Source organism: Rhinoderma darwinii, chromosome 10 (genome assembly GCF_050947455.1).
Source record: "Rhinoderma darwinii isolate aRhiDar2 chromosome 10, aRhiDar2.hap1, whole genome shotgun sequence".
In the NCBI taxonomy this organism is placed as follows: domain Eukaryota; kingdom Metazoa; phylum Chordata; class Amphibia; order Anura; family Rhinodermatidae; genus Rhinoderma; species Rhinoderma darwinii.
Genome location: NC_134696.1, coordinates 54,162,023 through 54,285,279, shown reverse-complemented (window position 1 = coordinate 54,285,279; position 123,257 = coordinate 54,162,023). Strand labels below are relative to the sequence as shown.

At 43.8% G+C, this 123,257-nt stretch overlaps 1 protein-coding gene across 1 annotated transcript; it reads right to left on the bottom strand.

Annotated features, from left to right (window-relative positions):
* Positions 1–2,368: 2,368 nt before the first annotated feature.
* On the bottom strand, positions 2,369–59,985 carry CYTH2 (cytohesin 2). Its single transcript, XM_075839944.1, has 12 exons — positions 59,771–59,985; positions 24,916–25,063; positions 22,585–22,651; positions 19,383–19,501; positions 16,517–16,597; positions 13,868–13,980; positions 11,249–11,397; positions 7,128–7,239; positions 4,594–4,670; positions 4,410–4,481; positions 4,174–4,328; positions 2,369–3,714 (listed from the first exon to the last, which is right to left on the bottom strand). Exons 1-12 carry the CDS (start codon positions 59,787–59,789, stop codon positions 3,606–3,608), a joined length of 1,221 nt encoding a protein of 406 aa, XP_075696059.1. The 5' UTR covers positions 59,790–59,985; the 3' UTR covers positions 2,369–3,605.
* Between the last annotated feature and the right edge of the window lie 63,272 nt (positions 59,986–123,257).

The following is a 123,257-nucleotide window of genomic DNA, read 5'->3' as shown; positions in this document are numbered from 1 at the left end:
TAGCTGTTGGACGAATGCTCAATCAGCCATCTAAAATGTATGGCCAGCTTTAGACCTGATGAAGCTGGCATACTTTGAAAATCCATATCAGAATAGCTGTATAATCTTTTCTGAAAGTTTTCCCACCAGATATTATAATGAGCATTTTAGGAGTCCTGGACTCAGCTGTTCAGACATAGATTTTTAATGTAAGCACACCAGCTTCATCAGATCTAAAGCTGGCCATACATTTTAGATGGCTGAAGGAGCATTCGTCCAACAGCTAGAGATCTTTTTTTTTTTTTTTTTAATAACGTATGCAGTTTTTATTGTGAAACTTGACAAATGTTTTTAAGATTAATGCTTCTTTAGTGGATTAAACTGAAATAACATTGCTCATGTACAACGTGACATCAAGAATAATGTACTTATTTTGTGCCGATGGATTCGCAAAAAACAATGGCATCTTATATTCCACACAGCAAAATGAGAAGCAGCTGTAGCCAGTTTCTGAAGAGAAGACGGGTTCATCAGTAGCTTTACACTCCACTAATTGTCATAATAGAAGAATTTGTGATAACCATAAAAGCCTAAAAAGCACTAATGACATGAGGGAGTTTTGCAGAGTAGACTATATATTATAAAGTAAAGTATGGAAATAAATAGGATGAAGTGCTAATTTATAAAAAGTAAAAAAACACATCTTTCTGCAAATGACAGAACAGTTTAAGTTGTCCTGTTGCTTAGTGTGTAGTTTTTACTTTGGCAGATCATGCAGAATAATATACAGTCACCTAATATGCTTTTAGGGCTCGTGCACACAGGCCTATTAGACTGCTCTGGGTCCATATTGTACCTCTGTGAGTAACAAAATATAATAAACGGCATGTTCCATCGCATGCTGTATTAGAGGTTTTGTTATAGTCATCATACTGTGGCACACCAAGACTACAGGTTCATACCATGGCTCGCAACGGGCTACAGCAGTGACAGCACTTCCTTAGATGGTTCTTGCTTAAAGGCCATGTACACCTTTGACAATTGTGATATATGTAAATACAATTGTGCATGTGTTTGGTGCAACTTCCTAAATACATTTGATCTTTTTGAGATGCAGCTGCTTTGTATCCTGTATACAGAGCAGCTGCATCTTGCACTGTATCCTGTATTCGTCAGGTCCATGAGTCCAGTGTCTGACACGCAGTATCCCCCTGTAATCGATCACATCTAAATTATGAACTTAGATGTGATCGATAGCTGCTCGAATACAAAGGATACAGAATACAAAGAAGCTGCATCTCAAAAAGTAAAAATAAATTTAGGAAGATGCGCCAATCAGTCAGTGAACATTTTTTTTTTTTTTTTTAAATGTCAAAAGGTATACATAGCCTTTAAGATATAGAGTCGATAAGGAATTTGCAGAGGAAATGAAGGCGAGGCGAGCCTTTAGCCTGGGTTCCCACATAAGAAGATTCTGCAGAGTTTGCGCGAACAGAAATTTGTACAGAAAACCTGCAGCATTTAGAGTAGCAGCAAAGCGGATGACATGAACAAATCTCATCCACACGCTGTGGAAAAAATCTGCAGCATAAAGTTGCACTTTTGTTTTGGATTTACCTCATTAAATTAAAAGGGGGGAGGTAAGACCTGCAACAAATAAATGCTACGATTTTGCGGCAGTAATGCTGCAGGGAAAAAACAAAGAACATCCCACTTTTATGGTTTACAATTAATTAAAAATATATATATCTATACTTGCCCCCCTGGTCTTACCATAGCAATGCGTCCCTGTTTTCCGAGCAGTCCGGCCTCCTGGAATGACGTTTCATCCCATGTGACTGCTTCAGCCCATCACGCGCTATAGCGGCCACATGAGCTGCAGCGTCATCACAGGGAGCCGCGCTGCACAAAAAACAGGGACGCGTAGCTATGCCGAAGTCAATGATGGCAAGTTTCGGCTTTTTTTTTTTCAACTCTGGTTTTCCACAGCAGCAATTCTGGCTGAGAATCTGCACCACAATTTAGTGCAGCTTTTCGGACGGAATTCCCTGCAGGTTTTAGTTTGGATGTGCTGTGTACTTGGGAACATACCCTTATAGATCTCCACATATTTAAAAGGGGTTTTCCACGACCGGACAACTGATGACCTATCTACAGGATAGGTCATCAGTAAATGATCGGTGGGGGTCTGACACCCGGACCCCGCACTGATCATATACTCCGGTTGCTTTGAACGGTATGCAGTAGTTGGAGCTGGAAGCAGATGGTTCCGACCACTGCATAGCGGCCGTTCTGCTCCTATTCACTTGAATAAGAGCAGAGCTGCAGTACTGCAGCTCAGCCGCTATTTTGTGACTGGAGCCATCTGCTTCCGGCTCAAACTACTGCATACCATTCAAAACATACGGCAACCGGAGCAGCTGATCGGTGCAGGGTCCAGGTGTCAGACCCCCACCGATCATATACGGATGACCTATCCTGTAGTTAGGTCATCAGTTGTCCGCTCGTGGAAAACCCCTTTAAAAGGTCAGAACTATTAAAAGTAAAGCTGAAAAAAAAAGCCTCTGAATTTAGAATTAAGCTAAAAATGCAATTCTGCCTAATAAATAACCCTTAATCAAGCACTTTCTAGGGAGTCTAAAGGAAGCGTTTAGTGTGCCCAATACAAAGCTTGAATGTGATGCAGTGTGTAGCTTTCTTCTATTATGACCCTGCCACAGACTACAATACATTTGTGATACAGCATGGGCACTATAATTTTTGCGAACATTTGTGTAGTCTGAACGCTGCTGGTGGCTCGTTGACTGCCTTTTTTCAGTAGCTCATCCTTACTTATATGTCTACAACTAAGACTGGGGGTCTTAGCTTACTTATTACATTTTCTGGGGGGTGGTTAAACAGAAAAGTAGGAAAACCTCAGTCAACGTACGTGATTACTTCTATGGCTGTAACAAGTTAATCATCATAATCTTCAAGCTGCCAGCAGCAGGAAAGTGACTGAGGCTTAAAATAGACAAAACCAAAATGCTTGACCTAAAGGGTCTTTTTTTGCCCATATAAAAGACAACCAAATTCCACGAATGAGCAGACTCCTGGTGAAACCCCATAAGCGGCACCTTATAGGTCAGCCCCCTAACCTCGGAGGACCATCTAGAAGATTAGTACAAAATGAAATATTTTTTTTAAAGAACTGGTTATAGAACAAATGTGAAGCTGACTTGTGCTATGGCAATGGAAATGTTTGGGTCATATTGCTTTGTCATGCACATTTTTCACACCACATATATGTACAATCTAGAGTTCAAAATATTTTTTTCTTTTTTTTGTATATGAAAAAGGGGTAAAAAAAACAACGAAATCCAACAACCAGAGTCCTCTCAATGCACCCGTACTTCGTGAACATGCTCCTAGAAGCTCTGCTGAGGACAGGCTTGAAATTCTGGAGGCTAGATCAAGTTCAACTATGCTCCAGCGAGTACACTAGGCATCCAGTGCAAACAAGTTCTTTGTTTCCATAGTACACTACCCATGAACAGCAGCAATCGCCACCATCCTAACTTGGCAATGGAGTGCTCAGAAGTAATAGCAAGCCAGAAAAGGCTTCTTTTCCAGAAGACAGAAGTCCTTTAAGACTCTTCTTGCTGCTGCTCTTGCATCTGTTGCTTTTTCTTGACAGAGATCCTTTTCTTCCTGGCAGCTAGCATTTCATAGAACGGGTCCACACTTACTGCAGCCCTAGAAAAGGGAAAAAAAAACAAAAAACGACGTGTTACATACGGAGTACAAACTAAAGAACTTGGTAGGTTTAGTTGTCTATATGCAAAAACTCAAGGCATCCATGTATCACAAACAGCCGTTCCTCTATAATATGACATTTCCCCAGTAGAGGCCGCTGCAGGGGAATTATCTAGCTTCCTTGGCGCAATCAGCTGATCGCTGCAATTTGAAAAAATAACAGATCTCGTCAATATCAGCCACAGATAAAGCTGAAGTATGCAAGTAAAACAGGAAATAAATAATTGTAGAATTAAAATGTATCATATATTGGGGATAATGACATATATAAGGCTAGACCTACAAGCTCTATGACAGAACTTGGAAAAAAGTCAGCTAGACAGACCTAAATCACACCAAACGGCAGTGATCCTCAATTTATAGAAGATTGTTCAATAATATATTTATAGGAGTTCTTACTGTATAGATTTGATCCATTCTTCCTTCTCTTCTGGAGTTGGGGCAGAAATCCTATACACATTATGGTTGCCTTCCACCACTCTTCCATCAGCCTCTGTTTTGCAAGCTTTGATTAGTTGTCCTTTATTATTTGGTATGTAAAGCTCAAAACAGTTCTGAGATGTGGAGAGAAAAATAATAAGCTAAATGTTCTAGATATCAAGCAACACCTGCCCCTCACATGTCTCACAACGTACCGGTTTCCTGGGATCTTCGACTTCACGAATACTGAGGTTCTCAAGTGGAATAATCCCTCTTGGCTCTTTATCCTGAGTAATAATAATGTGTCTTATAGCACAGCTTTTACCACAGGCTTAAATTTAAAATAAGGATCCTTGCAAGATACCGATAGTTCAAAGCAGGTTACTAAAGTGAACTTACCGTGGTGTATTCAAAATAATACAGACAGTTGTCAGTTAAGATGAACCAGCGCCTCTTCCATGTTTTCACCCGGCCACCTGTAAGAGGTTATGAAATATAGGGCGGGGGGGCGTGAGAGAAGACTTAGTATTTAAACAAAGAGCCACTACGATTATCTGTGTGTTTCACCGAGCAGACATCACACAACTGTCCCCAGAAACACCATGTGCAGTGAAATTAATAATCGTGACTTCTACAGTAAATAAACTGATGGAGTTACAAGTAAAAAAAACAAGAAAAAAAACCACAATATTTGATTGGTAATCCTAAGAGAAAACGAATACATTATGAAATGTCAACAACTATTTTAGTCATTTGATGTCAAGAATTAATTAGGACACAGTTTTGAAATTAGTTTATATGGAGGCGAATTAAAAAAAAAAAAAAAAAAAAAAAAGTGCAAAATCTAAAAGGGAGTCATCACTAAAACTAAGCACAGTGTTCCTGTCTGCACTTTAAATGATGCCATTATTTTATCTCCTGTGTTTTTTTTTTTGTCCAGGACTGTACTAAACCTGCATGTGATTGGTCATAAACACCATTTGCAGCCACTCTTACTGTTGGACATTTATGGCATGTCCTGTGGATATGTCGGAAAGATGCGGGTTCCACCTCTGGGACCTGCATCTCTCTCTAGAAAGTGGTCCTCGGACCCCTGTCCTACCATTGTTTCCATAACGCCCAATCACTTCTATAGAAGTCTCACAAACTGCATAGCTCAGATGCCTCCATACTCCAGGTCACCTCGTAACTCATTGACTATTTGGGAATTTCTACACTTGTGCAATTCATAAGTGCAGATTCACCAAGGTGGCATTAAGGAGTTGAAGCAGCGTCACATTCTTACGTTTCTATGCGTGATAAGTAGGACGAGAATCATCTGCAGTTAAAAGGGTCTCATTTTAAATGGGTTGCTTTATGATGCGACTGACTGCGCATTTAGCCTGCAGCGGCCTCTACAGGGGAAATGTAGCATCACATAACGACAACTAGGAGTTCGGCAGAACAAGAGCCGCTGTTAGCAGCTCGAGGACCAACCCCTATGGTGTCCATATGTCTTAACAGAGAGAGTCCTTGTGGAACAACCCTTTTAAATGTAACAATGGCACAGAAGTGAATTGCTGCCATGGACAATATAATGTTTTTCTATAAATGACTCTTAGTAGATGGCTAACTAAATCACGGTCATTTTTAGTGAAAGGCAGCTCTACAGAGATCTTGGTTAATCTAAGTAGGACGAGCTCAGTGACCAGAAGTTTGGATGTTCCCAATGCAATAAATGAAATGCAACAGAATCGTCTGAAATGCTCGGATATTACAGGCTTAGTTGAAATGATAGACCCCCTGTTAGGTATACAAAATAAAACATGTGATCAATTAATGATTGCTGTACGCACAGCGCAGTGTTTTTCTACACATACAACTATGATGACGGAAGAATAAATGCTGAGCTCGACCTACCTCCTGGGGAGTTATTGAGAGAAGGCGTAGAGCAAATGTCATCAGCGGCCGAGCACACAAGGTATAGAAAAAAAAGAAAGTGGGGGCAAGGACAAAGAAAGAGGAATACAAGAGGAGGATAAGAGAGGGCAGGCAGGCAGGCGAGTGAGGAGAAAGAGAAAAGGAAAAATAAGTTACATAAACGAAAGGTGGAAATCAAGGTTCATACACATCCTCTAGGCACAGACCATCTTCAGCGCATTCAGTACTAAAGCAAGGAAACACGGAAAAGCCTCGACTGTCAGGAGCCATGTAAGGAAAGAGCGGACATTTACAGGAGCAATTATGTGTCATGTAAGGTACTGATCTGACAATGTTTTTATAAAACATCTGTGAAAAAAGAAATGCTAGATGACAAAAATGAATTTTTTTTTGAACAGACCTCTAAATGATTTGGGAAAAATTGGTAGTCCTCTCAAATGGGAGGTTGGGCAGTCCATCAATAAGTTTTAATGCATGTAGGTCCGCTTCCGCGTTTGTGATTTAAATGGAAAATCTGCATATCATGAGCTGGACAATACTCCTCAGTACTATGAGAGGCATGATCGGCTCATGTAATATACTGCACTGAAGTGTAGAAAACATTACTGAAAACTAAAGTGAAACTCCACAGTTTAACAAAATGTTTAAAGTTGCAATGTAAATAAAGAGCGGAGTAAATTTGCAAATCCATTACTGAACTGTATTTACATTGATTTTAAGTTCCTTCCCATTGCGTTCTCAAATCATACAATACATACAAGACCCACTATCTTTCTTACAGCCGATAGTCTACAGTTTGTCTTTTTTTTGTTTTGTTCAATAATAAACAGGTCAGTTGATATAGTGAAGTACTGCGAACACATGGCATGGCCTTCAGATTTCAAAGGCTGACCAGATTTCATGTTACATGGCTCCAGAGGGATGTGGTGGGATGGCAAAAGAAGAAGGAAAATACAGAAAAGAAAGAATTCAGTTGAAGCGGTCATTGCACTGAACATGGTGACAGGTCTTACCCAGTTTAAGAAGCCAGCCTTCTCGATCAGGATTGAAAAAGGTGTGTGTGAGGTCATTCCCATCATCCTCTGGGATCTTAAATGGCTCGTTTCTGATACTATCATATAAGTTCTGTAAGAGAAACAATATTAAAAAGCATGAACTTCGATAAGAGGATTTAGCTAATAGTTCGGTGTGCCAACTAGATTGCCCTCCACCCCACAGATCAGGGAGTCCCAGCTGTATTTGTCAGCTGGGTGGTTAAATGCGAGATAATCTCTGCTGGTTCTATTGAGATAGAACAAGAGTGCATTTGTGTGGTGTGAACAATAAATGGACTATACAGTTATGTATGCTAATATTGTAACATACTGGTGTTCAGAAATTTGGTATCAGAAATCTCAAGGATTGTGCTGTGTTATTTACACGAGTCCGCACAGCAGACTACATGGAGCGGCTGCATTCCTTGAACTATGTAGAAGAGGATTAGTAAATATAGTCTGCAATGGTGGCCTCAGAAGTCGGCATGTAATTAATTTGAGAAAAGTATATTACACAGTCGTATCGCTTACTGGTCGTCAACACTATTGAATACAAAGCGTGCTATTCCTTCAGAGAAGACCTGACATTTCTCCTGACATGTCTGTCTTAATAAATTGACAGTAAATACTTGAATAAATTGTTAATTCATTTCCAGGAGGAAAAACAGAGGAATAGCACAATGCAGAATTTTAAGAAAGGATGCCTCAGAGTGGTTAGTAAATTCTTTTATTCCACATGCAGATCTTGTTGGGAATGTCAATGTTCGTGAAAACCTCGGTAACAGTGATCACAATATAGTTATATTTTACCTATACTGTAAAAAACAAACGCAGGCTGGGAGGGCAAAAACATTTAATTTTAAGAAAGCCAATTTCCCCAGGATGAGGGCTGCAATTCAGGATATAGACTGGGAAGAACTAATGTCAAATAATGGAACAAATGATAAATGGGAGATTTTCAAATCTACTTTGAGTTATTATAGTGCAAAATTTATTCCTATAGGTAACAAGTATAAACGACTTAAATTAAACCCCACATGGCTTACACCTTCTGTGAAAGGGGCAATACATGACAAAAAAAGGGCATTTAAAAAATACAAATCTGAGGGTACATCTGCAGCCTTTTTAAATTATAAAGAGCTTAATAAAATCTGTAAAAATGTAATAAAATCCGCAAAAATACAAAATGAAAGGCAGGTGGCCAAGGATAGTAAAACAAATCCCAAAAAATTCTTCAAGTATATAAATGCAAAAAAGCCAAGGTCTGAACATGTAGGACCCCTAGATAGTGGTAATGGGGAGTTGATCACAGGGGATCAAGAGAAGGCAGAGTTACTAAATGGGTTCTTTAGCTCTGTATATACAACTGAAGAAAGAGCAGCTGATGTAGCCGGTGCCAGTGCTGTTAATATATCAGTTGATATACTGAATTGGATGAATGTAGAGATGGTCCAAGCTAAATTAAATAAATGTGCACAAGGCCCCGGGACCAGATGGGTTACACCCTAGAATTCTTAAAGAGCTTAGTTCAGTTATTTCTGTCCCCCTTTTCATAATATTCAGAGAATCTCTAGTGACTGGAATAGTGCCAAGGGACTGGCGCAGCGCAAATGTGGTGCCTATTTTCAAAAAGGGCTCTAGGTCTTCCCCAGGTAATTATAGACCAGTAAGCTTAACATCCATCGTGGGGGAAATGTTTGAGGGGCTATTGAGGGACTATATACAGGATTATGTGACAATAAATAGCATTATAAGTGATAGCCAGCACGGTTTTACTAAGGACAGAAGTTGTCAAACTAACCTAATCTGTTTTTATGAAGAGGTGAGCAGAAGCCTAGACAGAGGGGCCGCTGTGGATTTAGTGTTTTTGGACTTTGCAAAGGCATTTGACACTGGCCCCCATAGACGCCTAATGGGTAAATTAAGGACTATAGGTTTAGAAAATATAGTTTGTAATTGGATTGAGAATTGGCTCAAGGACCGTATCCAGAGAGTTGTGGTCAATGATTCCTACTCTGAATGGTCCCCGGTAATAAGTGGTGTACCCCAGGGTTCAGTGCTGGGACCACTATTATTCAACTTATTTATTAATGATATAGAAGATGGGATTAATAGCACTATTTCTATTTTTGCAGATGACACCAAGCTATGTAGTAATGTTCAGTCTATGGAAGATGTTCATGAATTGCAGGCAGATTTAAACAAACTAAGTGTTTGGGCGTCCACTTGGCAGATGAAGTTTAATGTAGATAAATGTAAAGTTATGCATCTGGGTACCAACAACCTGCATGCATCATATGTCCTAGGGGGAGCTACACTGGCGGATTCACTTGTTGAGAAGGATCTGGGTGTTCTTGTAAATCATAAACTCAATAACAGCATGCAGTGTCAATCAGCTGCTTCAAAGGCCAGCAGGATATTGTCGTGTATTAAAAGAGGCATGGACTCACGGGACAGGGATGTAATATTGCCACTTTACAAAGCATTAGTGAGGCCTCATCTACAATATGCAGTTCAGTTCTGGGCTCCAGTTCATAGAAAGGATGCCCTGGAGTTGGAAAAAATACAAAGAAGAGCAACGAAGCTAATTAGGGGCATGGAGAATTTAAGTTATGAGGAAAGATTGAAAGAATTAAACCTATTTAGCCTTGAAAAAAGACGACTAAGGGGGGACATGATTAACTTATATAAATATATTAATGGCACATACAAAAAATATGGTGAAATCCTGTTCCTTGTAAAACCCCCTCAAAAAACAAGGGGGCACTCCCTCCATCTGGAGAAAAAAAGGTTCAAGCTGCAGAGGCGACAAGGCTTCTTTACCGTGAGAACGGTGAATTTATGGAATAGCCTACCGCAGGAGCTGGTCACAGCAGGGACAGTAGATGGCTTTAAAAAAGGGTTAGATAATTTCCTAGAACAAAAAAATATTAGCTCCTATGTGTAGAAATTTTTCCTTCCCTTTTCCCGTCCCTTGGTTGAACTTGATGGACATGTATCTTTTTTCAGCTGTACTAACTATGTAACTATATGTAATAAAACTAACGAGACAAAAACAGGGAACCCCTGTGACACGATCAAGGCCCATACCTTGTATGGGCAGACAGCCCAGGGTCCATTGAAGGACCCCAGGGCTGTCTGACCATATTTCCTGTTATGGCATGCTTAGGTATGCCCTCACAACTACCAGTGTGCTATTAGTTCACAGGCTAAGGTACTGGCATATAGATATATGCCAGTACATTATAATTAGAAAAGACAAAAATGCACAAATGCACATTTTTTCAAATCTTTATTAAATATAAAATTCCAAAACATAAAATATACATATTTGGTATCGTTACGACCGTAACAACCTGTACAATTTGTAGTATCATGTATATAAAAAAATAAAAAATACTGGAGAGTAACTTTTTTTCTGCATTTTTGCAGAAAATTAATAATGAAATATATTTGTATTCACTTGTAACACTAGAGCATTTAAACCCACACTTGAGTGTCAGTCACTGCTTGAGAAAGATACCAGTAAGCCAGATCGAAACGTTGCCTGCCTGTGGGGGTGAATAAACACACAACTTTTTTCATCCACTACTTTTAAAGTGCTGCCTCAATTATTTTGTTTGAGATAGAGCTAGATAAAACGCTAATGTATATGTACCAAAAAATGGCACCTACCCAAGTACAACTTGTTCCGCAAAAAAAGCCTGACACGACTATGTCGAACAAAAAAAAAAATACATTTTATAACCGCCAGAATGCAAAGATGAAAATGAATAAATGGCTTTAGTCTGTAAGGCCAAAATTCACCCCAGCCCTTAAAGGCTTAAGAAATGTGTACTCAAAAGGAATTTCTAGTTCTGTATGTACATCCCTAAGCTGACTAATTAATTTCTTTTTAGCTTTAAGGCAATGGACTTCTAAAGGCTTGCAGTAGAAAGATCATCGGAGGACAGCGGGAGGCATGGATTTATAAGATGGCCGTGTATTTTATTGTTGGTGTAATTCATTAAAGTCAACCATTTTGAAAAACAAAGTTAATCTGGTTTTGCCTTTAAAAATAAAAAGCAAGCTTAGTCTTCTAGTTTAATTTTGTTTCTTACCTGGAGCAGTTCCTCGGGAAGGTCACCTCCTTCATTAATTCCCCTGTTCATAGAGAAGAACCTTTCAACGCTGGGCTTGTCTCGGACATTGGGATTATGCAAACTAGTGTTCAACATGATAACCGCAAAAGACAAGACGTAGCAGGTGTCTGTAGAAGAAAAATGAACATATCTATGTAATATATAAATATATATATATATATATATATATATATATATATATATACACACACACACACACACACACACACACACACACACACACACACACACACAGTACTGTGCAAATGTTTTAGGCAGTTATGGAAAAATGCTGCGAAGTAAGAAATCTTTCAAAATATAAGTGTTTAGTATTTAGCGAATTCATAAAAAATAAAGTGAATAAACAGAAGAGAAACATAAAATAGAGATTCTCTAAACATGTCTATTCACAATCTCTGCACTTCGTTACTCAGTCTGTGGTAGTTACAGTGGAGGAATCGTGATCTCGTTGTAACCTGTCATTTACAGCGAGATCTCGCGAGATCACGCTTCCTCTGCTGTAACTACGACAGACAGAGTAACGAAGTGCAGAGATTGTGAATAGACATGTTTAGAGCATCTCTATTCACTGTCTAAACACTTCAGTATTGTTAATGTGTAAGTATAAGACAGCACATAGCGATATAGCCGGATCTGTATGTGCTGAGTAAATGAATGGAGAGGAGTGCATGATGCTGATTGGTCAGTGTCATTAACTCCTCTGTACAACGCCCACTTGGTCTAAAGTAAAAACACGCCCAGTTAGGCATTCAGCAACTCATTAGCATAAATCTAAAAATCGCTAATAAAGTGGTGAAAACAGATCGTTTTATTAAATAAAAAGCACTGCCGTCACCTACATTATAGCGCCCATCTCCTTATATAGGAGATAGGGCACTTATAATGTGGTGACAGAGCCTCTTTAAGGGGCACATCGCTCAGATGAAATCTTTTGCCCCTTGGTTCTAGCAATATAGTCTATAATGTGATAGATTATCTAAACAATGGGTACACTTAAATTACTCTCGACCCCTCATACACAGTGATCATGTAGTGTGACATGACCGTGCCAAAGTAATGCCCACTAAGTTTTGCCATCAAAATACGAACCATATGGTATAGTGAAACTCCGGACATACATAGACTAGTGGATTATGTTTTGAAGGTTTTTAGTGTCCAACCAAAAAGAAGGTATATTTTACTTTAGGGGATTTTTAATGTATTTTTTCTGCTGCGCACTTGTAGTTTGATGAATACTGGACTAAAGGAATTGCACTGACACACGCAAGTAACCAGGCTCTTATCAGGTGTAATAATGTACTGCACATAGAGTAAGTAGCATTTCACAGTAGAGCCCTGCAGTCATGTCATGGTTAAGAGGACCAGACACCACTTTTTTTTTAACCATATATCATAAGGGGACCTATTAGCATTGCTAGGAAGATCTCTTTCCAATTTTTACATGGTCTGCAGCCAATGAAAGCGATGTTTTCAGGAGTCCCAGTCTATTTTTCATGGTTAGCTTTTTAAATAACAAAAACAACCCTATATTATGCATAAAAAGCGGCACATAAGTAGGAATCCTGCTGTATCATTTGCATTTTCAGTAGGAAAGTTTTTTTTTTTAATCTACTCTAAAGTGAAATTAATAAAAACAGGTAATCCCTAATATTGTGCAGAATATCTTTGCACGCCTCTCTTTTTCAGAGGAGAAAATGTATTGACATGTGCCCTAAGCTGCACCATCTCTATGCTATGCTGCCCAGAGTACGGAGGGTGGTAATATTTTGTTTTCTAATATTTGTATTTTAAGAAAAACAGCAGTCTGGGCTCACAAAGGCTGTGTACACATCTGCATAGTGGTTTCTGCTTATAAAACGGAAAACAAGATGCAGTGCTGGATCAGTCGTTACGACAGATTCCACCAGGGCCTGTCGGATCCCATTGACTTTATAATGGGGTCTGTAAAGTTCCGTCGTGGTGTCCGCCTGTATGAACATGTATACAAGGGAATCTGCCTATCAACCAGAGTTTGTTTGCCTTAAAGGAGTTACCCAGTCCTAAGAAATTGATGGCTTATCCTTAGGATAGGCTAGTAATATCTGATTGGTGGAGGGCAGACTCCTGGCACCCTGCCGATCAGCTGCATCGCTTGTACGAGCACTGCCACCCCTTTCTTTCCCATCACTGCTAGCACTGTAAGTCGCCAACACACCTGTAACGGCGGTTCACAGTATTACAGCCTTCTCTCATTCAAGCGAACACTACAAGCATGTCGGCGATTCACAGTAAGAGCAAGGAATGAAGAGGAAGCAGTGCTATCAATTTCTTATAACTGGACAATGCCTTTAAATAAAGCAGCAAACACTATAAACTCAGCGACACCCCCACTGTCCTGTCCTGTCCTGTCCCAGATAGAGTAGCATAGTTAATATGATGTGCCAATTTTCATATAGAAGGCATATTCATTCTGAATTATCAAGCTTTCTACACTATTGAATACCAGAATGAAAAAGGATTTGTGTGCGAGTAACTATATTGAGAACGTATTTCTATGTAAAAAGGAAAAAACAAAAAAAACAATTAAGATGTCCATACCTGTGGACTGAAACACACCCGGATTACACATACAATATCTTTGGGCAAAAGCCTCCATCATGCGGTCAATTTTCTGAGCTTCTCCAGGCAGACGGAAACTCCACAGAAACTGCCTAAACATGGAGTATAAAAGCAAAATGAGATCCTGCCAAAGGTTGAAGTCTGTTAGCTTAAAATATACATTTTGTACAATGTGCTCTTGAGGGATTAGACACCACAGGAAAAACACACACACACAAACAAACAAACAAACACACACACACACACACACAAACACACACACCTCAAAGAACATCTGTTACTATTCTGTTTTTTTTATGCGCAATGCAGGAATTCGATTTTTAAGCTTGTAATTTACCAAAATATATGGACTTTTGTATTTTTTGCTTAGAAAACTCAAACTTGAGAAATGTCAGCGACCCAGGGACTAAACCCAATAAAAAAAAACTCCAATAGAACCACAGAACACTCCTGTTAAAAAATAAACGCCTTTAACAATCACAAGTTTCACAAACTCATTCATGAAAATTAAGCAATAGTTGAGAAGAATTCAATGAGGGGATTTAAAAGACATTTTGGTCTGCTGCACCCATGTCAGGCGTCTCTAAATACAGAAGAAAGGCTTTTAGAACTGCAGCAAATCTATATACAAGCAGTAACTACTGCTTGTATATAGAGTACAGCAGGGCCGGTCACATGATGAAGAGTGGTGTTGTCATGAAGGATGACTCTGCATCTAGACTTGCTGCCAGCGATATAAAAAAATAAATAAAAATCTTTTAAAGTCTCAATCAGCACAACGGGGGACCGGAATGTATATTAGCGAGTGTATTCATATACTGCAGCGAGTACACTGCGAATACTTTTCGCTCCCCACATAATCCCTTTAATAATATTTAAATGGTAACTGCAGATTCAACAAATTCTGCATAGATCTATAGTACAAGCGAATATAAAAAGCTTTGTCATATCCTATTAGAGAAAATTGCCTCATTCTCCACATATGAGCCACTTTTTCACCCTGCACTGATCATTCTCTCTCAACTCTATGCTAAAATCCACCAGAGATTATCAGCTCACTGAGGGATGAGGTTACACAATGCCCCTAGAAGTCTATGGAGAGGAGAGGGAGCTGCTAGAGTGAGACAGAGGCTGAAAAAAACAGATGCTGCTGCAGATTTCAGTAAGTGTTCGATCTCACTCCAGTGCTGGATTCACAGCTACACTGCTGTATAAACTCCTACATGCTACGGCTGCTTCAGAAGGTGTGCTACGGAGAAATAGGAGAGCATGATATCCTCTTTTCTCTGTGCAGTGTATCGGAGATATCATAGCAGCTAGTCTCCGCCCCCTCTGGAGCAGAGCTCAGGAAAAACTGACTATTCAAGATAGCACGCATAGAGGGGGAAAACGGCCAGCTTATTCAATAAATAAAATATGGGAAAAAAAATAAAATAAAAAGCCACCTGAAATTACAAAAAAATTTAAATATATTAGTCCCTTAATGGTTTAAAGTGGGCTGAAGACCTTACAGCAGCACATAGTGCCCCCCGTGTGGCTGCGTACATCATAGCAGCAGCACTGTCAGATATTCTCTAGAAGAAATGCATCTAGAGAAGATCACCTATGTAATGAGGCATCAACTTAAGCGTGTCACAATTTTGAGTCCTATTACAGCTCCATACAATTTGGAGTGTGTATGGAGCCATGATATGCTAGTGTGCATATCAATAGGCAAAGTTTTATCTCTTTTTATCAATTAGAACGTGCTTGCATGGCAGAAGCGCAAACCTACAGCCATGCTAATACTGGTACTCGTTAAAGAAGAAAATCAATATATGACTGGCCGTTTTATAGCAAACCTGCTATAGTACATTAGGGCTGGGCAATTAATCGGAGAGAAAAAACAAAACCGAAATGGAGCACAGATAACTACACATTTCGTTTTTTTTTTTTTTTCTTTCCCGGTTTTAACTGTATCCGCGTACTCGGGAAGCAGATACAGTTTAATCCAATAGTAGAGTAGGGAGCCAGCAGCTCCCTCCTCTACCATACACCATGTAATGCCGGCAACTCATGGCTTGGCGCCGACAGTCGCGATTAAGTCACTGCCTCGCCTAAGCCAGACAAACCAGAGGTATCTCCTTCACTCTTCGTTGGAACGGGTTAAGCGAGTATTTTATCATTTTTATTAAGCATTATTGAAGCAGTCTGGGGGCAGCTATGTGGGCATCATACGGTGTGGAGGCTGCTATGGGGGCATTATATTCAATCGTATACAGCAAGCTCAGTGTCTATATGTTATTTCAATGGTGTAACATGCAAACAGGTGACGTGGAATACAAAAAGGGGTGTGGCCTAAAATAGTTCATTGATCGTAATCGAGGTTATGTGTTCAATTAATCGTGATTTTGATACAGGTCATAATCACCCAGTCCCTATAGATCAGTAATTTCAGACTAGCAGCTAGATGACCACTGCCAGGCATGCAGCTTCCTGAAGAAGACTTTTGCTTGTTCGATGATAGAAATGACCACTTCCTCTTTCACAGTAACCTTCCTGTTTATTCGCACACAACAAACAATAGAAACACGTCTGTGGTTCTGCATCAGTGTCTTACAGGAGCTTTGAGAAAGCGATGTGACTGACCTGAGAGCTTGAACAAGGTTCAAATCTGTAAACTCATGGAGATCCACAAAGGCATGAAGAACAGAAATATTGAAATCCTCCCTATAAACCGTAAGGAAAACCAGTTTGTATGAGTTGTTAACAGATGCAAAGCAATCCCTAACTGACAAAGTGGCGGTAAATAAACGACACACACATGCAATACTGCTGAGCAGAAATCCTCCGGCAGACAGTTTTATGACAGGCTGTAGTCTGTAGTTTTTGGATAGTTTAGAGAGACTATGGTAGATCATTGGAAATTCCACACTGCTTTTTTTGCATGAATTACGGGAATACTGTTGCTTCTTAACCCCTTAAAGGGGTTTTCCCACGAGGGACATTTATGACACATCCACAGGATATGTGATAAATGTCAGATAGGTGAGCATCCCACCTCTGGGACCCACACCTATCTCTAGAACGGGGCCCCCTGAACTCCGTTCTAACTTTTTGGGCTCACGCCAAATCCCAGACACTTCCTGATTACATGGTCAGGAGTTACGGAAACAGCGTAACTCACTGAGCTACGCTGTTTCCATAACTCTCATAGTAGTGAATTGCAGTTACGGAAGCAGCGTAGCATGCGAGCTACGCTGTTTCCGTAACTACCATTCAGTTCTATGGGGCTTACGGAAACAGCGTAGCTCAGTGAGCTACATGGTTTTCTCCTTCATGGTTGAAAATCAGCCGGAACGCAGAGGTAGAACGGGGTTTAGGAGCCCCGTTCTAGAGATAGGTGCGGGATCCAGAGGTGGGACCCGCATCTATCTGACTTTTATGACATATCCTGTGGATATAGGTCATAAATGTCCCTCGTGGGAAAACCCCTTCCCTTTAAAGGACAGTCAATTTTGGCCTTGAGGACAGAACAATTCTTATTTTTTTGTCTTTGCATCCCGGCGCTCTATATTCTTTATTTAAAGTTGCTGTACGAGACGATCTTTTGCATGACAAGTTGTACTTTATGTAGGTGACATTTTTGGCACATTTACCTTATCTTTTAATTCATATAAATGTTTATTTTGTTAAATATGCAGAAAAATAAGCAGTTCCGCTACAGTTTTCACTTCTTGTTTTTAGATAATTTACCGATAATCATAAATTATACTATAAAAGAGTTGTGCAGGTTTTTACGGTCATGACTATACCAAATGTGTATATTATGTTTTGGAACTTATTTAATTAAGTTTATTTATTATAAAAAATGTACGTGTGTGTAATTTTTTGTTCTAGTTTAAAATTCCTTTTTTTTAAAATGATATAGGTTTTTTTTTTTACTTTAAAAGTACTGGCATATATCTATATGCCAGTACATTAGCCTGTGTAATAGTACACGGGCAGTTGTTGGGTAAGCCCTAGCAGGTAAAACGGTCAGACAGCCCTGGGGTCCTTCAATGGACTCTGGTCAGTCTATCCATATAAGGCATGTCCCTCGATTGCGTCACGGGGAAATCCCTGTAACACAATCAAAGGGGCCACCCCTTCTCAGTATTCCTTGGAATGACGTGATCAGCATTGATTGTGGCATTCAAGGGGTTAATGGCAGAGATCAGATTTTTTTTTATCTGTGCCATTAGCACAGGGCTGTGCCTGTGTATTACTGCCGTTGCTCCGCTCCTAATCCTGCCGGCACGCTTGCCGTTCCCACGCGTTCAGCATGACGTCTATGCTCTTTATGATGCGGCAACATCCAGCCGGTCATGATGAGCAGAGACGTCAAGCATCGGGAACCGGTTAATTGAGCAAACCCAATAGCAAAACGCTATTAGCCTATGATCACACTGCGTTTTCCCTGTACATGTGACATATGCATCGAATACGTCAAACAAACTCGTACGCTTCCATTATACCGACTGAGGCCAAAGGGCAGTATATAGGTTTGTTTTTTTCTGGAAACAGCCTAAATCAACTACACTATTCTATCCAGAGGCATCCAGTAAAAAAAAAAAACATATATGTCGTAAGGCTCCAGTGATGTATATGTCCATGCATGCATTGATCACTGGAACTTCCCCCTGGGGGAGAGAACTGCTCAATACCAAGAAAAAATTATCCCAATGCAGGACAGAGGGAGGAAGGGTGCTGGGTTTCAGTCACTGCTCCCTGAAATCCTGTCACACCGGGATCACAGGGAACAGTGTCGGTTAATTGAATCTCAGCACCCTCTCTCCCTTTGGCCAGAGCTGTCGAATGGAGCAGAGTACGGGGCTTGACAGGAAAGCTCCAGTGAGAACTGTCCATACATGTGGAGTTAAGCCACTGGAGCATCCTGACATATCCATTAAACAGAGGCCGTGATGGGTGCGGTGCCCAACAGTGGCTTCTGTCACCCAAAGGCTATATTGGTATACGCTTAACATCTACATCATAAATCAATGAATAAGAGTTCATGACGAATGCATCAAACAGATACCATTATAGGCAATGGGTGATAGATGCCACTATATGTGATCAGTCACAGTCGTCACTTAACATATACGTTAAAACAGAGACCATCACTCAGTGTGAACAGGGGCTTAGTGAACAGTTATTTAAAGGGGTAGTCCAGGACTACAAAAACATGGCTGCTTTCATCAAGAAATAGCGCCATACCTGTCCATACGTTGTGTTTGGTAGTGCAGCTCAGCTCCGTTCAAGTGAATGATGAACTGCAATACCACACACAACCTGTGGAACTGATGGCACTATTTTTGGAAGTTCACAGGGGATGTCATGAATATCTAGGTTCAACGTACAAACAAATACACAACTCTCCAGAACAGAAAGCTGTATCAATACATACATCAAGCTACGCTCTTCTGGCGAAGATTTGGTGTATTTCCCGAATATCCATAAAGCTCAGATTTACCTCTCTCCTAAGTAGTCCCCGATAGCAGTCTTATTCAGACCTTCCCCTTTGTACAAGAAGCGTGCTATTTCTTCTGCAGTGTTTCTCAGTAACTCATTCTCCTGAAGATAGAGGATGCCCTAAAAGTAGAAAGCAAAATAAAGGACTTAAATATATAAATATATACACACATCTATACATACACACTAGAAGTAATTTTATTGTAGAAAGGGGACGTTCGTTAGTAGCAAAAACCACTCCAAACATTTTGCAAAAGTGAGAAAATAAAAAGCAAGAATCTGTGATTCACTTTCCTACCACCAGGATGAAGAACATACTGTAGACAGTGGGTCTCAAACACGCGGCCCCCTGAGCCGGTCATGTGACCCGCGGGGTACCCTTAACTCCCTCGGGAGAGAGCAGGCCAAAGGAGGAGTGCGCCAGCGTATGACAAAGCCCCTGACGTCACTGTCCATATATGGACGGTGATGTCAGGGGCTTCCCCAGAGCACAGCTTATACTAGCGCTCTGCTTCGGGACTTCGTGCTCTGAGGAAGCCCCTGACATCACTGTTCATATATTGACAGGGATGTCAGGAGCAGAGCTTGAGTCCCAGTCAGAGTGCTAGAAGCGGCTCTACCCTGGGACTCCGTATATGGACAGTGATGTCAGGGGCTTCTCAGAGCCGGAGTCCTGGGCAGAACGCTACTAGCGCTCTGCCTGGGACTCAATCTCTGCTACATCGCTGTCCGTACATGGACAGTGATGTCAGGGGCTTTCCCAGCCGGACAGTGATGTAGCAGAGATGGAGTCCCAGGCAGAGCGCTAGTAGCCTTCTGCCCATGACTCGGGCTCTGGGGTTGCCCATGACATTACTGTCCATATATGGACAGTGATGTCATGTGCCTCCCCAGAGTTACGGAGCAGAGCCTATACTAGTGCTCTGCTCGGGGACTCCAGCTCTGGGGTTGCCCCTGACATCACATTCCAGTCCAAGAGGATCCCCTGACGTCACGCCTCCAGCACAGGAATTCCCAACCTAAGCGTTGGCAACACTCTGGCTGGGGATTCCACTCCTAGAGGGAGCTATCTACAGGGGGGTGTGGGGCATGGTCTACAGAGGGGCTGCCCAATCTTGACATTCAGGTCTGCCAAATGCTGCCAACTGAGCAGCCAGACTGTATTTAGCGACACAAATTGTAAAACTGGATTGTTAAAATAAGCACGTGGAGTAAACTCTCAAATTTCCGTTAAGTTTATATCTAGCGGCATTATAGTGATGTAGTATTGTTCTAGCAATGTAGTATAGTTCTGTAGTATTATTATAGTAATTAAGTATTATTATAGTAGTTCAAATAACTAATTGATTAACAATAGTTTTGTATTGTATAAAATTTGAAAGTAATGAGGCCCATCAACTTCATATTTTTTCTATGTGCAGCCCATTTACCCGGCTGAGTTTGAGACCCCTGCTGTAGACATTAGGAGCTCGTTCGAGGTCTCCTGAAGCTAGTTTATGTAATTTTAACTGGTAAAGCCACCAGGTGTGCCACACACAGACCGTGAGGACGAGAGCGGTTAGAATAACACAGCATGCACTGTTCTGCCATACATTACGCCATGGAAACAATACGGTCATCATTATGAACCAGTCAGACCACTCCAAGAGACATTTTTAATAGAGACACACAATAAGATCTTAAACTTTTCAGCTGACTTTTCAGAATAAGCGGTTAGGATTGTACATGAGGAATAACACTTTCTGCCCATTATATGACATTTTCTGCAGACTCCCTCTCCAATTCTCAACGGTCTCAAAGCTAGTGGACGGAGCCTAACGGCTATTATGGATTCTATACACTGCATACATAAAGAAGCATCTCTATATCACATACAGAAGTAATGAGCAGTGTAGCTGAGAATCCAGTATTGGGGTGAATAGAAATCTTACCAGCAGCATGTGTACCTCTCATGCTTCCTCCCCCTCCATAGACTTGTATGCAGCATGTCTTTTGCTGACTCACTTTCTGCTCCCTCCTCCATAGACACATATGGACGGACAGGCAGTGAAGTGAAACACCCTCATTCCCTGCAGTCTGTCAATTCTGCTTGATAAGGGTAGGAACACACACGGCGTGTTCTGGGCGGATACGCTGCGTCAAGCTATGCAGCATATCCGCCCTGAACACCGGAGGCAATGCGGTCCAAAAAAAAAAAAAAAGCACACACCACATTGTGTTGTTTTTTTTCCGGTGGAATTTACGCTGCGTAAAGCAGCGCAGGAAAAAAACAAAAAACAACGTTCATACTTACCCCCTCCCTCTTCTCTGTCCGCAGACCTGCTATTTTTGCAGCGGAAACGCTGTGAACCCGCCGCAAATGTCGCAACACACACCACTTTGCTGCGGGTTTAAACACCCCATTGTATTCAATAAGTAAAAAGAAGAGATGAGATTAATTGACATGCTACGGTTGAGGAAACTGCACCGCAGGTCAATTTATGTGCATTTTTTCCGCGTATTTTTTATGATGTGTGTGGACGAGATTTGTTGAAAACTCACCCACGCCGCTGCTACTTTAATACTCTGCAGATTTTTTTGCAATTAATCGGTTGCGGAAAATCCTCAGTGTTTACGCGGTGTATGTTCGTACCCTAAGGCCGGATTCACACGAGCGTGTTAAACGTCCGTGGGACGGCCGTTGAAACCGCGGCCGTCCCATGGACCTATGTACTCGAATGTGGCCGTTCACACAGCCGTTGTTTCAACGGACCGTGTGAAGGGTCCGTGGGAAAATAGGACATGTTCTGTCTTTTCACGCATCCCTCCATAGACTCATCTATGGGGGATGCAAAACATCGTGTCCCGCAGCGCTGAGAACGAATGCACCCCGGACTTGAAAAACTGCTGAGATGCACCACGCTCGTGTGAATTAGGAGTAACTAGGGAAGGATTTTGCTTGACAACGTGGGTGGATAGCAGATTACAGGAAGGGAACGCCTAATGGCAGTAACTTCACACAGAATTTGCATAGATAAAACTACATTTTAAGGCCTCGTGCACACGACCGTAGCCATGTGCACGGCCGTGATTCTTGGGTCGGAGCCATCAGTAAAATTTCAGTACTATGCAGCTCCACTATAGTACTCCACGGAGCTAAATCAGATCCCAAAGAATTAGCATAAGTGCCCATTCAAAAAAAAAAAAAAAAAGTACATTTATACCTTTTTAGGATCCATATTAAACTTCTTTCTTCCCATTCCTACCTTCCGGTTTCTTTGTAAAGTTTTGCTGTGTGTTGGGAAAAAAGAAGAACAAAAAGCAACAATATTAATTACAATGACCAATGAAACACACTTTAGAGCAATTTCGACATCTCTGCACACTAAAGTCATAGACTTGATTCAAATGTACCAATGTATTGTTTTACATGTACAAGCAAGATGGTTATAAAGGCATTCAATAGCTTAAAGGGTTTGCTCCAGCTGGGCAGTGGCCGAGTGCAATAACACAGCAGTGGTGTATATGACGAGTATAGAGAGGTCCTACATGTTGAGCAGGGCATATAAAGTACTGATAGTGGCTATAAATATTTTATCGTTTTTGCCTCCCCACAACTTTTTTTTCTTCACTGACATAGTTGTTTGTATGAGGTTGTGTTTGTTACTGGGCGAGATTACCTTATTTTTCTCCATTATTTTATACCGTTCCTTGTGCCATTTAGACCACATATCAACCTCATTGTATAAGTTGCAATGGTTATTGGTATCCGGTATATGTATATTTTTAGGTTCGGTTAGTTAAAATGTATTAAACTTTATTTTTTAGTTCCACTTTTAGTTCTCATTTCTTTTTTAACTTTAAGAAATTAAAAATACCTATTTTTCTCAAAATAATTTTTGATTTTGCATATAAAAATGTACATGCATCTATTAGGGCATACCTCTATGGCATTCTGACAAAACAGCCCTTGTGACTTTGGTGAGTTTTCTCCGATCCTGGACGTAAGTGCAAAAAGGCAGGTTTCTCAATCACAGCCACCCTCTTGTAGGTAATTGCACAAATACAGCACCATGACGTAGGGCTGGGCAATTAATCGAAACTAACCAAAAAATGAAATTCAGCACAGATAACCAAGTCATCTTGCGCATTTAGTTTTTCCCTCGTTTTCCACTGTATCTGCAACGCAGATGCAGTTGAATCCTATAGTAGAGCTTGGAGCCGTCATTTCCCTGCTCTACTATTCACTGTAACACTGGCAGCTCAAGGCTCAGCAGGGACAGGATTCGATGACATCACTGCCTCCTCTCGTCTTTGGAACATGGGTAGGCGAGTATGAATTTTATTATTTTTAATAGGCACTATTGGGGCATTATACTGCGTGGGGGCAGCTATAGGGACATTATACTGTGTGACGGGCAGTGTCAGGGGGGTAGATCATATACAGTAGCATACAGCAGGCTCCCCTATGTTAATTAAACGGTGTGGCATGCAAATAGGGGGCGTGGAATGGAAAAATAGCTCATCACAAGAGAGGTTGTGATTTTGATCATAATCGCCCAGCCCTACCATGCTGTATATACCCATCATTGAGGGCCAAGAACTCGGCACCCATTACATACAAACATAACAGAAACGCCAGTTATGTCCTTAATGAGAAAATCTTAACCCAAAATAGCATAAATCACGTGAATGCCTATTAATCGAGCCCTTGCCAACATACATTCAGTAGGTTAGGAAGAAGTATGGGGCAGATGTAAGAAAGTATGACTGCAGGACCTGACTACAGCGTTTGTTTGTAGTCTGTAACAATGGAGACACATAGGTCTGCATAGAAGCTGTAAACACAAAAGGATATTTTCAATCAAGACTAATAGCAACGTTTTTCCATTTTTTATTTTAGATGTAATGTAACAAAATTGTTGGAAAGATGGACATAGCCCTTGAACCATACTTCCGCTATTGAGACAAAAGACTTTACATTTTTAAAACACAATGCCCATGTTATGGCATTGATGAAATCACTATACTTCGCTGTAGATCCGAAATTAAAATGGGGCTGTAATATTCCTCTTTGGCTACTGACAATATCGGTCAGCAAACTATAGACAGATTATTAAAAGGAACATATAGTCTGCGAGTTGGGTGCGCACTATAGACCGTCATGGATGGATCAGCAGGGAATTTGCCAGTACACTGAAAATCCCCCAGGCAGCTCTGCTAAATGAGCTATTCCCCAATATATTCCTAAAGGCACCTCAACAGGTACGCTCATCTGTACACAGGAAAGTTGCATTGACACGTCCATTGTGAGAGTCCCATAACAAAAATAACACGGATAGTATCGACCATCTCAAACCCATAGCTGTAAGTAATGTTTCACAAGCAATGCACCTTGGATCCATGTTACACTGAAAACGTGAAATTTAAAATAAGTCTCAAACAGGGCAAAGAGGATTCCTCATTTATCTTATTTGTAATACCATTTGACTCAGTAAGATGTGACAGATGTGACCAGAAAACCTTCATGACAAGTCACCCTCAGGCAGTCATACCTTCCTTCGTTGGCCTCCAGGCCTTCCACCTCATTCATAGCCTCGCTCAGCTCATCACGCAGCCTCTGGATCTCTTCCAGCAGTTCCTGTTTCCTGCGGCGGATGTTCTCTAGCTCAATACGTTCTTCTGGAGTCAGGTCAGCGGGGACTAAAGAGGAAGCAACAAAGCAAATATTCTCAGGATCGTTTGTGTTTAGCAGCTACATTCTTAAAAGAAAAACATGATTAATAAAAAAAAAAAAAAAAAAACACCTCAGTAAACTTGTTGAGGTTTGAGAGCTGGTCTGTTTAGGCACGACAGTGGCCCAATAATTAGTAAGCTGTGATGCCAATAACAGATTTCACATAAACAGTCTGGCCTCATGCAGGATAGGGAAACCCACTTTGGTCTGCGGAGGGAGTGTATGGTGATGAAGAAACGGTATTCTGTGACGCTGAGCTTTGGCAGCCCTTCTCACTGAATGCTGCTGTACCTGCATAGTCCAGATTAAGGGCTATATACACCTTTGAAAACTATTTTTTCTTTGGCACAACTTTGTAATTATATTTTATTTTATTAAAATTTTTACTTTTTCAGATACGGCTACTTTGTATCCGGAATACTGAGCTGTATTGTGCGCTGAGACCGGATTCCGTCAGGTCAGAGGCACTGACGGGTCCAGTGACAGCGGGTCCTGTGTATCCACCGGTTAACGCTCACATCTTAGTTATGAACTTAGATGTGATCGATAACATCTTGATCCTGCGTGTCAGATGCACGCAGGACCCGCTGTCACTGAACCCGTCAGTGCCGCTGACCTGAAAGATACAGGTTTTAGCGCTAGATACAGCTGTTCTGTTTACAGGAATCAAAGGTAGCTGTATCTCAAAGTAAAAATACATTTTTAATAAAACTTAGAGGCTCTGTCACCAGATTATAAGTGCCCTATCTCCTACATAATCTGATCGGCGCTGTAATGTAGATAATATCAGTGCTTTTTATTTTGAAAAACAATCATTTTTTAGCAAGTTATGAGCAATTTTAGAATTATACTAATGACTTTCTCAATAGACAACTGGGCGTGTTTACTTTTGACCAACTGGGTGTTGTACAGAGGAGTGTGTGACGCTGCCCAATCAGTGACTAATCAGTGTCCTGCACTTCTCATTGTGCAGTGAAAGAAGCTGGGCTGGAACAATGAGAAGTGTATGATGCTGATTGGTCAGCCTCATACACTCCTCTGTACAACACCCAGTTGGTAAAAAGTAAAAACACGCCCAGTTGTCTACTAAGAAACTAATTAGCATAAATCTAAAATTGCTCATAACTTGCTCAAAAATTATTCTATTTCAAAATAAAAACCACTGTTGTTATCTACATTACAGCGCCGATCAGATCATGTAGGAGATAGGGCACTTATAATCTGGTGACAGAGCCTCTTTAATTAGAAAGTTGCGCCAATCACACTGAAGTTTCACACCCAATCTTCGAAACAGGGGACACCGTTAAAAGGGTTTATCATCGAGACAACACCTCTCCATATGTCCTATACGGACACGTGCATGTCATAGAAAAGGATTAACCTCTTAAGACCCTCCTCTACGAGCCGGAACATGAGCAGCTCCCGTTCTGATGGACCCAGCCTGTCGGCCATTTATTTGAAAGACCAGCATGTAATGCTGCAGGGAAAATCGGCTCCGCTGGCTAGCTGGGGCATAATCAGACAATCCACTTTAAGAATGAGGTGAAAGGAGGGAAAAAGACGCCTGAATCTTCCATCAAAATGATATATTTTTTTGGATTGATATGAATTTGCTTGATCGTTTTGCTGTTAAGTATTAACAACACAAAACTATGTATTCAGTCTCCTCTTGTTTGAGACCATTATCGCAGATTGAATTTGCCTTGTTAATAAGAGTCAACAGATCATTGTATTCTCCGTAATGGGAGGTGAAGTTTATATTGTTTTGAGGTCATTTCTGTTTGCCGTCTGCAGTTCTTTCAGTTGAGAGAACTTGGTCTTGTATCTGTGAAAAATTTTCAATAAAAATGTAAAGATAAAATAAAATAAAAAAAGAAGGAGTCAACAGAACCAATTTGAACAGCAGCGGTAATAGGTTTCTAATAAATAGTTAGAAATCTAACTAGCTCTTTGTATATGGATAGAAATATTTTGCAGCTGGTATGGAAAACACAGAAGCCATTGTGCATTTTGTCGTGAGAGAATTGTATATTAAATAAAAGAAATATGTCCTCTGCCTGGTCATGGTAGAATTCTCATCGTACTGTAAAACAAAGTCCTATTTGATGACACACCCAAGTTCAGTCCCCAATTCACGCTCTCGTTTCGGCTGCATTCACACAAGACGGACATGCTGCGGATTGTCCGTGCAGAAAATCTACAGCGGATTACAGTCCCAGACATATGGATAAGCTTTGAACAAACCTCATCCACATGCTGCTGAACATGCGGCACATTTCACTCTTTTCAATGTGAAAAGGGGTCAAATCTGAATGCAACACATGCAGATTTTGCTGCAGAAATAAATACTGAGCAAAATCCACAGCATCTGCCACAAGCGGCAAATGTGTTGCAGAAATGTTTGCGACTGAAAATCAGTTCCATTCATCTAAATCCATACACCTGCTGCAGCAACAAAAAGTTTGGAATTTATTTTCAGTTGCAGATCGGCCGCGTGTGAACTTACTATTAGGCCTTATTCAGACCAGACAAACGTATTTTACGTCCGTGTGCTGTCCGTTGAATTAACCCACAGCACACAAACCCATGCAAATCTATGGGACTATTCACACAAACGCGTGTCCGTTGCGTAAAACTTAATGTATGTTCTATTTTAGTACGTTTGTTGCGCACCACGTCGCCCACTGAAGTCTATGGGTGCGCGGAAAAACACGGACAGCACACCGACGACATCGGTTTGCGGTCCGCGTTTTCTCACACACAAATTTACTAAAGAAACGCTGAGAAAAAAACCAAACAGGAAATGCAGAAAAACAGGTTGTGAAAAACGGATACCACACGGAAACTAAATGTATGAAATATGGTCAGTTATTTATTTATTTTTTTGAGGATGCAAAACGGACACGCTTGTCTGAATAAAGGCTTATACTCATGGTTAGAATGGAATTCTCAATCCTAAACACTGATGGAATTTATTAACTTTTCTAAGCCATTTTTCTAGACTAGAAAAGTCACATACAGCATTAAAGTCACAATTTGCAGGAAAACTTTAGACTTTTGCCCCGTTTCTGCCATACACTGCACTTGTTTTTAAATAGGCGGAGCTTAGCATAAAGGGCGGGATATTCACAGCCCAACAAATTTACACCAGAAACTGAAGTAAATTATAGCGCAACTCTATGAGCTGGCATACATTTGACTCTCTGGCACACGTATGGACAGAGATGTGTGCGCCTCTTCATAAATAAAGTGCATCTTACTCCAGAGATCTGTATATTAAGACGAGTGTATGAAATCTCCCCCAAAGTCACTAGTGTCAGAGTTTAAGTCACTAGGGAAGATCATGGCACCTTGTTGGAAGGGCCACATCATCATGATAATTATAAACAAAAAAAAAAAAAAAGTGAAGGGTGAGCTGGTAAATTAAACGCATCAACGGTAACATTAAAGAGGCTCTGTCACCAGATTTTGCAACCCCTATCTGCTATTTCAGCAGATCGGCGCTGCAATGTAGATTACAGTAACGTTTTTATTTTTAAAAAAACGAGCATTTTTGGCCAAGTTATGACCATTTTTGTATTTATGCAAATGAGGCTTGCAAAAGTCCAACTGGGCGTGTTTAAAGTAAAAGTCCAAGTGGGCGTGTATTATGTGCGTACATCGGGGCGTGTTTACTACTTTTACTAACTGGGCGTTCTGACGAGAAGTATCATCCACTTCTCTTCAGAACGCCCAGCTTCTGGCAGTGCAGACACAGCGTGTTCTCGAGAGATCACGCTGTGACGTCACTCACTTCCTGCCCCAGGTCCTGCATCGTGTCGGACGAGCGAAGACACATCGGCACCAGAGGCTACAGTTGATTCTGCAGCAGCATCAGCGTTTGCAGGTAAGTCGATGTAGCTACTTACCTGCAAACGGCGATGCTGCTGCAGAATCATCTGTAGCCTCTGGTGCCGATGTGTCCTCGCTCGTCCGACACGATGCAGGACCTGTGAGTGACGTCACAGCGTGAACTCTCGAGAACACGCTGTGTCTGCACTGCCAGAAGCTGGGCGTTCTGAAGAGAAGTGGATGATACTTCTATACACAATGCCCAGCTAGTAAAAGAAGTAAACACGCCCCGATGTAACACACATAATACACGCCCAGTTGGACTTTTGCAAGCCTCATTTGCATAATTACAAAAATGGTCATAACTTGGCCAAAAATGCTAGTTTTTTAAAAATAAAAACGTTACTGTAATCTACATTGCAGCGCCGATCTGCTGCAATAGCAGATAGGGGTTGCAAAATCTGGTGACAGAGCCTCTTTAAGGCTGGATTCACACACAGCGTTTTGCGCGTTTTTGGTGGAATTTTTTGCAGTGTTTTTTTTAATGCAGTTTTAAGCGCCACCGGACATTACAATAAAGTCTATAGTAAACTATAAAACGCACTACACAAAGCTGCGTTTTGGTTTGCAGAGCTTTTGAGGCAATTATATGGACAGTGGCATTTTTTTCCAAAATGCAGCATGCTCTGTGTATGGCATTTTCCCCCTTAGGTTTCCCTATAAGACCTAAAGAAAACACCAGAAAAAAAAAAGCATGTGCAAAATGACATCAAATGAAAACGCCACATAAAAACAAAAACGCATGTTACATTGTTTTTTTGATGCAGCTTAAAACGCCAGAATTTTTCTGTGTGAATGAAGCCTTAAGAGATTTAGTCTACAGGAAAAGGTTACATAGTACGGTCGGAAAAATGCATACGTCCATCAAGGGATGGGAGAAACTATAGAATTATGTATTACCCCTATTGATTCTGAGGAAGGTTTAATCTGACTGGATAAACAGTCTGACTGGATAAACTCCTGGATTAAAGGAGAATTCTACAAATTGACATTGGAGCTAATATTTTTTTCTTTCTATGAAATTATCCAAGTCTTTTATAAAGCCATCTACTGTCCCTGCTGTGACCAGCTCCTGCGGTAGACTATTCCATAAATTCACCGTTCTCACAGTAAAGAAGGCTTGTCGCCTCCGGAGATTGAACCTTTTTTTCTACAAACGGAGGGAGTGCCCCCTAGTCTTTTGAGGGGGTTTTACATGGAACAGGTTTTCACCATATTTCTTGTATGAACCATTCATATATTTATATAGGTAAATCCCGTCCTCCCTTAGTTAGGAGGAAAGATTAGAAGAATGAAACCTATTTAGCCTTGAAAAGAGCGACTAAGATCCTCCATGCCCCTTATTAGTTTAGCTGCTCTTCTTTGTATTCAGCTGGTCTATTTGCCGGTCAGTGTGTGGTGACCACCTGTAGACATGGGTCTGATACGAATATTTTAGGACATGCCGATATATTATTCTCGGTCACTAGCTGAAATCTCTTAATTGTACCTATCCGGTGACAGATGCTCTTTAAACAGTCACCTGCTCATCAGAAATAGATGAACAGATAATACAAGCCGTTTCTATTGCCGATCTCTTGGACAGGTTCTTTGGATTTAATGTTCTACGGGCACGGTCAGCCATTGGGGGGAGAAAGAGAATCAAGGCAGGTTGGTTCTTTTTTCTTGTCCAAACCTCTCCTTGCTCCTGAGGTAGGTGGTGCCTATATCTCTTCAGATGTCATTGTGCATGCTATTGAGGGTTTTAGTTGCTGCCTCATGTCTATTCTATTAGGGCCTATGGACGTCATAGAAGAGGTTCCCCTACTCTGCATACACTTTATGAGCCAGAGAAGAGAGCTCCTAAGTGTCAGAATAGATTGAATGGCTTCCATGTAGTACTACATTACATTTCCCCCAGTGAAAGAATGTGCCTAGGGTTTCAAAAGCCATACCTACTATGATACAGCTGATCACCGGGCAAGTCTCATTCAATAAAAGGGGTGGTCTTCATGAGACAACCCACTTAAAAAGGGGTTGTCCAGGCACAGGACAGGTCATCAGTATATGATCGTGGGGGTTAGACACCCGGATCCCACGCTGATCAGCTGCCTCTGGACACCGGTTGTTATGCAGTCCCGGAAGCAAATGGCTCCATACACTGTATAGGTGCCGTGCTGCAGAACCGCAACTCTGCTCCTATTCACTTGAATAGGAGCAGAGCTGTAGTAATGCAGTGCTGCCGCTATACTGTGACCGGAGCCATCTGGTTCCGGCACAGACATGCTGTGCCCAGAGACAGCCAATCTGTGCGGGGTCTGCGTGTCGGACCCCCACCGATCATATACTGATGACCTACACTGTGGATAGGTCGCCTCCTAAGGAAGGGCACAAGATTCTCAAATTTAAAAATTCAGAGTTTTGTTTAGATTTGTTCTCAGAGACAATAGCAAGAGAGGCTGAGGAAATCCCAGAATCCAGGTAAACATGGACAAAAACTACTGGTAGTACTGCTTAGATGGATGCTGTTTTTTTTTACTGCAGCATACACATTACAATACCACTGACATAATGCAGAACAGAGACATAATGTAGCCATTATTTACTGCAGCCCTTTGTATTTCTGCTCTGCTTGTCCCCATTGACTTCAGTCCGGTCAGTTGGCCTTAGGCACCAGTGCAGGAACTGAAAGGATACATTTACGGCCTTGTCTGCGATACTGCGGCCATAATAAATGGCTATCATGTGCAGTTCCTCTTCACTCACATATGAGGAATAGAATATAATTTAATATTGGTATGAAAACTATCCTAAGAAATCAAGAGCACAACTGTACAAGTTATTATAGCGTTATTTAAAAAGTGGCACAATATTTCATGGGGGAATGCCAAGCTTCAGACCGATTATCCCTTTGACATTTGGCAAACAAGAAAGCTACATAAGAGAAGCCATTGTGTATAAATATGTTAAATGTGTGACCGCAAACTCTAGATGCAAAATAGCTGTGGATACTTCAGATACCAATGTAGTACACACCCGCAACAAAGCAATCTTTATTATGCTGTAACGCGATTGTCCGGGCTGAAACGCTTGTGCCTGGTGATGTGCCGTATAATTCTGGATCCTGGCAGCACACTGATACACAAGTCTGAAGGATTTATTGCATCACATGTATCAGAGATGTAGCAAGCAGGGGGAGGGGGCGGTTGCCTTCGGCCCCACATCAGTGGCATGTCCTGGTTTCAACTGTATCTGCGTCCTCAGGACGCAGATACAGTTTAAGGCCCTGGCAAATGGCCGGTGATTATGGGCGCGGCAGTCAGAGGTCAGTCACCCGCATTTGCGGGCTGTGCTCCCATTCTAAAGTATGGTAGCACTGTCCATAAAATAAAAAAATAGGACATGCTCTATTTTTGCGGGTATATTATACGGCCCGGACACTTTCCCGTAAACATACGGGAAGGCGTGAGTGGGCAATAAAAATGAATAGGACCGTACTAGCGGCGGATGAAAATTACGGCCGTCTGCATGGCGCCTAATCCAATGCTGGAGAAAGGAACCGACAGCTCCCTGTTCCAGCATTCACTGTGTAACGTCGAGTGTGAGCAGCTCAGCAGAGACAGACACGATGCAGGGACATCGCACCTGTCTGCACCGCGCCACACACTGCGCAGACAGGAGGAGCAGAGGGGTTTCCACCACTCATCGTGGACACAGGGTTTGGCGAGTAATTTTTTTTTTTTTTATTAGGCACTATGGGTGTATTATACTGGATGTGGGGGGCAGCTACGAGGGCGTAATACCGTAGGTGGAGGGTGGGATTGGGACAGCTACAGGGGCGTTATACTGTGTGGGGAGGCACTGTAGGGGCATTATTCTGTGTGGGGGCAGCTATGGGGACACTATTCTGCGTGGGCTGTGTCACTATGCTACGCTGTTTCCGTAACACCCATTCAACTCTATGGAAGTTTACAGAAACAGAGTAGCACAGAAAACTAAGCTGTTTACGCAAGCCTAACCCTGCCGGATTCGCCTCTGCAGTTGTAAATGTGTTGGGAGTGGTGCTGGGCAAGTAATCGAAAAATAAATCAAAATTGAAATTCTGCGCAATTAAAATAATCATCTTGCGAATCCCGGTTTTATCAATAATTTTTTCCCTGTTTAAACTATGGCGTAGCATGTAAATAGGGGGCATGGCATGCAAAAATGAGTGTGGCCTAAATCTTCAATAATCGTAATCGGGGTTACACGTTCAATTAATCGTGATTTTGATTTAGTTCATAATTGCCCAGCCCTACGGCATCATGAACTTCTCCAATTATACACTCAATCAATCTACGTTTACGTCCGGCGTATACAACGAATGTGGTGTGCATAAGGTCTTCGTTTGTTTTTTTCTTATACCAGTACAAATACTGAAAATGGTTCGATCAATGAAAAAAACCGCATTAGTCAATGGTGTAAATATACTATTATGACTAAAATCGTAGAGCAGGTAGGAGCAGAACTAGTGTAAAATACCAAATGAATGGTCGGTGCTAAGCTTCAAATAGTAGGAGTGACTTCTCCCCATATGATATATAAAACAGAAGAATAATGTCTTCTTATATGTCTTTTTGTACGTGGTCACACTGTTACATTGTGCGTTTTTTTATAGATTTTGTATAAATTGCTATTAATTATAACCTTTGTTCACTGAACTATGTTCTCTGGATTTATACCGGTGTGTTACTATCACTGTTTGCTTGAAAATGCTTCCCTTGAGGAAGTGAAACGTTGCATCTGTTGGGTGAATACACTTCACATTTTTTCTTTGAATGCTGCTTCCGTGCTCTTATTCTTCTGTTATATATCATATGGGGAGAAGTCACTCCTACTATTTGAAGCTTGTCACCGACCATTCATTTGGTATTTTACACTAGTGCTGTTCGTACCTGCTCTATGATTTTGGATATTTTTGACAAGGAGACTTAGCACGTGTATCAATATGGAGCCCTCTGAGGCTTTGAATGCTTCACCCAACACTTTTTCCTATACCACGGAGGATGTGGATAGGATCCTGAACGGTTCATTGGGAGATGGGACTTTCCTGGGGATTCTGGCAAAAGTCGATGTCAAACGAGGTTTGGAATTTGAATCAAGGAGATCAACTTGAGGACTACATTTATCGATTCTGGGTGAATACTATAGACACCAGATTATTCCTCGAGGTTCACGATCACACTTGAAGCCCAATTTGTTTCCCAATAACTCGGATTTCTGTACTGGAAGGACCGTCCAATAAATATGCGCTGGATGTGATTTTACATAGAGTTTCTGCAGAGGGAGATCGAGACCTGCAGACTCAAAAAATTGGAATTTGAAGAGAAATTGGAGTACACTTATGGGGAGTGAGGAACACTCTACCTACTGTGAGAAATTTAAAGGCATTCTACAGAAATTCCAATGTGAACAGGAGGAAGTGAAACGTCAAATGGTTCCGGGACAGGCATGACTATGCTACAGGGAGAATATACAATTGGAAGGGGGATCAACCACAATACAAGAAACCCACACGGAGAGACCCCAAAACAAGGCACCCCAGGAACAAAGACCCCTATACACAGGAGTTTTTTTTTTAGAGGAAGTATCAACAACTCCAGGAACAAGCAACATCGGAGTAGGAGGGGAGAGAGACGTTACCATAGATGATCCAAAAATAAGGGAATGTGAAACAGTTGAGAGCAACCTCACAAATCAAGAAGAGGAAACTTCTCACCACCGATCAGTAGTAATATATCTAGCTATGCTTTGTCTGCGGATTAATTGTCCATTTTATGTAAAGGGTTATCTTTTTGCCCTATTGAGAATGTGGACTGGTTACAACTAGATGTAGATCTAAATAATTTTTTTAGAGCAATTAGATTGAAGACATGGTTTTCTCAGCAGCCAATATCAGTCAGTGGAACTACAGAGAGGAGTTGTGAACTATGTCTCAAACAGTGGGGTTTGTTTAATAAGGCCTCATGCACACGACCGTAGCCGTGTGCACGGCCGTGATTTTAGGGTCGGGCGGCTGCGGACTGTCAGCCGCGGGCCGCCCGCAAATCGTACGACATGCACATGTTTTCAATGAGCCCGGACCGCAGAAGATGTCCGTAATAGGACATGCCCGTTCTTTCTGCGGTGCGGGTTCCCGGGCCATGCACGGACCGTAAAAACTACGGTCGTGCATAGAAAAGAATGGGGCCGCAATTCTCCCGTGGATTTTCGGGGGAATTGCGGCCGCAAAAACACTTTCGTGTGCATGGGGCCTAAGAGTAGTTTTCAGCCACCGACAAATATGCAGGTGGTTGAAACATTTATTTCCTCTGTATTGAAGGATATTGGAGATTATAAACATGATTGTCGCTCTGGATATTCCACATAATTTCTCTATTAGGGAAAAATTGGCCCTTGAAGGTTTGGTCCATAATGACGACCTGATTATAAAACCCGCTGATAAAGGGGGAGCGGTCGTTATGGACCGTACTCTATATTTAAATGAAATATACAGACAGTTAGGCGACGCTGAGGTATATCAAAAGGTTCCTTCTAATCCTATGCAAGACATACAAAAACGTATTAGGATATTGGTGGACAATGCTTATGCCACTGATATGATTGACAAGGATTTGAACTCCTTTTTGACACAATTATTTCCCATAACCCCAATGTTATACTGCTTGCCGAAAATTCACAAAAGTGTTAGACACCCCAGGGAGACCTATAGTCTCAGGGAGAGATTCGTTACTGAGCCCTTTGGCCATTTTTTTTGGATAAGATCTTGAGGGAACATGCTACATCTGCGAAATCATACATTAGAGACACATCAGATTTTTTGGGCTAAGATTAAAGATCTTAAATTTTCCTATGGGAGCAACGCTGGTCTCTTTTGATGTGACCAGCTTATATACCTCCATAAATCATGGAAGAGGTATGAGAAGTATAGAGAAAGCACTGGGGGGGGGGGGGGGGGGGGCACTGTATTGTCAATTGTGTAGGGAGTTTCTGATGGGCCTTCTGGATATTGTATTGACCTGTAATCACTTTCTATTTAATGAGGAGCATTACATACAACTCAGAGGCACGGCCATGGGGTCGAATGTGGCCCCTACGTATGCCAACATTGTCATGGCTGAAATGGAGGAGGTGTCGATCTATGTATCCCACCACTTCATTTCGGTTTTGGGGTGGTGGCGATACATAGATGACATCTTCCTCATTTGGACTGGAGATCTACCAGGTCTCGATTTGTTCTTTGAATCATATTGATTCTGATATAAAATTCACGATGGTGGCCTCCTGTACTCACATTCAATTTCTCGACACCTTTTTCAGTATTGAAGATCACAGACTAGTGACGGATTTGCATATTAAACAGACAGATTGTAATAACCTGCTGAGTTTTAATAGTCATCACCCCAAGGGAATGATTAAATCCCTTCCATATAGTCAACTATTAAGGGTGAAACGAATTGTGGATGATCACCTTAACAAAATGGTATGGAAATTTAGAGATAGGATCAGAAACAAGAATGCTAGACTTCCTATGGTTTCAACCTATAGTGTGTGTAGCCCCAATGTAGCAAAGATCATTAAAAAGACATTGGAGAATTCTTGGGAATTATTACGATGGGGTAAGAGAATTTCAGTCCCCTCCATTATTCTCATATAGAAGACCCCGTAATCTTCGGGACAGACTTATGACGGATGTCTGTAAAAAAAGTAGTCTGAAAAGGGGTGCACATCCAGATGTGACACGTAGGGGTTGTTTCCCCTGTATGTCATGCGATAGTTGTGCTATCATGCTCAAAAGGTAATGTCTGTATACATCTCACCATGGGAAAAGCATATAACATTAAATCATACTACACTTGTAGAAGCGATTTTGTCATATATGTATTACACAGTGCCCGTGTCATTTAATTTATGTGGGCGAAACTACAGCGGAGTGCAGATTAAGGTTAAATAACCATATTTCGAGCATACGCACGAAAAAAGTTGAATTCCCTGTGCCGCGACACTTCATGGAGATGGGACACATTGTACAACAACTCCGGTTTACCATACTTGACAGGGTCCCTCCTCTGAAGCGCGGAGGTAACAGGGAATTGATCCTTAACCCCTTCAGGACCCAGCCTGTTTTGGCCTTCAGGACCCAGCCGATTTTTTCAAATCTGACATGTGTTACTTTATGTGGTAATAACGTTGGAATGCTTTTACCTATCCAAGCGATTCTGAGATTGTTTTCTCGTGACATGTTGTACTTTGTTAGTGAAATTTTTTTTTCGATAATTTTGGTATTCATTTCTGAAAAACACCACAGTTTAGAAAAAATTTGCAAAAATTTGCATTTTTCTAAATGTAAACGTATCTGCTTGTAAAACAGATAGTAATACGACACAAAATAGTTACTAGTTAACATTTCCCATATGTCTACTTTATGTTTGCACCGTTTTTTTGAACGTCCTTTTATTTTTCTAGGACGTTACAAGGCTTAGAACTTTAGCAGCAATTTCTCATATTTTCTAGAAAATTTCAAAAGGCCATTTTTTCAGGGACCAGTTCAGTTCTGAGGTGGCTTTGATGGCCTTATATATTAGAAAATCCCCAGAAGTCACACCATTTTAAAAACTGCTCCCTCAAGGTATTCTAATCAGTATTCACAAAGTGTTTTAACCCTTTAGGCGTTTCACAGGAATTAAAGCAAAGTAGAGGTGAAATTTACAAATTTTATTTTTTTTGCCGAAATTAATTTGAGGTTTTACCAGAGAAATGCAACTCAATATTTATTCCCCGGATTCTGCAGTTTTTAGAAACATCCCACATGTGGCCCTAGTGCGATAATGGACTGAAGCACCGGCCTCAGAATCAAAGGAGCACCTAGAGGATTTTGGGCCTCCTTTTTTTAAAAATATATTTTAGGCACCTTGTCAGGTTTGAAGAGGTCATGTGGTGCCAAAACAGTGGAAACACCCAAAAAGTGACCCCATTTTGGAAACTACACCCCTCAAGGAATTGATCTAGGAGTACAGTTAGCATTTTGACCACACAAGTTTTTTGCAAAATTTATTAGAATTAGTCTGTAAATATGAAAATCTACTTTTTTTCTGAAAAAACATAGAAATTTGTAATATTTACAAGAAATAATAAAGAAAATGCACCCCAACATATGTAAAGCAATGTCTCCCGATTATGGCAATATCCCATATTTGGTAACAAACTGCTGATTGGACCCACAGCAGGGCTCAGAAGGGAAGAAGCACCATATGGATTTTGGAGCATGGGTTTTGCTGGATTGGTTTTTGGTGCCATGTCGCGTTTGCAACGCCCTGGAGAGTCCAAAACAGGGGAAACCCTCCAAAAGTGACCCCATTTTGGAAACTACACCTATCAAGGAATTTATCTAGGGGTATAGTTATCATTTTGACCACACAGGTTTTGCGCTAAATATATTGGAATTAGTAAAAATGAAAAAACATAGAAATTTGTAATTTTTACAAGGAATAAAGAAAAAAAAGAACCAAATCTGTAAAGCATTTTCTCCTGATTACGGCAATACCCCATATGTGGTAATAAACTGCTGATTGGACCCATGGCAGTGCTCAGAAGGGAAGTAGCGCCATTTGGATTTTGGAGCACGGATTTTGCTGGATTGTTTTTCAGTGCCATGACGCCTTTGCAACACCCTGGAGGGACCAAAATAGTGGAAACCCCCCCAAGTTACCCCATTTTGGAAACGCCCCTCAAGGAATTTTTCTAGGGGATAGTGAGCATTTAGACACCACGGGTCTTTTGCAGAATTTATTCGAATTAGGCGGAGAAAATTAATATCACAATTTTTTTTCCACTAAAATGTTGAATTTTCTCATTTTCACAAGGGATAAAGGAGAAATAAACAAACAATTTTTGTAAAGCTATTTCGGGTACGGAAGTATCCCACATGTGGTCATACATTTTTTTCATTAGAAATGAATTAACCCTTTCAGGACTGATCCATTTTTTGCTTTCTTATTTTCGTTTTTCACTCCCCGCCTTCCAAGAGCCATAACTTTTTTCTTTTTCAGTAGAGTGATGTGAAGGCTTATTTCTTGCGGGAGGAATTGTAGTTTCTATTGATATCATTTAAAGTGCCATAAAATGTACTGGGAAAAAAAAAAAATCTGTGTTTTCGTTTTTACAGCTTTCGCCATGCAGTAAAAACTAAAACTACAGCAACTTTGTCGGTTTAAATTATTTACGTTTTTTACGGTGTTCACCGTGCGAGTTAAAGTAATGGTATATTGTGATAGTTCGGCCTTTTCCGGACGTAGCGATAACAATTCTGTTTATTTTTTTACATTACTTTAGAAGAAAAATGTGAAAAGGTTTTTGTTTTTTTTAACTTTAAACTTTTTTCTGTCTCACTACTAATAACTTTAATTCTTCTACACATTTTATTGGTCCCCTTAGGGGACTTGTACCCGCTATCATTGGATCGCGGGTACAATATGCTGAAATACTAACGTATTGCAGTATATTGTTATTTTTACAGACTCCTGTAACAGAGCGATCGCTGTTCCTGTCCGTTAGTCCAGGGTATCAGCTGTAATACACAGCCGACACCCGCAGCGTATGGAGCGGGCTCTGCACGTGAGCCCGCTCCATACATCAACCCCCGCACCATGACGTCATAGTGCGCAAAGGGGTTAATGCACAGCGGATGGTGTGAATATTGCAATTTCCCACTGATATTCCATTTTAGTGCATAATATGTTGTGCCCAGTTGTGCCACTGAAGACATACCTCCTAAGACGTTCAAGGTGTTTTCCCGGGTATGGCGATGCCATATATGTGGGCGCAAACTGCTGTTCGGGCACGCTGCAGGGCTCAGAAGGGAGGGAGCGCCATTTTGCTTGGTAGTTTTTCTGTTTTGGGTTTCGCTGGTATTTCAGTTTATAATGTGGGGGTATATGTAATCTGTGCGGAGAACATCAGGGCATAATAAGAGGGTATAATAATGCGGTAAATAAATAATAATTCATAGATGTGTGGCCACTGTCGCACTGATAAACGGTGTCGGATGTAATCCGCTTTTAGAAAACACTGCACATTTTGCATCGCCATATTCTGAGAGCCAGAACTTCTTTATTTTTTCACCACCGGAGCCGTGTGAGGGCTTATTTGTTGCAGGACAATCTGTACTTTTCATTGGTACCATTTTGGGGTATATGCGATTTTTTTGATCACTTTATTAAAATTTTTTGCAAGCCGGGTGACCAAAAGCAAGCAATTCTGACAATGTTTTTTAGTAGCGTTCAACGTGCACTATAAATGACGATTTTACTTTATTCTGAAGGTCGATACGATTACGGCGATACCATATGTGTATAGGTTTTTTCATGTTTTGCAGCGTTTGCGCAAAAAAAACTTTTTTATAAAATAATTTATTTTCTGTGTCACCGTATTCTGAGAGCCGTAACTTTTTTATTTTTCAGTCAAAAAAGCTGTGTAAGGGCTTGTATTTTGCGGGACGGGTTGTAGTTTTTATCGGTACTATTTTCGGGTACATGTGACTTTTTGATCACTTTTTATTCTCTATTTTGGGAGGGGTGGTGAACAAAAAATAGCGATTCTGGTGTAGTTTTTTATAGATTTTTTTGGGGTGTTCATAGTGCGGGAAAAATAACATTACAGTTTTATAGTTGGGGTCAGATATGTGTACTTTTTTTTAACGTGTTCATTTTTTTACTATAATGAAAGACTTATTATAGGAAAAAAATGCAGTGCTTGTTTATATAATTTCTAACTTTTATTTTTACACTTTTTTAAAACATTTTTATTACTTTTTTCACTTGTCCCACTAGGGGACACTTAGACTTGCAGCTCTGATCGCTGCTGGAATACATTACACTACACACGTAGTGTAATGCATTCCAGCTGTCATTGTGACGTCAGTCACACTGACAGGAAGCCTCGGAGGACCGGCGGAGGCTGCTCTTCCGAGGCTTCCGTATATGGCAACCCGGAGGTCATTGTCTGACCTCCGATTGCCATGACAAGCATCGGTAGCCCCCACGATCACTTCGTGGGGGCTGCCGATGTGCTTCAAACCCCTTAAATGCGGCGACGGCTATCTGTCGCCGCATTTATGGGGTTAATTGCCGAAATCAGCGGCGATGGTCCGCTGACCGGCAAGACTGGAGTGTCAGCTGTCGGGTACAGCTTACCTCCCGGTTCCCGGACACTGTCCGTTAGGACAGTGTGCGCTGGGAACTACTCCGCAATAGTACGTCTGGATGCGGGAAGCAAGCCCTGTGCAGGACGTACTATTGCGGAGCAGCGCGTGAAGAGGTTAAAAAACGAGAAGTTTATTGCATCAATAAACTGAATTCATTACACCTGTGTGGGCTCAATATTGATTATCCTCTAAATGTATTTATATAACGACCCTGGATTTTATTTTTGGGTCTTTATCTGTCATACATATTTAGTCTCTTCTTGTTTCAGACTGTTTTGTCCTTTGAGGAATTGTTCCCTTGCCTTGTGATACCTGTTCACGATTCGTTCAACATTCTTAACAGCTCGTGGTGTTTGGGTTGGAGAGCAATTATTATACTGTAACAGATTTATATTTAATAATTAAATTCTTCTTTCTTTAATAGAATGAAGTCTGATTTGTGATATATACGGACACTCACCATTTGAACCCAGAAAGACTGAACGCTGGTGGTAAATAATTCTCTCTGTCTTTATGATGGCTATTAAATAAACACATTTTTTCTTAGTTTTGATTTTTTCGTGTACTCTATAGGGTTGCTCTGACTTAGCACAACCTCAATACGTTTTTAATATTTTGAATACGTTTAAATGGTAGTTGGGATAATTTTGGATCCCCTGGCCCTTTGAATTAGGGATATGTGTTCTGGATGGAAGATTCCTTGTTTTCTATGACACTGGTTTTGCTTTTACAATTTGGGGTCCCGGAATGATCTTCACCTTAGACCAGTCTGTTGATTATAGATCAGCACATCGGTTGAGTGGGGATTGAGACTTGAGTTTCCCGCATTTCTATATGTGGGGTATCTTTTTGTCTCTAGGGACACAATGTCTTAATTCTAGCTGCGACCTTTGGAATCTAATATGGATTTTAATCCCTTACATATGATCTAATGACAGAGCGGAATACACTATCCCTGATTCGTATGTAACCTTTATATGATTAGATTCACATAGTCGGTATATAAATCGCAATTTGCCCTGAAGCAAAATGGTGACACAGCGCATTTACCTGTAAGCGATTGTGCGGCTGGAACGGCCTCTTTAGCTGCTGTGTTTATACGAGACACCATGATGTTGTGCTTTGCCATAGCAACCACAGTACACGATGATGGCCTTACCCAATAGACAGCTAGGAAGTGGGCATGCGCAAATGGGCGTATGAAACGCAGAGATTCAAGTAATCAGTACATGAGTCATTCAGTCCAGGAGGTTTCGATTAACTTAGCGTGGTGAGTGTCAGCTGTTTTTAAGTTTTATTATTTATCACTATTTACACCCAATTTACGATATACACGTGTTTACATGTACAGGGTGGAGATAAAAAGGTTTACATTTTGAACACTGAATGTCCTATTTGGACTCCTAAATCATATGTCTTTTTGTACGTGGTCACACTGTTACATTGTGCGTTTTTTATAAATTTTGTATAAATTGCTATTAATTATAACCTTTGTTCACTGAACTATGTTCTCTGTATTTATACCGGTGTGTTACTATCACTGTTTGCTTGAAAATGCTTCCATTGAGGAAGTGAAACGTCGGATCTGTTGGGTGAATAAACTTCACATTTTTTCTTTGAGTGCGGCTTCCGTGCTCTTATTCTTCTACTATTATGACTGATGTTAATCCCACTTGGCTGCTGGCAAAATAAAAAAATCTAAAAAACTTTTAACCATACATAGCTCATGTATTTTGTGCCCCAACCTCTGTAGTTATGTGATAATCGTGATATCATGTGACCAAGACAGAACACTCTACACTTGGCGGACCCGGAGCATCCTTGCATTACACAGACAGCTATACATTTGGATGGCCGGCATGCTACATTTCCCCTGCAGCACTGGTGATAAGAGCTGATCACTGGGGTGAGAGGAGCTAGATAGGACCAAAGGGCAATTTTAAGGAAACCATTATGGAAAACTAAAATTTTACCGTTAATGGTAGAAAGGTCTTAGGGTAAGGCCACACGGTGCGTCGTTGACGCGGTTTTGATGCGTTTGAAAACCGCATGCGGTCAACTGCATGCGTGGTTTGTCTCTGTATGGGTATGTTCACACGGCCAAATTTCAGACGTATACGAGGCGTATTATGCCTCGTTTTACGTCTGAAAATAGGGCTGCAATACGTCGGCAAACATCTGCCCATTCATTTGAATGGGTTTGCCGACGTACTGTGCAGACGACCTGTTATTTACGAGTCGTCGTTTGACAGCTGTCAAACGACGACCCGTAAATTTACTGCCTCGGCAAAGAAGTGCAGGGCACTTCTTTGCCACGTAATTTGAGCCGTTCTTCATTGCAATCAATGAAGCACTGCTCAAGGTTTACGAGCGTCTCAGACGCCTCGTAAATTACGAGGAGGAGCTTTTACGTGTGAAACGAGGCAGCTGTTAACAGTCTGTCTTTTCACACGTAACTGCCTCTCAGCGTGTGAACATACCCTAATTCTACAGTTCTGTTGCGGGTTTTTTTTAGCACAGTTTATGGACATCGTTTTCACTGGTGTTGAAGTTTGTTAGGTGCTTGTAATGAACTATTGTATATATTTCATTACATTGAATTGCAGAACGGTTAGCAAAAACGCAAGCAGTTCAGCAACAACTTTTGTAGCGCGGTCATTAACTGCATGCAGTTGGACATTATGAAGACGCGGTCAACCGCACAAAAAACACATTGTAATATAATAACAGCAGTCTGTCCATAACAAACATTTCACCATTGACTTCTATTGAAAAGTGACTTGCAGGGGTTTAAGAACGCAACATACAAGCCACGTGGCTGCACCGTGTGGCTTTACCGTTATGTGTATGGCCAGCCAGCCATCCTTCGTTTTATCAATATCATTTTTTTTTATCTGCACCACTGCTGCCCTGAGGCGCAGAATTGGGGCAGAGTGTATTTTAGATAGTTGCACCATGTCCTGCCTGCTTGCTGTCTGGGGGGGGAGGGGATTGAAAATAATTTTAATAAAAACGAAAAATTGAAAGTTGCACAAATCACACTGAGTTTTTTTCTTTAATAAAAATCACTTTCAGAAAGGTTTACATAGGGGTAGTTAGCAGATTTTGAAGACCTATAGCTTTACAATTAGTGTGGCTTGTGTAATAGGGTGCCATGTGGATTATTTTTTAGGACTCATGCAGTAAATCTAGGAGACAGATCATTTCCAAAGCTCATCATAGACATGAGACGCTTGCATCTGGATCCTATAGATTTCAGCGGGATCGGCTGACAATTTCATGTCTATGGTTTCTGCCCAATGGTCAGACAGTTAGATTTTAATGCCTTTTACTTAGTGGAAAATGTGCACTGCACACGAACATGGCTTTAAAACCTGCATGTACCTCATGAACACCGGATTTTACCTCTTGAATTGCAATGGATGAAAATCAAATGTGAATGTGGCCTAAATGTGCCCAATGCTTGTTTCCCCAAGAGAGAAAAGGGAAGATTTACTTAGAATGGCGTTTCATAGCGGTCAGCAATAAGCGCCAAATTAAGAAGTGCATGCCTCTTAATAAATGTGGCGCATGTTCGGCTGGGCGTGCATCACAAGGTGAAATCTATGTGTGAATTCGGTAGTAATTTATAATACGCCAGTTTCTGGCATAAATTATAATTAATTTGTCGAGCCACGGTTTTGCCCTGGCCTTATGCGAAGTCAAAAAAAAGAGAAAAAAAAATGTGCAAAGTTTTTCGTTTTGTTTTTACGCCGGAATACTGGTGACAGGGCTTTAATAAATTTCCCCCCAAAGTGACCCAGAAAAGTCTAGTAGCTGCTTATCACCCTGTCCCTTAGGCCCGATTCACACGAGTGCTGCGCATCTCGGACGTGAAAAACTGCAGTTTTTCATGTCCGAGGTTCATCCGTGCTCAGCGCTGCAGGACATGATGTCTATGGAGGGCTGAGTGATGCGTGAAAAGACAGGACATGTCCTATTTTCCCACGGACACTTCACATGGTCCGATGAAACAACGGCTGTGTGAACGGCCACATTGAATTATATAGGTCCGTGGGACGGCCGCTGTTTCAACGGCCGCCCCACGGACGTTTAACACGTTCATGTGAATCAGGCCTTATGGAGAAAAACAAGCATTACTGAAAGGTGTGAGTGTACAGGTTTATGGAAGAATCCAGCAGGAAAGCCCTCACCTGACAGTCTATGCCAAGATTATAGAAAACCTGTCACATCAAACAGGACCCTTCTTCATCAGCAGGTTATAGAGCAGATTGATATTTAGTCTTGTGGTAAAAAATTAATGATAACTTGATTTAAAATTGCTGCTAACTGAGCCGGAGTGCAGTGGTCGGTTCTTCTCGGTGATATACAGCTATATCCGTATATACACAGGGAAGGCTGTCAATTATTGAATGTAAGGTTTTGTTAAAAGCCCTAAACCTAATGTATTGAAGACCGACAAGCTGACTAGAAATCAAGTCAGAATTGTGAGATTGGTTCTGCTAGCAAATATTGGTTATGCGTTGTTTATTTGATATTTATGTTTATGTCATCTCACATCTGCTAACAACAACACTGATTTACCTGAGGAATATGTATGTACTTTGATTAAAGAGAACACGTCACTATATTTGCTGTACTATCAATACATGTCATATACCAATGTTATGGGATGATACAGTTTTCGATGTCTAATCTTTTGTTTTATATGTATCTGAAAAACTTTAATAAAAAACTATTGAATAGAAATCAAGTCAGAGCTAGCACAAGAAATTAGCAAAGTAACACTCATATGTAGACACCTACTTGCGGCTATCTGTGCCCCTTCCAAATTGCCAATAAGTCGGCAGGCAGCCAAACACTGCCTCCAAGACACCATGCCCCACCGGACATCTGTACTGTGAATGTCTCTCCTCAGAAGGCAACTTCAGATCACTTATGGCTTCTTGGTTGGCACAACTGCCTTGCAATACATTCAGAGCAGAATCAAATCTGAATGGAGTTCTGAGCAGAAAGTAAATCCCTGAACACTTCAGAATTCATCCGGCTGCTTCTGTCTTCAGTCACATCATCAATAAACACCAGTGACCCAGTGCCTTTGGCAGCCATGCATGCCCATGCCATCACACTGCCCCCACCATGTTTTACAGACTATCATGAGCCGTTCCAAGCCTTCTCCATACTTTCTTCCTACCATCATTCTAGTACAGGTTGATTGATCTTAGTTTCATCTGTCCAAAGAATGATGTTCCAGAACTGGGCTAGCTTCTTTAGATGTTGTTTGGCAAAGTCTAATCTTGCCTTTCTATTTTTGAGGCTGATTAATGGTTTGCACCTTGTGGTGAACCCCCTGTATTTGCTCTCATGATGTCTTCTCTTTATGATAGACTTAGATACTGATACACCTACTTCCAGGACAGTGTTCTTCACTTGGGTAGATGTGAAGGGGTTTTTCTTCACCATGGAAAGGTTTCTGCGAATTATCCACCACTGTTGTCTTCTGTGGACGTCCAGGTCTTCTGGAGTTCACGAGATCACCAGTGCGCTCTTTTTTTTTTTTTTATCAAGAATATACCAAACTGTTGATTTGGCCACTCCTAACAGTTCTGCAATCTCTGATGGATTTCTTCATTTTTTTTCAGCCTAACGATGGTCTGTTTCACTTGCATTGACAGCTCCTTTGACCTCATGTTGTGGGTTCACAGCAACAGCTTCCAAATGCCACACCTGGAATCAACTCCAGACCTTTTACCTGCTTAATTGATGACGGATTATTGAGGGAGTAGCCCATGCAGCCCATTAAATAGCTTTTGAGATAATTGTCCAATTACTTTTGGTCCCTTGAAAAAGAGGCAGTTATAGGGCTGGGCAATTAATAAAAAAATAACCGAAATTTAGCGCAGATAACAGACTTCCTCATCACATTTCAGTTTTTTCGGTTCAGTTATTACATGCAGCCCAGCCAATGCCATCAGTAACTGTATTCTATCCAATTAGAATTGCTGATATGCGATTCACATATCAGTGATTGGATAGCATACAGTTCCTGACGTTTGAGATAGCCAATGGCAGAGCAGGCTTGACGGCAGGGACGCTACTCCCCCAGAACGCAGAAGGTATGACTGCCTGGAGTGCAGGGATCATATGAGCTCAGTCAGTTACGGCAGGTGTACAGGCACAAACGAATACTGGAACAAACAGACACGACAAATCACCCGGTGGGACCTGCCTGAGCCAAGAGTGGTACCCCCCCCCCCCCACACGAGCAACGGCCAGCAGTGCAGTCGCTGCACTATTTACAGTTAGTCCACGAACACTTTGTTTTGGTCAGCCGCCGCCGCTCATCCCTCCTCCTACCGGCCGTCACCACTCTTACCCCAGACGGTCCGCATTCTTTCTGCTTTGTTAAACAAGGTAGAAAGCATGTGGACCATCCAGAGGGACTGAGCGGCAATAGCAGCATAGAGCAGGGGGAGAATTGTGCACCGAGATGCCTCAGCCAAGTGTTAGCGGAATGGTATATTTCTGTATATAATATATACCCCCTGAGCGTGTGCGTATATATATATATATATTTTTTTTTTTTTTTACACACACACAATGTATACCCCCTGACACTAAACCTTCTGTATCCTAGTAGTATACAGCAGGCTCAGGGGGCATATTATATACAGTAGTATACAGCAGACTCATAATAACATACATATATAACAGCCGCCGGTCTGTATATATGGCCGTTGTGGGTTTGACCTTGAAGAAATGTGACCTTGTTTATAAGGCAACGGATGAGACACCTAACATAAGACATCAAGCAATGTATACTTTGATTTCAATTGTTCGAAATATTAAATACATAACCATAAATAATTCACCTGTGGTGTTTCCTTCAAATATTTTACAATCGCAAAGATATGCACGCTCATTAGAAAAAATGGGCCAGCTTTAAAGTGTAACTCAACGTTTAACAAACTTCTGACATGTCATAGTGACATGTCAGAAGTTTAGATTGGTGGGGGTCCGAGCACAGAGACCCCCACCAATCGCTAAAATGACAGCTGAAGCGCTCAGCCGCTTTGTGTCTTTTTCTGGAAATTAATGTATTTGAGTACGGGCTAAATAGAAAGTCTATGATCCCGTACGTTTATTTCCGGAAAAAGCCAAAACAGACAAAGCGGCTGAAGGCTTCAGCTGTGTCATTTTAGCGATTGGTGTGGGTCTTAGTGCCCGAACCCCAACCAATCAAAACTTCTGACATGTCACTATAACATATCAGAAGATTATTAAACGCCTAGTTGCCCTTTAAAGGGAAGGTGTCACGAAAAAAAAATAATTTATGTTTTGCTTTTAGTATGTTATTAAAATAAATTTTATTTGTATTTTTGCGTTGTACTTTTTTCTTTTTTCTAACTTTTACTTCACTACGGGGGCTGCCATTTTTTTTTCATCTCTGTATGTGTCGATTAACGACACATACATCCCCATAGTGAATGCAAACAGGAGCCGTTCCATTCACTATAGCGTACGCCGTCTGTGTGGGAACGGCGCATGCGCCGCTCCCACACAGTCCAAAAGAAAGGTCTTCGGCCGAGCGACATCCGGTGCTATTTTCATGTGGACCGGAAGCCGTGTCCGGACAGCAAGATGACTACTTCCGGTCGCGGCTTCCGTCCATATGTTCAGAAGCAAGGACTAGGAGCGGAGGCGGCAGGAGCAGGTAAGTTATGTTTGTGTTATACTGTGTGATTACCACTGTATCTAATCCCTCCTACACTGTGCATTCGCTCAAAAAATGGCAGCACACAGTGTAGGAGGTTTGAACATTCAACCCCCTTTTTTCTCCTGGCACTAGCCAGGATAAAGGAGGGGGGGATTGTTTGAGCACAGTAGAGCGAGTGTGTCTTCTCCAATTTTGCAGCATAACGGAATGAGGTTGCTTTACCACATGCCAATGCTGCAATTTTGGGAATTGCTCCCTCTAGTGACCAGCACATGGAAATGTTATAAATTAGAATCTAATTTATAATATTTCCTGACTTGTGAAAAAATTAAAACAATGTGTAATCATGTATATACTGTTTAACTAAAAAAATAATAATAATTTCTAGCGACACATTCCCTTTAATAGTTGAGCATCTGCACACCCATCACCCGACCTTGTTGTCTGAACGAAGTGGTAGGGCTGGTTAATTAATCAAGAAATAACCAAAATTCTGTGGCGTGGTATGCAAAATAGGGGGTGTGGCATGTAGAAATGGGGCGTGACCTAAATAATCAGTAATTAATTGTAATCGAGGTTACATGTGCAATTAATCGGGATTTTGATTTAGAGCATAATTGCCCAGCCCTAGGCAGCTATATATTAAAGAGCTGTAATTCCTAAACCCTTCCTCAAATTAGGATGTGAATATCCTCAAATTAAAGCGGAGTCTGCACTTTAAGCCCATATTGATTATACAACTGTATATTAAAATATGTTTTGGTAAACAGCTAAAATGCCGAAACGTGTCACTGTCCAAATAATTCTGGACATATATATGTGGGACCCGCATTTTTTACATATCCTGTGGATAGGTCATAAATGTCTAATGGGAAAACCCCTTTAAAGCCTGTTCCACGCTGCCAACGTTTATATATGTGACAACTGCACGGGGCAATGGCAGTTGGAATGTAAAAAGTCGTATGGCTGACGTGAAGCGCTCTAAGGATAACGTGATGAAGTGATCAGTGTGTTTGCTTAATGGACACTTTATTTTATTTATTTCACTTCATATGAACTCCATTCTGACCACCCAAATCCTACAGCGACTGCTATGATCTCTCAATGCAAGTCTATGAGATTCACATTGAGAAACTAACTGGCGATTCAGAAAGAAAATCACGTGACCTACCGGAAAGAAAACGGTTACCCGTAATATAAAGCACCCAGTGCTAAAAACGGCGTGCGTGTAGGCGTGTCATATATGACAAATGTTTAGCCCTCTTCATTTAGAACATGGATAAATTACACAGGACTAATCTGTGGGCTATACCATTCTACAGTGCAGAGACAGGGGCCTCCTGTACAGTTATATGAAAGGTTTGGAAGTGGAATTTCTAATACATTTATATATATATAAAAAAAAAAAAAAGGATAATTTCCTATTGTAAAAATAAGCAGACACAAATTAAAAGCGCATGACACCTTTAAGTTTGTACAGGTTTCCTCCTACATGCTTCAGGTAAATGGCTCAATAGTTCAACATACAAAAGACATAAGGTCTGGACCACATGTGCTTCCCCTCTGAACCACTATGACGCAGTCCCCAGTACGACTGGTTTTATTTCAGTCACGTATGCATCATGTCTAGTGCTGGACACAACACTCATCATCAGAGCACCTGCTTGAGCTGAGCTGTACAGCGAATGAGATACATACACAGACACGCTAGTGCTGGGCAATTAATCGAAAAATAACTGAAACCGAAATTCAGAGACGATAACCGACATCATCTTGTATATTTCGGTTTTGTTCGGTTATTGCATACAGCCCAGCCACTGCCGTCAGTAACTGTATGCTATCCAATTACAATTGCTGATATGTGATTAACATATCAGCGATTCTGATTGGATAGCATACAGTTACTGAGGTTTTGGATAGCCAATGGCAGAGCAGGCTTAAAGAGGCTCTGTCACCAGATTTTGCAACCCCTATCTGCTATTTCAGCAGATCGGCGCTGCAATGTAGATTACAGTAACGTTTTTATTTTTTAAAAAACGAGCATTTTTGGCCAAGTTATGACCATTTTTGTATTTATGCAAATGAGGCTTGCAAAAGTCCAAGTGGGCGTGTTTAAAGTAAAAGTCCAAGTGGGCGTGTATTATGTGCGTACATCGGGGCGTTTTTACTTCTTTTACTAGCTGGGCGTTCTGACGAGAAGTATCATCCACTTCTCTTCACAACGCCCAGCTTCTGGCAGTGCAGACACAGCGTGTTCTCGAGAGATCACGCTGTGACGTCACTCACTTCCTGCCCCAGGTCCTGCATCGTGTCGGACGAGCGAGGACACATCGGCACTAGAGGCTACAGTTGATTCTGCAGCAGCATCAGCGTTTGCAGGTAAGTCGATATAGCTACTTACCTACAAACGCCGATGCTGCTGCAGAATCAACTGTAGCTTCTGGTGCCGACACGATGCAGGACCTGGGGCAGGAAGTGAGTGACGTCACAGCGTGATCTCTCGAGAACACGCTGTGTGTCTGCACTGCCAGAAGCTGGGTGTTCTGAACAGAAGTGGATGACACTTCTCGTCAGAACGCCCAGCTAGTAAAAGTAGTAAAAACGCCCCGATGTACGCACATAATACACGCCCAGTTGTACTTTTACTTTTCAACACGCCCACTTGGACTTTTGCAAGCCTCATTTGCATAAATACAAAATGCTCGTTTTTTTAAAAATAAAAACGTTACTGTAATCTACATTGCAGCGCCTATCTGCTGCAATAGCAGATAGGGGTTGCAAAATCTGGTGACAGAGCCTCTTTAAAGAGGCTCTGTCACCAGATTTTGCAACCCCTATCTCCCATTGCAGCAGATCGGCGCTGCAATGGAGATAAGAGTAACGTTTTTTGTTTTTTTTTTAAAAACGAGCATTTTTGCCCAAGTTATGACCATTTTTATATTTATGTAAATGAGGCTTTCTAAAGTACAACTGGGCGTGTTTACAGTAAAAGTACAACTGGGCGTGTATTGTGTTCGTTACATCGGGGCGTTTTTACTACTTTTACTAGCTGGGCGTTGTGTATAGAAGTGTCATCCACTTCTCTAAACAACGCCCAGCTTCTGGCAGTGCACAGACACAGCGTGTTCTCGAGAGATCACGCTGTGACGTCACTCACTTCCTGCCCCAGGTCCTGCATCGTGTCGGACGAGCGAGGACACATCGGCACCGGAGCTCGTCCGACACGATGCAGGAAGTGAGTAACGTCACAGCGTGATCTCTCGAGAACACGCTGTGTCTGTGCACTGCCAGAAGCTGGGCGTTGTGAAGAGAAGTGGATGATACTTCTATACACAACACCCAGCTAGTAAAAGAAGTAAAAACGCCCAGATGTACGCACATAATACACGTCCAGTTGTACTTTAGAAAGCCTCATTTACATAAATATAAAATTGGTCATAACTTGGCCAAAAATGCTCGTTTTTAAGAAAAAAGAAAAAAACGTTACTCTTATCTCCATTGCAGCGCCGATCTGCTGCAATAGGAGATAGGGCTTGCAAAATCTGGTGACAGAGCCTCTTTAATGTGACGGCATCGACGCTACTCCTCCAGGACGCTAAAGGTATGGCATGCAGGGATCATTTTAGGTTAGTCAGTTACAGCAGCTGCAGGCTGGCTGCTGAGGCACAAGAAGACCCACCAAATCACCTGGTGAGCCCTGCCTGAGCCATGAGTGGTCCCTCACGACACAGTGCCGACGCTGCACTATTTAGAACTAGTCCACTAATACTTTGTTTTAGTCAGCCGTAACCGCTCATTCCCCATGCTTTGTTCCGTCAGCTTCCTCTCTGTTGCCGTTCATCCCCCTTGGACGGTCCCCATGATTTCTGCTTTGTTTACATAAAGCACAAAGCATGGGGACAGTCCGGGGGGGGGGGGGGGGGGGGGGGGGAGGGAGAGCGGCAACAGCAGCAGAGGGGCAGCTAACATTGCGCACAGAACACGGCCTGACCACCTCCGCCGACAGGCGCTGTATGCGATACAGGCCTGTGATTAGTCTCTTATAAATTCTGCTACTCTTCAATGTTTCTATACTTTTCTTGATGCTGGTTAGAAGGTCCTTGAAGAATAAGAACACACTAGTCTGGAAGAACCTGACTAGGAGATGCCTCAGCCAAGTGTTAGTGGAGTGGTATACTACTGTATATAATATATGTAACCCCTGAGCCTGGCTGCTGTATACATATATAATATATATGATGCACATATACCCCCTGGCTCTAAACCTGTATACTAGTATACAGCAGGCTCAGGGGGTATATTATAGACAGTGGTATACAACAGGATCAGGGGATAAATATTAATTAAATAGCGTAACATGCAATTAGGGGGCGTGGTATGCAAAAGGGGGGTGGTCTAAATAATCGTTAGCGGTTACATGTTCAATTAATTGTGATGTAGGACATAATTGCACAGTACTAACACACACACACACACGCGCACACACACACACACACACACACACTTTGCTAATTTATTGAAAAGGAAAAACTAAAATATTGCATTGCCATAAGTATTCAGACCCTTTACTCAGTACTTAGTTCAAGCATCTTTAGCAGTGATAACAGCCTCCAGTCGTCTTGGCTATGATGCCACAAAGTTGGTACACTGGGATTTGGGGATCTTCTGCCATACTTCTCTGCAGATCCTCTCAAGCTCTGTCAGGATGGATGGGGACAATCGGTGGACAGCCATAGTCAGGTCTCTCCAGTGATGTTTGACTGCATTAGAGTCAGGGCGTTGGTTGGGTCACTCAAGGACATTCACAGAGGTTTCCCTAAGCCACTCTTGTGTTGTCTCGGCTGTGTGCTTAACGTCCTCGTCTTGTTAGAAAGTGAACCTTTGCCCCAGTCGGAGGTCCAAAACACTCGATCAGGTTTTCATTAAGAATATCTCTGTACTTTCAGATTTCATTCATCTTTCCCCCAACCCTGACCAGTCGCCCTGTCCCAGCCTCTGAAATACACCCCCACGGCATTATGCTGCCACCACCATGCTTCACTGTAGGGATGGCATTGGGCAGGTGATTAGCAGTCCCTGGTTTCCTCCACACTTGACGCTTAGGCTGGATTCACACGAGCATGTTCGGTCTGTAAAGGACTAAATGTATTTCGGCCGCAAGCCCCGGAGCGAACACACTGCAGGGAGCCGGGCTCCTTGCATCATAGTTATATACGACGCTAGGAGTCCCTGCCTCGCTGTGGGACAACTGTCCCGTACTGTAATCATGTTTTCAGTACGGGACAGTAGTTCCACGGAGAGGCAGGGACTCCTAGCATCGTACATAACTATGATGCTAGGAGCCCGGCTCCCTGCACTGAGTTCGGTCTGGGACTTCCGCCCGAAATACGTCCGTCCATTACGGACGTTAATGTGCTCGTGTGAACCCAGCCTTAGAATTGAGGCCAAATGTTTAATCTTGGTTTCATCAGACCACAGAATCTTTTCTCACAGTCTGAGAGTCCTTTAGTTATTTTTTTTGCAAACTCCAGCGGGCTTTTTAGGTGTATTGTACTGAGGAGAGGCTTCTTTCTGGCCACTCTACCATAAAGCCCATATTGGTGGAGTGATGGTTGTCCTTCTGGAAGTTTCTCCCATCTGCACACATGATCGTTGGAGCTCAGCCAGAGTGACTATTGGGTTCTTGGTCACCTCCCTTACCAAGGCCCTTCTCTCCCGATTACTTTGTTTGGTGGGGCGGCCAGCTCTAGGAAGAGTCCTGGTTGTTCCAAACTTCTCCCATTTAAGAACTATAGAGGACACTGTGCTCTTGGAAACTTTCAGTGCAGCAGACATTTTTTTGTACCCATCTGCAGATCTCTGCCTCCACACAATCCTGTCTCGGAGCTCTGCAGGCAGTTTTTTCCTCCTCATGGCTTGGTTTTTGCTCTGATATGCATTGTCAGCTGTGAGACCTTATATAGACAGGGGTGTGTCTTTCCAAACCATGTCCAATCAAATGACTTTACCACAGTTGGACTCCAATCAAGGTGCAGATACATTTCAAAAGATGATCTAGAGAAATGGGAGGCCCCAAGAGCTAAATTTCAAGTGTAATAGCAAAGGGTCTGAATACTTATGGCCATGCAAATTGAGTTTCTTATTTTTAATAAATTTGCAAAAATGTCAAAAATTCGGTTTTCACTTTGTCATTATGGGGTATTGGGTGCAGAATGAATGGGAAACTTTTTTTATTTTAAAAATCATCAACATAACATTAAAAAAATTAAAGGGTCTTAAGACTTTCGGAAATATATCTATATGAGTTGAGCTGTACAGTACATACACCAAGCCAAAGTGGTTTCCCAAAATCCATTTCAGAACAGGCTGAATGTTGGTAATTTACACAAAAAAATTAAAAATATTCAATTATTTTCCCAGTTTGATCCAGTCAGCGGCTTAAAAATAAGATGTTCTGCTACGGTTACATAAAACGCTTAACTAGGTGTTAAACCAGGAACACTAAACCTACTTTCATTACAAAAAAAAAAAAGTTTATGTCATTTATATAACCCAAGCGTCGCTTCCCCTTCACTTCTACTTGCTCACTAAGGCTGGGTTTACACGACCTATTTTCAGGCGTAAACGAGGCGTATTATGCCTCGTTTTACGCCTGAAAATAGGGCTACAATACGTCGGCAAACATCTGCCCATTCATTTGAATGGGTTTGCCGACGTATTGTGCAGACGACCTGTCATTTACGCGTCGTCGTTTGACAGCTGTCAAAGGACGACGCGTAAATTGACTGCCTCGGCAGAGAAGTGCAGGACACTTCATTGCCACGTAATTTGAGCCGTTCTTCATTGAACTCAATGAAGAGCAGCTCAAGATATACGAGCGCCACAGACGCCTCGTATATTACGAGGAGGAGCATTTACGGCTGAAACGACGCAGCTGTTTTCTTCTGAAAACAGGCTGTCATTTCAGCCGTAAATGACAGCTAGCGTGTGAACATACCCTGACTGTTCGACACACATTTAGCGGCGATTCAGATATTACAGCCTTTTCTCCCATTGAAGTATACGGACGCATACCAGCCTCATGTATGCCAAGAGGACATGCAGCCCTATGCATACGTTCGGTGTATGCACTGGGTACTTTTCTGACGTATATGCCGAATGAGGGAAATAAGGTGTGGACTAGGGTTGTCACTATACCAGAATGTGGACATCGATACCGATACTTTGTGTAGTATTGCGGTTCGACAGCAAAACAGCCCCGGGATCCTTCAAATGGACCCTGGAAGGTCTACCCATATATGGTATATCCCCCCGATCGCGTCCGAGATTCCCTGTGACACGATCCAAAAGGTCACCCCCCCCCCTTCTCATTTTCCTCTTGAATGCTGCAGTCAGCTTTGATCGCAGCATTCAACGGAATAGCGGCGGCGATCAGAGGTTTCTCTGACCTCCATTAAAGCAGGGCTGCGGCTGTGTAATACAGCCCTTGACCCGGTCCTGACAAGTGTGTGCGCGTGGTCCGCATGAGGCGACGCGGCCGGCGCTGCACTAATGAGCGGCAACACAGGCACTGAAGACCGAACATGGGGGTGTTTTGTAGTGCCCCCCCACGTTCTATCTTCAGTGCCGTCGCTCTGAGCAAACTCTTGCACTATAAAATTGTTTTTCTTTCATAAATGGAGGGGCGCTTTAAAGGCTATGTACACCATGGCACACTTTGTTTTTTGGTATTTTAAACAACTTTTTAATTGGTTTCTATACGAAAAAAACAAAACAAAACAAAAAAAAAAACTTTAGAGATACAGCTTCTATGTATCCTGTATACATAGAAGTGGCATCTTGTGCTCAAAGTCGTTTCCGTCAGGTCAGCTGAACTGACTGCGTCGGTGATAGCGGGACCTGCTTGTCTCACACACACAGGACCCACCTGTTATCGATCACATCTAAGTTCATTAACTTAGACGAGATTGTTTTTAGCAGGATCCTGTGTGTCGGAGACATGTAGGATCAGCTTGCAGCCGTCAGTTCAGCTGACCTGACGGAATCCAGTGTCTATGCTTCAAGGATACATGGAAGCTGTATCTTAAAAAAGAAAAATATTTTTTAATAAGGAGTCAACTTCCAAGTTGTTTTAAATCACTTAAAACATTGCTTTAAAGTCGTTCATAGTATTTAAGGCTTTATTTAGAGGAGCATTGTAAAAGTGGTCTGTACTTCATCACGGAAAGACACGATTTTAGATCTGCGCTGAATGAGTTGTCAGAGAACCTTCCATTTGCCCGTATTTCCATCAGTTTTTCATGTCGTCAAAAAACAAAAAACCTTCCCACTTTCTTTTCAGCATCTTCTACCAGACCATACCGTACGTGAAAAACAGACCACACTTGGAAGGCAACCGTGTGTTGTCCGATTTTTTATTTTTTTAAGGACCCATTGAGTTGAAAGGGCTAGTCTTGGAGAATAGGACCCAAAGAGTGCATGCTGAGGTTTTCTCTGCGCAAACCAACAGACCATTTGGAAAATTTAGCATGTGAATTGGCTCGTTGACTTTAGCAGTGTTCAGTTTGTGTACGGTCCGTTTTACACTCCGCACACAACCGTGAACGGCGCTCAGCTAAATAGAGTCTTAGTCTATCGATGGGCGGGAATCACTTCAGTATGACCCCCACTAATTGGAGAAATGTCTGTCCCGAGACAACTCCTTTACACAGTCTGTTGACAGACGCCCTTTTAACAGTGGTAGCCATACCCACATTCCAGCTGGCTCATGCCCCGCTTCCTACGTGAAGCAGTTAGACAGTCAGTTTTGTGAATCACTACAGATTATTTTGTAATATCTATTTTGTACAGCCCCAGGGGATATTATGCATCGAAGTGCTGTAATAAACGAGTACAGTTGCTCCTCTTTTCTTAGTAATACATTAAAAAGTATAAAGGAAAATCAATACAAGTAAGACTTCGAGCACATCTGTGCTAGGGCTCCATTCCGATGGAGCCCTAGCACAGATGAATTTTTAGATTTAGGAGCCGAAGGTAAATCTTTAAAGGGTACCTGACACATTAAAAATGCAATCCAATCTGAAGAAAGAATGTTCTAGACCAGGGGCAGAAATATTGAGAAATATTTTTGTAGCAAAAGATTTTGTATAACTTGTAATTTCTTGATCAAAACTGCTCATTCTGGGTTTATTAGTCCAGTGGGCGGTCCTAATCACTGATTGAAAACCTTCACTTAAAGAGGCTCTGTCACCACATTGTAAGTGCCCTGTCTCCTACATAATGTGATCGGCGCTGTAATGGAGATACGTTTTTTATTTTGAAAAATGATCATTTTTGGAGGAAGTTATGAGCAATTTTAGATTTATGCTAATTAGTTTCCTAATGCCCAAGTGGGCGTTTTTTTAACTTTTGACCAAGTGGGCATTATAAAGAGGAGTGTCTGACGCTGACCAATCAGCATCGTACACTTCTCTCCATTCATACTCAGCACAGCGTGATTTTGTGAGATCACGCTGTGCAGTGATTAAGTCCCACACAAACTTTACAGAAGTGTCGGGATTGTGAATAGACATCGCGTCCCGGCTGGAGGTGATGTCTATTCACTGTCAAGACACTTCAGTAAAGTTAATGTGGGTGTATGTGTCAGCACAGCGTGACCTCGCTAGATCGCGCTGTGCTAAGTACAAATGGACATGAATGGAGAGAAGTGTATGACGCTAATTGGTCAGCGTCATATACTCCTCACAACGCCCACTTGGTCAAAAGTTAAAAAACGCCCAGTTGGGCATTAAGAAAGTCATTAGCATAAATCTAAAATTGCTCATAACTTCCTCAAAAATTATCGTTTTTCAAAATAAAAAACACTGCTGTAATCTAGATTAGGATTAGAGCGCCGATCACATTCCGTAGGAGATAGGGCACTTATATAATGTGGTGACAGAGTCTCTTTTAGTGTGAACAAAGAGCTAGCTGTCACTCAGTAGAACCGCCCACTGGACTCCTAAGCCCAGAATCAGAAGAGACTTAGATCAAGAAATTACAAATTATACTGAATCTTTTGCTACAAAACGATATATCAATCTGCTCAGCTGCCTCTGGTCTATACTATGCGGTCTTCAGATTGGACAGTGTACCACGTGACAGGTTCCCTTTAATCCTGGAGCCCTGTCATCCAGACTCCCATGCTTGTTAGAGAGCCGGACACTGCTGGATATCAGCAATTTACCTGATGAGCGCCGTTCTGATACCGCTAATGTTACTGAGCGATAGTCTAGATTGATCTGGTGGTATCGGTAATTATCGTTAAGTGTGTGGGCACCATACATGGCTGATCAGTCATATTACTGTGTCTATAGCCAGCTTTACCTTCCTACACACCACCACAGCTATAAGCCGCTTACAGCCTCACATTACAAGGCTCCATAACATCACCCCCTATGTTCACTAGGACTTCACCTTTACAGCTTCCCCTATCCTCACAACAAAAGCCTTTACTTCCCTGTATCAGGTGTTGGAGCGATAACAATCTACACAACACACTGGATCCAGCCCGTAGTAACCAGACCCACACTACAACCTGCATAACTGCAGGGCACAGACAATCCCTCCTCCCCTCCCAAATGGAATCGTCTCCACATACACGCTGCTTCCCATGCACAATACTGCTACTCCCGCCCCCCATCCCAGGGCAGAAAATGGAGCATCCTGTCCACTGCCTGATGACGCCTATTGCCCTGAAAGAGCCTATAAAACTGAAATAGGGGCCGTATAAATCAAAGACCACACGCCGGGTTATGCACCCAACCCAGTCAATGTAACTGTAGGAACATCCAGAGCAGCACTTACTGTAAATGGTATCGTCCATGTTCAGGAAGGTGACAAGTCCGAAGACTCGCTTGACCGAAACAACGACCTCACGTCAGAAAAATCCAATGCTACCGTATAACGCTCTATACAAACGGCTCCAATAAATCTTTCCCACCGTTCTCTAACCGGCTCGCCTTCATCAGGCTGACCACCCCCCAATACCAGTCTCCTCTAAACTCCACCCACTGCCTCCATAGCAGCCACCCGCAGTCAACGCCTACTTCAGCAACCGACAGTAGTTTCATCCAATCACGTCGCGCTATTGATCCGTGTCGAGCATTTGTTGGGCGGGAGTATAGAGCCTCTTTGTCTCGAGGATGTCCATTCCTTCCTGATTGATATACTATTTGACCAATCCTAGACTTATCCTCCGTAATAAAGGCGGGAGAACGGCTTTAATGGCAGGGTCATTGACCAATAGGATCTGCAGATACGTACGCAGCTAAGCCAACCGGGGGTTGATAAGGGCGGGGAATCCAAGGAGGTCCTGAAAGGAAATGCTGATGGAATTTATCATAAGTGCAATGTGTGCAACTACAGTGTCTTGGAAAATGCCTCATATTAATACATATCAGCAACGTGATAACTAAACTGAAATAACTAAATAAACCCACCTGTAGTGTAGTCAACTGAAAAGTCATATATTTATATATTTTATCTCTTGTTGATTACATAAGGCCAACATGTTCCGCAGCGCTGTACAAAGATAATCATAACTTACAAGAAAGACATAGAGCTTGGTGGGGTACAAAGGTGGGAAGTCAAAGTTAGACTAGTTCATGTACCGCCTGTGAACTATGTCTAGAGTAAAGAAGGCTTCGACAACATGACCGCCCACTGTCCTTCGACAACGGGCGGTGCAGGTCCAGCATTTACAAGGACGTCGAAGAGGCTTCTGAGCGCTCCAGTGAGTGCTCATTCCCTAAGCAGGAGCTTGTCACGACCGTGGGGTATGTGGATCCACTAGGCCGCTCATAGCGGAGTAGCAGCTGGCCAAACAATAGTCAATGAAAGTCTTAAGACAAGAGTACCTGGATAGAAGACTTGGATGACACTTGTCACAGATGACACTTGGCACAGAAGATGAACTCGACTCTGTCGCTAGACCGCACTGGAACAAACACAATTACGGGAACACAGGATAGAACTAAGGGACTGTTTGCCATAACGAACATGGGTAGACACAGCAATGCTCAGGCAAGGAGGAAGAGGGCAGTGTCCTTTTTATAGTCCAGGATGCGTTGGGATTGGATAAGTAAATTTTACTGGTGCGCGAGCTGGCCCTTTAAGGCCGTTAACAAGCGAGCGCACCTTGGATGAAGCAGAGGAGAACTTGCATCTGGGTGTTCCCCAGGGCGGGAGACACCAGCAATCTCCAAGTGTCCTGCGGTCGCAGCTACCGATGAGTATGACGTGCCGGCGGTCAGCAACCACAGGCACAACAGTACCCCACCTTACCCTCTTCTTAGGTCCAGAGCGTAGGAGGAACATCTTGATGTTCTCTTCTGGCTCCCAAGACCTCTCCTCAGGACCAAACCCTTTCCAGTCCACCAGATTGAAAGTCTTCCCTCCTACCCTCTTGTTATCCAGGATCTCTTTAACTTCAAAGATGTCAGAAGAACCGCTGGGAGCAACTGTAGAACCAGGAGATTTACTGGTTCTATTTTCAGGACCACAGGCGTTAGGAGGGACACATAGAACGAGTTAGGAATTTTGAGGGTAGGAGGCAGCCGAAGCTTATAGGACACAGGGTTTATTTGTTGTAAAACCATGAAGGGGCCAAGGAACTTGGGAGCGAATTTGTGGGAAAGAATCTTAAGACGAATGAAAACAGCCAGACCTTGACTCCGGGGGAAAACTGAGGAGGAACTTTTCTTTTCCTATCAGCATATTTTTTCATGCGATCAACTGCCTGAAGAATCGCGGACTTAGTTTGGTGCCAGATGTGAAGGAAAGTCCCGAAGGAAGAATTGGCTACAGGCACTTGAGACATGGCTGGCACAGGAAGAGGAACTCGTGAATGCTGACTGTATACAATGAAGAATAGAGAGGAAGCAGTAGACTCACTTGTATGGTTATTGTATGAGAATTCCGCACAAGGCAAAAGCTGTACCCAATTGTCATGTTACAGAAGCAAAATTACGAAGATAATTTTCTAGAATTTGGTTGATCCTTTCCACTTGACCTAATATTAGACTGTGGATGGTAAGCAGAAGAAAAGTCCAGCTTCACATCTAACAAACTACACCGGGCTCTCCAGAATTTAGATGTGAACTGTACACCCCGGTTAGACACAATATGGAGGGGTAATCCGTGTAGACGAAAAATGTGCTGGATGAACAGATTTACCAGACAAAGAGCTGACTGAAGGCTAGTTAATGAAACGAAATGTGCAATCTTGAAAAAATGGTCCACCACTACCCAAACAGTCGTACATCCAGCAGAAGGCGGAAGGTCTGTAACAAGATCCATGGTGATGTGTTGCCAGGGGGCATCAGACACTGGCAGAGGTTGGAGCAGACCAGCAGGTTTGGAATGGGTAGATTTGTTTAAGGCAAGTTAGTAGAGGAGAAAACATAGTCCAAAACATCTTTAGGTAGCGTGGGCCACCAGTAGTCATGAGCAATAAAGTCCCGAGTCCTGCGGGCACCAGGGTGCCCAGCCAGTTTGGAATTATGTCCCCAGTGGAGAAATTATTTCCTGTCAGCAGGACGGACGAAAATTTTTCCAGGAGGAATATCCTTGATCAGTAGAGGGTTTACATCAATAATCCTAGAAGGATTAATAATGTGTTTCAGACTTTCTTCAGAGTTGTCTGTCTCGAATAACTAAGACAGGGCATCAGCCCTAATGTTTTTGTCCGCATGGCGGGGGTGAAGAAGAATCAAAATCTGGCGAAGTTCAGCGACTATCTGGCTTGATGAGGATTTAGTCGCTGTGCAGACTGCAAATATGTTAGGTTTTTGTGCTCTGTGAAGATGATGGGATGAGCAGCCCCCTCCAGCAGGTGTCTCCACTCCTTCAAGGCCAGCTTGACAGCGAGTAATTCTTGGTCCCCAATGGAGTAGTTGCGCTCAGCAGGAGAGAAGAGTTTGGAGAAAGATCCACATGATGCTGCCTTACTCTTGGAATGCTTGTAAAACAGGAGTGCTCCAGCACCAATGGAAGAGACATCAACCTCCAAGGAAAACTGTCGCGTCACCTCAGGATGATGAAGAACAAAGGCAGAAGTGAAGGCGCTCTTGAGTTTGGAGAATGCTGACTCTGCCTCAAGGGTCCAGTCCTTAGCGTTCACTCCCTTCTTGGTAAGAGCTGAGATGGAAGCAGTAAGAGACGAGAAATTTGGGATGAACTGTCGATAAAAATTCCAAGAAATCCTCTGTATAGCTTGGAGACCTTGAGGACGTGGCCACTCCAAGACGGACTTCACCTTTTCCGGATCCATTTGAAGACCACGATCAGAAATAATGTAACCCAGGAAGGGCAAGGATTTATTTTCAAATACGCACTTCTCGTATAAGCTATTCCCCCTTAACCGCAACAAGACTTGGAGTACATGCTTCCAATGCGTCGTCAGATCAGGTGAGTAGATCAAGATAACGTCCTAATACACCACCACACACACATACAGAAGATCACGGAAGATGCCATTTACAATTCTTGAAACACTTCTGGAGCATTACACAGTCCAAAGGGCATCACTAGATACTGATAGTGACCGTCTCGGGTGTTAAATGCGGTTTTCCATTCGTCACTCTTGCTAATACCTATCAGGTCAGAAGCCCGGCGTAGATACAGCTTAGTGAAAAGCTTGGCTCCACGAATCCTGTCGAAGAGCTTGGAGATAAGCGGCAAGGGGTGCTTGTTTTTGACCGTGATTAGGTGTAACCCACGATAGTCAATGCATGGTCGAATTGATCCATTTTTTTTCTCCACAAAGAAGAATCTTGCTCCGGCTGGCGAAGTAGACTTCCTGATGAACCCCCTCTCAAGTTTCTCCTTGACATACTCCGACATGGCCTAGGTTTCTGGCAAGAAGAGAGGATAAACCCGTCTAAGAAGGGTGTGAGGCTTCAGGGAGCAGCTTGATAGGACAGTCATAGGGACGATGAGGAAGGACCTCTTCCTCTTTTTTGCTAAAAATATCTGCGTAACTAGCATACTGTGGAGGCAGACCAGAGAGAGACTGAGGCAGTGGAGAAATAACAGGACGAAACTGAGGCAGACAGCGGTGAAGACATCGGGGTCCCCATTGGAGGACCTCTCCGGAATTTCAATCCAGGACTGGAGCATGCTGGCGAAGCCGTGGCGTTCCCAGCAGGTGGGAGTTAACAGCTTTAGAAAGGACATAGGAAGTTATTAGTTCCGAATGGAGAACACCAATCTGTTGTCTCAGAGGTTTGGTGATAGACAGGATAGTGTCTTCCATCAACAGAATCAACCGCCAGAAGTTTATCCAGTAGAACCGTGGCCAAGTGGTGACGGTCTACGAAACCCTACTGGATAAAGTTTGCTGCTGCTCTAGAATCCAAACAAGCAGGGACAGAGTGTGATCCTTCACTAGTGACGATAGACACAGTAATATAAATTCTAAGAGAGAATTTAGTAGTCGGAGTAGTTTCACTTAGAATTGTCTCTCCAATCAAGCCTAGGTGCTGAAGTTTCCTGGCTTCTGATGGCATTGTCGCACGAAATGTCCGTTGTGACCACAGTACAGACACAACCCAGTCGAACGTCTGCGCTGCCGTTCCTGGTTGGACAGTCGGAGTCTTTCTACTTGCATTGGCTCCTCTGAAGGTGCAACAGGACAGGGCAGTAGAGGCCTTTGAAATGTGGGTGCCAGCCATCAAGACCTCTTCTCCCGGCGAACTTCCCTCTTGGATCCTCATATAGATCCTGGTTGCCAGGAGTATTAAGGCATCCAAGGTAGATAAAAGCTCTCGAGCTGCCAGTTCATCTTTAATATGAGAGGCCAGTCCCTGCCAGAAAGTTGCCACTAAGACCTCTTTATTTCAAGCCAGCTCCTCTGCCAGCATACGGAATGGATGGCGTACTCCCCTACAGTTGATTCTCCTTGATTGTGAGGCAGCAGCAGAAGATGTTCGGCCCGGATCTTCATACACTGTACGGAAAGTATCTAGAAACATTGGCAAATCAGAGAATTCCAGACCATCTCGTTCCAAGATGGGGTTTGCCCATGCCAGCGCTTTGCCAGAGAGGAGGGAGATAATAAAAGCAACCTTGGCCTCATCAGAGGGGAAAATATGTGCACATAATTGAAGTGGATTGTACACTGGTTGATGAAGCCTCTACAGGTCTTAGAATCCCAGTCGTAGTGAGGAGTAAGAGGCAACGAAATTACAGACCCAGAACAGGCAGGAGGGATAGCAGGTGGCGGAGTAGTGGAAGCAGCAAAGGAGGCACTGAAGGAATATCCAAATGGGTAATTATGGAGTTTACGGCATCTGGGAGCTGATCCTGACGTGCCCGGAGGTCATGCATGTCTGCTTGCATTATCTGGACTGCTGTTTTGGGTTGATAAGCAGGATCCATGGCCTGAACATACTGTCATGACTGTGGGGTATGCAGATCCACTAGGCCGCTCCGCCGTAGTGGAGTAGCAGCTGACCGAACAATAGTCAATGAAAGTCTTTAGGACAAGAGTACCTGGATAGAAGACTTTGCAGATTGGCGTGGTGGACACTTGGTGTAGATGACACTTGGCACAGATGAACATAGGTAAACACAACAACCCTCAGGCAAGCATGAGGAGTGCAGAGTCCTTTTTATAGTCCAGGATGCATTGGGATTGGATAGGGACATTTTACTGGTGCACGCGCTGGCCCTTTAAAGAGGAAGCAGAGGAGAACTGCAGCCGCATGTGCTGGTGTCTCCGGGGAGGGAGTGTCCTGCGGTCGCGGCTGCCATTGAGTATGACGTGCCGGCGGTCAGCGACCGTGGGCACAACACAGCTCCTGTACTTAGAGCAGTCTTGTGAATATGGCCGGAATCGGAGGAAACTCAAATCCTATCCATTTAACCGTGATCAAAGGGGACTCCTCACTTGTGATTGGGTGTGGGGTGTGTGGTCGTTGTGCCACAATTGTGGCACACGACCAGGGGAATAATGTGACACATTTAATAAGAGACGTTCTCCCTTAATAAATGTGTTGCATCTTACTCCAGCTAATTTAATAAAATTATATAAAGGGGTATTCCCAACTTAGACATTTATGGTGTATTCACCTGACCCCCGTTTTGCCTGGTAAGTGGCCGCCGGTCCCAGGTTCCAGACGGGGATTAGTGTTAGAGGGCGGAGCTTTGGCACGGCTCTCGTCATTCTGTGCAATGGGAGTTAGGCAAACAGGCAGGCGCTGCTTGGCTGTTTCCGTAACTCCCATAGAGTAGAATGGAGAGGGCTGCGCTCAGACATGGCCATGCAACCACTAGTCCCCATCTGGAATTTAACAGGTTAATCGGCATGAAACATGAACAGTATAAAAAAATATATATATATTCAATTACCTAAATTACACTGTAATCTATTTGTACCCCAAAACTGCGCAGGAAAAAAATAATAATTTATCCTGCATAAAACAAAGCCTCATACAGTGGGGTTAATGAAAAAATAAAAAAGTTATAGCTGCTGAAAGGCAGAGAGGCAAAAACGAAAAAAAAAAAAAAATTAGCTGGTCATTAAGGCCTTCTCAGGCTTGGCCATTAGGGGTTAAAAGGGGCCTTGATGTTTTTATTGAATGTAATAATATTACAAGTTATGGGTACTAGATTACTGGAGATTTATTATGATTGCCTCTTCTGGATTAACATTGCAGAATAATAGGCTGAACTGGATGGAATAGACCCCATTGATATCATCTTTTTGGGATACTTTTAAGGTATACGCCAGAAAAAGCTCTTAATATACGTCAAACGTAGGCTGTGATGGATGCCTAACAGTGTCGGAATAGCATTCCCCCCCCAAAAAAAATTATAAAGTTAATAAGTCCCATGTAGTCTAAAATGATGCCGATGAAAATTACATCTCTTCCCGAAAAAATCAAGTCTTCATATGGTTATATCATTAGAAAAATACAAAAGTTATGGTTCTTGGAATTCAGTGACACAATTTTTTTTAAATTGTTTTTATTGTGAAAAAGCAGTAAAACATAAAAAAAGGTACATATTTGGTATCACCGTAATTGTACTTACATGTAATAAAGCTGACATGTTATTTACGAATCACAGTGAAAGGGATTAATTTAACCCCTTAATGACCAGCCTATTTTAAACCTTTATGACCAAGCCATTTTTTACGTTTTTCCATCGTCGCATTCCAAGAGCTATAACTCTTTTATTTTTGTGTCGACATAGCTGTATAAGGTCTTGTTTTTTTGCGGGACAAGTTTTATTTTTTAATAGCACCATTTTGAGGTAGATATTATTTATTGATTAACTTTTATTAACTTTTTTTTGGGGGGAATAGAAAAAACCCTGAAATTTCGCCACGCTTTTTCACGTCTTAAATCTACGCCGTTTACCGTGTGATATAAATAACACAATAACTTTATTCAGCGGGTTGTTACGATTGCAACGATACCAAATTTGTATAGTTTTTTTATGTTTTACTACTTTTACACAGGAAAAACGCTTTTTTTTCAAAATTATTTGTTTTTGTGTCTCCATGTTTGAAGAGCCGTAACGTTTTTATTGTTCCGCCGATGCAGTTGTATGAGGGCTTTTTTTTTGCGGGAAGACTTGTCGTTTTTATTGGTACCATTTTGGAGTAGAGGCGACTTTTTGATCACTTTTTCTAACATTTTTTTTAAGTCAGGATTCTTAGAAAACAGCAATTTTTCCATAGTTTTTTATTACATTTTTTTACGGCGTTCACCGTGCGGGTTAAATAATGTAATAGATTCATAGTCGGGGTCGTTAATAGTCGGGGTTAATAGTAAAGCATTTTGTAAGGGGAAAAGCTGGGTTTTTCATATTTTTTCACATTTTTTTTAAAATTAACTTTATTAAACAATTTTTTTACTTTTTTCTAGTCCCACTAGGAGACTTTAATATGCGATTCTCCGATCGCTATTATAATACATTGCAATACTTTTGTACTGCAGTGTATTACTGCCTGTCCTTTTAAAACGGACAGGCATCTGCTAGGTCATGCCAGAAGCATGATCTAGCAGGCATTCATGACAGGCAGACCTGGGGGCCTTTATTAGGCCCCCGGCTGCCATAGAAGACACTGACACTCGGCGATCTTATCGCCGGGTGTCGGTGGGAGAGAGAGGGAGCTCCCTCCCTCTCTCCAAAACCACTCAGATGTGGTGCTCGCTATTGCGCACCGCATCTGAGGGGTTAAATATGTGAGATCAATACTTATATCGATCTCACACGGCAGAGCAGGGACGCTCTCAGCCCTCAGCTGCCTCTAGCAGCTGAGAGCAGGGAGATTTGACGCTCCCTGCTTTGTTTACTTTATCCTGATGCAGTGCCGTAAAAAGGCATATGCATCAGAATAAAGCCTGTTCGTGGCCGCCGTTAAAAGGCGTATTGGCGGTCACTAACGGGTTAAATTGCTGTTTTCGTTAATCATATTAAACGATACAGTGAAGGAAATAAGTATTTAATCCCTTGCTGATTTTGTAAGTTTGCCCGCTGTCAAAGACATGAACAGTCTAGAATTTTTAGGCTAGGTTAATTTTACCAGTGAGAGATAGATTATATTTAAAAAAAAACAGAAAATCACATTGTCAAAATTATATATATTTATTTGCATTGTGCACAGAGAAATAAATATTTGATCCCTTTGGCAAACGAGACTTAATACTTGGTGGCAAAACCCTTGTTGGCAAGCACAGCAGTCAGACGTTTTTTGTAGTTGATGATGAGGTTTGCAAACATGTTAGATGGAATTTTGGCCCACTCCTCTTTGCAGATCATCTGTAAATCATTAAGATTTCGAGGCTGTCGCTTGGCAACTTGGATCTTCAGCTCCCTCCATAAATTTTCGATGGGATTAAGGTCTGGAGACTGGCTAGGCCACTCCATGACCTTAATGTGCTTCTTTTTGAGCCACTCCTTTGTTGCCTTGGCTGTATGTTTCGGGTCATTGTCGTGCTGGAAGACCCAGCCACGAGCCATTTTTAATGTCCTGGTGGAGGGAAGGAGGTTGTCACTCAGGATTTGACGGTACATGGCTCCATCCATTCTCCCATTGATGCGGTGAAGTAGTCCTGTGCCCTTAGCAGAGAAACACCCCCAAAACATAATGTTTCCACCTCCATGCTTGACAGTGGGGATGGTGTTCTTTGGGTTATAGGCAGCATTTCTCTTCCTCCAAACACGGCAAGTTGAGTTAATGCCAAAGAGCTCAATTTTAGTCTCATCTGACCACAGCACCTTCTCCCAATCACTCTCAGAATCATCCAGATGTTCATTTGCAAACTTCAGACGGGCCTGTACATGTGCCTTCTTGAGCAGGGGGACCTTGCAGGCACTGCAGTATTTTAATCCATTACGGCGTAATGTGTTGCCAATGGTTTTCCTTGTGACTGTGGTCCCAGCTGCCTTGAGATCTAACAAGTTCCCCCCGTGTAGTTTTCGGCTGAGCTCTCACCTTCCTCAGGATCAAGGATACCCCACGAGGTGAGATTTTGCATGGAGCCCCAGATCGATGTCGATTGACAGTCATTTTGTATGTCTTCCATTTTCTTACTATTGCACCAACAGTTGTCTCCTCACCCAGCGCCTTACTTATGGTTTTGTAGCCCATTCCAGCCTTGTGCAGGTCTATGATCTTGTCCCTGACATCCTTAGAAAACTCTTTGGTCTTGCCCATGTTGTAGAGGTTAGAGTCAGACTGATTAATTGAGTCTGTGGACAGGAGTCTTTTATACAGGTGACCATGTAAGACAGCTGTCTTTAATGCAGGCACCAAGTTGATTTGGAGCGTGTAACTGGTCTGGAGGAGGCTGAACTCTTAATGGTTGGTAGAGGATCAAATACTTATTTCTCTGTGCACAATGCAAATAAATATATATCATTTTGACTATGTGATTTTCAGTTTTTTTTTTAAATATAATCTATCTCTCACTCGTAAAATTAACCTAGCCTAAAAATTCTAGACTGTTCATGACTTTGACAGTGGGCAAATTTACAAAATCAGCAAGGGATCAAATACTTATTTCCTTCACTGTATGTATTTCAAAATGGTGCCATTGAAAAATACATCTCATCCCGCAAACCACAATCCCTCATATAGCTACATTGACGGAAAAATCAAAAAGTTATGGCTCTTGGAATGCGACCATGAAAAAATGTAAAATAATTCTTGGTACTTAACCCGTCAGTGAACGCCCCATAGTGTTTTTACGTCGGTCACTAATGGGCTTTATTCGGATGCAATAGACTTTTTACGTCACTGCATCAGAATAAATAGAGCAGGGAGCCATTAAATCTCCCTGCTCTCAGCTGCCAGAGGTAGCTGAGGGCTGGGGGCATCCCTGCTCGAACGTGTGAGATCGATATTAGTATCGATCTCACCCGTTTAACCCCTCTAATGCGGTTCTCAATAGGGTGCGCCGCATCTGAGTAGTTTTGGAGAGAGGGAGGGAGCTCCCTCTCATCCCACCGACACCCGGTGATAAGATCACAGAGTGTCTGTGTCTCCGATGGCAGCCGGGGGCCTAATAAAGGCCCCCAGGTCTGCCTGTAGTGAATGCACGGACAGGCATAATACACTGCAATACAGAAGTATTGCAGTGTATTATAAATGCGATTGGATAATCGCATAGTGAAGTCCCCTAGTAGGACTAGTAAAAAAGTTTAAAAAAAAGTTTATTAAAAAGTGAAAAAAAAAAATGAAAAACCCACTTTTTCCCATTACAAACTGCTTTATTAACAAACAAAATAAAGTAAAAAAGTTACACATATTTGGTATCGCCACGTCCGTAACGACCCCGACTATAAACTTATTACATCATTTAACCCGCATGGTGAACGTCGTAAAAAATAAAATAAAAAACCATGCAGAAATTGCTGTTTTCTTTGAATCCAGCCTTAAAAAAAATGTGATAAAAAGTGATCAAAAAGTCGCATCTACTCCAAAATGATACTGATGAAAACGACAAGTCCTCCCGCAAAAAAAAAAAGCCCTCCTACAATTGCATCGGCGAAAAAATAAAAACGTTACGGCTCTTCAAATATGGAGACACAAAAACAAATATTTTTGAAAAAAAAGTGTTTTCACTGTGTAAAAGTAGTAAAACATACAAAAACTATACAAATTTGGTATCGTTGCAATGGCAACAACCCACTGAATAAAGTTATTGTGTTATTTATACCACACGGTAAACAGCGTAAATTTAGGACGCAAAAAAGTGTGTCAAAATTGCTGTTTTTTTTCTATTCCCCCCCAAAAAAAAATGTAATAAAAGTTAATCAATGAATTCTATGTACCCCAAAATGGTGCTATTAAAAATTACAACTTGTCCCGCAAAAAACAAGACCTTATACAGCTATGTCGACGCAAAAATATAAATGTTATAGCTCTTTGAATGAGACGATGGAAAAACGTAAAAAATTGCTTGGTCATTAAGGTCTAAAATAGGCTGATCATTAAGGGGTTAAAGGGGTTTTCTGTGACTTTATATTGGTGGCCTATCCTAAGGATAGGGCCTTGAAGGAGCAGCAGCGAGGAACACCACGGCCTCTTCGCAGATTGCCAGGCACAGCCTAGATCTTATCCAAATCACCTAGATTGTGTTTTGATTTAGTTTTTTACTATTTAAAACCCAGATACTGAGGCCCCATGCACACGACAGTATGTTTCATCAGCAATTACGGACAGTAAATATTGACAGTAATTATGAATCCATTGACTTCTATTGGCCACGGACACCTTTCAGTATTTTTACAGATGGGTGTCCGTGATGAAAGATTTTTAGAACCTGTCCTATTCTTGTCAGTATTTACGGCAAGGACTCTTCCATAGAAGATGGGAACTTCCGTAAATACGGACTGCTACTGATGTGCATCCGTAAACCGTCCGTATTTACGGTAGCATTGCTATGCAACATGTTGATTACATCATTTGCAACCTCCCCCTTTTTGTTACGGGTGCAATACGGACCGTATATACGGATGGAATACGGCTGTCTACTGATCCGTATTTACGGACAGTATTTTGGGATAGATGAAAATACTGTCGTGTGCATGGGGCCTAAGAAGTATTCTTTTTTCAAATTATTTTTTTTTCTCTGATTGTATATATTTTTTTATTTATGGTATGTGATTATGGGGGCAGCCATCTTGTCTGAGCTGCTTCTCTAAGCTGTGAACAGCCGTTCAGAGATGGACATAGGATCCACATGGATATAGGAAACTGGAATGTTCAGATGACTCATTGACTTCTATGGGGGAGTTTTGTGTGCATGTTCTGCGACCTATGCAGAGGTCATCGTGCAGGAAGGAAGAGGAGTTGAGTTGTCCCAAACCCCTATTGTCGATGGTCTTGTTCTTTAGGTTGTTAAAGGGTTTTAGGACTTGCACCCAAAACCAAGTTCATTTCAGTTACGGCAACCCTATGGCTGCACTTAAAGAGGACCTGTCACCTGCAGTTAACATCTCAGTTATATTGCAGGCTCCCCACAGATTCTGATGCTTTTTCTTTTAGACCCCACCGCCCCTGAGATATTGGGGCCATTAGTTCTGGTGTCCGATATGCAAATGAGGCCTTTGACTGTCAAGTGGGCATTTACCCCTTATTAAGTGACAGGTGTTACCCGCCCAATTGACAGTCAAAGGCCTTATTTGCATATTGGGCCCCAAAACTAACGGCACCGATATCTCAACAACAGTGGGAGCTAGAAGAGAATAATTAAAAGCATCAGAATCTGTGAGGCGCTTGCAATCTAACTGAAATGCCAGCTGCAGTTTTTTGGCAGGTTCTCTTTATTTTACTAATATATGGCCTTTTTAAGCTGTGAGTGAAAGTCCTCTTTAAAATTTGTAAAAGAGGCATGAGTCTAAGGGTATGTGCACACGAGAACTGGCTTTTACGTCTGAAAAGACAGACTGTTTTCAGGAGAAAACAGCTGCGTCGTTTCAGACGTAAAAGCTCCTCCTCGCATTATGCGAGGCGTCTTTGACGGCCGATCATTTGAACTGTTCTTCATTGAATTCAATGAAGAACGGCTCAAATTACGTTTCAAAGAAGTGTCCTGCACTTCTTTGACGAGGCAGTCATTTTACACGTCGTCGTTTGACAGCTGTCAAATATAACTTTTTTTCTTTTTTTTCATCAACACCACTGTATGAAGCTTTGTTTTATGCAGGAGAAATTTAAAAAAAATTTCCTGCCCAGTTTTGGGGTACAAATAGATTACAGTGTAATTTAGGTAATTCAATATATATATTTTTTTTTAATACTGTTCATGTTTCATGCCAATTAACCTGTTAAAGGGAATGTGTCGCTTTTTTTTTTTTACTTAAACAGTTAGTGTATACATTAAACATTGTTATAATTTTTTTTCATTTTTTCACAAGTCAGGAAATATTATAAATTAGATTCTAATTTATAACATTTCCCTGTGCTGGTCACTAGAGGGAGCAATTCCAAAAATTGCAGCATTGGCATGTGGTAAAGCAACCACATTGCTTTATGCTGCAAATTTGGTGTAAACACACACGCTCTAGTGTGCTCACAGAATCCCCCCTCCCTTATCCTGGCTAGTGCCAGGAGAAAGGAGGGGATTGAATGTTCAAGCCTCCTACACTGTGTGCCGCCATTTTTTGAGCGAATACACAGTGTAGTAGGCTTACATACAGTGGTTATAACACAAAACATACATAAACATGACTTACCTGCTCCTGCCGCCGCCTCTCCCTCCGGTCCATCTGCTCCCTCCGCTTGCTTCTGAACACATGCCCGGAAGCCGCCATCTTACTGTCCGGCCGCGGCTTCCGGTCCACAAGAAAATGGCACCGGATGCCGCTCGGCCGAAGACCTTCCATTTGGACTGTGTGGGTTCCCACGTAGCCTAGACTGCTAAAAAAAAATCTGCAGTGAAAACGTTTATAAATTGACCTGCAGTGCTGATTATAAATCCCCAGCATTTTATGCTGCGTATTTGTTGCTTTTCTGTTGCAGGTTTTCTTCATTGAATTCAATAGGGGTGTACTACCCACATCAAATAGCCAAGTATTGCGGCAGAAAAACTGATTCTGCTGCAAGAATCGCAAATGGGAAAAAAAGCTTTTTTTGATTTAAAATTAATAAAAAAGCTTATACTTACCCCCGGCAGTTGTCATCACGACGCTTTCTTCAGTTGCTCGTCCAGGCTGGCCTCCTGGGATGACGTTTCCTCCCATGTGGCTGCTGTTGTCAATCACATGGGCTGCAGCGTCATCCCAGTAGGCCAGGCTGCGCTCAGAGAAGAGGGACGCACCGCCATGACTACAGCCCGGGGTAAGTATGAACTTTTTTTTTAAGCGCTGGTTTCCGCAGCGGTGAATGCACCAGGAAAACAATTTGGTGCATTTAGTGAATTTGCGGTGGGTTCTGAGTTGGATAAGCCGTGTACTTGTACGCAGCATATGCAACCCGTGGGAACCAAGCCTAATAGGTTGAGAAAGTGAGTTCTAGTCAATTGGGACAGCACCGGAGAAGTCCTGGGGTCATGCAGATTTTGATTCATAGAACATGGGTTGCACACATGGCTGCAGATTATTTTATTTTTAGTCTTGTACAGTCAGGGTTTCTTATTTGCTTGTTAAGATAACTAACCACAGTCATATTGTTGGCTGCTTAGGCCATCTTTCCCTTATCTTTGTCACAATGCCTGCAGTACAAAGTGCACTTTCCTACTTTCTGTGCAGTAGAGGGCTTATTCACACGAAAGTGTATCAAATCAGCCGTAAAAAACTGCTGTTTTTCACGGCCGATTTGCATCCACGCAGGACTCGATTTCGCAGATCCCTCATAGACTTGAGCCAATTGAGGGATCCATGAAAACGGGCAAAAATAAGAAATTTTTCCTATTTTTTCACGTGCCGTCAACACGGTCCGTTAAAACAATGGCTGTGTGAATTGCCCCATAGAAGTACATTGATTTTAATGCAGCTGTGTAACGTTGCAATGGCCCCATCGCGATGCGATCACGGGGTGCCATTGGTTGACATGGCAGCCTGATCAAGGCCCCCAGCTCTGCCATCTTTGTACTCCTATGAAGCCCTGCTGGAGAGTGTCAGTATAAAAATATACTGCAATACGTTAGTGATCGCTGGTTCAAGTCCCTTGGGGAACTAGTACAAAAAGTTATATACAGTAAAATAAAGTTTTTTTAATATATTAAAAAAATATATAAAAAGTTCAAAAAATAACCCTTTTCACATTTTCCCCAAAATACAATGTCAAAAATAAATAAATATTTGCATCACTGGTATGTACACGTCTGTAAAAGTCTGAACTATTATTATATATCATTATTTAATCCGCACAGTGAACGCCGTAAAAAATAAATAAAAATGAAATTCCAGAATCGCTGTATTTTGTTACTGCATGGTGAATGCTGTATAAACAGAACCCCCCAAAAGATTGAGGAATCACAGTTTTTTTCCTAACTCACCCACAAATAATTGTTTTCCAGTTTACCACTACATTATATGATACAACAAATGGTGGCATAAAAATTTACAACTTGTCCCGCAAAAAATAAGCCCTCATATGGTCAAATTGATGGAAAAATAAAATGGCTGCGGCCAGGGGTGAACCTAGCCCCTCTGGTGCCCCCCCCCCCCCGCCCAAATCTATCGGAGTTTTCTCATTACTAGCTTTACACATCAAACACGCAATATATACATTTTTTAGATAGGAAAACTTGTTAAAGTGCTGTTTGAAGTATAGAAAAGATTTAAAGAATTCTTCTTACTACCAATCAGTGCAGTGCAAATAGTACAGTCTGCACTGCACTGCACTGCCCCATGTCTTTCCTCGGCAGCCAGTCTCATTTGCGGCGTCACTCTCTGCAATTACATTCAGGCCAGTCCAGGACAGGTCGCGCTTAGCGCTGTTTTGAAGCGGCACGTCCTGGGCTGGTTTATTTTCTCTACCTGCTGTATTGTTGTGGTCTGCTTGTGCTGGCTTGATGCCAGTGGTGGATTAATATGATCTTAGGCCCTGGGCTGTACACAAGTTATCGGCCCACATCCCACACGTAAGTATCACCTACATGTCAAAGTACATCACATGCCACTCAGCAGACTGTCTCTTAGCCTGATCATCTGCTGCCACACTCACACTTCCTCACTGTAAAGGATTTGCCAGACACAGGTTCTGTGTCGACGCCCGTGGGCAATCAGTCTGCACCTGCTCCTATGTCTGTGAGACTGACTCCATCTTCCACCACTCAGGCTGGCAGGCTTAGGAGTGGGAGAGCCTATCACAGCCTGGCCAGACGGAGCTAGTTCCCGCCCACTGTCTATTTATACCTGCCTTTCCTGTTCCTCCTTTGCCTGTGATTCTTCTATGCTTGTTTCCTGGCTTGCTGCTGCTGCTTGTACTACTGATCCTCTGCTTGTTATTGACCTTGGCTTTCTGACCACTCTCCTGCTCAGCGTTTTGTACCTCGCTCACTCCTGATTTGACTTGGCTCGTTCACCACTCTTGTTGCTCACGGTGTCTCCGTGGGCAGCTGCCCCGTTTCCCTAGCTTCTGTGTACCCCTGTCTGTTTTGTCTCTCTTGCACTTACTGAGCGTAGGGACCGTCGCCCAGTTGTACCCCGTCGCTTAGGACGGGTCGTTGCAAGTAGGCAGGGACTGAGTGGCGGGTAGATTAGCGCTCACCTGTCTGTCTCCCTACCTTGTCATTACACTTACAGCCCCCACCACAGTAATTTGCATAGATTGTAAGACCAACATTACCAATAATACCCCATACTGTTACTGAATAATACCGCCACACCATAACCATATAGTGACTGAATAATACCCCCATACTGTTACTGATTAATACCACCCACCACACCATAACCACATAGAGGCTTAATAATACTTCCACACCATGACTGCATATTACCACCACATAGTGTCTAAATAATACCACCATAGTGTTAATGAATAATACCTCCACTTCATGACAACATATTACTACCACATAGTGACTGAATAATACCAGCATACTGTTACTGAATAATACCGCCACTCCATAACCACATAGTGACTGAATAATACCCCCATACTGTTACTGAATAATACTGCCACACCATAACCAAATAGTGACTGAATAATAATCCCATACTGATACTGAATAATACCCCCATATTGTTACTGAATAATACCACCGCACCATAACCACATAGTGAATGAATAATACCACCATACTGTTACTGAATAATACCGACACACCATAACTATATTGTGACTGAATAATACCCCCATATTGATACTGAAAAAACCAAGGTCACATATTACTACAACACAGTGTCAGAAAAAATCCACAATACTGTTAGTGAATAAAACACACTATATATAGACCAATATTACCACCATACAGTGACCATATAAAGGTATATGCCAGTTATACACAGGAAATCTGCAGACCATATAAGTGATTACAGTAAAGTTATATTGAGTGACTCACAGGTGACGTCTTCTCAGATTGAAGTCGCTCACTTTCACCTTTTCTTCTTCATCCAGCGAAGACCGCAATGACAACTTTTCCCGGACACAATTTCCTAAGTCCTGCAGAATATGACACAGATATCTTTGGCTCCTTGCTTTTCTAGCGCACTCCCTAACTATTACCTACCTCTACACAAACTTCCTATACATACTATACTAGGTGCCCTACACAGTAATAGTACAAACACCCTTTTGTTCCCCCAAAGGCCCAACACAGTAAGTGCTGCTTTTGTTCCCCTACACAGTGTTAGTGTCCCCTTTATACCTTACTCAGTGATAGAGCCACTTTTAGGGCCCTCACCCAGTAATAGTATCCCCTTTATGTCCCCACAGAAATAATGTCTCCACTCAGTAGTAATGCGGTCTTTTATGCCTCCATTCAGTACTAATTCCAATTTTTCTGCCACACTCAGTAACAATGCCCCCACAGTAATTTTGCCTCTTTATACTCCCACTCAGTAAAAATGCCTGCTTTATGCCCCACAATAAGGATGCTCCCTTTTGTATGCCACTTTTTTATGCCCCCTTTTTATTACCTAATAGACTTATGAATTTTAACTGAATTCAGTGACCCAGCGTGGACGGCATGATGCAGTGACGTCATTGTGCCGGGCAGTTGACATCATCAGCGTTCTCCCGATCTCTTGTAGGCCTCAGGTCTAAGCCAGGAGGTCCTACAAGAGCAAACGGCGGAGCAGGGAGCCAATGGCCAGGGGTTGGCTGGCAAATTTTAGTCTGCGGAGCAAGCACACAGAACTGGCACAAGAGTAGCGGCCCATTCTGGGGGCACTGGGCAATTGGCGAGTTTGCCCCCCTAACACCGCTGCTACCTGTCAACGGAAAAATCATCCGCCAGGAGGAAAAATGTTTCTTGATGGCGGAGTACAAGAAAGCATGACCAGGGAATTAGACTTTCTTGTACTCCGCCATGGAGAATTTTTTTTCCCTCTGGCAGATGACTTTTCAATTGACAGGAAGCAGTTACATGAAGGGGAATTATTTTTCTTTGACCTCTAGTTTCTATTGTGGCAAATCTAAGTTTTTAAAATTTTTATACTGCTAACTTTTTTTTTGGTAGGTTCTGCTGGACCGTTTGGACTACGCCGTAGATTCATTGGACTACTTCGATGATCTACTTTTAAAAAAAAAATTAAATGGTGAAAGAGGGTTGCATGGGGGAGTTTAGATTTCAATAAAAAAAATTATTTCTTATGTCTGTTTGTTTTAATACTTTATTATGGCCTTAGTAATGGTGCCTGTCTGATTGAGAGTATCCATTACTAAGAAGGGGCAGGGTGTGTTAGCCAGTAAAAAGGCTATCACTAACCCCTATTATAACCCCGGTTCTCACTGCCGCGAGGGGAGTACGATCCAGTACCCGACCATCTGAAGCGACGGTAAGGTAGCAGGGCGGCCGCAGGCTGGGAATATCAGAACGGGAAGGGCCAAAAACCGTGGCCCTTCCCACACTGGTAATGATAGGCTGCTGCTTAATTGTTTCTGGCTGGTTATGAAAAATAGCTGGAACCCCACGTCATTTAAAAAAAAAAAAATAGTTGAAATAAACTAGATCCCCTCCATTTTTCATAACCAGCCAGATACAATAAAGCAGCAGCAACCTAGCATTACCAGGGTGGGATGGGCCACTGTTTTTGGCCATTCTCAGACTGATATTACCAGCCTGCGGCCACCCCAGTACCCGCCCTTCACTTCAGAGGGTCGAGTGCTGGATCGTACCCAGCTCTTCCCAGTAATCCTGGTGGCGGTGGGTACCGGGGTAATAATAGGGGTTAGTAATAGCCTTATTACTGGCTAAGACTAAGCCCCTTCTTAGTAATGGACGCTCTCAATCAGACAGCTGCCATAACTAAGGTGGTAATGAAGTATTAAAAAACAGACATAAAATTTTTTATTTGATTGAAATAACAACTCTTCCACCCAATCTACTTTAACCATTTTATTAATAAAAAAAGCTTAAATCAGCGAAGTAGTTCAACGAATCTACGACAAAGTCCAAATGGTCCAGCGGATACTGCAAAACAAAATTTAGCAGTATCAAAAATAAAGATGGCTGCCCCCAGAGAATTACAAACATTCGAATAAATAGTTACTTTAGGTAACATATTAAAATAATTAGAAAAAATAGGCCCATAAAGTAAAACATAAAATAAAAAAAAAATGAAAAAAATAACACCTTTCCTGAACCTTTCACCTCCCCATACACGTGCAGCTGAGTGCAACATGTGATGGGGCGGGCTGCACAAACCCTGGGGCAGTTAAAAAAAAATTCTAGCCTCCTTCGCTATTTAGATATCGGTGCCGTAATATTTGGCGCCCAATATTTAAATAACCCCCTGAACTGTCAATGGGGAGGTAATTGGCAAGGGGGCATGTAACATCGCCGTGACACTGTCCAATCAGCTATGGACAATCTCACAGCAAGAGCTGGAGAGGGGAGAGCGTGTGTGCACAGCTCCGCCACCACTACGGAACAGAAGAGGAGAAGAGTGTGGACTCTTCTTCTTCTGTTCCATGTTATCAGAGCTGTGCACGCGCACGCTCTCACTCTTTAGCTCTCGGCAGACAAGGACAAGACTGATCTCTCGCAAGAGATCACACAGTCTTGTACTTGCCTGCCGAGAGCTGAAGACTAAGAGCATGCGCGCGCACACGCTCTCCTCTCTCCAGCTCTTGTTGTTGACACTGTCCGTAGCTGATTGGACAGTATCACAGCGATGTTACATGCCCCCTTGCCAATTACCGCCCCATTGACAGTTCAGGGGGTTATTTACATATGGGACGCCAAATATTACGGCACCGATATCTAAATAAGGAAAGAGGGTAGGAAAAAAATTGAAAGTGCCCCAGAGTTTGTGCAGCCCTGCCTATTACATGCTGCATTCAAATGCACCTCTATGGGCAGGTGAAAGGTTCTCTTTAAAGTGTAACAACTTTTTTTAAAACTTTTGACATGTCAGAAGTTTTGATCAGTGGGGTCCGAGCACTGAGACCCCCACTAGTCGCTAAAACAAAGCAGCAGAAGTGCTCGGGTGAGCGATGTGCTGCTTCGATTCTGTTTGGCTTCTGCTGTTTCGTTTTAGCTATCGGTCGGGCTCAGTGCTCGGTCCCCCACCGATGAAAACTTCTGACATGTCAGTATGACATGATAAAAGTTTAGTTACAGTTTAAAGGCTATGTACACTTTTAACAGAATGTCCTTATATATATATATAGTCATGGCAGGTGGGCAAAAACTTTTTGATCAAAATGTGCACTAAGAACCTCCCTATTTGTAAGTAGATTTAGCAGTAATGCAATGCATATTTATTTCTATTTGGTGGCTTAGGTGGCATTAGTGTTCGCAGTGTGCTGTCGCCATTTCTTTTTCTGCTATATATATATATATATATATATATATATATATATATATATATATATATATAAAAAGATATATATCAATGTGATTGGTGCAAGTTTTAATTACTTTTTATTGAAAATTATTGTTACTTTTTGAGATACAGCTGCTTTGTATCCTGTATACAGAGCAGCTGTATGTAGCGCTGAGACCTGAATCCATTAGGTCGCCTATTATCGATCAAATCTAAGTTATGAACTTAGATGTGATCGGTAACAGCTCGATCCTGCAGGAACCGCTGACCTGACGCATACAGGATTCAGCGCTATATACAGCTGCTCTGCATACAGGATACAAAGCAGCTGTATCTCAAAAAGTAAAAAATAATTTTTAATAAAAGTAATTAGAAAGTTGCACCAATCACACTGAACCTTCCCCCCTGCAGTGTAATAACTACTGAGGGTGCTATGGGGGATTATACTGCAAGGAGGGTACTGACTCTGACTGCTGTGGGGGAGCTATACTGCTTCCTGCCCCCACTAATTTAAAAGGTGGATCTGGAGTATTCTGCAAGGGGGGGTCTGGGCGTTTTACTGACAGCAGAGGGCTCTATTGGGGGGAATTATCCCCCCCATAGAGCCCTGACTAGCTACTATATTGCAAGGTTAGTGGGGTCTGAGCATCTGACTGACTGCTGTAAAGGGGGGGCAGAATCACCCCCCTATAGAGCCCTCTGCAGTAAGTCAGACGCTCAGACCAGACCCCCCCCCCACCTAATCCTTCAATTATAGTGATGTGAGGGCTCTATGGGGTTGATTATTCCAGCCCCAAAGAGCCCTTGGCTGTCAGTAAAATGCCCAGACCCCCCTTGCAGTATACTGCCAGCCAACCGAGTTAAGGCAGGAACGTACCTTGTGCGTCTCGTCACTTCTCTTCGCTCGACCGTTCCCCCTGCAGACCTGCTCCTCTCTGGCGGCGCGTGCTGCGTACAGCATCAGAGAGGATGAGGAGTGTTACACACATGCCCATCATGCGGCACGTCTGCTAAGTCTATATGCCCCCTCCCCCGGTCCAGTCCGTCCCTGGCTGAAAATGCCGCCCCCCATTTTTGGGTAGGTGGCACCGCCTGAGGCTGTCGGCTCACCTCGCCTCATGGCAGGCGCGGCACTGGCTGCGGCGAGAAAGTGTTAAATATCCTTTTAAAAACATTCTGTTCTATAAAGATTGGACATGTAACAAATTAAGCTTAAGCCCTTAAGGACATGGACTAGTTTGCACATTCTGGACGCAGCCCCATTTTTCAAATCTGACGTGTCACTTTATGTGGTAAGAACTTTGGAAGGCTTTTACCTATCCAAGCGATTATGAGATTGTTTTCTCATGACACATTATACTTTAAGTTAGTGGTAAAATTTTGTTGATACATTCAGTATTTTATTTTGAAAAACACCAAAATTTTGTGAAAAACTGCAACAATTTGCATATTTCTAAATTTAAATGTATCTGCTTGTAAGACAGATAGTAATACCACACAAAATAAATGCTAATTAACATTTCCCACATATCTACTTTAGATTGGCATCGTTTTTTGTACATCCTTTTATTTTTCTGGGAAGTTACAAGTATTCAAAACATCATTTAGAAAGTTTATTAACCCTTTATGTGTTTCACAAGAATTACAGCAAAGTGGGGATGAAATGTACAATTTTTTTTGCAGAAATTCATTTTTAATACTACTGCAGTTTTTAGAAAAATCACACATTTGTCCCTAGTGTGCTAATTCACTGAAACACAGACCTCTGAAGCAAAGGAGCACCTAGAGGATTTTGGGGGCTCCGTTTTATTAGAATATATTTTAGGCACCATGTCAGGTTTGAAGAGGTCTTGTGATGCCAAAACAGTGGAAACACCCCCAAAAATACACCATTTAGCAAACTACACCCTAAATGAATTTATCAAGGGTTATAGTGGGCATTTTGATCCTACGTTTTTTTTTTGCTGAATTTAGTGGAATGAATTTTTTCAATAAAACTAAGACATTTTCTATTTTTACAAGGCATAAAGGAGAAAAAGCACCCCAACATTTGAAAAGCAATTTCTTCCTATTACGGCAATACCCCATATGTGGTGATAAACTGCTGTTTGTACAAACGGCAGGTCTCAGAAAGGAAAGAGAATCATTTGGCTTTTTGAGCTCAAGTTTTGCAATGATTTTCGGGTGCCATGTCGCATTAGCAAAGCCCCTGAGGGACCAAATCAGTGGAAACCCCCCAAAAGAGACCCTATTTGGGAAACTACACCCCTCAAGGAATTTATCGAGGGGTATAGTGAACATTTTGACCCCACAGGTTTTTTGCTGACTTTAGTGGAATTAGGCCGTGAAAATTAAAATCTACATTTTTATCTAATAAAATGTCGACATAAAGGAGAAAAAGCACCCCAACATTTAAAAAGCAATTTCTCCCGATTACGGCAATACCTCATAAGTGGTCATAAACTGCTGTTTGGACACACGGCAGGAGTCAAAAGGGAAGGATCACCATTTGGAGCTCAAATTTAGATGGAATGGTTTTTGGGTGCCATGTCACATTTGCAAAGTTCCTGCGGGACCAAAACAGTAGGAACCCTCCAAAAGTGACCCCATTTGGGAAACTACACCCCTTTAGGAATCTATCCAGAGGTATAATAAGCATTTAGACCCAACTGGTCTTTTGCAGAATTTATTGGAATTAGACCGTAAAAACTAATATCAACATTTTTTCCACTAAAAAGTTGCATTTTTTCATTTTCCCAAGGGATAAAGAGGAAAAAGCACCCCAACATTTGTAAAGCAATTTCTCCAGAGTATGGAAATACCCCACATGTGGTCATAAACTGCTGTTTGGACACGCTGTAGGGTTCAGAAGGGAGCGCCATTTGGCTTTTGGAACGCATATTTAGCTTGGTCTTAGTTCTGCTTGGGGTTTTGCTGGTATTTCAGTTTATAATGTTGGGGCATATGTAAGCTGTGCGAAGTACATCAGGGCAAAATAGGAGGGTATAATAATGCGGTAAACAAATTATATTTCAGAGATATGTGGCCAGTGTCGCACTGATAAATGGTGCCCAATCTTATCCTCTTTTGGACACTCTGCACATTCTGTGTCACCATATTTGTGTCAGAGAACTTTTTTATTTTTCAGTCAAAAAAGCTGTGTAAGGGCTTGTTTTTTGCGGGACGGATTGTAGTTTTTATTGGTACCATTTTGGGGTACATGCGACTTTATGATCACTCCATGTTTTGTGAGGGGTGGTCATAAAAAAATTGGGATTCTGGCATTGTTTTTTTTTTTTTTAGTTTTTATTTGCGGTGTTTACCGCGTGGGAAAAATAATATTATAGTTTTATAGTTTGGGTCGTTACGGACGCGGCGATACCAAATATGTGTACTTTTTTTTAACGTTTTAATTTTTTTCCATTAATAAAATGCTTATTATTGGAAAAAAAGGCAGTGTTTGTTTTTATTAACTTGAAACTTGTATTTTTACAGTTTTATTCAACTTTTTTAAACTTTTTTTTTTTGTCCCACTAGGGGACTTGAGGTCCTGCACCTCTGATCTTTACTTTAATGCATTGCACTACCCACGTAGTGCAATGCATTAGAGCTGTCAGGCATTCTCTAACAGCAAGCCTATTACATCCCGTCTATGGGCGGGGCCAAATAGGCTATCATACGTGGCAGACCAGGAGGCCATTATTAGGCCTCAGGTTGCCATAGCAATGATCGGCATCGTCACGATAACATAGTGTCAATTCCGATCGCTACAAACCACTAAGATGCCGCAAACGCTACAAACCACTAAGAGGCGGCGATCGCGGCATCTGAGGGGTTAATGGCAGGGCTCGGAGCCAGCTCTGTTCCCTGCTGTTACAGCACGGTGTCAGCTGTAACATACAGCTGACATCAGCGGCTGATGTCGCAGGCTCAGCTTCTGAGCCTGCGCCATCTTGTTAATGCGGCCGGATGCTTTTTAGGCCCTGCCTCTGGGCGGGACCTAGCAGGCATCCGTTGTAGGCAGAAAGGAGGCCATTATTAGGCTTCCGGTCTGCCGGAGCAGTCATCCAAACCCCGCAATTTCATTGCAGAGTTTTGATCTGCTTGGAAACACCATAGATGCAGCGCTCGGTTTTGAGGGCTGCATCTAAGGGGTTAATCGACCGGATCGGAGGCTAGCTCCGGTCCTAGCCTTGAAGCAGTGATAGCGTTAAGCTAGCACTGCTTTAAAACTGTGTCTGCAGACGCATCTGCCGACACAGTGCCCTGGGAATGCGTTAACAGGACAATGCCTGTGACGTACTATTATGTCACATAGCGTTACGGGGTTAAAGGGGTTCTCTGTGCATTTTATATTGATGGCCTATCCTTAGAATGGATCGTTTTAAAATGAATGTATTACCCACTGATTTCAATGGACACGCCATGTCCTGATCTTTGAAGTGGTATGCTGCTGTGCCTAATATAGGGGGATCCAAGTCCATGGACACTCTCTAATACCTGAAAATCCTCTAATTGGGGCCAATACCAGACATAGCCCATCAAAAGATGCGGTGCTGTTTCTAGAAAAAAAAGCAGATCCTTTTTTCTAATCCTGGACAACACCCGCTTTCTCAAAGTAATTGTCAATGAGTGATTGCTGAGTAGTGATATTGTTCCACTTGTTAACATTTCTATTTACATCTAATAAAACTAAAATAGTCCAAACAAAGAACTACGCTATTGTTTCCGCTAAAAAAACAGAAACGTTATGGAACAGAAACAAATTGAAACCAATTGCAACAGGAGCACTACCATTGAATTCAATGGTAATGCAAACAGAAGTTATGGTTTCCGTTTAGCTTTCAGTTCATGGGTTCCTTAGACGCTGATGTGAACAGTCCCTAACTTCTACCAACCTTCTCCATGATTGTAGTCTGAATGTCAAATTGGAAACTACATTTGTTATATATAAAAATAAACCTTACACAACAGTGAGTCAAAGAATTTATTTTTGGGAAGCTGAAAGTTATTTAAATATATCCTATTACTATTTTTCCAGAAGTTATGGCTATTTAATCTGTGTGTAACAAAATTGGTTATGCCATCACTTAACCCCTTGGTGCAGAATCACGTACATGCACAGCATAGAAAGGCAGACATTTGCACATTCCGTCATGCATGTACATGATTGTGATCGGCAGGCATAAAAGCTGTGTCCGCACGTTCACCGCGGGAGCCCGGCTGTGAATGACTGCTGGGTTCCCACTGCATCGTCTAGAATTGGAGAAACCTTCAATCCCTGTCGTTTAACCCCTTAAATGCCGTGATCAATAGTGATGGCAACATTTAAGTGGTTTCATAGAGAAAGCTCTTTCTGTCACCGATCGGCGGCCCATGAACGCGTTCTCCGACAGCCAACGGGTTGCCCTGGCTATATGCTTATTATGCCATGCAAGAGGCATGGCCTAATAGATTGCCTGTCAATTTTACACTGACAGGTAATAATGCTTTGGTATACTGAGTATAGCAAAGCATTATATCTTCAATCAGAAGATCGCATTGTAAAGTCTCCTAGTGGGACAAAAAAAAATAATGAAAAACATTTATTATAAAGTTTATTTAAAAAAAAATAAAAAAAAAGATTACAGTAAAAATGAAAATAAAACCACTGTCTTTTTATTTACTAAAAGTGTAAAAAAACAAATAAAAATACACATATACGGTATCGCCATGATCATAACGACCTGCATAATAAAGTGAACGCATTAATTAAACTGCTGGGGGAACACCATACAAAAAACACACAAAAACTATGGCGAAAATGCATTTTATTCCATTCCCCCCACCAAAAAATAAAATAAAAGATAATCAATAAGTCCCATGCAAAATGATAGCAATGAAAATACATCTCGTCCCGCAAAAAACAGGCCCACATATGGGTACATCGACAGAAAAAATAAAAAGTTATCGCTCTTGGAAAGCGGCGATGCAAAAACAAATAATTTTTGTTTAAAAGTATTTTAATTATGCAAAAGTAGTAAAACATAAAAAACCTATACATATTTGCTATCGCCGTGAACGTACAGACCCATAGAATATAGTTAACATGTTATTTACACTGCATAGTGAACTGCGTCAATTTGAAACGCAATAAGTTAAGCAATGTAATATATACACCAATTGCAATTGAAAAATACAACTCGTCCGCAAAAAACAAAGCCCTCATATGGCGACATAAAAACAAAACAAATTGTGACTCTTGGAAGATGTGGAGGAAAAAATGAAAAAGAATGCTTGGTCATTAAAGGGGTTTTCCCATCAGAGACATTTATGACATATCCACAGGATATGTTAAAAATGTCAAAAAGATGCGGGTCCCACCTCTGGGACCTGCACCTATTTCTAGAACGGGGCCCCCTAAACCCTGTTCTGTGTTGCTGTGTTGTGGCTGACGCTGACCCGCATCTATCTGACATTTATGATGTATCCTGTGGATATGTCATAAAAGTCTCTGATGGGAAAACACCTTTAAGGCCAAAATAGGCCTGGTCCTTAAGGGGTTAATGAACAGTGGGGGTCCGATATCTAGGACCTCCACTGATCCTGGGAATGAAGGGGCGGCAGGCACCATCTCCTCCGTCAATGAGCCCTCTCCTCCAAAGATGGAGGTAAGCAATTATATACCTGATCTCTCTGACACAACAGCGGCTACAACAGCATTTGTCAATGTACCTACCACTGATCAACCCGCATCAGGCACCCTACTGAAAGAAATGCTTATGGCATTCAGTGTCTTCATGCACAAAGAGATTACGTCTCTACTGGTTCCTATTCAGTCCACGGTACATAGCTTGGGAAATAGAATACAACAAAGATTGAAGTGGTGACTCCAAGAAGGAGGAATAATCGTAGAAGAGCTGACATGTCGAGTAGTAAGTGCCTAAGAGAACTCGGCCATGTTTTTTGGGTAACAATCCTGTGTGACTGTCCCATTATTTTGCTTCAGCTTATACAGCTGTATACCTGTTTACTGTGTTTATTTGATTCACGTCTATGTGCCATATATTTTTTCATTGTTTTATATGTTATATAGTTTATAGTGCACTGCACCGCACAGCCTACTAATGTATACTTTTTGGGAAGCAATGAGCACCTGCTCTGCTTGTACATCTATATTCAGGGGGAATACATTTTTGCTGACATTCATTCTGGTGACGGCTCTATGCCTAGTTGCCATTTGGGTTTGACCACCTCAACTAAAGCATTTTATATACTTCAACATGGTGATAAAGTTTGCCTCCTTAAACGTTAAAGGATTGAACAGCCCATACAAAAGATCATTCATGTGGGAAGAAGCACTCTCTCTGAAATGTGACATATTTTGTGCTCAAGAGATGCACATAATTGAGAATGATGCTCATAGAATTAAACATCCTCAGTTTTCTACAATTATTCTCTCTTACCATAACAAAAAACAACGGGGGGGGGGGGGGGGGCGGGGGGGTACTTATCGCTGTAAAAGATATGGTGGCATTCAAGCCTATCTCGTCTCTGATTGATTCTAATGGCAGGTATATTATTCAGATTGGGGAACTCAATAATGTCCTATATACAATCGTAGCTGTCTATGCCCCGAACACTCATCAGATCCGATTCCTTAAAAATTTTCTCTGCAAAATTAATAAGGTTAAAAAAGGGAACCTGGTTATCTGCAGAGACTTTAATTCTGTATATGATACCCAAATAGACTCCTCCGCTATACACAGATCCCAATCACAGTCCATAGCCCCCTTCCTCCATGAGGCAGATTTATACAATATATGGCAGATCCAACATGACTTAGAGAGGGACTATACGTACTTCTCCCCAGTTCACAAATCATATTACCGTATCAATCTCTTTATAGTTCATAGATCCATAATACAAAGAGTTACTCACTCCACTATCGAATTGATCAAATGGTCAAATCATGCGGCAATCACTTTGGGGGTAGAATAATCTTATCCACATACCTCTGACTTCCTATGGAGACATAATACCTTCCTAATATGTCACCCCAAATATGGAGAGGAACTTAAAAAGAGCCTAGATGTCACGATGGGTGTGTGGACCCACTGGGCCGTACCGGGATAGCAGCTGGCCAAACAGGATACCAAGGCAAAGTCTATAGTTTGAATAAGGGTACCTGTGGCAATACAAACAGTAGCGATGGCAGGCTCGGATGGGACCTTGACAGCCGGCAGACACCAGGCGTGGTGAAATTCAGCAGGCGTAGTATATGACACAACACGACTCCAACTCTCTACAGCACAGGAACAAGGTAGCATGGGATACAGGATACAGGTAGCAGGTACAGGAACACGAACACTGGGAACTGGAAAACACTAAGGGACCATATGCAAAGACTAGCACGACAACGCTCAGGCAATGATTGAAGGGGCAGGGCCCTTCTTATTGTCCAAGGTGATCTGGGAGCAATAAGTCAAATCTAAAACATGTGTGTGCTCTGGCCCTTTAAGGCCATGAATGAGCTTGAGCGCGCTCCCTATTGGTCACTGCAGGACAGGACGGCTTCATCTGCTGGCATCTCTGGGGAGGAAGACGTCTGCAGGATGATAGGAGTCTGCGTTCTGCGACCGTGGACGTTACACTAATAATATTTCCTCATAAATGTTGATTCTCTGCAAGATGCCTTCATTCTGTGGAACGCTCACAAAGCCTACTGTGACAGGACCAGGGGAAAAGTAGTAGTTCAGTCTCTCTCTCTCTCTCTCTCTCTCTCTCCTGGGAAAGCTCGATGTGAGTAAAGCAACTGTGGTGTTGTGTTTGGGAGTTGGAGCTCTAGGGTCAGCTCTGTGTAGTTAGGAACTGTATGTTTAGTTAGTGGCCAGACGGCCTAGGATTTACTTGATGTATTTATTTGTTTTCTGCTAAGGCTTTTCTACCTAATAAAACTGGCTGAGGCCAGTAGTACCACACTGTGACTGGACTGTAGTCTGTTCTTACTGTGCCAAAAGTGCCTGTCTACCCCAGGAGACAGCGATCCGGTGGGCTGCCCCCTTACACTACATAACGGGGATGTTTATCAAATGGGGACACAGAGCTAAAAAAGAAAGGGATCGTCGATTTGAAAACATAATGACACAGAATGTAGCTTGGAACTGATTAACAAATCTCAAATGTCTTTAGAGAACACGGACAAATTACGTGCTATTTGTATCCAATTTAAGGACTGCCTATTACACACGTATGAAAATAATCTAAAATAATAATAAATAAAATAATAATAATAAAATAATCTAAAGTCAAAGCGCAATCTTACACCCAAGATAATAAAGCCAGTAAACTTTTGGCACATAGATTAAAATCCAGATCTTTAAAAAACAAAATACCATTCCTTATTAACTCTACGAAAATATACACTCCCAGAGATATAGCGAATAAGTTTATGGAATATTACCATTCCTTATATAATCTACATACTTCACAATCACCATAACCAGAACCCCGACACTCCATCCCGGAGTTCTTGAGCACTCTTACCCTTCCTAAGCTCTCGACAGATCAACTAAATAAATGTAATCTCCCACTCACTAAACAAGACATTTCTACGGTAATACGTTTGCTTCATTGAATAATGCTCCAGGCCCGAACGGCCTATCGGGGGCTTGCTACAAAACTTTTGAAGATACCCTCATACCCCATTTGTTTGCAACTCTACAACAAGTCGTTACAATTGGTTCCTTTCCCAAGGAAATGGTAAATGCTGTAATAGTGACCCTCCCGAAATCAGGTAAAACACCTTACACCCCTCAACATTTTTGTCCCATATCCCGACCTAAAAATCTTTGTTAAAGTCATATCAAATCGTTTAGCTCCTAAAATTCCCCTATTGATACACCAGGGCCAGGTGTGGTTCGTCAGGGGATGACAGGCCTCGGATAACACGAGAAGGGTCCTGAATATTGTAGATCAAGTAGTGTAAAGTGGAACACCAGCAGTTTTGGTCACATTGGACGCTGAGGCGTTCAACCACGTGAACTTGTCATTCGTCTTCTCAGTACTTGAAAAGTTGGCTTTGGGGGGCCTATATTGGATGCTATTGGGGCCTTTATACTTTCCCTTCAGCGAGGGTATTTGTGAATAGCACTTTATAGGACTAGGCAGGGGTGCCCCCTGTACCCTTTGATCTTCCTTCTCTCTATTGAACCTCTAGCCCAAGCTATTAGACAATACTTAAAGATACATGGTCTTAACATAGGGGACCGGCTACATTGCATTTCCCTTTGTATAAGGTCAGAAATTCCATTGCTTACATGTCCTCCTTTAGAGTCTTTGAGCTCTTTCTCCCTAGCCTAGATCTTGAAAACTGGAAAACGGATGACTCGAGTGCAAAACCTCATGGACAAGACTCAGCTACTGCCATTTACAGTGAAGGAAATAAGTATTTGATCCCTTGCTGATTTTGTAAGTTTGCCCACTGTCAAAGACATGAACAGTCTAGAATTTTTAGGCTTGGTTAATTTTACCAGTGAGAGATAGATTATATTTTAAAAAAAACTGAAAATCACATAGTCAAAATTATATATATTTATTTGCATTGTGCACAGAGAAATAAGTATTTGATCCCCTACCAACCATTAAGAGTTCAGCCTCCTCCAGACCAGTTACACGCTCCAAATCAACTTGGTGCCTGCATTAAAGACAGCTGTCTTAAATGGTCACCTGTATAAAAGACTTCTGTCCACAGACTCAATTAATCAGTCTGACTCTAACCTCTACAACATGGGCAAGACCAAAGAGCTTTCTAAGGATGTCAGGGACAAGATCATAGACCTGCACAAGGCTGGAATGGGCTACAAAACCATAAGTAAGACGCTGGGTGAGAAGGAGACAACTGTTGGTGCAATAGTAAGAAAATGGAAGACATACAAAATGACTGTCAATCGACATCGATCTGGGGCTCCATGCAAAATCTCACCTCGTGGGGTATCCTTGATCCTGAGGAAGGTGAGAGCTCAGCCGAAAACTACACGGGGGAACTTGTTAATGATCTCAAGGCAGCTGGGACCACAGTCACCAAGAAAACCATTGGTAACACATTACGCCGTAATGGATTAAAATCCTGCAGTGCCCGCAAGGTCCTCCTGCTCAAGAAGGCACATGTACAGGCCCGTCTGAAGTTTGCAAAGGAACATCTGGATGATTCTGAGAGTGATTGGGAGAAGGTGCTGTGGTCAGATGAGACTAAAATTGAGCTCTTTGGCATTAACTCAACTCGCCGTGTTTGGAGGAAGAGAAATGCTGCCTATGACCCAAAGAACACCGTCCCCACTGTCAAGCATGGAGGTGGAAACATTATGTTTTGGGGGTGTTTCTCTGCTAAGGGCACAGGACTACTTCACCGCATCAATGGGAGAATGGATGGAGCCATGTACCGTCAAATCCTGAGTGACAACCTCCTTCCCTCCACCAGGACATTAAAAATGGCTTGTGGCTGGGTCTTCCAGCACAATAATGACCCGAAACATACAGCCAAGGCAACAAAGGAGTGGCTCAAAAAGAAGCACATTAAAGTCATGGAGTGGCCTAGCCAGTCTCCAGACCTTAATCCCATCGAAAACTTATGGAGGGAGCTGAAGATCCGAGTTGCCAAGCGACAGCCTCGAAATCTTAATGATTTACAGATGATCTGCAAAGAGGAGTGGGCCAAAATTTCATCTAACATGTGTGCAAACCTCATCATCAACTAAAAAAAACCGTCTGACTGCTGTGCTTGCCAACAAGGGTTTTGCCACCAAGTATTAAGTCTTGTTTGCCAAAGGGATCAAATACTTATTTCTCTGTGCACAATGCAAATAAATATATATAATTTTGACAATGTGATTTTCTGTTTTTTGTTTTTTTTAATATATAATCTATCTCTCACTGGTAAAATTAACCTAGCCTAAAAATTCTAGACTGTTCATGTCTTTGACAGTGGGCAAACTTACAAAATCAGCAAGGGATCAAATACTTATTTCCTTCACTGTACCTCATTACATGGCAATTTTCATATTTCATATAGAGATTTTTATATATATCTCTGCATTAGACATGTGCTGCAAATGGATTGACCCTTTGAAGTTACAGCAGATGCAGATGTTTTCCAATTATGGTCTCACCCTGATAGTATGGTGAGGGGACTACGGCCCCTTTATGATCTGTTGGGCTCAAAAAATCTATTTATCAAAACAGCCCCGTTTTTGCCCTGGGAGAGAGAGCTCATTGCCTAAGCGTTGTTGTGTTTACCCGTGTTAATCTTTGCAAATGGTCCCTTAGTGTATTCCAGTTCCCAGTGTTCCTGTACCTGCTACCTGTAACCTGTATCCCGTGCTACCTTGTCCTTGTGCCATAGAGAGTTGGAGTCGTTGTAATGTCCGTGGCTGCGGGCTGTCAGCTCCAGCCTCCCGCTGACAGCCGCAGCCACGAGTCGGCAAGCGCTGGCCCCAGCCTCCTCCTCAGGAGACGCCAGCGTTTGCATCCAATCACCTCTGCCGGATCCCGTAGGGATCGTCCTCGTCCCCGCTCGTCCCCGCTCGTCCCCGCTCTTAAAGGTGCAGCACGCGCACCCGACATCATGGATGACCTCTGACCCGTGAGTACCCTGGACTATAAGAGGGGTCCAGCCCCCTAGTTCAATGCCTGATCGTTGTTGCGTATCCCTTAGTCTGTCTATGCAAATTGGTCCCCTAGTGTTTCCTGCTCCCAGTGTTTCCCGTTCCTGCTCCTGTTCCTATATCCCGATCTAGTGCCGCGCTTGCTATTGTCGTGCCGTGCTGGATACCACGCTTGACTGCCTACCCACGCCTGTCATCCACCTGCTGCCTAGTTCCTGCCAAGCTACTGTCCGTGCTGCCACAGGTACCCTATATACCATAGACTGTGACCTGCGCCCTGTTGGCCAGCTGCCCTACCGCCAAGGCGGTATGGCCCAGTGGGTCCACAGACTCTTCGTGACAGTACGCTCAGGCCATGGACCCCGCTGGCCGGTTCAAGACTATGATGATGACTCATTGCCTGGTGCGGATTCGTTCGGCTCAGCCTTCTCTGCCTCAGACATTGGCAGGATTGCCGGGTCATTATACTGCCTTTTCGGATGTCTTCAGCAAGAGGGAGGCGGAGACTTTGCCTACACATCGGGCGTATGACTGCCCTATTGAACTGTTACCTGGTGCATCCCTTCCCCATGGTAGGGCAGAACGGTGGCTCAGTGGTTAGCACTATTGCCTTGCAGCGCTGGGCTCCTGGCTTCAAATCCAACCAAGGACAACATCTGCATGGGGTTTGTATGTTTTCCCTGTGTTTGCATGGGTTTCCTCCAGGTACTCCGGTTTCCTCCCACACCTCAAAAACATACCAATAGGGAATTTAGATTGTGAGCCCCAATTGGGACAATAAAAAAGAGAACCTCTGTACAGCACTGCATAATATGTTGGCACTATATAAGTAACTGAAATAAATAAATAAATAAGGTATATCCTCTCTCCTTGCCAGAGACTCTGTCCATGTCTGCCTATGTGAAGGACAACCTAGAAAGGGGCTTCATACAAAAGTCTTCCTCCCCGGCTGGAGCTGGCTTCTTCTTCGTCAAAAAGAAAGATGGCTCTCCTCGCCCTTGCATCGACTACCGTGGTCTTAACCAGATCACGGTGAAGAATAAATATCCATTGCTACTGATCTCCGAACTGTTTGATCGAATACTTGGTGCAACTTTTTTTTACGAACTAGACCTGCGTGGGGCTTACAACCTAATCCGGATTCGTCAGTGCGATGAATGGAAGACTGCATTTAACACCCGTGATGGACACTATGAGTATCTAATAATGCCCTTCGGCCTGTGTAATGCTCTCGCGGTCTTCCAGGAGTTCGTTAATGACATTTTCCGTGACCTCCTATACGTTTGTGTTGTAGTCTACCTTGATGACATCTTGATTTTCTCTCCAGATCCGGTGACGCACCAGAGACATGTCCGTCAGGTTCTGCTTAAGGGAGAATCGTCTGTACGATTCTGTGCGTATTTGACAAGGATGCTCTACCCTTCCTGTGCTACATCGTCTCAAATCGAGGTCTCGAGATGGACCCTGAGAAGGTAAAGTCAGTCCTGGAGTGGCCACGCCCTCAAGGCTTGAGGGCCATACAGCGCTTTTTGGGATTTGCTAACTTTTACAGGCAGTTTATTCCGAACTTCTCTTCACTGACTTCTCCCATCTCTAAACTTACTAAGAAGGGTATGAACGCCAAGGTGTGGACTCCCGTGGCAGAGTCTGCATTCAATAGCCTGAAGAGTGCCTTCACATCAGCTTCTATCCTCCATCATCCAAATATCTCTCTACAGTTCTCGTTGGAGGTGGACGCATCCTCTGTCGGTGCTGGTGCACTCATGTTCCAGAGAGGTCCCAAGGGCAAGTCAAGGGTATGTGGATACTTCTCTAAGCTCTTCTCTTCCGCAGAACGCAACTACTCGATTGGGGATCGGGAGTTACTGGCCATCAAATTGGCTCTGGAGGAGTGGAGACATCTACTAGAGGGCGCAGCTCACCCGATCTTGATTTTTACGGACCACAAGAATCTGACTTACCTCCAGACGGCCCAACGGCTGAACCCTCGTCAGGCCAGGTGGTCACTGTTCTTTGCAAGGTTTCTGTTTGAGCTTCATTATCGCCCGGCCGACAAGAATGTGAGGGCCGATGCCTTGTCCAGTTCTTTCGAGACAGAAAACACCATTGAGAATCCACAGAATATTATCGATCGATCCTGCATTGTCTCGGTCAATCCCCTGCAGATTGGGGACATTCCTCCTGGGAGGACTTTTGTGCGCCTGGCTGATCATGGAAGAATCCTCCGCTGGGGTCACTCCTCTAGACTGGCAGGTCACGCAGGGTTACGTAAGACCCGGGATTTGATTGCTCGTCATTTCTGGTGGCCCACTCTGCCCAAAGATATTGTGGACTTCGTTTCTTCCTGTGCGGTATGTGCAGCCAACAAGGCGACCCACTCCAGACCTGCTGGCCTGCTCCAGCCATTGCCTGTGCCCAATGCTCCCTGGCAGCATATAGCAATGGACTTTATCACGGACCTGCCTCTCTCTGCTGGATGCAGTACTGTCTGGGTAGTGGTGAACCGATTTTCGAAGATGGCCCACTTCGTTCCTCTGACCAGCCTTCCATCCGTTTCTCAGTTGGCCAAATTATTTATTCGACACATCTTTCGTCTGCACGGCTTGCCACAGCATATTGTGTCCGATCAGGGGGTTCAGTTTACCTCGAGGTTCTGGAGTGCCCTCTGCGAACTTCTTGGCGTGAAGTTGGACTTTTCTTCTGCCTACCATCCTCAGTCTAATGGTCAGGTCGAGAGGATCAACCAGATTTTGGAGAACTACCTATGCCACTTCATCTCCAAGCAGCATGTTGACTGGATGCAGCTGCTCCCATGGGCGGAGTTCTCCTATAATAATCACACCAGTGAGTCTACTAGGAATACTCCGTTCCGCATTGTCTATGGCCAGCATCCACGAATTCCTCTTCCGGTGCCTGATGCTTCCGAAGTACCTGCAGCTAACGCCACGTTTAGAGACTTTTTGCAGATCTGGCAGCAAGGTCTGGCTGTCGTCCAGGAATATTCGACTGAGGGTGCCATCGTGTAAATTTGCCCCAGGTTCCTCGGACCATTCGAGGTCCTGCAGCAGATCAACCCTGTCGCCTACAAGCTTCGGCTGCCTCCTAACCTCAGTATTCCTAACTCCTTCGATGTCTCCCTCCTGAAGCCTGTGATCCTAAACCGCTATTCCAAGACTCCCAGCCCTGAGGTTGCCCCCAGCGCCCCTTCCGACATCTTTGAGGTCAAGGAGATCTTGGACACCAAGAGAGTAACAGGAAAGACCTTTTATTTGGTGGATTGGAGGGGGTTTGGTCCCGAAGAGAGGTCCTGGGAGCAGAGGAGAACCTCAATGCCCCTACTCTTCTGAAGAAGTTTCTCTCTCGCTCTGGCCCCAAGAAGAGGGGGCGTAAGAGGGGGGATACTGTAATGTCCGTGTCTGCGGGCTGTCAGCTCCAGCCTCCCGCTGACAGCCGCAGCCACGAATCGGCAAGCGCTGGGCCCAGCCTCCTCAGGAGAAGCCAGCGCTTGCATCCTCTCACCTCTGCCGGATCCCGTAGGGTGCGCGCGCACGCTCGTCCCCGTGCCGTGCTGGATACCACGCTTGACTGCCTACCCACGCCTGTCATCCACCTGCTGCCTAGTTCCTGCGAAGCTACTGTCCATGCTGCCACAGCCTATATAGGCAGTACCCTGTATACCATAGTCTATGACCTGCGCCCTGTTGGCCAGCTGCCCTACCGCCAAGGCGGTACGGCCCAGTGGGTCCACAGACCCTTCGTGACAGTCTTGTTGTGCTGTATGCTACGCCTGCTGTGTTACACCACGCCTGGTGTCTGCCTGCTGCCAAGGTCCCATCCGAGCCTAAGCATTGCTACTGTCTGAATTTCCACAGGTGCCCTTATTCAAACTATAGATATTGACTTGGTATCCTATTGGCCAGCTGCTATCCCGCTATGGCGGTACAGCCAAGTGGGTCCACACACCCACCATGACAACTAAGATTGTATTATACACCAGATAGACATCACCACATGTTCCCTGGAGCGTCTCATCTATGCTGGAGGGCCCGCGGAGGCGGGGTCACTCTTCTCCACACATGGGCAAAGTTGTGGAGTCGCCAGGCAAAGCATCAGCTGATTCTCTGCTCCGGGACTCCAGTACTGCTGTGACGACGTCATTGTCCATATATGGACAGTGACAGTAACGTCGGCAGAAGTTGTGGCTTCCCCAGGCAGAGCATCAGCTGATGCTCTGCTTGGGGACTCCAGAGATAGGAAACCCCTGAATTGACCAGATTTCAGGAGCAGGGCTGGAGTCCCGAGCAAAGCGCTAGCTGATGCTCTGCTCTGGACTCAAGCAATAGGCAATGTGACAGCCCCTTGCACTCATGTTCATGAACAGCACACGAAGCAAGAGCTCAGTCACGTGGGGCCGTGTCGGAGCTTCATCACTTTTAGAAAAGCTCCAGCACTTCCTGAATAATTCATGAGGTTTGAACTGCACCATTTAGCACAGAATTTTAAATTAAAGTATATTAGTAAGTTACTTAGTTTCACATAAATATATTATTGCAATTCAAATTTTGGTCCCCGGGTCACCCCTTTAATATTTTCTGCAGTCTGCATGTACAGTGAAGGAAATAAGTATTTGATCCCTTGCTGATTTTGTAAGTTTGCCCACTGTCAAAGTCCTGAACAGTCTAGAATTTTTAGGCTAGGTTAATTTTACCAGGGAGAGATAGATTATATTTAAAAAAAAACTGAAAATCACATAGCCAAAATTATATATATTTATTTGCATTGTGCACAGAGAAATAAGTATTTGATCCCCTACCAACCATTAAGAGTTCAGCCTCCTCCAGACCAGTTACACGCTCCAAATCGACTTGGTGCCTGCATTAAAGACAGCTGTCTTAAATGGTCACCTGTATAAAAGACTCCTGTCCACACACTCAATTAATCAGTCTGACTCTAACCTCTACAACATGGGCAAGACCAAAGAGCTTTCTAAGGATGTCAGGGACAAGATCATAGACCTGCACAAGGCTGGAATGGGCTACAAAACCATAAGTAAGACACTGGGTGAGAAGGAGACAACTGTTGGTGCAATAGTAAGAAAATGGAAGACATACAAAATGACTGTCAATCAACATCGATCTGGGGCTCCATGCAAAATCTCACCTCGTGGGGTATCCTTGATCCTGAGGAAGGTGAGAGCTCAGCCGAAAACTACACGGGGGGAACTTGTTAGATCTCAAGGCAGCTGGGACCACAGTCACCAAGAAAACCATTAGTAACACATTACGCCGTAATGGATTAAAATCCTGCTGTGCCCGCAAGGTCTCCCTGCTCAAGAAGGCACATGTACAGGCCCATCTGAAGTTTGCAAGTGAACATCTGGATGATTCTGAAAGTGATTGGGAGAAGGTGCTGTGGTCAGATTGACTAAAATTGAGCTCTTTGGCATTAACTCAACTCGCCGTGTTTGGAGGAAGAGCAATGCTGCCTATGACCCAAAGAACACCGTCCCCACTGTCAAGCATGGAGGTGGAAACATTATGTTTTGGGGGTGTTTCTCTGCTAAGGGCACAGGACTACTTCACCGCATCAATGGGAGAATGGATGGAGCCATGTACCGTCAAATCCTGAGTGACAACCTCCTTCCCTCCACCAGGACATTAAAAATGGCTTGTGGCTGGGTCTTCCAGCACGACAATGACCCGAAACATACAGCCAAGGCAACAAAGGAGTGGCTCAAAAAGAAGCACATTAAGGTCATGGAGTGGCTTAGCCAGTCTCCAGACCTTAATCCCATCGAAAACTTATGGAGGGAGCTGAAGATCCGAGTTGCCAAGCGACAGCCTCGAAATCTTAATGATTTACAGATGATCTGCAAAGAGGAGTGGGCCAAAATTCCATCTAACATGTGTGCAAACCTCATCATCAACTACAAAAAACATCGGACTGATGTGCTTACCAACAAGGGTTTTGCCACCAAGTATTAAGTCTTGTTTGCCAAAGGGATCAAATACTTATTTCTCTGTGCACAATGCAAATAAATATATATAATTTTGACAATGTGATTTTCAGTTTTTTTTTTTTATATAATCTATTTCTCACTGGTAAAATTAACCTAGCCTAAAAATTCTAGACTGTTCATGACTTTGACAGTGGGCAAACTTACAAAATCAGCAAGGGATCAAATACTTATTTCCTCCACTGTATTACAATGCATCCCTGTACCTGATGTATGAGATTCTTTATGTTTGGTACTGTATACAACATTTCACAAAAGCTCAATAAAACGTATTGATTAAAAAAAGAAGGGAATGCAGTGCTAAATCAGTGCTATGGCCCATTTATTCTTAGAAAAGGGGGGAGGTCCCAGAGTTTAGACCCCTATTGCTCATAAAGGGATGGCATATTCTAACGATATGCCATCACTTCATAGGGCCAGGATCACACAGCTTTTATTGAAGTTTTTTTGCTACGTTTTGCAAGCCAAACTCAGGAGTGGACACAAAAGAAAGGAGATGCATCAGTCTTTTCTTTATACCTCTCCTTCTATTCAGATTCTCTTCTGACTTTGGCTCAAAGAACTGGGCAAAAACTGCATGTGTCCTTCTAGTGAAAGTGTGTGCGGGAGAATTCCGACCTTTAAAGGGGACTTTACTGTTTATTTGGCTAGTAATGGCATTGTTTATAACAGGGGTGGGGAATGTCCGGCCCACAGGCCATATAAGGCCCGCATGATCATTTGTTCTGGCCCCACCTCTCTCAGACCGCGCTGCCACTGCGTCATTCGCTACTTGGTTCTGTCCGCCCTACTCGTTCACATTTAGGAGCAGGAGGACGGACAGAGCCAAGTATGGTGGCGGCAGTCTAAATGAAGTTGGTGCATGCTGGCCCGAGAATGTGCCAGCCTGGTCACCTGACCTAAGTCACCTGACCTCAAGTCAGTGACATGAGGTCAGGTGACCGGACTGGTTCATTCCCGGGCCGGCACAGTCCAGTCACCTAACCTGAGTCACCTGACCTCACGTCAGTGACGTGAAGTCAGGTGATTGGACTGGTCCACTCCCGTCACAGCACGCACTGACCTCACTCTGACCGCTGCTGCCGCCGTCTCATTCCCTGCTTGGCTCCATCCACCCTACTCACTCATATTTAGGAGCTTGAGGAGGGCGGATGGAGCCAAGTATGGTGGCGGTCTGAGTGAGGCCGGTGCATGCTGTCCAATCACCTGACCTGAGTCACAGTATAATGCCCCTTTATTGCCCCATATAGTATAATAATATTTAATAATATAATATGTTATAACTATAGTACCCCTACACAGTATAATGTTCGCTAGTGGCCCCCACACAGTATAATGCCCCCCTCCCCTGGCTGCCACACACAGCCCCACCTGGTAGATAGTGCCCCCCTGTAGATTGTGCCATACAGTCTTCCTGTAGACAGTGCCATATTCCCCCACTTCCTCCTTGTAGATCATGCCATCAGCCCCCAACCCTCCCCTTGTAGACAGTGTCATACATCCCCCACTTCCCCCTTGTAGACAGTGCCATACATCCTCCACCTCCCCCTTGTAGATTGTGCCATACAGCCCCCCACCTCCCCTTGTAGACAGTGCCATACAGCCCCCCACCTCCCCCTTGCAGACAGTGCCATACATCCCCCCACCTCCCCCTTGTAGACAGTGCCATACAACCCCCCACCTCCCTCATATAGACAGTGCCATACAGCCCCCCACCTCCCCCTTGTAGATCATGCCATACAGCGCCCCACCTCCCTCATGTAGACAGTGCCATACAGCCCCCCACCTCCCCCTTGTAGACAGTGCGCTCAAACAAAAAAAAATTACTCACCTAGGCCCCGTTCCCACGATGAACTTAAAGGGAATGTGTTGCCAGAAAAACATGTTGTTTTTTTTTAAATTAAACATTTAGTGTGTAGGTGATTAAACATTGTTCAAATGTTTTATTTTTTTTTCACAAGTCAGGAAATATTATAAATTAGATTCTAATTTATAATAATTCCCATTGCTGGTCACTAGATGGAGCTATTCCCAAAATTGCAGCATTGCAAAATTGGGTAAAAAGCCCTCGCTCTAGTGAGCTCTCAGCATCCCCCCCTCCTTTATCCTGGCTAGTGCCGGGATAAACGAGGGGTTTGAACGGTCTAACCTCCTACACTGTGTGTCGCCATTTTTTGAGCTAACACACAGTGTAGTAGGTTTACATACAGTAGTAAACGTACACAAACACGAACATACATTGAAATCTCTTACCTGCTCCTGCCGCCGCGGCTCCCTCCGGCCCGTCCGCTCCGTCTGCTGCCGCTGGTCCAAGTGCACAAGTCCGGAAGCCGCGACCGGAAGTAGTAATCTTACTGTCCGGCCGCGACTTCCGGTCCACAGGAAAATGGCGCCGGACGGCGCCAATTTCAAATTGGACTGTGTGGGAGCGGCGCATGCGCAGTTCCCACACAGACGGCGTACACAGAAGTGGATGGGACGGGAGCCGTTCGCAGTCCCTATGTGTAATGGCAGGGGGTAGGGAGACGGACAAGTGAGCCCTAATCTACCCGCCACTCTGTCCCTGCCTACTTGCAACGACCCGCCCTAGGCGACGGGGTACAACTGGGCGGCGGTCCCTGCGCTCAGTAAGTGCACGACAAACATACAAGGAACACAAGCAAGGAAAAGGGGCCGTTGCCCACGGCAACACCGTGAGCAACCAGAGTGGTGAACGAGCCGAGTCAAGCCAGGAGTGTGCGAGGTACAAAACGAAAAGCAGAAGAGTAGTCGGTAAGCCAGGGTCTGTATGGAGCAGGATCAAAAATAGCAGGAGCTGTAGCTGGGCCAGGAAACCACAAGGAGGGAAACACAAGCAATAACAAGCACCGAGGGACAGGAAGTGCAGGCTTAAATAGACCGAGGGCGGGAGCTAGCTGAGTCTGGCCAGGTTACGATAGGCTCTCCCACTCCTAAGCCTGCCAGCCTTAATGGTGGAAGCAGGAGTCAGTCTCAGGGATGTATTCTCAGGTGCTGACTGATTAGTTCTGGGAGTTAACCCCGCTGTGCCTGGCAGATCCTTTACAGTACCCCCCCTTTTATGAGGGGCCACCGGACCCTTTCTAAGTGGACCTGGCTTACTGGGGAAACGCAGGTGGAACCTCCTGACCAATACCCCAGCGTGAACATCCCGGGCGGGTACCCAAGTCCTCTCCTCGGGCCCGTATCCTCTCCAATGGACCAGGTACTGGAGGGAGCCTTGGACCATCTTGCTGTCCACAATCCTGGCCACCTCGAATTCCACCCCCTCCGGGGTGAGGATGGGAACAGGAGGTCTCCTCGAGGGAGCCAAGGACGGGGAGCAGCGTTTGAGGAGGGAGGCATGAAACTCGTCGTGTATCCGAAAAGACGGGGGTAACTCCAGACGGAAGGAGACAGGATTGAGGACCTCAATGACCTTATATGGCCCAATAAACCGGGGAGCAAACTTCTTGGACGGAACCTTGAGACGCAAGTTCCTAGACGACAACCACACCAGATCTCCGACCATAAACAGGGGGTTAGCAGAACGTTTTTTATCAGCCTGAGTTTTTTGTTCGCTCTGGGACACCTCTAGGTTTTTCTGAACCTGGGCCCAGACTGTGCACAGTTCCCGATGAACGACCTCTACCTCAGGATTGTTGGAACTACCAGGTGAAACGGAGGAGAACCGTGGATTAAACCCAAAATTACAAAAAAAAGGAGAGACCCCTGACGAGTTACTGACCCGGTTATTAAGGGAAAATTCGGCGAGGGGAATGAAAGAGACCAAATCAAATTGACAGTCAGAGACAAAACACCTTAAGTATTGTTCTAGAGATTGATTAGTCCTCTCCGTTTGGCCATTGGTTTCAGGATGGAAGGCAGAGGAGAAGGACAGATCAATCCCCAACTTCATACAGAAGGCTCTCCAAAACAATTAAACAAATTGTACCCCTCTGTCCGAAACAATATTGACAGGGACCCCATGGAGACGCAGGATGTGTTTGACAAACAAGGTAGCCAACGTTTTGGCGTTGGGTAGTTTCTTGAGGGGCACAAAGTGGCACATCTTACTGAAGAGGTCCACCACCACCCACACCACCGACTTGCCTTGGGATGGAGGCAAATCGGTGATAAAATCCATGGAGATATGTGTCCAAGGTCTCTGGGGAATGGGCAACGAACGCAGTAAGCCCGCTGGTCGGGACCTGGGAGTCTTGGACCTAGCACAAACCTCACAAGCGGCGACGTAGGCCTTAACGTCTTTAGGCAACCCAGGCCACCAATAATTTCTGGTAATGAGGTGTTTGGTACCCAGGATGCCTGGATGGCCAGATAGTGCGGAGTCATGATTTTCCCTAAGTACCCTTAGCCGGAATTGCAGGGGAACAAACAGCTTGTTCTCAGGAAGGTTCCCGGGAGCTGCACCTTGATCAGCAGCAATTTCAGAGACTAAATCAGAATCGATCGAGGAAATGATTATATCTGGAGGCAAAATACAAGCAGGATCTTCCTCCGAAGGAGGGCTGGCCATGAAGCTACGCGACAGTGCATCAGCCTTAATATTTTTAGACCCAGCCCTATAGGTAACCAAAAAATTGAATCTGGTAAAAAATAACGCCCATCGAGCTTGTCTCGGGTTTAGCCTCCGGGCAGATTCTAGGAAAACCAGATTCTTGTGGTCGGTAAGGACCGTTACCTGGTGCCTAGCCCCCTCCAGGAAGTGGCGCCACTCTTCAAATGCCCATTTAATGGCTAAGAGTTCGCGGTTGCCAATATCATAGTTACTTTCAGTTGGCGAAAACTTCCTGGAGAAGTAGGCACAGGGGCGGAGATGGGTGAGGGAGCTGGTACCCTGGGACAAGACAGCCCCCACTCCCACCTCAGATGCGTCAACTTCCACGATAAATGGCTCCATTTGGTTGGGCTGAACCAGCACCGGGGCCGAGACAAAGCACTTCTTAAGGACCTCAAAAGCCTGGACAGCCTCAGGAGGCCAGTGGAGGAGATCAGCACCTTTGCGAGTGAGGTCCGTAAGGGGCTTAGCGATGACCGAGAAGTTAGCAATAAATCTCCTGTAATAATTAGCGAACCCCAAAAAACACTGTAACGCCTTCAGGGAGGCAGGTTGGACCCATTCCGCCACAGCCTGAACCTTGGCGGGGTCCATGCGGAATTCATGAGGAGTGAGGATTTGACCCAAAAATGGAATCTCCTGTACCCCAAACACACATTTTTCGGTTTTGGCAAACAGTTTATTTTCCCGAAGGACCTGGAGCACCTTCCTGACATGCTCCACGTGGGAGGACCAGTCCTTGGAAAACACCAGTATGTCATCAAGGTACACTACCAGAAAAATCCCCAGGTAATTTCTCAAAATCTCATTTATGAAATTCTGGAAGACCGCAGGGGCATTACACAACCCAAAGGGCATGACGAGGTATTCGAAATGGCCTTCGGGCGTGTTAAACGCAGTCTTCCACTCATCCCCCTCTTTGATGCGAATAAGGTTATACGCCCCCCGTAGATCCAATTTAGAAAACCATTGGGCCCCCTGAACCTGATTAAAGAGATCAGGAATCAAAGGAAGGGGATACTGGTTCCTTACCGTGACCTTATTCAGGCCACGGTAGTCAATGCATGGCCTAAGACCACCATCCTTCTTCCCCACGAAGAAGAAGCCAGCACCTACCGGAGAAGAAGAGGGACGAATGTAACCCTTGGCCAGGGATTCCTGGATATACACTCTTATAGCTTCACGTTCGGGACAAGAAAGATTAAATATCCTACCCTTAGGAAGCTTAGCTCCTGGTACCAATTCGATAGCGAAATCGTATTCTCTATGAGGAGGTAACACTTCGGAGGCCTCCCTAGAGAAAACATCAGCGAAGTCCTGAACAAACTCGGGTAGCGTATTCGCCTCCTTAGGGGGAGAAATAGAATTAACAGAAAAACATGACGTACAAGATTCATTACCCCATTTGGTTAGCTCCCCAGTATTCCAGTCAAACGTAGGATTATGCAACTGCAACCAGGGAAGACCTAGAACCAAATCGTACGATAATCCCTGCATCAACGGTACAGAGCATTGCTCCAAATGCATGGAGCCAACAAAGAGTTCAAAAACAGGGGTATGCTGTGTAAAATAACCATTAGCAAGAGGAGTGGCGTCGATACCCACTACCGGGACAGGTTTAGGCAAATCAATAAGAGGCATAGCAAGGGACATAGCAAATTCCACAGACATGATATTAGTAGAGGACCCTGAATCCACGAAGGCACTGCCGGTAGCAGACCTACCACCAAAAGAGACCTGAAAGGGAAGCAAGATCTTAGTACGTTTCATATTTACTGGAAATACCTGTGCGCCCAAGTGACCTCCCCGATGATCACTTAGACGCGGAAGTTCTCTGGCTGCAACCTTACGCTTAGGACAGTTGTTCACTTGATGCTTGTCGTCCCCACAGTAGAAGCAGAGACCATTCTTCCTGCGGAATTCTCTACGTTGTTGGGGGGACACGGAGGCCCCGAGTTGCATAGGTATCTCTGAATCTTTCGGGGAGGAACGAAGCAACGGAGCTTCGGGAGGCATCATGGGGGAGTCAGAGGAGAAAACAAATAAACGTTCACATTGTCGTTCCCTGAGACGTCGGTCAAGTCGTATCGCTAAAGCCATAACCTGGTCTAGGGAGTCAGAAGAGGGATAGCTAACTAGCAGGTCTTTCAGGGCATTCGACAGACCCAACCTAAACTGGCACCTTAAGGCAGGGTCATTCCACCGAGAAGCTACGCACCACTTCCGAAAGTCAGAGCAATACTCCTCAACAGGTCTCTTACCCTGACTTAAGGTCACCAGCTGACTCTCGGCAAAGGCAGTCCTGTCAGTCTCGTCATAAATAAGTCCGAGAGCAGAAAAGAAACAATCAACGGAGGAAAGTTCAGGGGCGTCAGGAGCCAAGGAGAAGGCCCACTCTTGGGGCCCTTCCTGGAGCCGGGACATAATTATACCCACCCGCTGGCTCTCAGAACCTGAGGAATGAGGCTTTAAACGAAAGTAAAGCCTACAACTCTCCCGAAAGGAGAGAAAAGCCCTCCGGTCCCCTGAGAACCGGTCGGGCAACTTGAGGTGGGGTTCAAGAGGTGCGGTGAGGGGAACTACCAGGGTAGCATCAGGCTGGTTGACCCTCTGAGCCAGGGCCTGGACCTGTAGGGAGAGACCCTGCATTTGCTGAGCCAGGGTCTCACGGGGATCCATAGTGGTGTCAGGGACCAGGGGTAGACTAGGTATGGGCTTGTTATTATGTAATGGCAGGGGGTAGGGAGACGGACAAGTGAGCCCTAATCTACCCGCCACTCTGTCCCTGCCTACTTGCAACGACCCGCCCTAGGCGACGGGGTACAACTGGGCGGCGGTCCCTGCGCTCAGTAAGTGCACGACAAACATACAAGGAACACAAGCAAGGAAAAGGGGCCGTTGCCCACGGCAACACCGTGAGCAACCAGAGTGGTGAACGAGCCGAGTCAAGCCAGGTTACGATAGGCTCTCCCACTCCTAAGCCTGCCAGCCTGAATGGTGGAAGCAGGAGTCAGTCTCAGGGATGTATTCTCAGGTGCTGACTGATTAGTTCTGGGAGTTAACCCCGCTGTGCCTGGCAGATCCTTTACACTATGGGACTGTGGCTGCCGTATTCCATGTCTGTATGTGTCGTTAATCGACACATACAGAATTGGAACAAAAAATGGCAGCCCCCATAGGGAAGAAAAAGTGTAAAAATAAGAAAAAGTAAAACACAAACACACAAATAAATATAAACGTTTTTAATAAAGCACTAACATCTTTAACATATGAAAAAAAAAATTGTGATGACACTGTTCCTTTAACTGCTCCATGATGGGATCCTTGCGTAGCCCCCACTCACAGTAAAATTACCATCAGCCCACCACTTACAGTAAAATGACCATCAGCCCACACTCACAGTAAAATGACCATAAGCCCGCCACTCACAGTTTCCCCATGTAGATAGTGCCACACTGCCGCCTTGTAGGTAGTGCCACACAGCCCCCTGTAGATAGTTCCACACAGCCCCCTGTAGATAGTGCCACACAGACCCCTGTAGATAGTGCCACACAGCCCCCTGTAGGTAGTGCCACACAGCCCCCTGTAGGTAGTGCCACACAACCCCCTTGTAGGTAGTGCCACACAGCCCACTTGTAGGTCGTGCCACCCAGCCCCCTGTAGATCGTGCCACACAGCCCCTTGTAGGTAGTGCCACACAGCTCCCTGTAGATAGTGCCACACATCCCCCTTGTAGGTAGTGCCACACTGCCGCCTGTAGGTAGTGCCACACATCCCCCTTGTAGGTAGTGCCACACTGCTGCCTGTAGGTAGTGCCACACAGCCCACTGTAGGTAGTGCCACACAGCACCCTTGTAGGTAGTGCCACACAGCCACCTTGGAGGTCGGGCCACACAGCCCCCTGTAGATAGTGCCACACAGCCCCTTGTAGGTAGTGCCACACAGCCCCCTGTAGGTAGTGCCACACATCCCCCTTGTAGGTAGTGCCACACAGCACCCTGTAGGTAGTGCCACACAGTCTCCTGGTAGGTAGTGCCACACAGCCCCTTGGTAGGTAGTGCCATACAGTCCCCTTGTAGGTAGAGCCACCTAGCCCCCTTGTAGATAGTGTTCCAGAGCCGCCTTGTAGATAGCACCCCCCACCCCTTCTTGTGTATAGCGCCACTGTAGCTGCCTGAAAGTTCGAAATTCCCCTGTGGCCGGGGATTCCGCTCCTGGAGCGCTCCGCTTGATGTCTCTGTCCATATATGGACAGTGACATCAGGGGTAGCTCTTGAAGCGGAATCCCCGTCCACAGCGTTGCCGACGCTGTGACCGGGGATTCCACTCCAGGAGAAGCGCCTGTCATCTGTGTCCATTTATGGACAGTGACGTCAAGGGCTTCTCCTAGAGTGGAATCCTCGGTCATAGAGCTGTGGACGGGGATTCCACTTCAGGGAATATATGGACAGAGACATCATGCGGAGCGCTCCAGGAGCGTAATCCCCGGCAACACGATGATTCCGCTCCTTCAGGGAGCTACAGCGGCGCTAGTAGATAGCAGATACCTCCCTGCTCTGCTATAGTAGTGCCGCTACCGCTGTAGCAGCCGCAGCGGATGCTAGTTGCGCCGGCGGCCATGGGGGGCCGTTTCGTTGGGACGGGCAGCATTGGAGCCCTCGTGCCCGGTGTCTCCGCTAGCAGCAGCTATGGCTGCTACAGCGGTAGCGACGCCACTCAGTGAAGAAGTGCACGGTGGAAAGTTGGCTGCTGAGTCTCCGGGCCAGGGCACTTCTGAAACAAGCAGGGGAAGGGAGCCAGCGCATCGCCCCCTTCCACCTGCTGGAGTGATGCGCCCTGTGCAATGGCACAGGTCACACACCCCTAAGGCCGGCCCTGATAGGTTCCAGCTCTGGGTCCCAGATCTATCTCTAGAACGGGGCCTTCTAAACCCAGTTCTACCTCTATGTGTTGTGGCTGAAGCTTGTGATTTCTGACCATGAAGAAGACAACAGCGTAGCTCACTGAGCTACGCTGTTTTTGTAAGTCACATAGAACTGAATGGTAGTTACGTAAACAGCGTAACTCGCATGCTACGCTGCTTCCGTACCTGTCATTCACTACTATGGGAGTTACGGAAACATCATAGCTCAGCGAGCTACGCTGTTTTCTTCTTCATGGTCGGAAATCAGCCGGAACACAGAGAGGTAGAAAGGGGTTTAGGGGGGCCCTTTTCTAGAGATAGGTGCTGGTCCCAGATGTGTCCAGTGGATATGTCATAAATGTTTCTGATGGGAAAACCCCTTTAAGTAAGTAAGTTGTAAAAACTTACTGCTGCAAGCAGTTCTTTTCAAAACGTATTGTTGCAAAGAATCGACTGCTCTTCAGATTGACCGACGCAGTAGCAACATCATCAATACCAGCTAACATCAGACGCCTCACCAAAGAGAAGCAGTTCCAGCCATCACATTAAGGGTGAGTTAATTAAATGTTTGACCAAATTAAGCAGGCACATTTTTAAATTGATCATTTTGTATGGCCCGTGAAAGATGTTATAAATATCCAAATGGTCTTTGGAAGAAAAAAGGTTCCCCAACCCTGGTTTATATGTACTGAATATTTGTACATATGCCAAAACTGAGGAATTCTTCTACTGTATATACTCTGTATGAACTCTGTAAAGAAACTGTATGTACACTGTGTCTTTAATTGCTGCATATGTGCTTTTTGTAACCAGCATCTCCCTCTTACTGGCAGCCACGACCGCAGCACTCTGAACTTACGCCGGCATCTCCTTCCCCAGGAACTCAGCCGCGCAATGCTCTCTCCTCTGGCCTGTGCCCATAGGAATATTGCTCCAATCCCAGCACACCCTGAACTTTAAAAGGGACTCTACCCACTTCCTCATTGCCTGAGCAATGTTGTGTCTAACCCTGTATTAGTCTGCAAAGGTTCTATAGCTTGTTCCTGTATCCAGTGTCTGGACCGTGTCCGCTGCCCATGTCTAGTCCAGAGCCTGTGACGGCTAGAGTCTCCGTGTCCTGTATCCGAGATAAGTCTGGTTATTCAGCACAAGCCAGCTTACGATTATCCAGCACAAGCCAGCTTACGATTATCTGGCACAAACCAGCTTCTGTTAAACCAGCTATCCAGGTACTTTCGTCCAAGTGACTGTGACTATATTAGTTTGGCCAGCTGCTACTCTGCTACTGCGGAGTGGCCCCGTGGGTCCACATTCCCCACAACCGTGACAGTTTGTTCAGGACATGGATCTCGCTGGTCAACCCAAGTCAGCCGTCCAAGCAATGCAAGCGGACATGCGAGATCTCCGATCACGCCAGGATCAGCTTTTGCAAGTGGTCAATTCTATTGCCACACATCTGGACCTCGCTTCTGTTGCTCCCCTGACTACCTCTCAAGTTGCTGCTCCATCTACTCCTGCACCCGTCATAACTTCAGTCAGTTCTGGGGCCAGAATTTAGTTGCCAATTCCACCTCGTTACAATGGAGATGCAAGAACCTGTCAAGGCTTCCTCAACCAGTGCAAGATCCACTTCAAGCTGCATGCACATCTGCTCCCTTCTGATCTGACCAAAGTTGCCTTCATTGTCTCCGTACTGTCTGGCAAAGCTCTGGCATGGGAAAACCCTAGCTGGGAACAAGAGGGGTCATGTCTTCCAATCTACAGCGTTTCTTAGAGACTTTTAGCACAGTGTTTGAAGAACCAGGTCGTACGTCTTCTGCCGCTGCTTCACTTCTGAAACTCTGCTAAGGAGAGTCGGCGGTAGGGAAGTATGCCATAAAAAATCCGCACTTTGGCAGCTGAACTCTCGGAACAATGAGGCCTTGGTGGCAACCTTCTAGCAGGGAGTAGCGAGTAAAGTTAAAGATGAACTGGCAGGTCGTGAGCTCCTTTCTACCTTGGATACTTTAATCCTTCTTGCTACACGTATCGACAGGCGGTTCCAAGAGCGCGCTCAAGAAGTTCATCGTGAAAGAAGGTCCTACAGACTGGCACCCAAGTTTCAGAGACCCCTACTACCCACTCCGGTTGTTGTCCCAGAAGAGTCTATGCAGGTGGACAGAGTCAGACTGTCTGAACAGGAGCATCAGCGCAGACATTCCGCTGGCCTATGCTTGTACTGTGGCTGCAGGGGTCATTTTGTGCATCAATGTCCCCAGAAGCCTGGAAACTCCAGCACCTAGGGTTTATAGCAGAGACTACCCTAGGCGGACTGATGCCTTTCTGCAAAATTCTCTCCCAAACTCTCTATTTTTCTAACAATCTCCTCAGGTGAAGAATGACATTTTGTTTCTGCTTATCTGGACTCTGGAGCGGCTGCGAACTTCATTCATCAGGCCTTAGTAGTCCACTTGCTCACGACTCCTCTAGAGAAACCTCTAGCAGTAGCTTCTGTGAATGGTAAACCATTGCCAGACCCAATTTTTTCCATCACAGAACTTTTGAGGTTACAAGTGGGTGTTCTAGACTCGGAACAAATAGCCTTCTATGTTCTACCTAAGACTATTAACCCAATCCTGCTGGGACTACCATGGCTTTGCCAACACGCTCCTGTACTCTACTGAAATTCCGGAGAAATTCTCCAGTGGGGATCCCGATATCTACACCAATGCCCGATCGTCCTGTCCAATCCCCGATACCTCAGTCACTCCCTGATCTGCCTCCACAGTATGCCTGTTATGTGGATATCTTCAGCAAGATGGAGGCTGAGGTCCTGCCTCACCATCGAACTTACGACTGTCCGATTGAGTTGCTTCCTGAAACGTCACCTCCTCGTAAATGGCTTAATCCTCTCTTCCTACCGAAACCCAAGCCATGTCTGCATACGTCAAGGAGAACCTCAAGAGGCGGTTTATCAGGAAATTTACTTCTCCAGCCGGATTCTTCTTTGTGGAAAAAAAGATGGATCACTCCGGCCGTGTATCGATTATCGTGGTTTCAACCAAATCACAGTCAAAAACAAGTATCACTTACCGCTGATATCAGAGGTCTTCGACAGAGTATGTGGGGCCAAGATTTTCACAGAGCTGGATCTATGTAGGGCTTATAACTTGATCCGGGTCTGCGAAGGTGAAAAATGGAAAACAGAATTCAACAGCAGAGACAGTCACTACGAATATCTTGTGATGCCTTTTGGATTATGTAACACTCCAGCTGTGTTCCAGGAATTTGTGAACAACATATTCCTGGATTTACTGTATGTCAGTGTGGTGGTGTATCTGGACGATATCTTGATCTACTCACCAGATCTGATGACTCTCCGGAAGCATGTTCGCCAAGTCCTGCCGCGGTTAAGGGGGACTAACCTCTATGCTAAACTAGAAAAGTGTGTATTCAAAAGGAAATCCTTGCCTTTTCTGGGCTATATAGTTTCCGATCATGGACTCCAGATGAATCCGGAAAAAGTTAAATACGTCTTAGAGTGGCCACGTCCTCAAGGTCTCCGTGCCATACAAAGATTTCTAGGATTTGCAAATTTCTATCGCCAGTTCATCCCAAACTTCTCTTCACTTACCGCCCCTATCTCTGCTCTTACCAAGAAGGGCGTGAACGCTAAAGTCTGGACGTCTAAAGTAGAGTCGGAATTCACTAACCTCAAGTGGGCCTTCACCTTTGCCTCCTTTCTTTACCATCTTGATGTTTCTCGGCAGTTCTTGTTGGAGGTTGACGCTTCTTCCATTGGTGCTGAAGCACTTCCCTTTCAAAGAAACTCCAAGGATAAGGCAGTTTCCTGTGGCTTCTTCTCAAAACTATTCTCTGATGCAGAGAGCAACTACTCCATTGGGGACTGTGAGTTACTTGCCATCAAGTTAGCCTTAGAAGACATTTGCTGGATGGGGCTGCTCATTCTATTATCATCTACACTGATCACAAGAACCTCGCTTATTTACAGTCTGCACAACAGCTGAACCATCGTCAAGCCAGATGGTCGCTATTCTCCTAACAACCCTCTGCAGATTAACCGGTTAAGGACTAGGCTGTTTTACAGCTAAATGACCAGAGCAAATTTAACAATTTTGCTATGCGCTTCTTTAGATGACTATAACTCTGCAGGTGAATAAAGTTCATCTTTGAATTTCACACTCTTTTTAAAGGACAGATAGGGCTTTGTTTTAGTGGCATTTGTCAGTATATATGATTTTTATTTTTTTCTCTAAAGTGGGCAAAATTGGAAAAAAATTCAAGAATTTAGCAATTGCATCAGTTTATGCTAGCATTTTTCACACACGGTATGGACCACGGACAAAATTAATGTCCTTTCACATTCTTCCACTTCTCCCGTGCATGGGGATACCAAATATGTGTGCCTTATTCACTGTGCGGGCATGTGCCAGGGCTTGGCATAAAAGGAGGCTTTTTGGCCTTTTCGGTCCAGGAATTCTGCATTTGATTTTATAGCAGCATACTGTTTTCTGGGGGGCGTAATGCTGCTGAAACATTAGAAACACCCCATAAATGACTTCATTCACACAAGTAGACCCCACAAGGTTTCCTTCATATTTTTAGCAAGTCCAGTTTTCTTCTGAAAGTTTCTTGAATAAGATGGAACAAAATAAAATCAGCGCTTTTTTAGCAAATGCGTCAGTTTAGGCTAGTATTTTTCACACACGGTATAGACCACGGACAAAATTCATCTCCTTTCACATTCTTCCACTTCTCCCGTGCATGGGGATACCAAATATGTGTGCCTTATTCACTGTGCGGGCATGTGCCAGGGCTTGGCATAAAAGGAGGCTTTTTGGCCTTTTCGGTCCAGGAATTTTGCATTTGATTTTATAGCCGCATACTGTTTTCTGGGGGATGTACAGTGGCGGATCCCCAAATGGGCGTTTCGGGCGGTCGCCCGGGGCCCAAGGCTTGCAGGGGGCACATAGCTTCCCACACCGCACACAAGTGAAACAAAACTCTCCAGGGCTGCTGCTGCCGGCCGCATTCTAAAGGCGGGGGGAATGTGCAGGCGGAGTCAATTGCGGCCAGGGAACAGGGGCACAGCACATCAGCTGTAGAGAGCAGACTGTCAGAGATTGTGATGGGCAGGTGCTGGAGTCTCCCTGACAGTCTGCTCCTCTGTGTAGCTGTACACTGTCCCTCCTGTCTAAACCTCCAGCAGCTGCCTGATAACGGCAAAACTGAAACTAGAGGGTGAAGGACCTGTGGTGACGTCACAGTCACATGATTAAGGTCCTGGAGGCTGCCAGAGACAAGCACCGCAGAGGAAGAGACTGGTAAGTAAGTGTGTGTGTGTGTGTGTGTGTGTGTGTGCGTGTGTGTGTGTGCGTGTGTTAGTTAATGTAAGTCTATATAGTGTGTGCTGTGTATATAGTGTCTATAATGTAAGTCTATGTAGTGTGTGTGTGAGTGTGTCATAATGTAAGTCTATATAGTGTGTGCTGTGTATATAGTGTGTGCTGTGTATATAGTGTGTGCTGTGTTTATAGCGTCTATAATGTAAGTCTATATAGTGTGTGTGGTTTGAATATATAGTGTTTGGTGTTAGTGTGAATTGTATATAGGGTGTTTAATCTCACATTTTTTGTGTGCAAAATAATTTCCCACCCATAGAGCCCTCTGCAGTAAGTCAGATGCTCAGAACCCCCCCCCCCCCTGCAGTATAATCTCCCCCATGGAGCCCTCAGTAGTTATTATACTGCAGGGGGGGGGGTCAGAGCGTTTGATTGACTGTTCAGCGTTCAATAGGGGAATAACTCCTTCCCCCCCCCAAGAGCCATAAGGGCGGATTTACACGAACGTGTAATTCGTCCGTGCAACGCGCGTGCTTTTCACGCGCGTCGCACGGACCTATGCAAGTCTATGGGGCAGTGCAGACTGTCAGTGATTTTTGCGCAGCGTGAGTCCGCTGCGTAAAACTGACGACATGTCCTATATTTCTGCGTTTTTTCCGCATCACGCACCCATTGAAGTCAATGGGTGCGTGAAAATCACGCATGCCACACGGAGGCACCTCCGTGGGACGTGCGTGATTTGCTCAACAGCAGTATAACTATGATTGCAAACAGAAAAGCACCAGGTGCTACAAACATACAAACAGAGTGTCATAATGATGGCGGGTGCGCGAAAGGCACGCAGCCGCGCATCATGTGGTGATGACACACGGAGCTGTTAAGTGCCTTTTGCGCGCGCAAAACACTGCATTTTTTGCGTGCGCAAAACGCACACGCTCGTGTAAATCCGCCCGAAGTGTCAGACACTTAGACCCTCCCATAGGGCACTCAGCAGTCAGTCAGATGAACTGGGGAGGGGTGTCTGACTGCTTAAAGGGTAACTACCGAAACTTTTTTTTAAAAATTACATGTCATAGTGACATGTCAAATGTTCTAATCGATGGGGGTCCGGGCACTGAGACCCCACCAATCGCTGAAACAAAGTGGCAGAAGCACTCAGGTGAGTGCTTTGCCACTTTGTTTCTGATCGTCTTTCCTCTGATAGCCGAGCATGTGGTGTATGGGCACAACAGAAAGTCTATGAGTCCGTACACCGCGCCGAGAAAAGACAGTCAGAAATTAAGTGGAACAGCGCTCACCCGAGCACTCCCGCTGCTTTGTTTTAGTGATCTCAATGCTGGGACCCCCATCAATCAAAACTTCTGACATATCACTCTCACTATGACACGCCAAATGTTTTTTAAAAGTTTAGTTACCTCTTGGGGACTGAATTTATTGGTTTGAGTTAATGTATGGGCCTGGGGTCTTAATTTGCTTAGGGGTCTGGGGTATAAGACAATTTATGGTGTTTATTTCTGAATTTTTATGTTGCTATAGATGCTGAAAATGGCTACAGAATCAAGGGGAAAAGATTTCTCATCAGGAAACTCTGCAGTCATCAGGAGAAGTCGCCATAACGGTTTGTATCAGATGGAGAAGAAAAGAGAACGACCCATCAGTGAAGACATCTCCTGTGAGTCATTGCATTTATCTGTCACCTCTCCTGACATGTCTGTTGTAGGAAATCCTTGTATTCCACATAAAGTCTTTGTGTACCCAGGACTAATAGACAAATGCGTGTTACCATTCCCCTTGTCAGGAGGATGTGCAACAGCCCGATGGGGATGAGGGAAAGTGCAGAGACCAATGTTGGGAGTTGTAGTACTCACGGTGGCTGTAGTCCTCTCACACTCCTGCGGAGCTGGCACAGTGAAGGAGGGGGATCTGCATATGTATGGGTGGTAGTTGTTGATTCCCCCTGGGGCACACCCTGTGGTGCTGTCTCCTGGTGGATGGGATATGGGGTGCCCTTGTTGTTAGTGGGTGCAGTGCAGAGTAACACGCAGGAGACGGTGATGTAACTTGGTATAATAATAACTCACAGTTTCTTTACTGGAAGATTGCAGGCTGCAGCTCGGCTCCACATAGAAGTTATTATCCAGCTAGGGCAGGCGGGATGAGTCAGGCTGAGACAGTTTCCTATCTGCAAGCAGCAAAATAAACTTTCTTCTCTCTTGCTTTCCTTCTCTTTAAGCAGGTTTGTTTCCCTGTATTAATTTCTAGTTCAGGCCAGAAGCTTTCTGAACTAAATATGCTGTGAGGCCCAGTATTATCTCAGCTCTCCTCACAGGCTGTCTTCCCTCGTTCCTCTCCTGGAACCGACTCCTCCACAACTTTTTGCTGCAAAGCCTCATGGGAACTGCCTCCGACCCTCCTCTCCAGCCACACCCTTTACAGGCTGGAAAAACAAGTTGAATCACAATTCTGCATCACTAGGTGGCAGCATAACACAACAAATCACATTATGTTCAATGCATTACAATGTAAACAATACTCCTCTATGGTATTGTCAGGACACTACATACACCCCTGCTTTAACAAAAGCCGTCCTCGGCGTCTGCAACGATGGAGGAACTGCAACCCTAGGAATGGAAAAGTCAGGCACATATCAAGCATATATTAAAACAGTGCAATATATTACTTTCACGAAGAGTCTCATCAGTCTTTAAAGGCACTAGAATAAGGAATATGGGTGACGACTCTTGTTCAATGTAAAGTTCCTGTATCAACTGTTGGGGAACAGGGATGTGGATTCCTCATATAAACTTGTGGGGTACAAGCGTTCTTAACCCAACCGGGACAGTGTCCAAAAGTTCGGCACAGAATAACTTGGGTAAATATAGCAAAGTCATTCAATGTTCAAGTAAAAAAATATGAGGTAGAGAAAATGTTCAATTCTATGATGAAACAGTTAGTCGAGATACCTGGCGGGTAATTTACCCCTGGTGCTCCTCTCTGGTCTTCTAATAGGTTCTTCCTCGAAGAAAGCTGGTTCTGGGTTCATCTGTTGCTCTGGGCTGGCTGAAGACCCTGGCTGTGATGTTATCGGAGTCTCAACTTGATCCGGAACACTTTTGTCAGGGACAATGAAGGAAATTAAAGGCCCAAAGAACCAATCCAAAGGAGAAAAATCAGGCATCTGTGTCTCTGGTGACGGTAAAAGTTTCTCAACAACAGGAGGTTTCTCAACGATTTCAGCCTCTGCAGGAACAAACTCTTTTTGACACAATTTAAGTCTGTTACGATGGACTACTTGAGGTGCTCGGCCTTCTTTCACTATTTCGTACACGGCTGTGTCAGGATATGGGATGGCTTTGATGGTGTACGGTTCTGTTTCCCACTTGGTGTCCAGTTTGCTCGTTCTGTGATTATTCTTGAGCCAAACATGATCACCAATCTGAAAAGGCTCGGCTCTAGCATGCAAGTCAAAGTCCATTTGTTGCTTCTTGCGGGCTTCCTCCATTCGACTTTCAACAATTTTGTTGGCATCAGCCAGACGTCTCTGGTGGTCACTCACCCAATCGGTTCGTGGCAACGGGTTGATGGCATCAGGCACTGACACATCCAGGTCTAAGTCAGCTGGTAATTTGCCCTGACGACCAAACATGAGGTAGTAGGGAGTGTACCCAGTGGAACAGTGTACAGTGTTGTTGTACATGTAAACTAACTCTGGTAGCAGGGTTGGCCAATTAGTCCTCCTGTGAGATGGCACAGTCCTCAGCATCTCTATAAGCGTCTTGTTCATCTTTTCACAGAGGCCATTGCCTTGTGGGTGGTAAGCTGTTGTACGGAGCTTCTGACAACTGTAGAGAGAACACAGTTCTTGGAATAGCTGAGATTCAAATGCTGACCCTCTGTCAGTCAGGATCTTCTCAGGACATCCATAGGGTAGCATGAAGTTTTTCCAAAAAACAGCGGCAGTGGTTTTGGCTGTCAAGTCTCGGACAGGTACTGCAACCACAAACTTGGTGTAGTGATCGATGATGGTCATTGCATATGTGTATCCAGATCTGCTAGGCTCAAATTTGACATGATCTATGGCCACGATCTCCAAAGGTCGGTGACTTACGATGGGATGTAATGGAGCCTTCTGATCATGTTTTTCACCTCTGCTTAGAGCACAAGCTTGACACTCTCTACACCAATTCTCAATATCTTCACGCATTCCTACCCAATAGAAGCGTCTGCGGACTGTGGCTTCTGTTTTTTGTACACCGAAGTGTCCCGATCTGTCATGGTAGGCTTCTAGTACTGTTCTTGCATCTCGACGGGGTACTACTACTTGATGTAGACGGTCACCAGTGATGGGATCCAGAGTGCTGCGTAGCATCAGACCTTTTTTTATGAAGAGTCGTCTCCTCTGTCTCCAGAGACGGATTAATTCAGGGTCTACATTGCCACGACGAAGTCTCTCAGGTACTCTTCTACTGACGAGAAAATCTTGCAGCTCTCCCATCACCCGACTCTCTGCTTGAAGTTTAATCCATTGCTCCTTCTCTTGGAGTGATTCTGAACTCTGTTGCTGGGAGCAAAGTCCTTTCTCCATGATGGTGATTGTGTTCTGCTGGGTGAAGCGGGTGTAGAAGGATGGCATTTCTACTTCTTCCCAGTCTTCTTCATTCTGAGCAGGTACTTCATCGGTTGGCAGGCGGGATAATGCGTCCGCATTCTCATTGGATTTGCCGGTTCTGTACTTGACCACAAAGTCGTAGTTTGCAAGACGAGATGCCCACCTTTGCTCTAGGGCTCCCAGCCTGGCTGTGTTCAGATGTGCAAGGGGGTTGTTGTCTGTGTAGACTACGAATGGTGTTGCCGCGAGGTAGTCTTTGTACTTCTCGGTTACAGCCCACACTAACGCGAGGAACTCCAATTTGAACGAGCTGTAATTTTGGTCATTTCGTTCAGTCCCTTTAAGCCCTCGGCTGCCAAAGGCTATTACCCGTTCTCTTCCCTCTTGCATTTGGGTCAGGATGGCTCCAAGACCTTTCTTGCTGGCATCCGTGTAGAGGCAGAAAGGTTGACTGTAGTCTGGATAACCAAGGATGGGTGGCTCAATCAGCTTCTGTTTCAGCAGCTGGAAGGCAATCTCTTGATCCTCAGTCCATTCAATAGGAATTGGTCTTTTCAGATGTTCCTTTGAGTGTCCTCTAAGAAGCTCTTGTAGAGGCTCTGCAATCTGGGCGAAATAGGGTATAAAGCGCCTGTAATAACCTGCGAATCCCAGGAAACTTCTCACCTCTTTTACTGTGGTGGGAGTAGGCCAATCCTTCACAACAGCAATCTTTTCTGGGTCAGGCATCACACCCTCAGAGCTAACAACGTGTCCCAAGTAGTTGACTTGTGGCTTCAGCAGATGGCACTTGGAGGGTTTCACCTTGAGACCATGCTTAATGAGAACCTGGAAGACCTCAGTCAGATGTTGTAGGTGGTCTTCATAGGACTTAGAGTAGATGATCACGTCATCCAAATACAGCAGAACAGTCTCAAAGTTCTTGTGGCCCAGACAGCGCTCCATCAACCTCTGAAAAGTTCCAGGTGCGTTACAGAGTCCAAAGGGCATGCAATTGTATTCAAATAGGCCCATGGGAGTGGTAAATGCTGTCTTCTCAATGTCTTCTGGGGCCATAGGTACCTGCCAGTACCCACTTGTCAAATCCAGGGTGGAGAAATAAGCAGCTTTTCCCAAAGCAGTCAAGGACTCTTCTATGCGTGGTAAAGGATAGGCATCTTTGTGGGTTATATTGTTAATTTTCCGGTAGTCTACGCAGAATCGCATCTTGCCATCTTTCTTTTTGACTAAGACAATAGGTGCAGCCCACGGGCTGTGACTGTCCCGAATCACCTTGGCATCCTTCATTTCTTTTATCATCTTCTTGACAGGTTGGTACATAGTGGGTGGTATGGGCCGGTATCTCTCTTTAATTGGAGGATGAGAGCCAGTTGGGATATTGTGCTTCATTATGCTGGTCTTCCCGAAGTCCAGGGGATGTTTACTGAAGGCCTGATGGTATTCTCTTGAGACTTCCAATACTCCTTCAATTTGTTCAGCAGGCGTGGCAATATCCCCAACACAAATTTCTGACCACCATGGTGTAGAGGAATTCTCTTCTTGTGTACTCTGTATTTGAGTGGACTGTTGGGCAGCAATTGTTGGGACTTCCACAATGTCTTGGAATGTGACCTGTAATAACTGGGCAACAGAGTAGTATTTCTTTAATTCCACAGGGATGTCACTCAGATTCAAGAGGCGGATGGGTACCTTTCCGTGGGAAACGGTCACTAGACTTCTTGCAGCAAGCACCATAGGATGTTCTTCAAGATGGAGGGGTTCTACTAAGGCTTGGTAGTCTTGGCCTCGTATCCCTGGGCGAGCATGGCACCACAGCAGGGTTTCGGTACCGGGTTTCAGGATCACTGGACGGACATCTCTAATGCGGGCACGGCAGATCTCTCCTCTGACGTTGGCAAACTTCTGCTGAGCGCACAGCACACGAATAGTCTGTTGAATTACTTTCTGCGCAGAGTGTGAAGCTGTTGGCAGGGATCGGTGTAGGGCATCTAGCATTTCCCCATAACAATTCCTTAGGATGTTCATTCCGAGCACCACTGGAGGCATGTCTTCATCATCGACCTTTACTACGATCACACCTTGCTGTGTTAGGTTAGTCTCTCCCACTTGAACGGTGGGTTCCCAGTAACCTTGCAGGGGTACTGTCTGACCATTGCTTGCAATAACATTCAGCCAAACTTCTGGTGGCTGCATCAATAGGTCGCTGCTCCAGTATTTCTCAAACATGGCTTTCTGTATGGTGGTGACTTGCGAACCAGTGTCCAGCAGAGCTGTCAGGGGTACCCCATTAATGTGGATGGTGACTAATGGATGGGGCCCGACATACCTTGTCAGCCAATTTGGATCTTCTGGACCTAGTGTTCTTCCACCCGAGGGACGGTCCTTGGCCTCGGGGGATGTTCTTTTGACCGCCAGCACTCTCTCTCCACATGACCACTTTTGTGGCAGTGTCTGCAGATGGGCCTTCCATGAGTATCAAACCTGTCTGTAGGCAATCTTCCAGATCTCCTGTAGTATCTCTTGCTCGCACTGTCAGTAGGACGACTCCTATGCTGTGGGGACTCACACTCTGGCTGAGGACGCATCTCTAACTGTTCAAGCTTATAACACACCTTCTCCAAGCTCTTAGTCAGGATTGCGACTTGGTCCTTTAAATCAGCCACTGCATCTGGAATCTGTACTTGTGCACCCTGGGCAGCAAGGAGAGTATTTCCTGGAGACACAGGACACATGAGCTTAGCATCTCCATAACTGTCAGCAGGACACACAGCAAATTTGGTTGATTCTTGGTTGAGTTCTACCCCCAGGATTCTGATGGACAATTCTTTAAAATCCAGGAACGTACTTTCAGGATGTTGAGCAGACAGCATCTTTAGTTGACTTTTCAGAGACTTTGTTTCAGCTCCTTCAATAAACTGCTCCCGCAGTGTGTTATCTGCATTCTGTGCTTCACGTGGGTCCACTTCTATAACGGCCCTCAGTGCCTCCTGTAGGGATAAAGCATAGTCTCTAAGGGACTCACCGGGCTGTTGTTTCTTGCTAAAGAAGCGCATTTTTAATTCTGATACCGTCCTGGTTTCAAAGGTGACCAGTAGTCTTTCAAGAATCTGTTCTACTGTCTTTCGTTCTGCATGAGGCCATGACTTTACCTCTCTCAATGCAGCGCCCCCTAGCTGGCCAATGAGAATTTCCACCTTCTGTTCTGTTGACACTGGATATAACCGGAACATAGCAAGCATTTTCCCTTTAAATTCTCTCAGGGTATGTGATTCACCTTTGTAGCGGGGGAGCCAGGGTGCTCCAAAATAATACGGCATGGTCAGCGGCATCATATGCCTGGTGGTGGGTGATCCACCTCGGCTGGGGGAGCCGTTATCGCTGTCGTCAGACATTTCTAATATAAATTCCTATCGTTGCCCCTAGCAACGAGATGCTCAGTAGCAGAATGTGTAGTAAGTCTCTTATTTGTGCTCACTGATGCGATAAGTTCATCTTTACTTGGGCTGAATTGTAAAAACTTTCAGCGGTACTCACTGTTTTGGAGCTGGAACCTCTTTCTCTGTCTTTTTGGAATATAAGCGGCCGCTGTGACGCAGATTCTGTACTTTTCAAGACGGCGGCGCCCATCTACTTCCAGTGGTTCCGGCTGGTTTCTCCTTCCCCACTGCAACAGTAGGTAGGAACTTTGGTTCCACTGTAGTGGTCTGTAACATGAGGTTCCTTGCTGTTGCTGGGCAGATTCTCTGCTTTCCCGCCTTCAAGTGAGCGGGGGTGGAACTAAGAGCAGTTGTGATGCAGCAAACAATTCAATGCAAACAGTCTCTAATGTCACTTTTCTTCTGCTAAAACAATGATCAATTCAATGTAAAAGTCTCTAATCACATTCACTGTCAGTACAGCAATTTCCATCACAAGTTCCATAAGTAACACACAGTCTTTCCAAGATGGCTGCTTAACCCCACATGTGCTGGTGATAATTTCTTGCAACAATAAAGTCTCTTTAGCAGGCACAGAGGTGTATTAATCCTGTTCGTGACGCCAATTTATGTGCAACAGCCCGATGGGGATGAGGGAAAGTGCAGAGACCAATGTTGGGAGTTGTAGTACTCACGGTGGCTGTAGTCCTCTCACACTCCTGCGGAGCTGGCACAGTGAAGGAGGGGGATCTGCATATGTATGGGTGGTAGTTGTTGATTCCCCCTGGGGCACACCCTGTGGTGCTGTCTCCTGGTGGATGGGATATGGGGTGCCCTTGTTGTTAGTGGGTGCAGTGCAGAGTAACACGCAGGAGACGGTGATGTAAC

Bases quoted from the DNA above. Each gene is read 5' to 3' on its own strand.
- CYTH2 (XM_075839944.1), bottom strand. The intron at 19,502-22,584 runs GTATAAATGTAC...TTCTACTTTTAG, and splicing joins TTAATATGGATCCTAAAAAG to GGCATCCTCTATCTTCAGGA. The intron at 7,240-11,248 runs GTAAGAAACAAA...TTTCTCTTACAG, and splicing joins TTCCCGAGGAACTGCTCCAG to AACTTATATGATAGTATCAG.